Below are 144,179 nucleotides of genomic sequence, written 5' to 3' on the forward strand. Positions count from 1 at the left end.
CTCGTGAAAATAATGTTAAAAGTGACGGACGGTTAATCAGGCATCATGTAGTGGCGTTGATAGCTGAAAGATAAGGGTACATGCACCTATCAGCCGGTGTCCCGATAATTGAGTGCTATGTGCCTTATGTCCAAGGCTTGATGCAAAACTACTATCGAGCCGGGGGTCTCACCGGAAGCAGCCTCTCTATCCCTATGGAGTAGAGGTAAGGCTGCCTACATCTTACCCTCCTCAGACCCTACCATAGCTTTGCTATTGGTGGGATATACTGAGTACGATGATGATGATGATTTATACAACCTGAAAAAATGAGATGGAGGTGGGCCTTTTGCAGACGGTGGGGTCGGGAGGGAGGGGGGTTGGTGTAAAAGGTGGTAATGATGTGCCAATGTTTTTTTGTGTTTTAAGATTTTTGATTTGGTGGGTTTTGGATGTTTTGACTCACTCTGTTCCAAAGTATCATTAATGAAACGAAAAGAAAAGAAAGTGAGAGGAGTTAGGAAAAGGTGTTTCAGAGTTTTTTTGGGAAGGAAATATAAGAGAAAGGAAAGGAAAGTGATAAAAAAAATATGAGTTTTTGGTGTTTTATGATGTGAGTATGTGACAGATGACTATGTATGTTTTTTGTGTTTTTCAAGTCCTTATTATGGATGCGCTTAAGTAACTATATTGTTGTACAAAAATTGCTGTGAAAACTAAAAAAATCACACGACTTGGCAAATAAGTAAATCAATTTTTGGAAAATAGCTATAAATGAAACATATTAAAAGTAGATTTTATTTTAAACTTCTCGGACTCCATAAGTATAGCATTGGGCCTTAACAAACCTACCTGTTCAATGGGCTCATTAAAGAATTGATCCACCTGGCTCTTATAGAAAGTAGGTTAACCTTAACCCTCACTAAGCTACACACTTGGAAGTTGGAACATAGAGCATCTTCCCATAATACATTTTTTTATCATGACACAATACTCTGTCTCTTTCTTGGGTTCATGAGTCCATCCGTTCTTTGAAATAGAATACCCAACTCTTTCTTGACTCCTTTTATGTAATTAGTTCTCTACATATTATTACAAATTTAACATTACCTGACATGAGAACATGTTGGGACCTCCCTCCCTCCCTCCCTTATGTCTATCCTCTTCTCCTATATTCTCTCATCTCTTATGTTCATGTTTATTTGTTTGATATGCTCTTTTTTGTATGACTGACTAAATTGAACGAACATCGGATAGTGTTTCTGGAACTCCTTCAAATGAGTTCTTTATATGTTGCACCTCGGGCCGTACTCGACAACAACTTGAGAATGCTACTATGCTAGAACGGGCCTATCTGATCATGCAAATACACATCTCGTACTCAAGTGCAACAACAATAACCCACTTCATGAAGCCAAAATATAGTGGCCTTTTTTCTTATGAGTTAAGTCTAATTAGCTAGTTTACGTAGTTTAAGGAATAAAGGTATACAACTGGTTTTAAACCCAAACCGAACCGGTTTACGTAATGATAAATTGATACTAATACACATCTCTTACTCAGCAGTTACCGACCATAAGGGAAAACAACAAATGCATGTCTGGATTAGGGGTGTACGAAACCGGTTTTAAACCCAAACAAACCGGTTTGGTCAACGGTTGGTCAAAAGCGGTTTGACTCAAACCGGTTCGGTTTATAAACCGGTTTAGAAGCAAGATAGGTCGGCTTGGTCACGTCGGTTCGGTCCGGTTTATAAACTGATTTAACCGGTTTTAAACCAGTTTTTCTCAAACCAGTTCGGTTTTAAAACCGGTTTGGTAGATTTTAAGGGGAAGCGGTCCTAAAACTGGCGGTTTGGGTCAGTTTGGGAACCGGTTTTGGTGAAACTGGTTTTAAACCCAAACCGGTTCCTGTTTGGTTTGTCTAAAACCGGTTTTTTTTACACCTCTAGTATGGAGTTGATTGAGGGGTAACAATACGTATTGGCTAGGTAAGGGGCCATAATATGTAACTTGTTTAGATATAAGATAGGTTAGGTTGATTTGAAATACTTTTTATGTAAAACTATATTATTTTAAAAACAATTACTACCCAAAAAAAAAAAAATTTGGTCTAAGGCAAACTCTAATTTACAAAAAAAGGTTGTATTAAGTGAAGTTGTATTAAACTTAATGTAACATTTTTGTTAGATAACGCAATTGTTTCTTTCAAATGCAACTTTTTAACAATTTTTTTTAGTGAATATGTTTTTTGTTAAAAAATAGTTTAGGATGTTTTATTGTAAGGGGGGGTCATAGAAATTCAGTTGAATGAAGCCGCTGCCAAATAAAGTCAAGGGAGTGTCCGGTCAAATAAGGGAGGCTGCACCGTCACAAGATTCACACATGTCAATCCCGTGTTATCATTTTTAAATTTTCCCTTGTTTTATTTTTCTTTTTGATTTGATATCCCTGTATCTCTCTTTGTTCATCTAGTGCAAACTAGCTTTTAGCCCACATGTTATGCGGGTTATTTTTAAGTGGTTTTTTTTTAATTATTGATTTAGCTTAGTATGACCCGTTATCTAGTATGTTTGTTAGTATACATCATTAATTCATAAAATTCTACTAGATTCTTAAATCATTGTTGTTGTGATGTTATTTTTGTTGTTGTAGACTGTAGTCATAAATTTATGAAATTCTATTAAATCCAGAAATCATAATATTGTAAGTGATAATGGTTAATTTTATTTCAAATAAGAACAAATTTTCTTGAAAACGGCATTTGTCCTTTTATAAGCATGTTTGCCATTTTTGTCTAGAATCAGTATCTTCAAACCCTTTTTGCTCGTAAATCTTGATAGTATGGCATACAGCTGTCCGTGTGAGAAGATATCGTTCTTTAAGTACAAACTCACCCTACTTAATGAATGTCCTTGACTTTTGCTTATTGTCATAACGAAGCAAACTGATAAGGGATATTGTCGTCTTGTAAACGTGAATGTTATGTTCTTGTCAGAAGGTGTCAGGGCGATTTTTGGAACAGAGATCCTTTCACCGGTATTAGTCCCCGAAAGAATTTTAACTTCGATTACACACGTACGTACTCAAAGAAACAACCTGAAGCCTAGTACCGTTGCATAAGCCTTTTTTTATCGATATTTCTTAGAAGCATCACGGGTACACTGACTTTTAGTATAAGCTTGTGGTTTGACAGCTCAGATATATTAAGATTGGTAAGTAGTTCAATAGAGTATAAAGTTGAATCTACATTTCCATCTATTTTGGATCGACATTTCCATCTATGTAGTCGGACTTAGCTATAGAATATGAGCTTCAGTACTCGACCAGATCACCAAGAAAGAATTCAAGTAAACGATCATTAATCTCATGGACAACCTCATTTTATTTATATTTACATAATATAAATAAAATAGTCGCGTCAATTAGTTGAGTCTAATTAGCTAGTTTACGTAATTTAAAGAGTCATGTGGGTTTGATTATCCGGACTTACTTAGTTGTACTAGAGTCGACCTGTACACTTGCCGAATAGTAGTTTTAATTAAGTTTCAAGAGTCTAGAATTATTGCTTAGTGTCTAGATTAACGTATTTTTCGTTAATAAATTTATAACTACTCTTAACAAATCAGTAGGCTACGTGAATTATGTAATTGGTAATTAATTTGTCGGCTGATAGGTGTACGCATGAAGTATTTTGGGTTAATTATAAAAGTATGCCTGAAGAGGTAGGTCCCAGCAGAGCCCAGTTGGACCCGCAAGACTCACCTCAAAGAGGGACGTCTGCGCAGTTGAACCCGCAAGACTCACCTTCAACAGGGACGTCTGCGCAAAGGCTAAACTCGCAAGACTCACCTTGAAGAGAGACGTCTGCGCAGAAACCAACTGGATTCGCAGGACCCACCATGCTCAGAGACGTGACGTTCTTACGCGCAGTACGCAAGCTGTTCCCGCAGGAAAAGCCTCCCAGTGGTCGACGTACTCCGCCTGTTCCCGCAGCAACGGATACTAGCCATCAGGGAAGGCTACCCGCGCAGCAAGGCTACACGCACAAGGCATTTAACTCTTAAATAATTCAGTAATGTCACCTGAAGAAGGAGTGAGCAAGCCGGGAATATTCCCGCCCAAAGCCGGGAAAACTCCCGCCCAAATGAGCCAGTCCGTACGCTACTGGAGGATCTTTTGTACTGTACCTAACGAGGTATGGACAAAAGATCTGACCAAAGCTGCGACAGCTCACTGACAACAGTACAACGAGCAACATGCTCTATTACTTAATGTCACTATCAGCCGCTGCCTACTCACCAACCTGTCGTAGCACGTGCATAGCCTGCAGTTGGTGGAAAAGGAATAGTACACAACCGGCCTGGTCACTATCAGCCGCTGCCTACCCACCAACCACCAGCATGGCATGTGCGTAGCCCACAGTTGGCAGAACAGGAATACTATTCAACCGGCTGTACCTTCTTGGAAACCTACCTTCGGCTATAAATACTCCAACACCTTGGAATGGTATGGACAGATTATCTTACATTACCTGATATCTCATTATCTTATCTTCTCTAGCAATCTCTTAATATACACTTATATTCAAGAGCAATCTAGTCTGATTCTCACGCCGGAGGGTGGTCACAAGGAGGTACCCCCCCTTCTCAGTGACGAGCTCACGGTGTCTATTTTGCAGGTCATCAGAAGAACCATCTTTGCCGGACATAACCCTCGTGGGAAACATCTACTTAACCCCCAGATTATCCGTAATCTGCCCGGGGTCAATTAGTGTTTCTTCATTGGCGCCATCCGTGGGACAAAAGCTAGAACTAATTTTCAGTTTTTTCAAACTTCTGGAAAAATGGTTAAGGTTACTCCGTTGCCAAAGCCAGCGAGTGACCAAGAAATCCCGGTAATCACAACCCCAGCTACTGGGAGGAACACCGGCGATCACACACATTTTACGAACACTACCCCGGTTACCCAAGCCGGGGCAAGTGCAGTAAATTTTACGAACACTACCCCGGCTACCAAAGCCGGGGCAAGTGCAGTAAACAATCATCCCCTGGGATTCATTAATACCCAGGCGGAAAGACGACATACGAGGTTCCCCCACCAAACACTTGATCAAGTTAAAGCGTGGGCGGAAGCACGTCAGAGAGAATTCCAAGCTGAGTTGGACGAATGCTTACGTTCACTCCAACAGGCTGACGAATTCGGAAGCACTCGACAACAGCTCAACATGATCAATGAGTGCGAGTACTTGGACGATGATTCGGAGGAATCCGACACCGACGTAAACCCTCGCCATAGGGCGAAAGGGAAGCGTAAGGAAACGGACTTCCAACCAAGAAGGAATTTTGGAGAAACCTTCAAACCAAAAAACGCGGGTAGAAACCCACGTGACTTCTCCAAAGCTTTTAGACCAACTGTTGCAAATGCGGGAACGTCCAAGTTTGCAAGAGACATTGCGGAAGCAATCGCCCCGAAGAGTGCCAAGCAGATGCCCAGCATCGGCACTTATGATGGTATATCCGACCCAGACGATCATTTGAACAGATTCATAGCGGGGGCAACCGTCAGCAACTGGACGGAACCCACGTGGTGTTATATGTTCCAGATGACGCTGGTTGGAGCAGCCAGAGCGTGGTTCGACCGTCTACCGGTCCACCACATCTACGATTGGGCAGACTTCCAACAGAAGTTCAGCCAACACTTCAGTCAACAAAGAAAGTACACTGAAGAGCAATGGACAATCCTCAATTGCATCCGAGAGGAAGATGAGTCTTTACTTGACTTCATCACGCGCTTCAAATGGGCAGTATTAGCGAAGATCTTGTTCGCGTGCTTTCATCCAGGGCGCGAAAGACCCAGAGCTCATCCGCACCTTAACGGGTAAAGATGGCATGCCATCCACATGGGATGCCATCATGACAGCAGCTAAACGCTTCGCGGAAACGGAAAAGCAACTGGGTAGAGATCTTCCCCAAAGCACAAACCTCTACACCCAGAAAACAAGAGAAAATAACGTCCTTACCGCCCGACTAAACAAAAAGAGGAAGCTAGGTATTTGGCAGTCAAGAGTAAACTTCGACACCTCATCCGGCTCGCACCCTCGGTTAGGCGGAAAGGACAACAGGCAGTCGTCGAACCGGAACCCCCGGTGGACGCCGCTCACCAAAAGCGTCACAGAGATTTTCGACACCGAGAGGCTCCCATGGCCAAAGGCTCCAATAATCCGAGAGCGTCACAACGCTGATCAGAGCAAATTCTGTGACTTCCACAGGACAAAAGGCCACACCACCGACGAATGCATAGACTTGAAGGACATCATCGAGACATTCGTCTGAGATGGAGAACTCGCACACCTCGTGGCGTAAAGGATGCTGAGCAGGCCAACGCGTGTAGAACCCCAGTTGGGAAAAACACAAAACTGCAGCTACAATGTTGTGGAGACTACATACTGCGTAAACAACGAGATTCCGAACCAAGTGCATATCGGCTCGATGGCACTCCTATCCAAACAACATGGAAGGGAGCTCAATTACACAGTCTGCATGTAGATCAATTCCAAACTTGTAAAAGAAAAGGCCCAGAGCCACTTCTAATGGAAATGATTCTCCTTATCACATTGACGATGATAATCTTACATTTATACTTATAAACTTCCCACACTGATATGCCGGTCTTCACCGCATACATAAGTGGGGAAGTAAGTCATTGCGTGTGGAAGGCGGCAAAACCGGAGGAAAAGAAATAAAACGATAACATGAAAACACAACCTTCCAATGGAAACTTCACAAAATTGAATTTGCATCTTTCTCCTGGTCCAAGGACAAGCATTTGCTCCTATGCTTCAACTATAAAAATAAATTTATTTTGACTTCATTTATCGCATGTGATATAAGTGCATAACAGCTAGCTCATATATATATATATATATATATATATATATATATATATAACGAAAACCCTAAAATCCTACGTGTCGTGATGTGGTCGCTCCCCCATTTTATGGAAGCCACCAGATTGCTTGATTTTTAAATTGAAGTCTCTCATTGATTTAACTCAAATTCATGGGTATAGGTCTTATCAAAACCAGATAGCTCTTAAACGGGTTATAACATCTCATTAAATTAAAAATTAATCTTACCAATTATTTGATATGAAAATCCTATAAAATAGGGATATACTAAAATTTAATATCTAATTTAAAAAGAAAAAGTTATTATTTATAATTAATAAACAATTTCATAGTAAAAAACATAAACGGGTCATGGGTCACCAAATCCAGATAGCTTTTAAACGGGTTAGAACATATTATTTATTTATGAAACCCTTTCATCATCAAACCATAAGTATATTATTAACTTTTTTATAATAAAGAAAGTTAAAATCCAAAAAATAAATATCAAAAAACGAAAAATGTAAAAAAACCCCCGTAATACACGGGACAAAATCTAGTGTGTGTGTGTGTGTATATATATATATAGGGGAGGGATATTTTGAGAACTATTGTGAGTTTTAAGAACTTAAGAACTCAATTCTAGGCCACACATTTAATTAATTGGATTGAAATATGTGGTTGAGATTAAATCTGACAAAAAAGTCAAAGTATGAGAGAGAATAAAGATGTAAGTGGTTACACTAACTTTTACGTCCGTTACACATGTGTAAAAAGTTGACTCGGTGCGTAAAAAATTCGGTAATTTTTTTACGTGTATGTAACCTACACATATTACGCATGTGTAAAAAAAATTTCAAAAAAAAAAATCGTTACACTGAGTTTTTTCGAGTTCTTAAAACTCAAAGGGGTTCTCATTTGAAATCTCACCTATATATATATATATATATATATATATATATATATATATATAGACAAAGTATAGAATGAAAACCCATTTGAGTTGTGAAAACCCTATATAACATCGGTTTTTTTTTTTGTTACATGTAATATATATTGTTACATTTAATAACAAAACATCGAAAACATAAAAAAAATGTTTTGCTATTTTTTTTACATTTTTTAAGTAATTTTTATATATGTTTTCAGGAGAGAGAAAATGTAAATAAACTTTTACATTTTTTATTAACTTTAATTGTGCATCACAAGATTTAATCTTTAATTAAAAACATGTGGTTGAGAATGGATTTATAGAGTTTTCACAACTCAAGTGTGTTTTTATTCTAACATAACCCTATATATATAAAAGCTTAGCTACCCGTGTATTACACGGGTTTAACAATTTAAATTATGTAAGTAATAACTCAACATATATGAAATGTTTAATAAACATGCATATCCCCAAATTACATTTGAACCATAAATCATTTCAAACTTCTGTGAATAGATGACATTGTTAATTTTTTTTTCTTGTGGCCTATATCACCACATCATGTCACAAATTTTAACAACAAATTATGCCTACAATGAGATATTATTATAGGCTAGCATATAATCTAAATAGAGTAACATATGTACCTCTTCAGACTTCTTCACGATTTGATTCTTCTTTGACCCGTTAGTAGTTTAAAAGAAACCAAGATGCGTAAAAGATTATTTTTAGAAATTTGACATCTATCAAATAAAAAATATTTAACAAATAATATTGACTTTGAGTCTAATCCGAAACCAAATTTTAAATTTCCAAAATCAGTCTTTTAATCTGTCAACAAAGTCATGACCCCAGAGATTTGTCACCAAAGTCATGATTTGAAAGTTGAAACATACTTTGGCCCGTTAACTCATTTTAGATAAAAATGCTTTTAACATGTATCAAATTTTGAATCGATTAACAATATTTTGTAGTACAAACACGTTCCTAAACTGCCCTTGATAGAGATTATAACCTGAAATCTATTTTTTTCCATATTATCCAAAACCCTTGATTCGGTTTTAACTAATCTACTGTAAAAATTGGCTATGATAAAGTACTCTTTTACACTCAGAAACTTATAACACTTTGATGATCAATTCTTATTTTCTTAGCTACTTTATTGCTTTTTCACACATCTTTTTTTACTACCATAAGGCTACTTATAATAGTAACAATGATTATATAAATAATATTAGTAACAATAGTATTATCTTTATTTCATTGTTATTATTAGTATTTATTAATTATTAGTTTGTATTTATTATGATTATTTATTAATTTCTTTGTATTTATTAGTGCACATGTGGCAAAGTAGAGGATTAGAAAGTCTTATGAAATGACATAGGATAGAAAGTTATTAGGAGTTGCCATGTGACATTAGAGATTTTCTTTTATTAGTTATGTAAGATGTAAGATGTGATGTAAGATGTGTAAATATAAAATGACTAATGTCTAAATGCATTGTGTACAACTATAACATAATTAAGATCTAATATCGGATAACAAATATGAATATATTCAAGAGCAAAGAATAGAGCCGTATTCGAGATTTCAAGTGTCCAAGACAAATACTAATAAATAACCCTTATATATATATTTTTATTAAAATTGATTGTTAATTATTGATTTACTTCGTTATTAGGCGCAGACCAAATAACATTTTAATAGATTATTTAATGTTTAATATATTTGTATAAGATTTTGTGTCTTTATTGGTTTATAATTATCAACAATTTTAAGCCAAGTTCACTAATAAAGGTTAACAAAATTTATATATATATATATATATGACTTTATCAATATTATTCCTTAAAAGATGGTCGAGCCCTATAAAAAGTCTGGGATGGCCCTGACAAAGACATATCAAATAACTATTTGAAAATACGTTATTATGCATAGTATACGGGACCTCCCTATACAAAAACATGACTGAGTGATGAAATATATAATCTTGCATGCCATAACACAATAAACATATTAATAGAATATAATATTTAGTACAATTATCAACTCTAATCACTTTTAAATTCTTCTATATTTCTAATTGCCACTATACAATTGGTATATTACATCTTTTATCTTATGATTATAGTATTAAGTGGCAGACTTACATTTATGGTATGGCGGGATCACTGCCCTCTATGACCTTTTTTTAGTGTTACTTTTACTCGAAAATCTCAAATGCCCGCCCCCCCTCCCCAAACTTCGGTTAAGCCTCCCAATCATCCTCATGAACAAAAATCCTGGCATCTATAATGTCGGGTGGCTCTATCTCCTCCCTCGTTCATTTTTTTCACTCCTCTTTTGTTCATTTCTCTCTCTGTCTCCTACTCTCCTCACAATTCTCAGGTGAAAGGCAGAGATCTTGTATGGAATTCTGGACACGAGACCACATCTCTTTCCTATGTCGGATCTGGACACCGAATAGTCTTGATGTTGTTGTCACCTTTTATTTAATTCAGACAAATTGAATTTTAATAATATCACCTTTGTGCGGTTGACCAATAATAATTCAACTGAGAATATTCCTGCTAGCGATCCCTCCTTTTAATTTTTTTTCTCATTGGACATCCAATAAAAAAAACTTAACGGCATTAAGTTTTATCTGAATTTTATATTGATGTTGTAGGGTTTTTGATTGGAAGGACGATACGAGTCGATTTATATAAAACTTAACTTGAAACAGTAATCCAAACGGCTTAATTTTTGTTAATTGGAAACTCAAACATCCGAATTGAAGCACCATTTTATCAACACACAAGAATACTCATATTCAAAGGAAGACAATCGAGTGTCTAAATTTGAAAAGTTATCTGACACTCATAACAAATATCAAGTTAATTTAATTTATCATCTCAAAGGATAACGAGAAAGAAAAAGATAAATTAAAATACAAGGACAGTACATCATTGAAAGAAATTTCTACTCAAACACAAGACAATCAAGAAATACAGTTGATAGAGTATCAACCATAGTTGATCAAAAAGTCAAAGAAAAAGAGTTCAAGAATGTTCAAAAGATATGATTAATAGCATATCAAATATGATTAAGCAAAAGTACAAAGCTACTTCCAGAATACAAGGAAACAAATGATCAGGATCAAGAAATGGAATAGATTCGATAGATTGAATCCAAGAAGCAACAGAGCTAACCTTAGTAAATGTTTATAATACAAAAGGTAAGATAAATAATTAAACACAACTGATCACTGTGTTTAGCAATTTATAATTACTTATGATATTCAGAATTATTGACTGATAACATCATATAAGATGTAAAGTTAGCAACAAAGTCAAAATTTAAACCATCATGCACTGACAGTTAAACTCAAGAACCATATTAGATAGAATCTAATCAAGTAAAAACATCCACACCTAAGACAACGAATCTCGAGGACGAAATTCATTTCAAGTTGGGAGGATGTTTTTGGACTCGGTCCGCCGAAGACACATATTACAATTGATGTGGCTAGTATTTTATTATCCAAGTCGGGTCATTGATGTGCTAAAAGTAGTTTAATAATTATTAACTAAATTAACTAAAAATAAACACTAAGTAATACTCTAGACTCTCTAAAACTCGACTAAACTACTAACCGGCAAGTGAACCGATCGACTCTAGTAAAGCTAAATAAGTCCGGATATCGAACCCACGAGACTCTCTAAATTACGTTTATTAGCTAATTAGACTCGACTACAAACACGACTTGTTAATTTATATTTGTTTGGGGGGCTTTTATTTAAAATACTAATTTAATACTATAATTAAAAACTAATTAAGAAAACAAGTAATTTAAACGAAAACAAAGTTTGTTTTGAAAATAAGATGATGATGAGAAAACTACCTAGGCTAGAATCCCCTAAATTTCAGTTATGACTTAACCCGGGAAAATATTTAGTTATGGACTGAGATCGTAAAATAGACACTTAAAAGAAAACCCGAACAGGACCCCTGACCCTTCTCAAGAGACACCTATGGGTTTCTAACAAGTTTTAACGCACACCAGTATTAAAAATCAAGTTCCCTTACGGTTACCTAATTAATTATGATCTAGTTCCTTTATACAAAATCCTACCTTACAGCGCGGAAATCAAAGGCAATTTAAAATATTTAATTGATTCAATAGACAATAATAAATAATCAACTCTAGACGGACTCCTTATGAAGAACTAAATCTAACAAGATTAAATAATAAATATCTATCAATAACCTAGCACTTTACAGATTTTAGGTTAGCAGCACACTTAGGTTTATTTGACAATATTATTCCTATGATCTTATCATGAAATTAAACATAAAATAATCAAGAACACAAAGTAATTGATCTAATAGCACCCTATCATATGACAAACAATAATCAAGAAAAGCTATGGAATAAAACTCATCAAACAATCCTAAATATCCATATGCATCAATTAATTATAAATAAATATTTTACTAAACCATAAAAACCATAACAATAAATAATCTCAAGTAAAATCAAAACATCAAAGTAGGTTCATCATAAGCCTAGGCAGTCTAAGGGTTTAGCCAACAACCATACTCAAGAACAAAATATAATAAATAGGTTCAAATAACAAATTCATGACGAAAATATTAAATTCAAACCGACTAATAAGGATGTTTGGATGAATCGGTGTTGAACCCGGACCAGGTGCTCTCTCCCTTGCTGTTCTCTCTTTTCTTTTTCTTTTCCTTGATTGGCGGCCCCCCTTGGGTCTGTTCGAACTCCCTAGAATAATAATAATGCTAAAAGTCTTCTGTTCGGATCTCAATCCTAACCCTTGGCGACTACTTTTCTCAATCCAAAATATATCTCCCAACTCTCACAAAACTAATCCATACATATAATATTGCTTTGGGCTGATTTCTTTCTTTTCTTTCAAGGGCCGTGAGTTATGTCCAAATCCAAAGAAAATCAAGCAGAATTAATAATAATATTCGCATCTCCCAACCTTCACTTCCGAAAGACCTATCTCCAAGTTCCTTCCTATTGTTATGGTTCCATGTTAGTGGGACCCATGAGCCATGTCTTATAATATCCCTCAAATAACTTTTCCATTTATTGGTGTTGTGTACTAAACATACGTAGCATTAGTAAATTATAATTATAATAATAATACTATTAAAATAGTTAATGAATAACTGATAAAGAGTAATTAATTTAAACCAATAAAATACTTATCATATTTTATTATTTTAGCTTATTGTCTCTTTAAATCATTAAAACTCACACATGAACCAAATAATAATAACATATCCAATAAAAACTTGGCTCAAAAGTACTTAAAAGTATAGGGAATATTTATATATTTATATGTATATTTTAGACCACATCAAATATCCCCACACTTACCTTTTTTCGTCCCCGAAAGAGTCTCATTGCAATGGGATCAGAATCGGAGAAATACAGTATTAAAAACATATAGGTTATCTTAGAATTTTAGAACAATGCAAAAACTGCCGTCACCGATATTATTGTCCACTTAAACCCATGCCTTTGTCTTTAACGGGACAAGTAAGATCCAACTATTATTTATTATTATTTATTATTATTTTTATTATGTATATAATCTAGTGGAACCCACAGTCAAGACCCGCTTTATTTTATATTTTACCGGATCAAACCACCCCAACTTGACTTAAACCTCATAATAGCAGATTAAAACATTGTTGCACATTTAAACATCAAAGTATACCAAGCAGCCATTAGATACGATTAAGGTTCAATTATTTAACTAACTAGCTAGTGTTCCCCACTTCATGACATACCCCCGTTATCAAGCAATACCTCGGACCCATTACCACAAGTGATTTTACAAGTTTTCATCTGTCGGCTTACATACGTCGTGTCTTTAGTTGATCCTGTTCTTAATGGTATGGGACGCAAGTAAGAGGACCACGTATGACTAACAGCGGGATGATCACTGGATCATCAAGATTTTACTTCACTGTAATTGATTTAAGTGAGTGTAATGGCAGTAAACTGCGGGTTTATGCTTAAAAGCTTTTATTTTTTAAATATCCGAAGATACCCAGATAAACAACCGTAAAAAGACCCGTGGTCTCCGAACCCGAGGCATCCCATCAATACAGGATTTAAGGCTATAAAACCATACGCCTATGAAGTGTTAACCACCAAAACTAGAAGTGTAAGATTTTAAGTTTATATCACCGGCTACACGGTATACTTTAACGTTTAAACCTACCCAAGCATCGTATAATAGCGTATTCATATTTTAAATTTCATAATTTCTACAATCAAACTAAAAATGAGGCTTGAGTATGGCCGATTTTTCATCTCGTATTTTATACAGACTTAACATGTTTTCCACTAAAAATCATATTTATTGTTAAAAACCAACTATCAAACTGCCCTTTCATTCTCAAGGCTGAGCCTACCGACACATCCCAAGTTAAGTGCGTGTTCTTTAATTATATCTTATTATTAGTAGTTTGAAAAACCGATTCCCGATAAGTATCCTCATCTCCCATTTATACGCAAAAAGAACAAAAACAAGGGACATTTTACAAAACTTTTTTCATTTTTTTTAAGACAAAACAAGTTAAAGACATGTGTTCCTATCCCCACACTTAAAATTTGCATTGTCCTCAATGCAGAGACGGAAACACGACTCAAAAATTTAAAAACAAAACAAAACCTAAAAATACAAAAAAAAAAAAGAAGAATAAAACAAAGCCAAAAAAAATAAAAACTAAAAAATATAAAAACAAAGTAAAAAGGAAAAGACTTAGCTGGTAGTATGCGAATGAAATATGATGCCAAAATCTTTTTCCATAGATGCCCTCCATCTCCGAACATGCTCAACAACCAGTATCTCCTTTCTCTCAGACACGAACGAAAACGACAACAATACAATATCTAAAAATTCATCTTATCTACATGATAGATATTAATCTTTCAAAGTATGTAACCAAACCGACTGACCCATCCAATAAACATGAATAAAAACAACAAATAAATAAACATAAAAGTATACGGCTCCTGCTGCTCTATCCCCACACTTGAATGTTGCATTATACTTCAAGGGATCTTCTATCTCACACTCTCTTCCTTCGAAACTTTCAAAACTTAAAAACAAATAAAAACTACGTTAGTGACTCAAGGAAAAATAAAAATAAAATAGAAGTAAAAATAACAAAGAAAATACAAACTCTACACTTGAATATTCACTCAAGAATCATGTGTGACAATTCAGTGCGATGGATCGAGAGGAGTTTCCTCCATCTCGATAGACTCCCACGGTCCTCCAAGATAGTGCTTTAAACGATGACCGTTCACTTTCCAGGACGTTCCATTATCTGGATTCTTCAACTCTACCACTCCATATGGGAAAACTTCTTTCACCAAGTACGGTCTCGTCCACTTTGATCTCAACTTTCCTGCAAACAACTTCAAACGAGAATTAAATAACAATACCTTATCGCCTTTCTTGAACTCCTTTCCTCCTTTCAAACGCCGATCGTGTAAAGCTTTCGTCTTTTCTTTGATGTTCAACGATCAAGAATATGCTGCATCCCGAAGCTCTTCCAACTCGTGAATCTGAAAGTACCTTTTCCTCGCGGCCTCGGTAAGATCGACATTCACCGTCTTCAACGCCCAATAAGCACAATGCTCCAGCTCAACCGGCAGATGACAAGACTTACAATAAACAAGCATAAAGGTGTAGTACCCAACGGAGTCTTGTATGCAGTTCGGAATGCCCACAACGCATCATCTAATTTCTCTGACCAATCCTTTCGACTAGCCCCAGCCGTCTTCTCAAAATCCTCTTCACCTCTCAATTTGCATTCTCGACTTGACCATTCGTTTGAGGGTGATAGACGGTAGAGGTAAGATGAGTAACCCCATAACGAGCCAATGCTTTCTCCATGATGGTATTACAAAAATGGGTGCTCCGATCACTAATAATAGCTCTCGGAGTACCGAAACGAGTAAATAACTTCTTAAGGAATCTCACAACAACTCCTGCATCATTTGTAGCCAACGCTTGGGCTTCCACCCACTTTGACACATAATCAATCGCCATTAAAATATACTTATTACCATTCGACGTGGGGAACGGTCCCATGAATTCGATGCCCTAAACATCAAAGATTTCAAGAATTTGTATGGGGTTTTGAGGCATCTCATTCTTAGAAAAAATATTACTTGTTCTTTGGAACGCATCACAAAGCTTCACAAAATCCTCAGTATCTTTCACAACTGTCGGGCAATAGAACCCACTATCAAACACCTTTTGCGCGGTAGCATGCGCACCATGATGACCTCCAGTCAACCCTTCATGAACATGCTTAAGAATATCCCAACCTTCTTCTTTCGTCACACACCTCCTCAGAATCCGATCACCACCAATCTTAAACAAGAACGGGTCATCCCACACATACCTATTAACATCTTGGAAAAACTTTCTCTTTTGTTGCGTAGTCATACCCTCCAAATTAAAACCATTAGCCAAATAATTAGCAAAATCAGTGAACCATGGCATACCTTGCTTCTCAGCCGCGACAAAATCGATCGAATGGTGAGGGAATGTATCTCCAATCTCCTCCTCACGCAACTCCTCTCTCCTCGGGTCTTCTAAGCGGGATAGATGATCGGCTGCTACGTTTTCCGCACCCCTCTTATCTTTGATCTCGATGTCAAACTCAGAAAGTAGAAGAATCCACCGTATAAGACGAGGCTTCGCGTCTTTCTTGTGAAAGAGAAAACGCAAAGCTGCATGATCAGTGAAAACGGTGGTCTTTGAAAGCACGAGATACGAGCGGAACTTGTCAAATGCGAACACAACGGCTAGAAGTTCCTTCTCGGTGGTGGTGTAGTTCTCTTGAGCATCGTTTAGCATCTTGCTAGCATAATAGATGGGGTGAAAATTCTTATCTCGCCTTTACCCCAAAATCGCTCCAACCGCATAATCACTAGCATCACACATGAGCTCGAACGGCAAACTCCAATCGGGAGAGCAAAGAATGGGAGCACTTACGAGCTTTTCTTTCAAAAACGTAAACGCCTTCACACACTCATCATCAAACACAAATGGTACATCTTTCTTGAGGAGTCGGGTCATCGGGTGGGTAATTTTTGAAAAGTCTTTGATAAACCACCGATAAAATCCCGCATGGCCCAAGAAACTCGTGATCGCTTTCACGTTCGTTGGTGGAGGAAGTCTACTTATATTATCAATCTTCGCACGATCCACCTCAATACCATCTCTCGAGATCTTATGACCCAACACGATCCCTTCCGTCACCATAAAATGGCATTTCTCCCAATTTAACATCAACTTTGTTTCAATACACCTCTTCAACATCTTCTCAAGATTTGCCAAACAATGATCGAAAGAATTACCGTAAACCGAAAAAACGTCCATAAACACCTCCATGGACGTCTCTATCATATCCTGAAAGATGGCCACCATACAACGCTGAAAGGCAGCTGGAGCGTTACATAGTCCAAACGGCATGCGACGCTACGCAAACGTTCCATACGGACATGTAAAATTTGTCTTCTCTTGGTCTTCCGGTGCAATGGGAATTTGAAAATAACCCGAAAAACCGTCAAGAAAACAATAAAACTGCTGACCTGCCAACCGCTCCAACATCTGATCAATAAACGGCAACGGGAAGTGGTCCTTCCAGGTGGCATCATTCAACCGCCAATAGTCAATACATACTCTCCAACCGGTAACCGTACGCGAAGGGATAAGCTCATTCTTCTCATTCATCACAATGGTCATACCTCCCTTCTTTGGAACAACTTGAGTCGGGCCCACCCATGGAGAGTCGGAAATCGGGTAAATCATCCCGGCATCCATCAACTTCAATACCTCCTTCTTCACCACCTCTTGCATATTCGGATTGAGACGCCTTTGTGGTTGCACCACCGGTTTGTACTCATCTTCCATTAAAATCCGGTGCGTGCAATAAGCGGGGCTAATACCTTGAACATCGAAAAGTCTCCATGCAGTCGCCCCCTTATGCATCTTCAACACGTCTATCAACTTCGTCTTTTGTTCTTCCGTCAGCTTGGATGACACAATAACGGGCAAGTTCGAGACCTCGTCAAGATTCACATACTCCAAGTGTGACGGTAGTACTTTCAATTCCAACGGAGCGGGTTTCTCTACCGAATCCGCCTCACTCTCACAACCAATCTCATTCACCTCTATCATCTCGGGCAAACCCGAAATCTCAACCAACTCATCACAAACCGAGTCGTTCTCACACAACTCACCCTCAATCAAATCATCACAATCAACCAAACCATTACTTCCCACGAGATCCGTACCACAAATGTAATCAAAGCATTTTTCCATACCTGCAATAAAAGAGTTAATAAAATAAACTGAATGGCATGGACCACTGAAATCATCTTAATCACTCGGGTGCTTCATCGACCTCGCGACATCATAAGTAACATTTTCATCACCAACCTGAAGAGTGATCTTCCCATCATACACATCGATAAGTGCCTTTGCGGTTCGTAAAAAGGGACGACCAAGAATAATGGGAACTTTCTCGTCGGCCTCCATATCGAGCACCACAAAATCAACCGGGAATACAAACTTATCCACCTTCACTAAAAAATTCTCGATAATACCTCGTGGATATTTAACCGAACGATCGGCCAACGATAAAGACATGCGAGTCGGTGTAAGCTCGCCTAACCCCAAATTCTCGTACAAAGATTACGGCATCAAATTAATACTTGACCCAAATCCGCCAATGCTTGGCTCATCGCATCACTACCAAACAAAACTAGAATTGTAAACACACCCGGATCCGACAACTTCTCGGGCACACAGTTCAACACTACCGCCGAACAATCTCCCATGAGTGGAATCGATGACACCTCCCCCAACCTTTCTTTCCTCTTCAACAGGTCCTTTAAGAACTTCGCGTACTTCGGCATGTGTTGGAGGGCTTCAATGAATGGGAAATTGATCTTCAACTGTCGGAACATATCAAGAAAGTGCCCATACTCCCGCGTATATTTCTGGTGTTTCGCGCGAGCGGGATATGGGATACGAGCATGGTCAATCAAAGGTGATGGCCGGACTTCAACCGGCTTTTTCTCTACTGACGGTGCAACTGGTGCGGTGTTCTGCACTTTACACGGTACTTCCATCTCGATTTCTTAATCCATCACCTCTTCATCTTCCACTTCAAATTCATTCCTTCGCACCTCGGGACCCAAAACCCTACCGCTACGAGTAGTAATCGCCTTTATTTGAGCGGCCGGATTCTGCTGAGTAGATCCTGAAAATTGTCCCGGAGGTCTTTCATTTAATTGTCGAGAAATATCACCAATGGTTCGCTGCATGTCGAGCATAGCTGATTGTTGATTCTTCAAAAGTAAATCATGGTCGGCAAGGGTCTTTTGAGTAACTTGGTCTCTATTAAGAATTTGCTGCATCATTTCTTCCAATCTTCCCATGCTACCACTCGAATCTTTCCCGTTACCCAAACCTTGCTCATTAGAAATTCCACTATTATTCTGACTTTGATTTCGGTTATAGGGAGCTTGGAAACTAGGTGGCCCACTGGCCGGACGCCAACTCGAGTTACTTTGACCTTGATTCTGATTCTGATTCTTATAGGTGTTCCAGTTCTGATTGTTGTTGTTGTTGTAAGCATTAGGGAACCTGTTCTGACCAGCCAAAAAATCAACATCCTGATTATTCATCAACGGACAATCCAGCGTACCATGACCACCTCTACACATCTCACACTTATCCACCTTAGTCTTTAACTCTTTTATCTCTCGGGTGAGATTCTCCAAAGCAGCAGCCATACCAGTGTCCAGATTAACCTGGTGCACACCTCGAGCAGATGAGGGTTTACTGGTGGCGGGATTTGAATTCCCGCCTCGTGGCTTCTTCGCGTACTCAGATTGCGCGAAACTTTCAAACATCTCGTTACACACGGTCATGTTCTTCCTGTCCATTAGATTTCCCCCAGCAGTTGTATCAAACCTTGCTTGAGCCTCATAAGTAATCCCATTGCAAAACTTCTCAACAAGGGCCCAAGGGGTGAGTCTATGTTGCGAATAACGAGACAGCAGATTCTGAAAACGCTCCCAAGCTTGGTCGTATGGCTCATCCGGCTCCATGTGGAAGGAGTGGATCTGATCACGGAGGCGAGAGGCCTTAGCAGGTGGGAAGTACTTCTTGAGGAATGCATTGCGAAGCGCCTCCCATGTGGTGAATGTTCCAGCAGGTTGTGAATCAAGCCAAGTGGCGGCACGATCTGAAAGTGTAAACGGGAACAAGTGAAGGAAGATCGAATCCTGGTTAGCACCTTGCAAATTAAACGTTTTGAACACACGGGTCAGACGGTTGATGTGTGCTGGTGCATCTTCATCTTCACGGCCATGGAACTGGTGGTGATTGGTGATGTTGTTCATGACATAGGATGGGATCTGCCACGAGTTAGGGTTATTAATGTCGGGGGCGACAATGGGTGAGTGATCTCCATGGAACCCTTCAAAAGCTTGCTGGTACACGGTGCGGTTATTCTCGGCCATTGGAACGGGTCTAGGACTTGGTGGTGGTGAATTTGCGGGTGAATTTGTGGGTGATGATTTCGGTGAAGTATCTATGGTGATCGGTTGCTTTTCAGATGAACTTGCCTCAGACTTCAACGGAGAAGGTCCAAAACAATCGAACGGCGGTCATTGCGAACGCAGATGTGGCATGTACCTGAAAAACAAACAAAACAAAATTGGTAGGCTCTAATAAAAGACTCGAAAATAAAAAACTGAAAATAGATTAAAATAACTAACACTTAAAATTAGACTCCTACGACTCAAAGCAATAAATAAAACAAATAGCACGTATATAGCTAGCAATCAAATCTAATAACGCAATCGCCAAGAGTCCCCGGCAACGGCGCCAAAAACTTGATGTGCTAAAAGTAGTTTAATAATTACTAACTAAATTAACTAAAAATAAAAACTAAGTAATACTCTAGACTCTCTAAAACTCAACTAAACTACCAACCGGCAAGTGAACCGATCGACTCTAGTAAAGCTAAGTTAGTCCGAATATCGAACCCACGAGACTCTCTAAATTACATTTTATTAGCTAATTAGACTCGACTACAAACACGACTTATTAATTTATATTTGTTTGGGGGGCTTTTATTTAAAATACTAATTTAATACTATAATTAAAAACTAATTAAGAAAACGAGTAATGTAAACGAAAACAAAGTTTGTTGTGAAAATAAGATGATGATGAGAAAACTACCTAGGCTAGAATCCCCTAAATTTCAGTTATGACTTAACCCAGGAAAATATTTAGTTATGGACTGGAATAGTAAAATAGACACTTAAAATAAAACCCGAACAGGACCCCTGACCCTTCTCAAGAGACACCTACGGGTTTCTAACAAGTTTTAACGCACACCAGTATTAAAAATCAAGTTCCCTTACGGTCACCTAATTAATTATGATCTAGTTCCTTTATACGAAATCCTACCTTACAGCGCGGAAATCAAAGGCAATTTAAAATATTTAATTGATTCAATAGACAATAATAAATAATCAACCCTAGACGGACTCCTTACGAAAAACTAAACCTAACAAGATTAAATAATAAATATCTATCAATAACCTAGCACTTTACAGATTTTAGGTTAGCAGCACACTTAGGTTTATTTGACAATATTATTCCTATGATCTTATCATGAAATCAACCATAAAATAATCAAGAACACAAAGTAATTGATCTAATAGCACCCTATCATATGACAAACAATAATCAAGGAAATCTATGGACTAAAACTCATCAAACAATCCTAAATATCCATATGCATCAATTAATTATAAATAAATCTTTTACTAAACCATAACAATAAATAATCCCAAGTCAAATCAAAACATCAAAGTAGGTTCATCATAAGCCTAGGCAGTCTAAGGGTTTAGCCAACAACCATACTCAAGAACAAAATATAATAAACAGGTTCAAATAACAAATTCATGACGAAAATATTAAATTCAAACCGACTAATAAGGATGTTTGGATGAATCGGTGTTGAACCCGGACCAGGTGCTCTCTCCCTTGCTGCTCTCTCTTTTCTTTTTCTTTTCCTTGATTGGCGGCCCCCCTTGGGTCTGTTCGAACTCCCCAGAATAATAATAATGCTAAAAGTCTTCTGTTCGGATCTCAATCCTAACCCCTTTGCGGCTACTTTTCTCAATCCAAAATATATCTTCTCCCAACTCTCACAAAAATAATCCATATATATAATGTTGCTTTGGGCTGATTTCTTTCTTTTCTTTCAAGGGCCGTGAGTTATGTCCAAATCCAAAGAAAATCAAGCAGAATTAATAATAATATTCGCATCTCCCAACCTTCACTTCCGAAAGACCTATCTCCAAGTTCCTTCCTATTGTTATGGTTCCATGTTAGTGGGGCCCACGAGCCATGTCTTATAATATCCCTCAAATAACTTTTCCATTTATTGGTGCTGTGTAGTAAACATACGTAGCATTTGTAAATTATAATAATAGTAATACTATTAAAATAGTTAATGAATAACTGATAAAGAGTAATTAATTTAAACCAATAAAAGACTTATCATATTTTATTATTTTAGCTTATTGTCTCTTTAAATCATTAAAACTCACACATGAACCAAATAATAGTAATATCCAATAAAAAATTGGCTCAAAAGTACCTAAAAGTATAGGGAACATTTATATATTTATATTTATATTTTAGACCACATCAGTCATACCCAATAACAAGCTAAATAAACACCAATAATATTTGTTTATAGATGATATGATCAAAGTAAATAAATATTAACACTTACGATATTTGGAAAGGGGTTTCTAACTACATTGTACTTGTGAAATAAATAAACCATTTGGATGATTTATACTTTTAGAGAAGACATTTCATAATGTTATTTAAAGTTGGTTAACTAACTATATGTGAGACTTATTCATTTGCATGTTTCTAGAACTATGTTATATGACATTTTATAAAAACATAACATAAGTTTATAAAAAAAAGTTTGAGTTTGAATTTGGGTGGTAGCTAAAAGTGATCCCCCCTCTCTCTCTCTCTCTCTCTCTCTCTCTCTCTTTCTTCTCTTTATTATCTTACAACATGCAATAAGTCTCATTGGTGAAGTTGGGTGGTGCATCATTGAACTCTCAACTTTCTCTCTCACACATACGAGACACAAAACTTTCTCTCTTTTCTCTCCATTTTCGGCCAAGGGAAGAAAGAGGAGGAGGAGGTTATTTGCATGTTTCTAGAATTATGTTATATAACATTTTATAAAAACATAAGTTTATAAAACAAAAAAAGATTGATTTTGAATTTGGGTGAGAGCCAAAAATGCCCCCCCTATCTCTCTTCTCTTTATTATCTTACAACATGCAATAAGTCTCATTGGTGAAGTTGGGTGGTGCATCATTGAACTCTCAACTTTCTCTCTCACACACACAAGACATAAAACTTTCTCTCTTTTCTTTCCATTTTCGGCCAATGGAAGAAGATGAAGAAGGTTATTTCAAGTGTAAATCCTAGCATACAAGGGTGTTTGGTTGAAGCTTGAAGGGTATACAAGCTTGAGGCTCTTCTCCATTGAAGACTAGCCATTCAACCATTGTCTTCTTCATCTTTCTTAGCCTCCTTGAAAGGTTGTCATGCATCTGGTTGTTTGTGTAGGTAAGCATGTCGTTTCGTATATGGATCCGGATTTTGGGTTTTACATATAAAATCGGTTTTATATTCATCTAAATAACAAGATTTAAAACTAATTTATCAGTTGAGTTTTTCATATAAAAGAGGTTATATGACTTTGATAATCTTGTTAAAACCCAACAATGGCATCGAGAGCCGCTTATACGAATGCATGCTTCAATAGATCTAAAAATTTTCTGGTTTTATGGTGTGGTTCATCATATGGCCGAAAGTTTGTGGAGTTTTGGTTACCCCTTGGTTTTTCAAGATTAGACTTTACATGCATGTGGTAATCTTGAAGAATTAAGTCATTTGGATGATTGGTTGTTTTGTTTGGACAAAATCCGAAATTTTTGGTTTGCTTTGCCTTGGCCGAAGTTTGAGGTTAAAAGGGGAATCATTTTAGACTTGTAATATTTGCATATTTTGATGTGTATTGGATATTCATAACCTAGCAATGGCCTTGTGTTTGGATGGATATTTGTGTTGTGGTTCATTTGATTATTCAATATGTTTTTAATATTCATTTATTTGGGTTTGTAATCTATTTATTTATTTCATATTGGTTTGTAATAATAAGTAGATTACTTGTATTTCTTTTACTACAGAAAATTGTATTAGATAATAATTTTGTAAAAGAAGATCCAAGAAAGGAAGCCCAAATAAAGTGGAGGAGTCACAACACGAAGTGGACACTTGAGACATTTGGATACGGGATCAAGTGGGAGTTCCCCGACACGAGCCTTGTGTCATTTTGTCCCTTAGGAGAAATTTTTTGGCATACTTGTTTCGGTCAACAAGTGTTGCCAAGATTAGGTGGCTACGGTTATGGACTTGTGGTTGTTTTAATTTATGCTTGTTTGGTGGATTTATTTTTGTTCTATCTTATTTGAAATATGGATAATTAACAACTTAAAATCAACAACTTGCATCAAATCGGTTCCTTAGAAATCGGTCGGTAATAAAATTGGCTTTATTATAAGTTAATGATTTCACAATAAAATGGGTTTTATTGAAAGGAACTTTGAAAATAAGTTTTCAACTAAGTACCATACATTTGAATGCATGCAAATGCAATGTACATAAATTGTTTTCCAATCTAGAATTTAGAAAACGAAAATCCCTTTTATAAAACAAGTCAAACACCATCCTTTTATACAACACTCAAATTACTTGGGAACTCGATGTGGGATAAAGGTCACCTAACCACATTGGAGGACACTTGTGAGTTTGAGGTGGGTTTACCATATTTGTGGGATAAAGGTCACCTAACCACTTATATGTGTAAGCTCACACGTGTGTGTAAGTAGGACGACTTAATTTGGAAACCATGTGAATAGTGTCACCGAAGCATGGCGTACAATGGTGTTGATGGGATTAAACATGCCAATTAAACATAAGATGTTTAACCGATCCCATAAAACTAGAAGTGGTAAAGGGTTTCAATCGTCAAGCGTTGACTATCTTGTTAATTTAAATAGTAGGATAAAGGTCACCTAACTACTATTTGAATGTAACGTTAGGATTCTAGATTTTAATCATTAATTGTCTGGGAGTCATAAAGGGTAATAACGATTAAAATTAATTATTAATATCGAAAATAATAAAATTGAGCTTTGTTAAATTATGTAGATGGTTGCAATCAACAATCCACCTAACCGCAATTATCCCACCTGTTCATAACCTATCACTAAGAGCTATACTCGATAAGGATCGTCTCAACTATAACAATTTTATGGATTGGTATCGAAACTTGAGAATCGTTCTCAAGAAAGAAAAGAAATCCTACTTATTGGACGATCTCATTCCCGATGAACCTAACATTGACGATGTTGAAGCCTATAACGATTGGTTAAAATACATCGAGGATTCGGTGCTAGTTTCTTGCCTCATGTTTGGAACTATGATTTCCGAGATTCAAAAGGATTTTGAACATCATGGGGCATACGATATGATCACCAAACTAAACGAAATGTTCCTTACACAAGATAGGGTGGAAAGCTTCGAAATGGTTCGAGCGGTTCATGCATGTCGTATGGAAGAAACCCAATAGGTTTCATCTTATGTGCTTAAGATGAAAAACCACATTGATTGACTTGAGCGGCTAAATTTTCCCGTCTCAAAAGAGTTAGCCACGGAGTTGATCCTCAATGGCCTAACCAAGAAATTTGAGACTTTTGTCATGAATTATAACATGAATGGATGGGACAAGAGCATTGGTGAGCTTTACGCAATGCTCAAAACAGCCGAAGTGGGAATGGGTAAATAGGTTTTACCTGTTCTACGATCAATGAAGGTGGAAATAGGAAAAGGCATCACCCGAAACCCAAAGCAAAGGTTGCCAAAGGTAAGGTACACGTCAAGGGTAAGTTCAAAGGGAAGGCTAAAGCGGAACCACCCAAACCAAAGGAAAAGAAGCTAAAGGTTGGCGCGGAGGACCCGTGCTTTGGTTGTGGTGAGATAGGACATTGGATGAGGAATTGTCCAACCTATCTTAAAGAATTGAAAGCAAAGAGGGATGCGGGGAGAACCTCAGGTACAAATTTCATGATTCACGTTGATCTTAATATTATTTCTTCTGACACATGGGTATTGGATACCGGATGTGGAACTCAAATGGTTTCAAAGACTTATTATGAATGATGTCTTTTATTGCAATTTGTAATTTGTTGCAGGATTTCAAAGGAAGTGATAATTTCAAGAAAGGAGTTATAAGTCTCTTCATGGGCAATGGAGCATAGGTTGATGTCGAAGCCCGAGGAGACTACATTTTGAAGCTTCCAAATGGTTTGGAAGTTGTTTTGGAAAACACTTTGTTTGCTCCTAGTTTAACTAGGAATATTATCTATGTTTCTCTTATAAGACAATGTGGTTATGATTTGAAATTTCTGGACAATCGTATTTGTGTTTTTATGAATGATGTCTTTTATTTTAAAGCAATGTCGTCTAATGGCATTTATGAATTAGTTCATGATAACACGTTGTACCAATCAAGCACCAAGAAACTCAAAATGGATTTGAGTAAGACCTAGCTTTGGCATTGTCGCCTTGGTCACATAAACAAAGATCGCATAGACACACTTCAAAAGAATGGTCTTTTGGAATCAAATGAAGATGATTCATTTGATAAGTGTGAATCTTGCTTACAAGGAAAGATGACCGACGAACCCTTTAGTGGAACAAACGAAAGGGCAAAAGACTTATTAGGTATCATACATTCGGATGTATATGGTCCTTTTAAGGCAATGACAAGGAATGGTGAAAGATAATTCATTACCTTTATTGACGATTATAGTCGTTATGGGTATGTGTACTTGTTAAGACACAAAGATGAAGCTTTTGAAAGGCTCAAAGTCTTCCAAAATGAAGTACAAAATCAACTCAACAAAACCATCAAAGTACTTCGTTCGGATAGAGGAGGTGAATACCTAAGTGATGCATTTCAAGATCATCTTAGGAGCGGTGGGATCATCTCACAACTCACTCCACCCGGAACACCACAACATAACGGTGTGTCCGAAAGGAGGAATCGAACTCTATTGGATATGATTCGATCTATGATAGCTAGAAGCACATTGCCTCTATCATTTTAGGGTTTCGCATTGCTCTCCGTAGCCCGTATTCTAAATATGACCCCAACCAAGAAAGTGGACAAGACACCTTTTGAAATATGGAATGGAAGGGTTCCATCATTATCATATTTAAAGGTATGGGGTTGTGAGGCTTATGTTAAGAACAACACCCAAAAAAAACTTGAAAGCCGATCCTCTAAGTGTATCTTTGTAGGATATCCCAAAGACTCTATAGGATATTATTTCTACAACCCAACCGAGAAAAAGGTGTTCATTGCTCGAAAGGCCAAGTTCTTGGAAACTAAGTTTCTTATGGAAGGAACTAGTAGAACGGTGGAACTCGAGGAGGATCAAGAATCACAAGCCGATACACGTTTGGTTGATACTAGCAATCAACAAGAGGTTGTTGAGAATGATCAAATGGTTGATCAAGACACACAAAACGTTCGCAAATCTGGTAGAATTAGCCATCCACCCGAAAGATATGGATTTTTCATGGATGGATGCTATGTGGTAGATTCGGATGAACCCACCACATACCATGATGCAACGTCACAATCTGATTGTGAAAAATGGCTTGAAGCAATGAACGTTTAGATGCAATCCATGCATGACAACCAAGTATGGGATTTGGTTGTACCACCTTTTAATTCCAAACCGATATGCATGGAAACTTGGATACTTATAAAGCAAGACTTGTAGCAAAAGGTTTTACTCAAACTCAAGGGGTTGATTATGATGAGACCTTCTCTCCCGTGGCAATGCTAAAGTCGATTAGGATATTATTTGCCATAGCTGCATATTATGACTATGAGATTTGGCAAATGGATGTCAAAACCGCTTTTCTAAATGGGCATCTTGAAGAAGATGTTTATATGGTTCAGCCTGAAGGTTTTATTGATACATAATATCCTAATAAAGTATGAAAGTTAAAGAAATCAATCTATGGATTGAAACAAGCATCTAGAAGTTGGAATCACCGTTTTGATGAAGAAGTTAAGAAATTTGGATTCATAAAGAACGGTAATGAAGCTTGTGTTTATAAGAAAGCTAGTGGGAGCATCATCACTTTCTTAGTATTGTATGTTGATGACATACTACTATTTGGAAATGACATTCCAACCATGGAAGGTGTAAAAGTCTGGCTTAGGAGTTGTTTTTCCATCAAAGATCTTGGTGAAGCCGCCTATATTTGAGGAATAAATATTCGGTTGATAGGTTTAAACCAAAGTACATACATTGACAAAATCTTGAAGAGGTTCAAGATGAAGAACTCTAAGAAAGGTTTGGTACCTATTCAAAGAGGAACAATATTGAGTGCATCTCAATGTCTAAGCTCAAAGGATGAGCAAGAGAAAATGAAAGGAATCCCATACGCATCGGCTATAGGATCCATCATGTATGCAATGATATGTACTAGACCGGATGTGCCATGCGCTTTAAGCATGACAAGTAGATACCAACAAAATCCGGGAAGTAGCCATTGGATGGCGGTTAAGAGTATATTGAAATACCTTATAAGGACTAAGGACATGTTTCTAATATACGGTTTTGGTAAGGAGGAACTCGTTGTAAAGGGTTACACAGATGCGAGTTTCCAAACCGATCGAGATGATTCTCGATCACAATTGGGATATGTTTTCGTTATGAATGGTGGGGCAGTCTCTTGGAAGAGCTCAAAACAAAATGTAGTAGCCTTGTCCACCACAGAATCGGAATACATTGCCGCCTCATTGGCAGCACAAGAAGTTGCGTGGATAAGGAAGTTCATTGCCGACCTAGGGGTAGTCTGTACCATTCAGGACCCTCTAGATATCTTTTGTGACAACGAGGGTCCAATTGCTCAAATCAAGGAACCTCGTGCACATAAAAAGATGAGGCACATTGAACGGAGATTCAACTACATAAGGGGTGAAATTGAGAAAGGAAAGATATGTATTCGCAAAGTTCACACCAATCAAAACATTGCGGATCCACTCACGAAGCTCCTTGAAAGGCCAAAGCATGAATGTCACACTTGTGCCTTAGGAATTCGATATTCTAGTGATTAGATTTGATCTATTTTACATTCGGATATCGAAACAATTGTTAATTTTCACTTATTCATATGATTATGGTTTATGATTATGACATTTTGAGTTATGTTCCATTTTAGCATGTTTAAATCCATGAATAAGTTAATTATTCTAAATGTCCGTAGTCGTTCATATTTGTGGGAACAAGTATGAAGGTAAGACTATTATGAACTTGGATTAGGTAAGACTATTATGAACTTGGATTGGTGGATATTCATAAGGTATGAATATAGAGCAAGAAGTTGCTGTGTGGAATCTTTGTGATTGATCATAAGTAAATTTGAGTAAAGATGAATATCATAGTATCCTCCAACCTGAGATACGCATTGGGTCTTGATACTTTGACTTAGTTCTTCGCTGCTCTGAAACATGACAGTACATAATGTAACATCTCGGATTTTCCAAACCCGTATTCGTTTACGCTTAACCCGACCCGGAATATTTTAGATCTTTATTGTTAATCAAGAATCAAATGATTATGAGACATTTAGTTTCCTAATGTTCATTTTAAGACCTTCATGTTTTATCCATTGTTTATTCCTTTCATAAATAGTTCAATAATTAGCCAAAGATCAAACCACAAGGACCATTTATGTCAAAAATGAAATCTCCACCATATGAAGGCCGAAGCGACGCGTGGCCACCACCACCACCTCCATCGCGCGGCACTATGGGCAAATTGCACAGATCGTGTAGCCGATTTTCTTTCCTAGTTTGTTTTTGGCCCGAAATCGTTTATTTTTGGACCAAATCTAGTGTTTTAAGCTCCAAGAAAACTAACATAACTTACATACTTGGCCAGTTGTTCTTTGAATATCCTATCAGCATGCTATGTGTCTTCTAACCTTCATCCTCGTATCTCTACACCTGTAGCATATGTATAAAATAAAGTTAACTATGAACATAGCTGGTAAGATTCCCACAGTTTGTATAAATATGTAAAAAGCATACAATTCCATAAAACTTGTGAAATGAGCACATAAGGGTTCTTTACACTCGATGCAATGGACCTGAGTGTAAAGAACAAACGAAGGTCCGTTCCAATTGGGCCTACCAACGTACTCGGATATGAGGTCCATTTTCCACTCGATACAAACGGACCTGAGTGCAAAGGGGGGCAAGTAAGCACACAGGTTCATGATATGAACTGTAGTTTCTAAGCAAAAATTGTGATTCTTGAGGTTTTATAGGATACATATACTACCCCCAAAATATGAAAACGTTTAAAAAAGGGGGTGTGAGAAACTCACCTCGAAATTGAAGATAACTTGAAATATAAACCGTAAGCACAATAACGAAACCGATGCACCCGAAAGTACTTTAAAGTATCCGAAACGATCGAACTTCTCGAACTATAAATAAACTAAATACAAATATTAAGGACCAAACAAACGGGATTTTAGCGGACTAAATATTATTTTAATGTTATATATAGTAATAACACTAATATGCGAGTTACGATAATACAATGAACGAATTTTAACTGGAATTTTATCTTGAATGATTACAACTAAGTAATTAAATTGAAGTTAACGAATTGCAAGCTAATGATCTTTAAAGCTAATGGATTAAGGTTTAATGTTAAACGAAACTAATATTGACGGTTTAACGAAATATATTATTTAAAGATTATTTCCACTAATAATTTATTATTTAATAAAGGAATTTAGTTATATTAATGAATTACGAACTTTGACGAGATTTATCTTTAAACGATTATTTAAACAAAGAAAGAAATTAACAAAGTGGAAATAATAATAAAATATAATTTGGCTTTTATGAATCCTAATCAAATGTGAAAAATGTGGGTTTTCGAATGAAAAATGGTAAAATTTATTTATAACTAATTTATTTAACTTAAAAAAAAGTTGTATTTGATTTTTATTTAATTTATAAAATATATTTAGTTTATGATGATTAAAATAAAGGTTTTTAAAAAAATATACCAAAAGAACACACTGACCCGCGTTCTCATGGACACACTAACATGAACTAACCATTGGACAAACCTGTTATTTGTTTTAAGAATAGAAAAAGAAATATATGTATTATATATTGTATCATCTTTTTCATCCTATAAACCCTAATTTCAATTTGATAATATGGTTCCATGTTTGATCAAATATGGTTAGGGCTTTCGTTTATCGGCTCAAAACTAATCAAATGCATATAAAAATTGCCTGTAAATATTCCTATTTGACGGCGAACTGAGTCTTGGCCGGAGTTAGACTTGCCAGATCAATTCGAGATACCAAGTTTGTTATATGTTATTTTGATGACTATGGCAGGTTTAGGATGATGAGAAGATCCTATTTATACTATTAATTGGGGCGTTTAACGATTAATTGTTCATTATTGTATTTAAGAAAATTCCGGCGGGTCTCGCGGCCTTATTGACGACAACCCTATGTTATGGTGCAATTAATCTATTGATTAAAGATTTTCGTCGATGGATTAAGTCGTTACGAAAGTCAATTGGGTCAAAACGCGAGATTTGGAGGATGAATTGACGTGGCCGGAGTCGCGGCGGCTAACCGGAAATTGTTCTGCCGAAAAAGCAGGAAAGTGGATGGGGGCTGGGAGGTTTCATATTAATTTTAAAATATTTACACTATAGGTCCCTGTAGTTTCAAACTATTTTTAAAATAAGAATTAAAGTTATAATTACAAAATGAACCTTGATTTTTGAATCATATATATAAGTAATAATAAGTTATATTTTAGGATATTTTTCGTGTTAACCCGCAAGTTTACAAATAGATTAAACTTAATAAGACGTTAAATGTTAGAGTTTCGTTTATTGAACCAAACGAATAGAAATTAAGCATACGATGATCGTAACTCATCGTGAATACAATATTAACGATGAATAATGAACAATAATATGCATAAACGATAAATTGGGATGATTTAACGAATTCAATAAAAAGCGACTGAAGAAACACTAATTGACCCCGGGCAGATTACGGATAATCTGGGGGTTAAATAGATGTTTCCCACGAGGGTTATGTACGGCAAGATGGTTCTTCTGATGACCTGCAAAACAGACACCGTGAGCTCGTCACTGAGAAGGGGGGGTACCTCCTTGTGACCACCCTCCGGCGTGAGAATCAGACTAGATTGCTCTTGAATATAAGTGTATATTAAGAGATTGCTAGAGAAGATAAGATGTGATAAGGTAATGTAATGTCCATACCATTCCAAGGTGTTGGAGTATTTATAGCCGAAGGTAGGTTTCCAAGAAGGTACAGCCGGCTGAATAGTATTCCTGTTCTGCCAACTGTGGGCTACGCACATGCCATGCTGGCAGTTGGTGGGTAGGCAGCGGCTGATAGGGACCAGGCCAGCTGTGTACTATTCCTTTTCCACCAACTGCAGGCTATGCACGTGCTACGATAGGTTGTTGAGTAGGCAGCGGCTAATAGTGACAGGGGTTGGTGAGTAGGCAGCGGCTGATAGTGACCAGGCCGGCTGTGTACTATTCCTTTGTCACAGTGAGCTGTCGCTGCTTTGGTCAGACCTTTTGTCCATACCTCGTCAGGTACAGTACAAAAGGTCCTCCAGTAGCGTACGGACTGGCTCATTTGGGCGGGAGTGTTCCCGGCTTGCTCACTCCTTCTTCAGGTGACATTACTGAATTATTTAAGAGTTAAGTGCCTTGTGCGTGTAGCCATGCTGCGCAAGTAGCCTTCCCTGACGGCTTGTATCCGCAGCTGCGGGAACAGGCGGGGTACTTCACCATTGGGAGGCTTTTCCTGCGGGAACAGCTTGCGTACTGCGCGTAAGGACGTCACGTCTCTGAGCATGGTGGGTCCTGCGGATCCAGTTGGTTTCTGCGCAGACGTCCCTCTTCAAGGTGAGTTGCGAGTTTAGCCTTTACGCAGACGTCCCTGTTGAAGGTGAGTCTTGTGGGTTCAACTGCGCAGACTTCCCTCTTTGAGGTGAGTCTTGCGGGTCCAACTGGGCTCTGCTGGGACCTACCTCTTCAAGTCCCCCCAGTCCAATGTTCTTCTCATGAATTGTTAATAAGTGAGGTGAACTTTTGGACTTAAGCAAAGGGTTTTGAAAAGGGTTTAGTTTTAAGGTTTTCCATGGGGATTCTTCCCGCGGAAGTCTTAATGTCACGTGCAGAAATTCCCGACTTTTCTGCTTGATCTTTGGGTATGATGCGGGTAGGTCTGTAACCTCCTCGCAAGTCAGGAGCGTTGAGTTCCACTTGTGTAGATTCTCCATGAGGTTTTGGTAGTTTTGAACATAGTGATCAATTATGTTAAAATAACCAATTCCATCTTGGAGCTTCGAACAATCTAGTTCTCGACGTTCCCGCTATGCGGGGATGTTATTCCCGTTTCCGCAAGCATGGCCCAGAAGATCCTTCTTGGTTTCAATTCCCTGCGGAGTGCTAGGTATGTGAAGGGTTTCGCCTTGACACTGTACCCGCACTCGTCTTATAGTTACTTTACTTCCAAGGTATTACTAACTTCAATTCCCTGCGGGTGCTAAGTATGTGAAGGGTTTTGCCTTGACACTGTACTCGCACCTGTCTTATAGTTTACTTGGTTGCCAAGGTAAGGGGTATAGTCCCGCTTACTTTTGAATCTTTTTTAATCTTTTTGAAATTCGAAGAGTTGGTGAAAGGATAAGAACAGTCCAAACTGTTGAAACGTCGTCCGACGGTCTCTTTTGACAGTGTCAGGACGTGCAGGAAGTTATGGCGACGTGACAGTATATGGTCATTCCAGACGCTTTTTCAGGCGCGTGGGCGCGAGTTTTCGGGCGCGTGGCTGCGAAGTTTACGGCACGCGTCCTGTCAACAGCTGTTGCCAGCTTGCTTTTTCCACGTGTCATAGTTTCATTGGACCTGCGTTTTCCTCTCTCCTCCGCATTAAATTCATCGCATTCATTGCGATGAGTATATAAAGGGAGAGAGGGTGCAGCTTAATCCACACTTTCACTTCTCTCTTCTTCTTCTAAACGATTTCCGGCGAATACTCTAACGTTTCCGTCGAGAATTCTCCTGAAATCGTTCTTCTTTACATCCCAAACATGTCTTCTCATGATCCTGAGGTTACTGTCGAGGAGTCCGATGTATACCTCGAGAATCCGTCGTCCACGTCGGACAAGGATGACAAGAGTACTGCTGGCGAGTGCCAGTGTGCTCTTCCAGTCGACCTCTATCAGTACGTCGTCAGGAAGTTCATGCTCGAGCCTTTCGAGCCTGAGTTTCCTGCATCTCATCAAACGGTGTACGGTGCCCCCAAGGGCAAGATAGGGGTGTACGCTGCATTCTTCGTCTATGGGAATCTCAGGTTCCCATTGACGAAGTTTGTATACCGTGTTCTGGAGAGACACGGTGTGCATCTGACTGAGGTACACCCAATGGCGATCGCCAAGATCCACCATTTTGAGTGGGTGTGTCTCATTCTGGGTGTGGAGCCCCATGTTGACCGCCTGATGACCTTCTATTCCTGGAGGTGCATCCAGGGGTGGTATACCTTGGTCAATCGGATCAAGGATTTGAAGATCTGCGCTACCGAGCGCAGTCTTCGATCTTGGAAGCGGGAGTTCTTCAATATCTCCGCTCGCGTCGTCCCCATAGCGATGACGTTCAAGAACGGGAGAGCTCTCCCGAACCTTCACGCCTCCAATTACCAGGAGGCGGAATGGTTCTCCAAGGTTTCCCGGATCCAGTCTCCGGTTTACCGCTTTGCGGAATTCGGGATGGTGATGCTCGGGATGAGCCGGGTGTGGAAGGAGGCGTCACAGATTCCCATCGTCCTTGAATACGGTTTGAACTCTGTCCCTTACGGTATGCTTCATATTATCCGTTAATTTAGGGTTTTTGTTCTAACCGTTTTTTCTTTTTGTTTTCAGAGGGAAACGACTTGCAGTCTCTCCTGCAGCCGCGGGAGAGTGATGGTCCCGCTCGGATGGGTACTCGTGCTCTAGATAACAACGAGTTGCCCATCCTTGAGCAAACGGCGGATCGGTTCGTGGAGGTCTACCCGCCGGGCCACCCGATTCTAAGCGCCACGCGGCCAGGTAAAGAATTATTTAACCCTCGACCTGTCAATGCTCAAACCTCTGCTGGAATTCCTCTAATCTTGTCATCTTCTGATGAGGAATCCGCAGATGGTCCATTCTTCATGAGGAAGAAGAAGGCTGCTGGCGGGAAGGGGAAAGCGAAGGTTGCCTCCACTGCCGATCCGGTGAATCGGTCTGACTCAGAGACCGAAAGCGAGGAGGTGGCGGGGAACCCTGGTGGTGTTGAGATCACTGCTCCGGAGGTTGAGAAGGCTGTCACCTCCGGGCAGCCCAGTACAGCGACGGTGACTGGCGTAAAGAGGCCGGTTCCATCGGGTTCGTCCCCGCCTGTTCGTACCTTCAAGCTCAAGAGGACTCGTAAGTACAAGCTTTCTTTACTTTTAACTTCATATCTTTCCGCCATTATACTTATATATCTTGTCTTCGTGTAGGCGTGGATGCTACCGCATTCCAGGGTGGAGCGGGGAGGAGCACCTCCGGACCCATGATGGTAGGTTTGGTTAACCTACCTGAGGCGATGACCCAGGCGGCTGCGCCTGCTTCAGTTGGTTCAGTTGCTCACTCGGTTGAGGCAACTGTTCCAACTGTGACGACGTCTCCGCCGGTTGTCAGTGCCATATTCACTGATTCTTTCACTGAGCCGGCGGTGAGTTTTTCTGTGGTCTCTTCCGCAGCAACGACCGCGGTTGTGAGTTCACCTCCGGTGAGTTCACCTCCATTGGTCTCTACCACGGCGGCCTCCGCCATGCCTCCTCCGGCGCCGGCGACTACGGCCGGTCCTTCAGGTATGTCCGAAGTTGCGGCGTCTAGCCAATCTCTGCCTCCTTCCCATCTGCCTGGCCTCTTGGATGGATATCCGTTAGGTTCGGGTGATGGGTTTGGCGGCTACAGGCCTGTCGTCGACCCTACAGGTGCGTAGGGTTACTTTGGCCTTTTATTATTTTATTTTATATTTTTTTATATATATCATCTTTTCCTAAGTGCTTTTTGCTTTTGCAGTGTCGGATTCCAATGAAGTGTATGTTCCACGATGGAACATCCGCCGAGGAACAACCCTTCGGACGCCTATGGAATGCGTCGAGTGGGCGCGCCACGCCGCCCCAAGTGGGGCGCTGGGGGAAGCAATGTCAAGCTACCAGGAGGGTAGGCTGACAAATGAGCTCCGGATTCTCCTAGCCCTGATGCAGCCGCGCGTCGAGCTGCTTTGTCGTGAAAACGACAAGTTAAAGGCAGCTCGGATCCAAGAAGTAGCTCAGGCGCGGGCTGTCCGAGAGGAGAACAGGAGGCTCTCCGCTGTTGCTGCGGAGAAGGAGAAGGCCTTAAAGGCCCTCGAGGTTGAAGTTCAGGCCCGTCTCGAGGCCCGTTCCAAGGCTGCCCAAGCTGTTAACGAACAGCTTCGGCTGGCTAAGGAAACTGCACGGAACGCAACTGAGAGGGCCACCAAGGCTGAAGCTGTTGCTGAGCCTCTACGCCTCGAGAATGAGGAACTTAAAGCCAAACTAGAGAGGCTCCAACAGGCTCATGATGCCTTGGCCATGGAAGACGCCAAGAAGCTCCAAGAGATCTTGGACCAGAGGGGCGTGCTTGACCATACTGAGCGTAAGCTAAAGGGCGTCGAAGAGGCTGCGGCTAAAGAAGTGTTGCTTGCCAACCTTAACAAAAGTGAAGCCGAACGCGCCCGTAACCAAGCTCAAGCTGCCCTCCAGGAGGCTCTGGTTACCAAGGAATGGCTTCTACGAGAAGCGTTGTCGCAGGTAAGCTTAGCTTCATAATGTCTTCACGCTTTTCTTTATACTTAGAAAAGGTTTTGATACTTGTATTTTTGTTTTGTAGGTTGTGCATCGGGTCTTCACGGACACATCATATGACGATGCCATGAGCGCAGCCCTCAACGCTTCTCATGAGGATGGGGAAAAGGCTGGCTTCCTGCTTGGTCTAGGGTTCTTTGAGAAGGGCATCCCGCCTTCCAACTTCCCTTTATATGATGTGGATACTGAAGCTGCTTATGACCAAGCAGTGAACCAGTATGCTGCCTTCCCGCATCCAGTGGTGGAGAAGGTGAACGAAGTTGCTGCTGCTGATTATGGGTTAACCATTCTCAAGACCTTCCTTGAACCGCCACAGCCAAGTGATGGTGCGGGTACAAGTGGGTTTGGAGGGAGTGGTCCTGAAGCTTGAACCATTAGATCCCTTCCCACTGTTAGGATAGGTTTATGTTTTTGTATAGATTTACACTCTTGTAGGCGGGTAGATACCTGGCCATTCTTGTAATACTTGAATTTTTATGGAATGTAAATCTTTTGTGCGGGTAGGACCGTCACTCTTGCTTTATAAACGTTATACGACTTGCTCATGCATATTATAGTTTAATTTGGCACTTGTTTTGCCGCATAACCAATATATGATTCGCTTGTGCATACTTTAGTTTAACTTAGCAATTTCTTAAGTACTTTGATTAAGTTAACCTATCAACGTGGCAGATAATAGGTTAAAGTTTTGCTTCCTCTTTCGTGATTGTGCGGGTCAGACCGTCACTTGCACTTAGTAGGATGGCTAAACTTTACCTATATCTGACCTGCGTGGAGGTTTTCCTCATTTTTTCCTTGAAGATATTTTCTAAGTGTTCTGAATAAGTTAACCGTTCGACGCGCGGTTGTCAATAGGTTAAAGTTCAGTTTCCTCTATCATGATTTGTGCGGTTAGGCCCGGCACTTTCATTTAGTGGGATGACCGAACTTCACCTATGACTGACCTGCGTGAAAGTTTGCCATTTTTTGTGTTTATGCGGGTTTTGCCGCCTTCCACACGCAACGATTTCTTCACACTTATTTATGCGGTGAAAACCGGCATATCAGTGTTTTGAATAAATTAACCGTTCGACGCGCGGTTGTCAATAGGTTAGTTCGGTGTCCTCTATCATGATTTGTGCGGTTAGGACCGGCACTTTCATTTAGTAGGATGATCAAACTTTACCTATGACTGACCTGCGTGAAGGCTTTCCTTATATTTTCTTTAAAAATTTGTCGTTTTGTGTTTATGCGGGTTTTGCCGCCTTCCACATGCAACGACTTGTTTTCCCACTTATGTATGCGGTGAAGACCGGCATATCAGTGTGGAAAGTTCATTAAGTATAAATTTAAGACCATCAGCGTCAATGTGATAAGGAGAATCATTTCCATTAGAAGTGGCTCTGGGCCTTTTCTTTTACAAGTTTGGAATTGATCTACCTGCAGACTGTGTAATTGAGCTCCCTTCCATGTTCTTGGGAGTGTCATCGAGCCTTTCGAGCCGATATGCACTTGGTTCGGAATCTCGTTGTTTACTTAGTATGTAGTCTCCGACATTGAAGCTGCAGTTTTATTCGTGTTTTCCCCAACTGGGGTTCTACACGCATTAGCCTGCTCAGCGTTCATTACGCTACGAGGTGCGTGAGCGTCCCATCTCTGACAAATGCTTCGACGATGTCCTTCAAGTCTACGCATTCCTCGGTGTTGTGGCCTCTTGTCCTGTGGAAGTCACAGAATTTGCTCTGATCAGCGTTGTGACGCTCTCGGATTATTGGAGCCTTTTGCCATGGGAGTCTCTCGGTGTCGAATATCTCGGTGACGCTTTTGGTGAGTGGCGTCCATCTGGAGTTCCGGTTTGACGACGGCATGTTATCCTTTCCGCCTAACCGAGGGTGCGAGCCGGATGAGGTGTCAAAGTTTACCCTTGACTGCCAAATGCCTAGCTTCCTCTTTTTGTTTAGTCGGGCGGTAAGGACATTGTTTTCTCTTGTTTTCTGGGTATAGAGGTTTGTGCTCTGGGGAAGATCTCTACCCAGTTGCTTTTCCGTTTCCGCGAAGCGTTTAGCTGCTGTCATGATGGCATCCCATGTGGATGGCATGCCATCTTTACCCGTTAAGGTGCGGATGAGCTCTGGGTCTTTTGTGCCCTGGATGAAAGCAGCGCGAACAAGATCTTCGCTAATACTACCCAGACTTAGCTTCTTTGAGTTGAAGCGAGTGATGAAGTCTAGCAAAGATTCATCTTCCTCTCGAATGCAATTGAGGATTGTCCATTGCTCTTCGGTATACTTTCTTTGTTGGCTGAAGTGTTGGCTAAACTTCTGTTGGAAGTCTGCCCAATCATAGATGTGGTGGACCGGTAGACGGTCAAACCACGCTCTAGCCGCTCCAACTAGCGTCATCTGGAACATATAACACCACGTGGGTTCCGTCCAATTGCTGACGGTTGCCCCCGCTATGAATCTGTTCAAATGATCGTCTGGGTCGGATATACCATCATAAGTGCCGATGTTGGGCATCTGCTTGGCACTCTTCGGGGCGATTGCTTCCGCAATGTCCCTTGCAAACTTGGACGTTCCCGCATTTGCAACAGTTGGTCTAAAAGCTTTGGAGAAGTCACGCGGGTTTCTACCCGCGTTTTTTGGTTTGAAAGTTTCTCCCAAATTCCTTCTCGGTTGGAAGTCTGTGTCCTTACGCTTCCCTTTCGCCCTATGGCGAGGGTTTACGTCGGTGTCGGATTCCTCCGAATCATCTTCCAAGTACTCGCACTCATTGCTCATGTTGAGCTGTTGAGTGCTTCCGAATTCGTCAGCCTGTTGGAGTGAACGTAAGCGTTCATCCAACTCAGCTTGGAATTCCCTTTGAGGTTTTTCCGCCCACGCTTTAACTTGTTCAAATGTTTGGCGGGGGTGCCCCGTCTGTTGTCTTTCCACCTGGGTATCAATGAATCCCAGGGGAGGATTGTTTACTGTACTTGCCCCGGCTCGGGTAACCGGGGTAGTGTTCGTAAAATTTACTGCACTTCCCCCGGCTTGGGTAACTTGGGTAGTGTTCGTAAAATGTGTGTATTCGCCGGTGTTCCCCCCAGTAGCTGGGGTTGTGGTTACCGGGGTTTCTTGGTTACTCCCTGGCCTGGGGACCGGAGTAACGTTAACCATCTTTTCGGAGGTTTTGAAAAAACTGAGAGAATTAGTTCTAGCTTTTATGCACGGATGGCGCCAATGAAGAAACACTAATTGACCCCGGGCAGATTACGGATAATCTGGGGGTTAAATAGATGTTTCCCACGAGGGTATGTCCGGCAAGATGGTTCTTCTGATGACCTGCAAAACAGACACCGTGAGCTCGTCACTGAGAAGGGGGGTACCTCGTTGTGACCACCCTCCGGCGTGAGAATCAGACTAGATTGCTCTTGAATATAAGTGTATATTAAGAGATTGCTAGAGAAGATAAGATGTGATAAGGTAATGTAATGTCCATACCATTCCAAGGTGTTGGAGTATTTATAGCCGAATGTAGGTTTCCAAGAAGGTACAGCTGGCTGAATAGTATTCCTGTTCTGCCAACTGTGGGCTACGCACATGCCATGCTGGCAGTTGGTGGGTAGGCAGCGGCTGATAGGGACCAGGCCAGCTGTGTACTATTCCTTTTCCACCAACTGCAGGCTATGCACGTGCTACGACAGGTTGGTGAGTAGGCAGCGGCTAATAGTGACAGGGGTTGGTGAGTAGGCAGCGGCTGATAGTGACCAGGCCGGCTGTGTACTATTCCTTTGTCACAGTGAGCTGTCGCTGCTTTGGTCAGACCTTTTGTCCATACCTCGTCAGGTACAGTACAAAAGGTCCTCCAGTAGCGTACGGACTGGCTCATTTGGGCGGGAGTATTCCCGGCTTGCTCACTCCTTCTTCAGGTGACATTACTGAATTATTTAAGAGTTAAGTGCCTTGTGCGTGTAGCCTTGCTGCGCAGGTAGCCTTCCCTGATGGCTTGTATCCGCAGCTGCGGGAACAGGCGGGGTACTTCACCATTGGGAGGCTTTTCCTGCGGGAACAGCTTGCGTACTGCGCGTAAGGACGTCACGTCTCTGAGCATGGTGGGTCCTGCGGATCCAGTTGGTTTCTGCGCAGACGTCCCTCTTCAAGGTGAGTTGCGAGTTTAGCCTTTGCGCAGACGTCCCTGTTGAAGGTGAGTCTTGCGGGTTCAACTGCGCAGACATCCCTCTTTGAGGTGAGTCTTGCGGGTCCAACTGGGCTCTGCTGGGACCTACCTCTTCAGCGTCGAAAACAAAATACATTAGAACAAACTTGATATTTAAATATTTGATTTTGTTTAGATATATATATATAAACAAAATCAAATATTTAAAATGGGCCGGGTTTTCGGGTTTGAAAAGTAACGAATGTTACAGTTTCCTAAGGGAACGCCCAAGCCAACTCTGAAGCCAGCGTGGGTCTGGTTAAGAAAACATAGTCTTGCCAGAATGGGAAATCGGAGCTCTCTAAATTTAAAGAGTGCGACAACCTAAATACAAAAAGTCATCGTTCTAAAAATAACTAAAAAACTAGCAACTCCTAAAACACTTTCAAATCTCCCTATATTATTGCCATCTTTCTATCAGTCAATTTATAGACATTAAATATATATACTAAGCATTCTTAGAATTTTTTGATATTAAAATAATTCAAAGTAATTCAAAATAACTTCATATATTAAATCTTTTTACATATAATAATGTTTGACTGATATAAATTAAATAAATGAATATAAGATAACTGAAGATATAAAAATAAGTTTCTAAAATTATAATACGTTTTCTCCTTGATTTGTATACATTATTCCTAAAATTAAATAATGCTGACTCTTATTTTTTCTGAATTGACTCAAATTAGTTATACAATTCAAATACGTTTTAAAATTTTTTTATGTATACCAACCAATGTTTTCAGATCTAGCCCGGACGCCTTACCGGATCAAAGCTCAGATCGACGCGGGGTCGCCGTTTGACCCGGATGACTTCATAAATAATTTAAATATATTTATATATACACCCTATTTATATATACATATATTATTTATATATAAAAAAATAATATTAAGCAACTTTCATGTCCATTTATAATGTTTATTTTCATTATATTGGATTTATCTTCCAAGTAAATATGCATAAATGAAGGTTGGTTCGTTGGTTGGTGGATGTTTGTTAAGCATTTCATCTCGGAAGGCTCTTGTGTTCGAATCCTGGCGTGAGCAAAACTTTTTTATTTAATAAAAAAACAAGGTTTTACCGGTTCACCTGGCGGTTTACAGGTTCTGGTCTGACCGTAAACTGCCAAACCCGAAACCTGCTTGCCTACCGAGTCCCGGTTGGACCGTCTGAACCAGCTGGCCCGGTCAGGGTTTCAAAACACTGATATCAACTTTAACAAAAATAAACCGTCCTTTACATCACTACATAAGATTACTCCATCGGAATGGATTCTTCACATCAACTTTATGTATCGTTTTAAGTTTACTTTATTTCGGTCAGTACAAGATAAAGACATCCCTTTGAATGCCACAGTAATTTATTTATACACTCTGCAATTTATAATTTTATTTGTTGTTTTAATGTTTTATATTTTGCTTTATTATCAAATAATTTATCTATTTTATTCACCTTTTGTAGATGTAATTAGCCACGTTGTTCACACATTATGTAGTAAGCTTATTTTAATTGATAAATGTTTTTTTTTTTTTTTGGCATTTCAACCACAAGGATAGTATGTATTTTAGTTGTGTGTTTCAAAGGGGTGGTGATAGTTGAGACATCCCTCATTACCTTAATATGCCGAGCTTATTTTATCACTCGCTAATTATTTAATTTATTTTTGTTTTATATCAGTGATGGGGTTGCTGATTTTAATCACAGAATCTTTGTAAGTTGCATTTTTGTGTGATCAACCCTTTTTTGTTAATGTGCTTGGTAAGTATATTTGATTTGTTGGTTTGCAACGACAGGATTTTTTTTTATTTGCATGCTATTTACTGTTTACAACCACCATTGCTTGGTCATATTCTGAGAATGACCATTGTTTGTATGAACTCTTGACTACATGTTGCCAAATAGATGGACGGAAATTTATAATCATGTACGTTTAAGTCACAAATTTATTAATTTTCGCCAGGTTAGTAACATAGACATAGTAGACGAACTAAATTAGAACAAGTATAATTTATTTCCATATAATATAGAAACAATTTAAGTAGAAAAGTATACGACTTTTGTTTCATGTTTCTAGTAAGGAACAGTGTTTATTTAAATCCAGCTTTATATTGACTTTTTTCTCATATTAAGATATATGTTTCTCTGTTTTGGACAAAAGTCTCATAAACCCCGGGTGTCCCCCACAGGCAGAAATCAGAACCCCACAACACTTTAACCAATACAATAAATTTCCTTCCATCCTACCTAACCTCCCGGACGTCAATCTCTTGTGAAAGAAGGAAGCATTTGAAGATGCAGCAGGAGGATTGGTATGATAACACCAATAATAATAATAATAATAATTCAGCCTGGAGATCGAGATCTAAACGGCTGTACAGCCAGTTCTCGGAGAAGATCTGGGTGCCGTTACTTTCCGGCGTCGCCAGATCCTCTGTTCGCCTCCTATTCTTCATCATCTTCATGCTCGCAACCGCCTTCCTCTCCACTCGCCTCACCGTTCCGGTAATTCATTTCATTCTATATTAATTAATCAAGAAATCAAATGATGAAAAACGCCAGGATGAAACGGCGTCGTCTCATTCACTCCCTTGGCCTTGGGAGAATAATCATAATAATAAAATATAAAAAACCACGTACGCACAACGCACTTGATTTCTAAAGCGCTCGCTCTGTTTATTCTTGAATTGATACGTGTACTCCCCAGGCGGGGCCCACCATGAGGACCCTCAATTTCTGCTACCTGCTAATTTGTCGCTTCTGCTAGATCCATTGTGAAATTAAATATTTATATTTACATAATACTCCATTCACACTAGTATTAATCTCAATAATTGTTTTGTTAGGTTATGTAATTGAGAGGTACGAATTTTATCAAATCAATGTTTAATTTGTTAATAATATGATGCATCATCCATCATAAATGTAGTAATTGTTGGAATACTAGGTAGATAGGTTTCACATACAATTGCCGACAGACAGAGATGACCGTATTTAGATCTATAATATGCTACTCATAATCATATCATAACTGTAGATTCAAACATCCGTAATCGGCTTTTGTAATTTCCAAAATTAACAAATCAGATTGGATTAAAATAAGCATAATTGTTCAAATATTTTTTCACAGAAATTTGAGCAATTTGGACCGGCTTTGACAGACTACCGATTAGGTGAAATCGAACCGGTAGCATACTTAGTTGGTTACCAGTCATGATTTTTATAACACTGTTTGCATCTATGATCATGAATGTATTTGTCACATAACCTAATTGATTGAAACATATAGAATCTGAATAATCTGATCTTGTTTCGTGTTTGATTTTGGTTATTGCAGACAATAATTGAAAACCCATCTGGGAGTACTTTAGAAACCACCACCAAAACAGTGCACATTCAACCTACCGTAGACCCACTAATTTCCGAGAAGCCAGCTCATGATCAAACCAATGAAACAGTACAAACTGAACCTACAATCACTCAAATGATTTCCCAAACACCCCCCAAGAAAATAGAGATTCCGTTAAATTGCTTATCCGGCAATCTCAGTAAAACATGCCCGAATAACTACTACCCGAAAACTTTTGAACCACAAGATGATGAACACACATCGGACCCACCACACGAATGCCCTGAATACTTTCGTTGGATTCATGAAGATTTGAAACCATGGAAGGAAACAGGGATTACTGAAGAAATGGTGTTGAGTGCAAAACGAACAGCTAATTTTCGTTTGGTGATATTAGACGGACGCGCGTACGTTGAGACGTATGAAAAGTCGTTTCAGTCGCGAGATGTTTTCACTCTGTGGGGGATCTTGCAGTTGTTGAGAAGGTATCCTGGAAAAGTACCAGATGTGGACCTTATGTTTGACTGTGTTGACTGGCCTGTTATCTTGAAGAAGTACTATCGTGGGCCCAATGCGGTTGCTCCACCCCCTTTGTTTCGTTACTGCAGTGATGATTCGACTTTGGATATTGTTTTCCCGGATTGGTCGTTTTGGGGATGGTAAGTTAAGTTACCAAATGCTATTGTTATATTATCAGTATTAGAGTTAATTACACGGATGGCCACTGAGGTTTGATCATATTGCATGCTTGCTTGGCCCCAGGAATGATAAACCGTAAACTTAATCCAAACATGTGTGAGCGGGTTACACATTTTGCCCCAGCATTAATGTGTGCTGGTTTTAATGAAAAATGGCCCCAGGTGCCATCCATGTGAGGGTAATTTGGTCTTTTCTGATTGCAAACGCTAACAAAAGACTACTTTCTTCCTTCGACATGCCATCACGTCGTTCCATCAACGCTTCAAAAGTTCATCCATCAATATGAAATGACAAATATGCCCTCATAGGGAATGCATACAGTGGTGGAGCCAGGTTTTGTTTTCTATGGGTTCGGAGTTTTTCGGTCCTTGATTTATTTAAGACTGCCTTTGAGACTTTGGTGCCCCGAATGAATACTAAAAATATAAGCCTTTATATAATTTTTTTTCTCATAAATCAACAAAAAGTTGTGATAAAAATACATAAACACAAAGTTATTGCAGCAATAAACATATAAAGTTAAACAATAAAGAAAACGAAGTTAATGATGTCCTGTAGTCGAATGCTACTGAACCGATTACTCTTAACAATAACAAAATATATCATCGTATGGAACATATCACAGTTATTGACTAACTAATAAAAAAGATATAGCCTCATCGTAAAATTCTAAAATAAATATACTAGGAAACAATTTATAGAAAAAAAGAAATACTATAAAATTGCTATAAACTATTGTTTAAATATGTGTGTTGTCAATGTTCTCCAGGAGACCAGGATCTTCTTCTAAACCTTCCTTTGTCTTTCTTTATTTTGAACAAGAGTTGGTCCAATGGCGTGAAAACTGAAAAAACGACTCCGACTATCTTTCTTTAGTGTTCTCTTCCTTCATTTAAAATGATAATGGGTTCGATAGCCGAAAAAGAATGGGTTCGGTCGTTAACACGATACTATACGTTCTATATAAAACCGAAATGGACCGGCTTCGGGGGAACCCGGTCCCGTAGAGGTGGCTCCGCCACTGAATGCATATGAGGTTACTTAATTCCAAAGGCTGATGGGAATAAACACTGTGACTAAATGTGTGCAACCCGTTCATATATGTTTGCACTAAGTTTGCAGTTTTTCATTCTGGGGCCCAAACACGCAATATGATCGAACCACAGTGGCCATTCTGAAATTAACTCTTATTATGAACTGTTTGTTTTGATGCGGGTTTAACGGCCTTGTCGTCATGTAGGCCAGAGATTAATATAAAACCGTGGGGGTCTTTGTTGAAGGAATTAGAGGAAGGGAATATGAGGAGTAAATGGATAGATCGTGAACCGTACGCATACTGGAAGGGAAATCCGGTTGTTGCTGAAACACGAATGGATCTTCTTAAATGCAATGTTTCTGAGACACAGGATTGGAATGCGCGTGTTTATGCCCAGGTATTGGTTATTAGTGACTTATATAGGTGGGATAATGGGCGACTCAAAACGTGATGGGTTAGATCCGGCTGACTCGAAATACTTTTGTCCAAAGTGTGAAGCAGAATTACAGAACCTGTGCTGTTAAAAAATACCGTTTGGTTTTTTTTTTTTAACACCAAACTTTGGTTTTGCGTGTAATAAAAGCCGAAAAAACAAAATTGAACCGAATGTATGGATTTTCACTTCAATTTCGAATGCTAATCAATTTATAAGTTAATTTATTGACTCCTTTTCAGGACTGGCTTAAGGAGTCACAGCAAGGTTTTAAGCAATCAGATTTAGCTAGCCAGTGTGTCCACAGGCAAGATAACTATATCTAATTGTTCATCATGTAAACATGAATTTTATTTTGTTTCTTTTCTTTTCTTTATTTTTATATCAGATATAAGATTTATATTGAGGGATCTGCATGGTCAGTGAGTGATAAATACATTCTTGCTTGCGACTCTGTCACTTTCATAGTGGAACCGCGCTATTATGACTTCTTTACACGAGGATTAATGCCTGTTCACCATTACTGGCCTATTAAAGAAGATGATAAGTGCAGATCCATTAAGTTTGCAGTTGATTGGGGCAACTCTCACAAGCAGAAGGTAATATTTTCGTTATTATTATTATTATCATTATCATTATTATTATTATCATTATTATTATTGTTGTTATTATTATTATTATTATTATTATTATTATTAACTTATCAAGTTTGTGACACCACTTTGTGGCAGGCGCAAGCGATAGGGAAGGCTGCAAGTAACTTCATTCAAGAAGATTTGAAAATGGACAAAGTATATGACTACATGTTTCATCTTTTAACTGAATATTCTAAACTTTTAAAATACAAGCCCAGAATACCTGAAAAAGCAGTTGAGCTATGTTCAGAGTCAATGGCCTGTTCTTCACACGGGTTTGAGAAAGAGTTCATGACGGAGTCCATGGTCAAAGGCCCTGCACCCGTCAACCCGTGCACCATGCCACCACCTTATGAGCCTGTAGCCCTAAAATCTTTACTTAGGAGGAAAACGAACTCGGTTCTACAAGTCGAAAAATGGGAGAAAGGGTATTTTGAAAACCAAAATCCCTAATCAACTCTTTAGGTTCGTAGATTATATTATTTTTTCAGTCTGTGTTGTATGATTATATTATTTTCGGTTTAGTCTTAGGGGAGAGTATATGAGAGAGCATCTAGCACGGTTCCTGGTTGTCGAGGTCTACGAATGCATGTAATTCTAGGTATATTCATTAGTTGTTTTGTATCGAAACGTATTACTATACAAAAATGTCATAACGACATTGTAACATTTGTTTACCCCGTTATGAATTTGTTTTTGTTATCTGAGTGGAAACTTGCCATGACACCTAAGTAAGCTTAGTTATAGACTTTTCCTCTCAATGTATCCAATTCGCTTTGGTAGTATTCGAGGCAAGATATTACTCGATATCTTTGTTGTGGACGAGTAATGCGAGATTCACCTAATATATCTCATAACGAAATCCCTATTTTGTTACCTAATGATATAAATAAAGAATCATTTTAGATAAATGAAATCAAATTTGTTCAAGATTACAATATGAGGCATGGTAATGTTACATTGTAACTACAATGATGAAATAATTTTATCAGACGAAAACATAAGAAGGCAAATAAATGATATAATAACGCGTATGTAGCAAGAAAATGATAGTGATCAGGGACTTATCAAATGATGTGTTTCTTGTGATTAAAGAGCGCGTCCCTTTACGATGTCGAGGCTCATTTCACTTGGGTCGGTGGCTTGCAACTCGACTTGGATTCCATCCAATTCTCTCTTGAATCTGTCCTTAGAGCTTGCGTACACCATCTTCTCTCTCACCTTTGACGTATCGGGTGCCCTAATTTAAAATATTTATTATATGATGGTATAGTTATTAGTAAAAGAAAAAACAAAAGATTACACACACATGTGTGTATGCGTCTGTGTATTATTTTGATAGGAATATATGTAGAACGCACAAGTGTTTATAAAGTGAAGAAAAAAATATAAATTATTCTATGTTTTCAATGTAAAAATAAAAATGGTATGCATATAATGTATATGATTTTCTCACTTTGTAATACAAAGTATGAATAAATTAGTTTGCCTTTTCGTTTATGTATATAGATACCACCTACGCATATATATTCATTAAAAAGGCACATGAACGTATTAGTTTGATAGTTTTTTAGACAAATTTTATCGGTGATCTGTTAAGGGTCAATCACTATTTAAGGAATTAAAAAAATATATTAAATCTTTTTTACCGTATCATCAGGTTGCAACCCCAACCTAGGTCACAACCCACTTTTTAATTAAATATTTTTTTCTTTTCTTTCAAACAATTTGTTTTCTATATAATTTGTTTCTAATTTAATAATTTATATTATTTAACTTATTTTAAAATTTCAAAGTTTATTTTTATAAACATTTCGATATAAATTTTATTAAAAACAGAGCACTTTTAAAAATATTTTTTCCTAATATTATTAGATGTAAAATTTTGTTTTGTTAATACTTGTAAAAATTCAAGGTTTTTTTCTTATAGAATCACGATATTATCTTTTTTTAATAATTTTTTTCATACTTAAAATTATACTGTGTAAAAAAAATAAACATTTTTATTAGTTTTAATAAATTTTATAGAATAAATTAAAACCTAAATAAGATATATGTATTAAATAAAAATAATTGGTTTGAGTTAAGTTGTGAATAATAAAAATAAAAAGTTGGGATAGGCTGGTTTACATAGGTGCAAAAGAGAGAAATTAGTTTTTATTAAAAGACTGGGTTAAGTTGGATTATGCTGTGAATAAAGTTAGTCATACACAATAATCTACAAATATTTACGTAAAACACACAACATATTAAAAAATATGGATCAATGATAAAAATATATATGTAATTACTTTTTCTCCCAATACTATATATGTGTTACCATGCAATGAAGAAAATCTTGCTCTTCTGACAATTCTCATCAGTTGTGAAGTCAAAGTCAAAGACAGCATAACGGCATTCGTTAGGAGGAAGAGAGTTTGTGAAATCCTCATAACTCTCATCAGGGCTTCCGACCTTTTCAACAATCACTTGCTGTTGCTCAATCTTGAAAACGATGAAACGGTAGTTCCTCTTCGCTTTTAGCTCTGAGAACTTCAACTTGCATTCATCATACACAGCAACTCCGGACGCTGCGTTCGCCTATCCTCGATTATCATTTGCACAAACAAGATCCAAAATAATAAAAAAATTAACCCATTAAATAACATGCATTAGATTTTATTAAAAAGATTGGATGTTTTAGATGTACCATACCATGGAGAATGATGAACAGAAAGGAAGGGGGGAGGATGGTTGAAAGTTGTAGGTTTTGGTGAACAATAAAGGATGATGTTGATGATGAAAGAAATTTGCCGGGAAAGTAGAGGTTTTAAAGGTTGACATAAAATTGGTCTTTCAGCTTCTTTTGCCTTACCACCCATTCACTCCTATTTCATTCTGTGGATAATATTTTTTTCAAGTATTTTTTAATTAATTACTCAATATATGATTAATTAATTAATTAATAACGAATATGGTGATATCTAATTTGTTGGGATTTAAATGAGTAGCAAGTTTTGAAATAAATATAATATGTAAATGATAAAAATTTTATATTCTTAATTAGGTTTTGTCCGAGGGTTAGAGCTGTTTTTCAAAGTTTAATAAAAATAATAAGTGTGAAAATGTATAATTAATTGGCATGCGTCCATCAATCGAGGACCAAAGAGAAATGGGTATAAAAGTAAAAGTCATATTTTCTCTCTTAACATGTAAATCATATGCTAATACTCTCATCATTTTAAAACTTCTATAACTTTTTCATATGATATATATATATATCTATATATTTGCAAAAATTTACTATAATAACACGTGTTTTTTTATATTTAATATGAGTATGAATTTGTTATATAAAAATTAAAACAAATTACGTTGTTGTGTATTTTTGTTTATCATTGTGTCTTTTTTCGTCATTGTGGTTTTTTTTTTATTGTGTCTTTCAAATCATCATTGTGTTTTTTTTAATATTAATAACATCGTTGTTTAATAATATGTAAATATAATAATAAAATACAACAAATTATCCAATACATAAAACACAACGATTAATAAATATTACACAATAACCTAAAACATAAAACAAAACGGTGAACGCATATAATACAATAACCTGAAACGTAAAACACAATGGTGAATGCATATAACACAATGACCTAAAATGTAAAACACAATGGAAACTAAATATTACAAGAACGTAATACTCTTTCTCTCAAATTAAGTGAATACTACATGTCAATCCCGAATAAAAGACAATGAACTTATTACACAATTATTAAAACAAAATGATAAGTAGAAAGACAAATGACGAGTACAAAGACATAATGACGAACAAAAAAGACACAATGTCTTAATCTTGACGTAATCTTTGTTTTACTTGCTATAAATATGAATACCAATTTAAAAACACAATAACCAATAACACAATATATAAAAACCCACTATTTTTTATATATAAAACAATATGATACTCATATTAAAGATAAAAAACGGTCGTTATTATGGTGAATTTTTTTTAAAAAAAGATGTTGTATGAAAAAGTTAGAGAGGGTGGGGCGTGATGTTCGGTTTATTTGAATATAGTTTTGTTCGTTAATTTAGTTGTTTTAATTGTTTAGTTTAGGAACTTTGGTACTTCATATGTGTTTGTTATATTTCAGGTCACATGTACTTAACTTGATTAATTTGGACCTGTAACGGGATGAAGACCCGGGATGTCCAGCATGCAAACCAAGATAGAAAACTGAATTTGCTGGTGAAGCCACCCATCGCGATACGCGATGGGTTGTGAAGAAATGGCATCGCGCTACGCATGCCTTTTAATATTTTTAAATGATGTTGACTTTTGGTCCATCGCATATCGTGATAGACCGGGGAGGAGGACCAACACGATACGCGATGGGTCCCACATACGGGAAAGTTAGGGTTTTTGTTTAAAATACGTTTTGACGACCCAACTCTGAATTATTAAGTTCTAGGCAGTTTTTAGAGCAGCAAGAGGAGAAAACCTTTATTCCCATTCATCTCAAGGCCATAAACATGATCCATATCACTTAAATTGAAGACTGAGAGATACCGAGACACGGCTAGATCCTTTGAGTCATACCCGGGATGTATAGTTTGTAATCTTTCAGTTATTTTCTCATGTACTAGAACAACTAATTGTAATTGTCTTTGTGTTAATCTATGAGTACTGGTGTTTAGTATGTCCATGCATTCAGTCGGTTTAGGTTTCTGACGATCAGAACGATTAGTTTGTCGGTTACTATAATAATTGCTCATAGGGTTGTGTTAAATGGTTAATTGCAAGAAAGCATACAATTGTCCTTCGTTGAGTCACACTGGCAGGGACCGTTTGATAACCAGTGCCGTGTGTTATCGATTGTGGATTCCTAAGGTTTAGCTTGTTAGTCAATCTTTAGTTGACATAAGATAATTAATCTGTTAGGTTGCATGAGAATACTGTTAATTGCTCACTTGAATTCCCGGGTGTGATTTGCTTTGTTTGACTGAATATTTGTTTAAGTTAATTGTTTACTATCAAACCAATCCAATTGCTAGTGCGATCAGCACTGTCTATAGTTTACTTCATAATGTTAGGAATCAGTTTCACATTTCACTGATCACATGCTCCTCGTGGTTCGACACCCTACTTACCCTTTCTAGTTTTAGATGATTAGGACACTTATTTGTATTGTTTTTTACTAGATAGCGATAATCTAGCATTAAAACCCGGGTGGGCTTAGGATTCAAGTTGACAACCTTTGCATAAGGCCTAGCTCAAATTATTCATTGCCAATATCCACCCAAATATGACACAAGTGGGATTCGAACTCGAGTCTCCACTAGAGAACCCAAACCTCTTACCACTAGGCCACAAGTGGGGGATTGTTATATTATTATTATTATTATATTTATTTACTATATATTAAGTTTTTAAATTTTATTTTTAATTTAAAATATTTTTAATTAAAAAGGTAAATTGACCAATTTGCCATTATGTTTAAGACATATAACCTGATTTAACAAGAAAAACTAACTGGATTAAGGTCAAAGGACCAACATTGTTAGATTTGTATGCGTAAAGTATAAAACATGACAATTTTAAAGATAAAAGATAATGAGTGAAATTTGATAGAAAGATAAAGGACAATCTTTTATAATTCTGTCTTGATTAAACAATAAATAAATTGAAAAGACAACTTTACCCCTAATTTAACATTGACAAACTAACAAAGTTAACAATTTAAATGTAATTGGCAAAAAATAGGAAACCTCGACTGTCATGTTGCAAAAAAGAAACTTTGGACGAAAGTCGCAAAATTGACTAAATCTTAGAGACACTTTGGCACTTTACTTAACTTTTATATAACAAAGTCATACTCATATTAAAGATAAAAAAACGCTTGTTATTATGGTGATATTTTTTTAAAAAAAATATATCATAAAAAAAGTTATAGATGTTTTAAAATAGAGTTGATATTTGACTTGCATGTGAAGGGAGAAAATATATAGTATTACTTTTATAACTTTTTTTTCTTTGATCCCCACTTAACACATATTAATTAATTGTTACTTCTCACACTTCTTATTTTTGTTGTTATTTGTGGAGTAACTCAACCTTATTTTTGTTATTTATTGAAATTAATTTTTCTACGATTGTACTCGAGAAAAAGCAATCTAACAATCCTTTTATATTGTTTCCAAAAAGTTGCGTATTAATAGGCAGCCAGCCCAATATCCACTGGGCTATTTTCTAGGTCTGGAGTGCTTCCTAATAATAATAATAATAATCTATACTATATATAAAGAGGATCCCAAGGACCTCTTAAATTTTAAGAGGTATCATCAACAATGCAAAAGATACAACATATAATGCATCAAATTATAAGATTTTAGGGACACTTTTGTCTTTAACCATATCAATAAGGTTAACTTCAATTTTGTTAAAAATAAGTTACAATTTTAGTCATCCAACTTCAATCAAATTTTGTTAATTTATATAATAGTTACACCTTTACCCCTTATTATAAATAAACTATCCCGGCGATTTTTAAACGGCTATATATTTTTCATATGCTAATATTCTTTTAAAAAAATTACACCATAAAAACAAGCATTTTATACTCTTTAATTTGAGTATGGTATTGCTATAGTTTATTAATTAAAAAAAACTAACATGCTACATGATTACCTATTAGTACCGGCAAAAGGTCAAACAGGTCAGGCTCATAGGTCATAACGAATTAAGATCAGAAAGGGTCGATACAAAAAAATGTTTAGTTTGGTTCAGTTCTCGATGGGTTCAGGTCGAAAGAGGCCAGGTCAAAACGAGCTTTAGGTTAAAACGATGTTGGGTCGGAAGTCGGAACGGGTTTCGTGTTAGAACGGGTTGTGTTAAAAAGTGGTTTACTTGAAATCACTGTACAATTCATCTTTGCTTCTTGATTTTCGTCACCGGTTACTTGCGTTCAGGCATTAGTTACGCGGATGACATTGTTTACGCGTCTAGGCCTTGTGTGACGCGCTTACCGACACCGGTTACGCGTTTGATGCCACGTTAAGCACATACTATCGTCAGGATATGCACGTACTGTTACGAGGAACGTACAGACATCGGTAACTTTCATGCGTAACCCGCTGCATGCGGGCACATGACTAGTAATAATAATAATAATAATAATATCTCTGTCTGTCTGCTGCCTTCTTCTAACCTCCAACTCCAAAACAAAAGAAAAGAAAACCACCGTTGGACGCCAATTAGTCAGGTCCACTGGTTAGGTTTCATTATTTAGTTAATTTTTATTTAGTTTTTTTTCAAGGTTTGTTTAATATCCAGAATCCCTAATCCTTATTCATAAACCCTCCCTACATAGTCATAGTAACAGTTTGTTTGTTTGATTGTAATCTGCAAGTTGTTTGTTTCGTTTTAAAACATTTTGATCCCATAATAAATTTTATACTTGTCACATTCCAGTTCTAAACAACGCCCTGCTTGCGGTGCGCGCATATAATGTATATATGTGTGAACCCTCAGGTGGGCAAAAGTAAAATTGCACTAATTTTGACATTATTTTACTAATCTCATGAAAATAACGTTAAAAGTGGCGGAAGTTTAATCAGGCGTCATGTGGTGGCGTTGATAGCCGAAAGACAAGGGCACATGCACCAATCAGCCGGTGTCCCGATGATTGAGTGCTATGTGCCTTATGTCCAAGGCTTGATGTAAAACTACTATCGAGCCGGGGGTCTCACCGGAAGCAGTCTCTATATCCCTATGGGATAGAGGTAAGGCTGTCTACATTTTACCCTCCTCAGACCCTACCATAGCATTGCTATTGGTGAGATATACTGAGTACGATGATGATGACGATGATGATACATTCCAGTTCTAAACAACCCTTGGTACACTTGTCTGCACTGTTTTGTCTATTCATTAAGTAATCAATTACTTACTTACTGTATGATGTTTCCAGACTTGGTAATTTTTTATTTCATTGTATACTCATTTTCATTTTTAAAGCATGACAGACACCGCACGGTATCAAACTCGTTGGACATCTCATCTCTACTTATTTCGGTGATATCGTTTCAGTAAACCCTAGCACATTCAACTTATCATCTACTTTTCTTTTACCAAATAATGACACTAGCACAGGAGTTTGCAGAAAGTATGCGACTGTCAAGTTAATAAAGGACCGTTATCTCAAATGCGAGTCATCAAATACACACAACTTACTAAACAACAGGTTACCAACTCGTTGCTCGTGTTAATTCATCATAATTGTGTTCAAGCATTCAATATTCAACTACCAGGTACGTATTATTTTAATCACTTATTAACGATCATCGAGTGTGGACTATTTTATCCAATTACTGTTAATTTAGGTTCTTTTGGGGAACCGCCAAAGATTGTGACTCAGTATATGGCATTGTACGACAATATTATTCACCATATGAGGCTTCCTAAGTTTTCACCTATCGTGTCAAATGAATTTGGTCAGGATGTAAGTATCCGGGCATTGGTTTTTGTGTCGCTTTATTATTATTATTATTATTATTATTATATTCTCACGTGTTTGTTTTTGAATTTTGACAGTGTGCATATATTTTTGATGGGTTGCTTCAACATGGTAGGTTATCTATGAATCAAATTATGGATAGGAGCGAGTCAAGTATTAAAAATCGAGGTTAGTTCGGATGAAATTGTATTTTTTTTTTTAAAGATTTAGGTTAGGAGTTAAACACGCGTGCTAATTGTTTTATTACTATGCAGAAAATGGCAATGCGAGTAATGTGTTACATGAAAACTTTAATTGAGTTGTATTTCTAGTCTGGGTATAGCTGTCACACCCAGAATATGTTATATTAGTCTTAGATTGTGACGATGTTCAATGTTTAATGTTTAAAATCGAACTTGGCTCTGTTTCACCGTTTCAGGTGCTGGGCCAAGTTGGTCGTTTATGCATTTTGGAAATAAGTAAGATCACATAACTTTAGTAAACATGTCGGTTGACAACATAATTCAATTTATAAAGAAAAATTAGAGTTTATATGTCTAGATCCGCTTCGGAGCTCGTTTCCAATTTATATAGTTTGGTTTGGAGAAAAGCGTGGACAATTCATTCAAATTGTTCGAATTTCTCACAAAATGTTCGGTTTTACTCAATTAACCCAAAAATATGATTTTTAATTACTATTGATGTTCTGATATCCCAACAGGTTCGTTAATCACAAACCTGTCGGTTTTTATCAGAATTGTATTTGTTTAACTTTCAGATTAGCATAACTAATTATTAGTTTATCATTAAATTACGAAAAATTATACACTCAGTAATTAATATATGTATATTTTTATAAAAATATATCTGAAAATATTTACTGATTTATTAATTTATAAGAATTCATTTTATATGCTATTTTTAACCTCTAAATCGTTCGTTTATACCAAACGATTTCCGAAAAATCCGATAAATTTTATAAGTGATCCAAATAACTTCGAAAATACCCTGAAAAATATCAAACGATTTCCGAAAAATCCGATAAATTTTATAAGTGATCCAAATAACTTCGAAAATACCCTGAAAAAATTTCCAGGACATAACAATTTTGCTAAATTATCTTTTTGAGCAAAAAACGACCGTTAAAATTCGAATAAACGCGAATCCAGAAACCATAGATAGGGTTTTCTAATTGACCCCAAAATTTATATGTGATCAATTGGTGTATTACCTGAGTTCTCAACAAAATTTTATAATTTTTCAAGTAGTGTAACTATTTTTCCCAAATAAACCATAACAAACGGTAATAAATTCGCCAAATATTCACGGATTATCAAAAATTTTCCAAATTTGGACAAGGACTCATTCATATGATTCTTTATGTCCCTACAAAGTTTCATAAACTAACAACAAGCACGCCACAATCTGATCCTAAATAACCCCTAAACGAGGGTTTCGGTAATACCTTTGCGGTTTTCGGTTGTTTCGACCCTTTTCTCGCTTTTCCGGGTTTTGGTCTTCTAGGTAGTATATCTACAGGTCATATATCACAAAACCAAGCATGTATCATAAATCACCCAGCCTTGAAACAAAGGGTTTCCGTTAGGGTTTCAAACCGAATTTTTGAACCGTAAAAACACGATTTAAACCTCCTAATCCGTGTATATTGCCAAAAAAATTATTGATTCTGATTTCCAACCATGCTTAGGATCAAAATATATTTTATGATCATTTTTAGGGTTTTTGCATGGTTAAAAGTGATTTTTAGTAATCAAACTATAATTTTTATGTAAGAATCATGTTAAAACAAGTTCCAAATGATTAAAAATTGATGTTTTACCTTAGGTTTTGACTGGGAATTTTGAAGAACAGGGGAAGCAGCTGCAAATGGCTGATATTTTGTCTAATAGAAGTGTTTAGAAGCCTTGGTGAAGTAATATATCCAAGGGGGTGGAAGTCCAATATGGCGGATGCAACTAATTGGGGGAGGGTCCCTTGGGACCCTCATGTGGATATTTTGCCCCATTTTGCATGCCATACTTGAAATCCTGAGTCCAAATTTATTTCGGGTTCGGTTTTTTGGCAAGAAAAATAAATCGGGTGCGACAAACAGCACGAAAACGAGTGTTTTCGGCCAAATTTTGTATATTAAGAAAAACAAAACGTTTGGTTGTAAAAATCCAAAATATTTTCACGCGTTGCTTAAAACATTTCGAATAAGTATTTTGTAAGTCTTTTTCGGCTTGACGGATGATACAATGCTTATTTTGGAACTAGCTTTCGCGTTTAAAGTCACAACGTATTGTTAAACGAGAATCTTTTCGTTTAACTGGTTTGCTATGTACTATGGCCATAATATATTTTAGCCTCTAATATACGTATATCACTTATGGATGGCCCCTCGAGATATCCGGCTCATAACCAGTAGTATCATTTGGTTATTCGTTTGTTCGTTACGCAATAAACGATTAATCGTTTATTCGATATTTAAATACTATGTTATGCATGGTTTTGTCACGAATGTCACATTAACATGCTCATTTGTTCTTTTTCCAAACTCTATTATAGCCTTGTGTCCATTTCCAACAGTAGGATGTATAATAACCAAGTACAGATTATTGAAACGACTTAACTAGCTTCATACTCATGTAAATAGGTCTTTACTCTTACACCCGTCATGCAATTTTTCAAAATACATATTAAGTAGTAAAACTTGAACCTCACTTCAGTAGCGAATACATGCCCTGAAATGATATATGATAGTGCTTCAACCTATTGATGCCAAAATTTCCGCATTAAATTCAACATCTAAGTTGGAAATTGAGTATCTTACTTAACACGGGAGATCCTTATAGGAACTTTAACTCCATCTTTATAAACGAGCTAATTCGAAGTGTTTTGCTAATTTTCGTTAGATGGTCAAATAGTTTACGTTGTGTACGAACAAATCCAAAACAAATCACCTAATTCATTATAAACTCACAAATCATGCTATGTCTAAGTGTCTAACATTTAAAAGGTTATTGATCAAAATTGTTAATCAAAAAAGATGAAATTGTTAATAGAAGATGATTGCCGCTTGCCGGTAGCATTTTCTTTATTTATATAATAATAATAATAATAATTATTATTATTATTATTACTACTACATTTGTGGGTAAAGTTAAAATACAAAGGAGTGAGAAGTAATCTAATCCATTAATCTTAGATTTGAATGGTAGCGAAAGGAGGATGTGACGAAGATGAAGAAGATGAGATGGAGATGAAGATGGTGTTTTTTGTATATTTTTTTGAAATTTGTCTCCGAAGACGAAATTCCAGACGAATTTCACGTGAACACGAATTTCAGACCAAAATAATCGGGACAGATAGATTTGAAAGTAAAACTATCGGATTATGTCAGTCACTTTACACGTGTCAACGATTTAGTGATGGATGAAAACCGTCAACGCGAAACCAAATGCCAGTTTTGGATGGCTTATTTTTGGAAATTGAAAATTTTTTAGCTTATTTTCATACCCTCCCTCCTAAAAAAAAGCCTATTTTCATAATTTTCCCATTTTATTATATAAACTAGTTTTTCGAACCCGCGCATTGCGTGGGTTTTAGACCGGCATTGTAAGATAAGTTGATAGTGTAAGCATAAGATAGCAAGTTCAAGTTGTAAGATAAGTTGTTAGTGTAGCATAAGATAGCAAGTTCAATTGCTCATCGTGCCAGGTAGTTGAAAGAAATGAAAACCGTAAACATTAAATGCAGTTGCTTTACACACTTGCATAGCCCATGTCAAAGTCTATTGCTATTTACAGCAATTAACACCCAAAAGCTTCATAAATGCAAAACAAATATATAAATATAAATAATGTGTGAAAAGTTGAATAAGTCAAAACAACGAATCAAACACAAATTGGAACCGTAAAAGTTAGAATAAAGACCAACACCACATTGAAGTATATCATGATCAATCAAATCAAACTTTGTCTATGGCTCTATAATGTATAACTGAATTGGTCAACTCTAGGCTCAAGTCGGTATCACGGTTGCAACATACATTTCTAGGCCAAAAACCGAACATCATCATAGCCATAAACCGATCTGAAGAGGTGGAATCACAATGGGTTCAGCTTCGGACCAGGGTTGCAACATAACTTGCCATGCCTATGACCGAAACATCATCACCAAAATAAACGAACGCAGTTAGATTTGTAATGAGGCGGTCTTCCTTTCATATCGACAACCAAGCCTTCACAGTTGGCAATCAAAGACAGCAGAGGCTCAGATACACTTCATTGCCGAGTCAAAGTCAATTTGTCAAATTTTGACTCGAGAAGCCAGGAGACTACCGCCACCACCAACCATAGGAATAAAATAATCAGATCGTAACAAACATCAAAGAAGAAGGCAAGACAATCCAAAGCACAAACCAAATGAACAGTGTTTATGCGTGTGTTAACAACCACCGGGCCATGGCTGCAACCGAAGTTGCCAAGCCAAATAGCAGGCCAACATCATCGGTCTGTCACAAAGAAACATTCAAATTCCCCCAAATTCCCTTTTGCAACTACTATATAAGTGCTCATAGAGCACTAATTTTAAGCTGCTGGTTTCTGGCTAAACAAAGAAATCAGAAAGAGAGAGTCTGATGAAGCATGCAGCTCCAAAATCGAGTGTGAGGTAACAAGTGTAGGTGAAAAGTAATAATTAAACTAATTAAATAAATATATTACTGAGAACATGTGTAAAGCATACAAAGAGACAACAACTAAGGAATAGAATAATCAGATCATACAAACATCAAAGTAGAAGATACAACAATTCAATGCGCAAAAATAAATGAACAGTGTTTATGTGTCTGATTAGAAATTTCAAAAATATAATACATATATATATATATATATATATATATATAATTACTAGTTTTAAAGCCCGTGTCATACACGGGATAATTCAAATTATAAAATTACATAAATTGATTTTATTTATATCACAAAATTATTTTTTTAAATGAACTTAATAAAAAAAAATGCTCGTGCAAAAATGTACCCGAGAATGCTTCTTTCTATTGAAAAATTTATTCTAGATGTCATATATATATATAATTAAAAGAATTTTGGTTATGAACAAATTTCGGAAATAAGATCTCTCATACGATAGTAGTTCTAACCACTCAGCCTAAATACAAAATGAACGTTACCTTATTGATATATTTCTCAATTTACCACCCATCAAAGGAAAGTAGAACATTAAATTATAACGATGAATGTCATTCAAGAACTATGTTTTTTTGAGCTACACTATGAAAAAGATTTTAATAAGTTTCAGATAGCTTCTTGACTTGGTCATAATAACAACAGAAAAAATAACATGCTAACCCATTCAATTTTGTGAATATTTTGTTTCATTTCAGCATATTTTTGCATGACATGCTTCCCATACAACGTTTTGATCACCATTGAAGGAATAGTTAATGTTAACATAAATATTTCAATTTGATAAAAGTTAAAAGCATTGATAGGCAATCTTTTTATTAAATTTTAATAGTTGAAGGAATAATAGTCAATTTGTCAAATTTTGAACCTTTTAATTATTTCAAAAAATGCCTTTAAAAATAAATTTGAAACACGAATCATGTATAAAATTCTAACTTTTATAATTTTAACATTTTCAAGTCAACACTTTGAACCCATATCAAATTTGACAATAAATCTAATTTGCATTCTCAAACTTTTAAAAAATCAAAATTTTTATTTTTGACCTGTAACAAATTTTGACTTAAATGTAGTTAACTTGTACCAAACAATCTATTTACCAACTTTTGACTCATAAAATCAAATTTAAGTTTCACAACAAACCCGAAACAATTTTCATTTGAGAAACATAATTTGTTGTTGATTTTTGAAATTCACCAAGTATTTTGAAATATAAAGTAAAATAATATGTTAATATTTATATTTATAAAAATATATAGATATTATATAAATATAGTGTAAAAGAAAAGTGAATAATAATTGATCTATAATAATATATTAGTTTTAAAGAGAAAAAATTGTGAGACACGTATAAGTAAAAAAACAGGGGCCAGATAGACAGACGGAGTTGTTGATTTGGCAGCCCAATAATATGTATTGGGCCTGGGGTTAATTAATTAATATCTTCTTCTCTGCTGGCGTCAAACCAGACCTCCAAAACAGAGACCACTGCCGGACGCTTCATCCACCACCGCCGGCCAACCACTCCAGTTCAGTCCAGTCCGCTGCAGGTTCATTTAATTATAGTTAATTAGGTTTCATCCTTATCTAATAAGCTCATAAACCCTAATTTCTATGCATAAACAAACCTATTTCACTATCCCACGTGTTATTTGCATCATTAGTCTATTATTATTGTTTAAACAATGCTTCTGTGTGTATTCATTTATTAGTAATTGTACAATTTTGTTTCTTGATCATGTTTATGTTTGTTAACTGTTAAATAAATATGTATACTACAAAATATATAAAACAAAGTAACAAAAGACAAGACTTATACTTATTACTGATTTTCAAATATTTGTGTTTTCATTTTCAAAGCATGACCACACCGCACGGTATCAAACTCGCCGTACATCTCATCTCTACTTATTTCGGTGATATCGTTTCCGTAAGTAATAAACAACCCTAACACATTCAAGTTTTCATTTACTTTTACCAACAAAATTAACGAATAATAACACTAACACGGGCGTTTGCAGAAAGTATGCGACTGTCTACTTAATAAAGGACCGTTATCACAAATGCAAGTCATAAAATACACACAACTTACTAAACAGCAGGTTGCCAACTCCTTGCTCGTGTTAATTCATCATAATTGTGTTCAAGCATTCAATATTCAACTACCCGGTACGTATTATTTTAATCACTTATTAACGATCATCGAGTGTTGACTATTAATTTTATCCAATTACTGTTAATTTAGGTTCATTTGGGGAACCGCCAAAGATTGTGACTCAGTATATGGCATTGTATGACAATATTATTCACCATATGAGGTTTCCTAAGTTTTCATCGATCGTGTCAAATGAATTTGGTCGAGATGTAAGTATTCGGGCCTTGTTTTTTGTGTCGCTTTATTATTATTATTATTATTATTATTAATATATACTCGCGTGTTTGTTTTTGAATTTTGACAGTGTGCGTATGTTTTTGATGGGTTGCTTCAACATGGTAGGCTATCCATGAATCAAATTATGGATAGGAGTGAGTTAAATATTAAAAATCGAGGTTAGTTTGGATGAAATTGTATTTTTTTATTTAAAGATTTTAGATTTAGGTTAGGAGTTAAACACACATGCTAAATTGTTTTATTACTATGCAGAAAATGGCAATGCGAGTAATGTGTTACATGAAAACTTTAATAAACTTGCTCAAGCTCGTTTTATTGAAAGATGCCCAGCTGTTGAACCGTTTCTTGAACCGCAAGAGGAAGGTCCAAAGAAACGAGGTGCTAAGTCTAAGGTAACAACTGTTATCCTGTAGTAGGGTTGTTCAAACACCGAGCGTCGGTGTGTTTGTAAACGAGTTGAGACGAGCTGAGAACAAGCTCAAGCCAATGTAAGCTCGGTTCGTTGGCTCACTCATTTAGCTGGTTCACTCGAAATCAACTTGTTTGTAAATGAGCCTAGCTGCACCCGAGCTCGAGCCAAGGCAAACTCACCTTGTTGGCCTGCTCATTTAGCTGGTTTACTTAGGACCAGCTTATTCATAAATGAGCCGAGCCAAGCCCAAGGTCGAGCCAAGGTAAGTTCGGACCGTTGGCTGGCTCATTTAACGGGCTCAAATTCAGCTTGGTTGTAAACGAGCTGAGCGTAACCCAAGGTCAAGTCAAAGGTTGGTTGCAAATGAGCCGAGTGTAGCCCAAGCTCGAGTCAAGGTAACCTTGGCCCATTTGGCTGGCTTGTTTAACTGGTACACATTCAGCTTGTTTGTAAACTAGCCGAGCCTAGCCCAAGCTCGAGTCAAGGTAAGCTTGGCGCTTTGGCTCGCTCGATTTCAGCTTGGCTGTAAACGAGCCGAGCCTGTGCTCAAGCCAAGGTAAGCTCGGCTCATTGGCTTACTAGTTTAAATTAAAGCCCAAATTTTTACACACACACACACACACATATATATATATGTGTGTGAATTATAACCCAAATTTTAATGTAAAAATAGGTTGTAATCTTTGTAGTTTATTTGTTATGCATCATATGTATGTTAAATAATATATCATTGTGTGTAAAAATAAAAAAATTAAACAAAAAAAAAACAAGTTGGACGAGCTGCAAGCCGGCTCGAGCTATTTATGACCTGAGCTTGAGCTAAACATCTTAGCTGGTTCGGATAAACGAGCCAACTTGTATACAGACTTACCATGTAGGTTCATAAGTAGTTTTGACTTAAATTACCAAATATTCTTTTATATTGCAAAAACATCGTTGCATATTTTAAGGTTTTGTTTATCCTTAAATGTATGCAAGTGACTTTGATTCTTTCAGATAGGTGATGTTTCACAAACCTTAGAGGCACGTGCATTGGCTGCTACAGCTCCCATGGAATCATTAAGGTTTTTAGTCGAGTCGGATGCGTTGATCAACGGGGTCCTTAATAATAATGATGATGATGATGCGGATGCTGATGATATCAAAAAGTCTCCCACCACAAGCATTGTTGGGGAAAAGGTTCATTTATTTTAACTTTTGTGCTGTTATACTTATTATTCCAAGTTTATTAAGATAACGTGCCCTAACATATATTGTGTTTTACAGCGTAAGCAAGATTGTTTAGAATCTGAAACTGAAAATTGGGCGACAAACAAAAATAAAGAAATACTTTGGCGCGTTAATTTTGAGGAATTTGTTCGACGTCTACGTCATAAGGTTGCTTTCTTTCTGCTTGATTAATTTATGGTTAAATTTGCATTAAGTTAAGGTTGTTCATGAGAAAATTAACAAATGTTACAAGGAAGCTGAGTAAACTACTACAAAAAATGAAGCGGAGTAATAATAATTACATTAGTTCAAAAACTGTATAGTAAAAATAATTGCTCTAGTGTTAGCATAATCGCTCTAGTAATTTGTACGCTCAGCATGTTAAATCTATTTCTATTTGATCCTAACACTATATATACACATGCACACATTTGATATTAACTTTTTGTGTGTGGTTTACAGGCATGTGTTTTGCATGTGACTGAACGTATAGATAGCATAGCTGGTATTGTTCTACGTGCAGTATTTGAGGCAAATAGAAGAGATGAAACCAAAGTCAAAATAGAAAAAACAGGTTAAACTCTTTCTTTAAACATCATATTAGCTTAATTTATTATTTGTTTTTTCTAATATTATTTTGTGACATGTTATCTACAGTCCCGCTTTTGTTGCAAACCATATTTGATGAAGCAATGAAGACCGAAGAAGGTCGAAGTCTGACTTTAGAGCGTGTTCGGGCCACCCTTGTTCAATTGGGCTGTGAACTCCCGACAATTGCAATAAATGAAACATATAGCATAGGTACTTTCAGCCTGACCCATTATATAAATGGGTCGTAAACGCCACATGTCATTTCTAAAAAGTTGACTTCTTTTTGAGTATTAATTGTTATGTGTGCAGACTTGAAGAAAATCATCGATCAGGCTCAAGCCCAGGAGGTTTGGTCCACGCTCTAATTTTAATTATAAAAAAAATTCACAAAAAAGGTATTTTTATTTTTACTTTTTTTTTTTGCGGTTTTGTGTTTTGCAGGTTGAATCGATTGTGATGAAGAAATATGGAAGAGAGTCTTATAGGATGTTCAGGTTATTGGCTGAACGTGAGCGGTTTATTGAGACGGATAAGGTAGTTAAATCTGTTGACCAAAGTTTGTCTTATCTGTTGACTATAAAATGATTTTGGCCCGTTTGCTGTCCGACTTTTTGGTAGATAGCGAGCACTACATTTGTTGAAAAGAAAGATGCACTGGTTGCTCTTTTTAAGCTATGGAAAGATGATTTCTTGCATCTCGAGGTACTCATTTAAAACTTGTAATTCTGTTTAAATGTTACAAAATTATTATATGAATCATGTGAAAACAATATGGTAGAAATAAGATTAAAACATCTGTTTGTTTCAGAGAATTGGAAACGGAAACGATGCTCAGAAGTCGGAGACTATGCTGTGGAAGTTGAATAAACGGTCTGTTTGGGAACAGGTTTTAGATGACTTGTATCACGCAGCACTCAACTTAAAACTTCGCATTATTCATGAGAATGACCTAGCTAAAGATGTATGCATTCTTTTCTTTTTGTTTATTATGAAACTTGTTTATTTAAACATTAATGTGTCTTAAAATGTGTTTGCAGAGTCTGTTGGTGGTTAAAGGAACTGCGGACGATGCCGCTATAAAAAACCGATTGCGTGCCAAATGGAAGGTTCTAGAAGCTTCTCTTTTTATTCTTGATGATGCTATCATGCTATTTCATGACTTTTGAGTATGATGATGGAGAGTGAACGGCTCTAATAACTGTCTTGTTTTTCATAATTTAGTGGTTATTTATTTATAACAGTGATTAAATATTAGTCAACATTCTTTATCAGCCGAGCACGGGTGTGTCAAAACACACTAAAATCTACTTGACTATCATGTTAACATGGTGTATTGGTTTTTATTAATCCCAGCCTCATGTTTTGGTCGCTGCCGGTCCTAACTAACGAGTTGGCTGATATTGATCTCATTTTATTAACTAACAATGTTAGTTGCAGGTCGTCAAAAGAATGTTGTTTTTTTTTTGCTGAAAAACTCACGTTTTTTTTCAGGAAACTCAACATTTTTTGTCACAAACATCTTTGTAACATTATACCAGACTTAGGACCATGTTTCTAGTAAAAGCCTCATTTGTTGAGGTTGCTGGAATCCTAAACCATCCAGTGGAGGTGGTTGGTTGGTGGTGACTAGTGAGTCAGTTGGTGGCGGTGGTGGTGTTCAGGTTGAGTTTCTCGGTAAAAAAATGTGATTTTTCTGGCAAAAAGTGTTTTTACAAATCCGTTAGTCGCGAACCGTAGAGAACAAATATGATAAAAGGTGAGATCGTTATCAACAAATCCGTTAGTTGGAATCAGCAGCAATCAAAAGATCATACGCAGTTGGGATTAATAAAAACTAATACATCTTTTAATACATCTTTTAACATATGTCAATACCCAATATCCTCCATTATATAAGATCTAGGCAACACCCAATATCCTCCATTATATAAGATCTAGGCAATGTGTCGCGCGTTGAATTTAAAAATGTGTAACCTAGTCGCTTCTAGCATCTTTTTATTTAAAAAATTTTATAGTCACTTCTAGCATATGTATTTTCAGGGCCCTCATATTTTCAAAACTTGAGAAATTAGATACAAAATTAGAGAGAGAAGTTAAATTTACGAAGGTAAAACGTTTTTTGTTACAAACAACCTTAGTTATGCCAAGTGTTAATGAGACCCTTTGGGAAAGACATCACTGCTAGTCTGCCACTATGACATACGCATTTCGAAAAAAGATTACAAACAACTAACGTTCCTTACTTTAATTGTTAGTTAGCTTACTCCCATTTGTGTTTCAAAATCTTTTGCAAATTATGTCTTTGGTTGCAATGAGAATTAATCCTCATTCTTGATGTGGCTGGAGGTTTCTCAAAGCAATAGAGTAGTGGAATATATTAAGCAGACTACCAATTAGTTGAATTTATTTCCTTTATGCAAACCACCTGTCTGCATGTCACCAGTTAAGATACAAGAGGGGTTTTAAAACATCTACTTTCTAGCCTAGCGTGAACTTCTGGAAGTAAAAGAAAAGGTTTTGAAGCCAAAGCAATTTTGATTTACGAATGCACCTAACTAACAACGAACCTCAAAACATGCAACACCAACCAGCTTCTGGTTTCACTTTGATCATCAGCAACAGCATTAGCATTTTATTAAAGAAATGGTTTCACTTTGATCACAAACAGTCCAACCAGCAACAGCATTTTATTAAAGAAATGTATTAGTCGTATAGTATTATGACAGAAAGAAAGAAAGAAATCCGACTAGTCTAGAAGAGGGGTAGGGCTGGCGGGAAACGCACAAGCATCCATTGTTTCTCATACACCACCAAATGCTCCCACCCGCTTTGCACAAGCAAAGATATTCTTTCTTCATAAAGCTTCTTCTTTCCATCTTCTTCAATCATCCCATTCACCACCTGCCCCCATTTTCAAGTTATTTATAAATACATGTTTATGCGTATAAAAACACAAGACAAAACAAAGTGTACCTTGAGTGCAGTGCCGAGTCTTCCACTATGTCGTTCACGTATCATCACAAGAGTCGAATACTTGGAGGACTTGGAGTCGGCCCATTTCTGCAGCTCTTTGAAAGTCTCTTCAAATAGATCAACAGAAGATGTTGATGATTGGCCATCGGGTTTATCCACAACCTCTGCATCCAAGTTAGCAGCCAACGCAGCCATCTCACCCTATACATCAAAATAACACCATTGCTCAAACCATTCAAATGATACATCACTATATGAAAACAATATTTTCAACAAGTTTCTTGCCACTAGAATATTAACTAAAATAACATAGGCAAACATGTAGTAATAATAATAATAAAAATACCTTAAGGGATGCAACTTCCACTAAAGCTAAACCTTTTTGGTAAAGTGCTTCAACCAGCTGGTCACGTATTGTCTCCATCTTCTTCTTCGTTTTCTATAAAAAAAATTCACAAGATAAATTCACCAAAAAGTTTACATCACTAAAACAAGAGATAACTTCATATAGAGATAATAATATCTTGATATACCTCAAAATCTTCATCTTCAGGATCACCATTGATGGAAAGAAACTTTGCTAATTCGACTCTGTCAATACTGTCAACAACCTCATCTGCTGCAGCAATTATCTGTCACAAGGAAACCATTAACATGCAATTCTTACAAAACTGAAACATTAAAGCATATCATCCATTACCTCTTCATAATGGTGTGATTTATCCTCCGCTTCTTGGGATATCAATCCGTCCAATATTCGGGCCAGCAACGGAGTGTATTTTGGATATTCCGTCTACCAATAACATAAAAACATAAACAATTAAAAACATTAACAATCACTGTAAGTTTGCTGTAACTGCTACCTCTTTATTTTACTATTATAAAGTCAAAACTAACAAACAAAACCTTGAGTGTGATGCATAATTTTTTCCATTCGGCCCGTTCGTCATCAGTTCCTTGTTTTAGGCTTGCAAGAACCTTTATCTTCGCATCACGAACCTGGTCAACCACAAACATGATAAATTATGTATTTTTAGCAAGCAGAAAAAGAAAAGAAAAAAGAAAAAACGCACCTCTTCCTCTAAACGCTCCGATACACTTTTTGTTGAAGTTTTGGAAGTAGAATTCTTTCCCTTATCCTCATCAGCCTGTCAAACATATAAAGTTACATAACTATAATCTATGGTATGCTAAAGAAAAAAGATTAATTGTATCGAATTATAACCTTAGGTGGTGGGACTTGAAAAGTTATCTGATATGATACCGGATTCTTTTCAGGGTCGTTTGCCTGATCTGACACCACAGTTGAAGGCTTACCATACGAAATTGCTCCAAGTAGTACAGACCCTTCAGGAGAGTTCTGCAACAATCAAGTATTGTAAATCATCCACTTCATATATATCTAATACGGAATTTAATACTGAAATAAATAAAAAGCATTGGTCAAATAGATACTTACCTTAGGAAGCTTGTCTTTAGTGGGAGGTCCTATGTAAAAGGCGTCTTTTGATCTACAAGATAAAACATAAAGGTCACTAAATGCCAAATATACAAACATGAGGAGGTAAATATGGAGAGAGAACAAACCCAGGGTCTAATGTTGATGTTTTGTAACTACCAGTATCTGTGACTGGACCATCTGGTTGAGTATAGAAGCTCAATTGCACAGCCTCCTATTAGAAGTTTATAACATTAAATGGCAAACATACAAATATTAGTACCAAAAATATATATTTTGCATGGCATCTCACATATACCTTCTCCAATTTTCTTTCAATGAACAAGACTAATTGCTTCAATTTCTCCAAGTATTGCACATTCTCATGTCTGAAAAATTCAGAAATTCCAAGAAATAAGCAACTCATCAACTTTATAAGCACATATATATAAGCATTTAAGAGGGAATCATACCTCAAGTGCAGTTGTAAAGTGTAATCACCTTTGGGCAATTTTGCATAATCTGGGTAGACATCACCCATTGCATATACACGCTATGTACAATAAATGGAAAAGAAACAGAATTTATTAAGTGAACAAAACAAGATCATGAATTATATGCATGATTGACAAAAAAATACCTTGTTTGAATCTGATATCATATAAAACTGGGATTCAAACTTGTTATCATAGATACGATTATTGAGCAAGGGTATCTGTGGTTTTACTTCAGCAGCATCTTCTAACTTGAATTTATAACTGCAGCACAAGACATTAATGATATATAATTCAAAAAAATAACTAAGTGAAGTGGAACGAGTGAGAAAAGTCCACCAAAACTTACGTCAAAGTCAATGCAAGTATCTGTTTTCCAGAGGGTAATTTATCTCGATCTGCTGAAAGAGCACTCAGTTTTGAATCAACGGGACGATACGGGACTCTAATCTGCAATATGATTTTGGATACATGAATTTCTTTAGTACAAACACATGAACAAAATGATACTAATGATTTATGAATGAAATCTGTTGTACCTTGTTTAGCTTGGCGGTAGGAGCAAGTTTCTCAGATGATAATAAAGCTTGGGCTTCGACTCTAACAGGTGCTTCACTTCCATCAAGGATCACTTCATCTTTGTTAACATCTATCCCGTGGAATGCAATCTAAATATTAACATAGAAACAATCAGTAAAAAAACCATATGAAACAATATTTAAAATGATTAGAGAGACACATAAACAAAACATGTAACCTCAAATTCTACAACAGCAGGTTCATTACTTCCTACACCACTGGACCAGAATTGAGCTATCACTAGCTCCATCGTCCTACCACCCTCCACAGAAAAGGTAAAGCTTTTTGTAGATGGAGATGAAAATACTGCATTACTTTCCCACTTGATAGGCCTTTTTAGAGGTGAGATCTGTAGATTTGTAAGAAAGTCAATGTAGAATCTTCGAGAAGTGTCAACTCTAGTTATGCCACATACCTGTACAGTGTCAATGTAGAATCTTCTAGAAGTGTCAAACCCTGAAGTTCGCATGGTAGCCTCAACCCAAGTAGCCCCGTATGGGACCTTAATGAACCTGCGTTCAATATGGCCTGTCGAAGTAATAAATAGTAAAAAAAGAAAACAGTTATATACCACACAATATATGTAAATAATTTTCACAAATTATCATCAGTGTACAAACCCACCTGGCTGGAAAGACAATCCAGAAAATGTAATTATAGGAGGCCGAGTTTCCACAATTTTTGGCTTTGTAATAGTAACGGGTATTCGGAAAAGAGGACCACGCCAAGGGTTGTTACAGTCTATTCCACACACTTCAAAATAGTGTAAACCGTCACTAAGCTTCGTGGGGTCTACAACCACACTGGTAGAAAGAAACAAAAGATCAGCAGAAATTACAAAATGCAAATTTGGGTCATAAAGAATGAAGTAGAGAAACGATTATATTACTTGAAGCTACGGCCATTGTAAGTGAGAAGTAGATAATCTGGAGCTCTAACCACTTCTTTTCCAGTAGAGCGCAACTCAATACACTCTTCAAATGGGACTAACTGTTCTAAGTTACTTGCACCTTCATGAAATTGTGGGTCAACTTGCACTGTCCACTGTTTCAATAGAAATATGTGAATGGTTATAAGGCTGGCTCATTTTAGAATACTTTTAAAACTACATAATGATATGAAGTGTTTTTAAATTATAATAGTCACCTCAGTAGATTGATCACAGTAGCTAGATTCTCTTAAGTATATGCCTCGCAATGTTGATGATGCTGCAATCGATTGAAAGAGCTAATTAGGGCATAATATTTGAAATACAATAAGTTTAATTAGGGCATGATATTTGAAATACAATAAGTTTAAGAATTGAACCTACTTGTTTTTCCTGCTTGACTGATGCTTATCTTATACCAAATGCATGGTAAATCAGCTGCTTTCTGAGCATACTCAAAGGCCCTGAAGGAAGTCACTTGTAAGGAATTCGATATAAAAAAATAATTAAATAATGCATGAAGTTAAATCTAACTTGTCAACTTGAATAAGGCCATGTCCATTAGATAATTTATCTTCAGGCAAACAGCCAATCGGTGCACAAGTATTCTCAAGGGCCTTCCTGACACTATAAGGACTCACTTGAATCCCCTTAGCCTGCATAATGTTATCTTATGTTTATATGACTTTACAACAAAAGAAAAAAGTTATGTATCTTAAAACAGTTAAAAGACACTGATACCTTCATTGCACTGATGATCAGAGCTACTCCACCGCATGCAGATGGGGATGACATGGATGTACCTGAAAAGAGTTAAAAGTCAGTTGTCGTGAGACTGAGAGAAAGTAGGTAAACTTCATTAGTTATGATTTTGCTAACTAATATGAAAGACATACTGGCTACCTATACGTACTATGAATACATACTAGGAACAAACATGAGCACAGGTCAAACAGTCAACACACTGATAGTACCATTCATGAGCTGACGTCGCTGGAGAGTCCATGTAGGAACAGGGGCCACCGCCCCACCAGGAGCACTCACATATACGCCAAGATCCCCGTCAGCAGTGGGTCCCCGACTAGACCTGTCATTTCACATTTCATTAAGCATTTTCATAGGAGACACGGTACAAATTACATCATATAAAACTAAAGGGGATGGTTGACACAACCGAAACCCAGCACAAATCAAGAACAGGTTTTCGGTTGACTATCACGACCCGTTTAACAAACGGTCCGTATTCGAGTTGACTTGTTAACCTGCTTGAGTATTTAAAAAACTTTTATAGTTATATTTTTGTTCTTTCTGTTCATTTTTCTGTAGATACACTTGCAATTTGCAATACATTTTCAAGATATTTAATATTTCTCAAAAAAGAAAAAAAAAACTCATATTACTCATTTTCTCTACCGACTCTATATTTTATATCCATTTTGTTTAAAAAAATTTTAACACTTTATTTTGATAAATTGGTTAAACGTGCCGTGTTCGGGTCAGCCAGAATTTATGTGTGCAGGATAGGGTAGAAATCTTTTACACGAATAATATACGACCCAGTTTTGGATTGCACACTTCAACCCACCAACCCTCAAAGTGGGTTGGGTAGTGGGTTGTGTAATGGGACGAAATGGGTTCCAGCAAAACAGCTTGGGTCAATCAGTTAATTTACACACACTTAATGCATATCAATACATTGACTTTATTATTAAAAACAAATGTAACCTAAGAGTTTGATAACTATCAACCAATACTTGGGCAGCTTTCAACCCGATTAACCTACTCAACCCGTTAAAAGTTGAAACATAACCCAAATAGACCTTTAATATAGATTGAGAGAACATTCAATAATTTCCTCCGAAAACAAAACGTTACCAAGTGTACTCAAGCCCTTCGGGAGGAGCCTCAACTAAAGCATGAGCTCCAGCAGCCATAGCAGGAGAGACATAAGCACCAATTCCTATTATGCTTGATGTGGTGCCACCTGGCGCACCCAGAGTGGTCAACGCAGGCCCATTGTTGCCAGCACTACTAACAAACACTACACGGTACTTGTTTACCACCTGTATTCAATAATAATTTCCTGTAAATGACAAATAAACAAACAAAGCCACATTCAAGAAATCTAATCATTTTTTAGGTTATGACCTCATCAACAAGCTCCACAAAACGACCATAGTCCGGAAACATCGTATATTCTCCATAGCTCATGTTGATAACATCACATTTGTGCTGAAAAGGTCCAAAACAGATTAATTAACAACAAAATTACTTGTATAAAGTTGAATACAATAAGAGTTATGATACCTCCACAACAGCAATTAATGCACGTGTCAAGCCCGTTCCAGTTTCCATTGAGCCTAAGCGTGAGTCACCTATCTTACATGAAACTATCTGTGCTCCAGGGGCAACTCCATTAAGCAACGGTTCCTGTAAGTTCACATAAAATTTAGTGACCATGTGGTCATAAATGGATTAGATACAAACAGAGCATAAATTTAAGGTCATACCTTTGAGTGGAAAGCACTTGTAATACCAGCAACATGAGTGCCATGCGGCGAACTATCAGTTACTATGCTCAAAATATTACCTTCATTATAAACATTGGTCACGAATGTACAAGCATCCAACTTGCTAAATACACCATACTTCCGCTCAATCCTGCAAAATTATCTCCGTGTTATATTACTTGGAACTGATAATCTGATTATTGCAGACTGAGGGCACAATGAACTGTATAATTGATCAATATCACATAAAGTACAACTAAGCATGAGAAAAAGAGAATAAAAAAAGGTGTCAAAGTCAGCAAGTATACTTGAAATTAGTTAAGGGAACAAAATCAGCAAGTTTCCCACAACCAACGTCACCCTCAAAATTCTGTGTGTCAAGAGCCACCCTCCACACTTCTCCATCATGCCAGACAACAGCATCAATGACAGGCCCCTTGTCATCATAGCTCTAATACAAACACAGATGCACATAAATATAAATACATTTCAAAACATTAAAAGGAAGAAACTATAAATTTAAGATATAGCACTGACATCTGGTTGTTTCTTCAAAAAATCAACTCGATCTTGAAGGTCTGCACGGGTCTTTTTCAAATTCACCTCATCAACCTTTGTGTGCTTCTGAAGTTACAAAACTTGTTAGACACCATAATAATATAAACGTGCATACACTTTATCAGATGACAAAATAATGAATTAGTAGGAACAACCTTGTCAAACTCTTCAAGTTGCTTCACAGCCTCAGCTATTGCTTCCTGATTCTTCTCTTCCCACTTTTTCTTTCTTTCTTTCTGCTCCAGATTACAAATTTCACACAAATAAAAATAAGAAAACAGTTACATTATTTCTTATTAAATATATGAATAATGCTCTCAGACCACTCGCAAAGTAAGACCCACCTTCAAACGAGATACTAATGTGTCTGTAAGAAGCTCATATATCAATTTGTATCCCACATGCCACTCCCCAGATGGATTCTTCCAAGAAGGATTTATAGTAAGAGACGCCCCTAAAACACAATCATTCAAAAGAATCAATCATATATCTTAAAAGTGGTATATATTCAACTTCAAGCTACTCATTTAAATCAATATAACAACTACCAACCTGATGCACCATGAATACGGCCATTTTCATCAGCCTTTACAACAGTTGATGTATCAACATCACCACTACCAGTGCTGCGAGGAAAGGAAATATTTATAAAAGTAAAAATAATATCACCAACGGAAGAAATATAACAAAACTGATTGAATATTGAAGGGTACCAGTCAATGACATCTAGGACTTTTGGTTTGCCATCTGAGGTCACGTGTAATCCTGCTGCAGCTGGATCAACACCAGAATCTGAAAGCAGAAAAATAGCATTAAAGGAAAACCTTTCACTTGCAGAAAATCAATCACGAAAGATTAAAGGCCCATCCAATTACGTTCTAGAACTACCTAATAGATCATGTTAATATTCTGGATATCATATAGCAGTGGTGATCATTTTGTTTGGTCATCATGTCCTAAAGTCAATTTCATTAGACAGCTACTTCTTTGGTTTTAGATTTTCATAAAATCAATCAAGAAAGATTAAAGGTCCATCCAATTATGTTCTAGAACTAAACTAATACATGATCATGCTAATATTCTGGATATCATATCATACTGTTAGGAATAAACAACTAAACCAGACAGTTGAAGAAGAACAGTAGTGATTGTTTTGTTTAGTCATCATGTCTAAAGTTGATTTACTTCACAGTTACTTATTCGGTTAGACGTTCATAAAATCAATCTGAAAGAATAAGGTCCATCCAATTGCGTTCTATAACTAAACTAATACATAATCAAGTTATCTTTCTGGACATCACATATCAAACTGCTACGAATAAACAACTAAACCAGATAATTAAAGAACAGTCATGATTAACTAAATATTCTGTTTAGTCATCAAGTTATCAATTAATATATTTAGACAGTCACTTGTTCAGTTTTAGTTAGGTTTACACAATTATCAACAGCTTTATACACGTTAAACGGATATATCTCCCTGAATAACACGAAACGCATCGATTCCAATTCACCTAATCATTTTATTCACGTCACAATCTTTTGCTCATACTGTACGATACGATATATCATGTTATCTTTCTAAACATCATATGTCATACTGTTACTAATAAATAACTAAACCAGACAATTAAAGAAAAGTAGTAATTAACTGAATATTCAGTTCAGTCATCATGTCTTCAGTTGATCTATTTAGGCAGTTACTTGTTCAGTTTCAGACAGTTATTTCAAAATTCCTATACGCATTGATGTCGATTCACCTATTCATTTCATTCAATTCACAATCATTTGCTCATACTCTACGATTCATCAATCAACCATACGTAACAACTAAATATCTTCTCATAATCTAAACACAGACACTCGATTCACTGATTCAGTTATAGTTTTAATCGAATCACTACGTCTAATCGAAAGCTTCAGTCGACTAATAATTATTCAATTTCAAAGGTCAACGATAACGAAAAGCTAAGAGATAACCTAAAATCGCAACGACAACACCGCGGCCATCGAAGTCGGGATGCGCCTCAACAAACCGATCGGCACCAGTCTCCTTCTTCGGCATGAGAGAAGCCAGGAACGACGCCTCGTTGAGCTTAAACTTCCTCAAAGCGCCATTGCTATCGATCTCCGGTGGCATTGCCCTAACCACAACACTTGTCTTGCTCGGTAAGCTTGTAGGTTTACTATTGGGCGTCGTAATGAGTGCTCGAAATGGCGAATAGTTATAATAATTATAAATCGATGACACGTATGGTGTACACGATGTGTGCATTGAGTTAGAAGGGTGTTTTTGTAATTTAGTGTGGTGCAGGTGGATAACGGTGACTGGCACCGAAGGGTGGGTTAGGATGTTGTTTGAAAATGTGCTTCAGTGGGTTCGACTTTCCATACATCATCCTGTTCCCTATCGGTGCTAGTGTGGCTCCCACCCTACCTTGAGTCTATAAATATCCTTGTGACGTGGGTTTCTATTATCTACAAGTTATGTGTTTAGAAAATACAAGCCATACTTACCAGTACTATGACTATCTTCAAAAATGGTCTTTAAAGCCATTGTAATAGTTTCTGCATTTGCATTAATGGTCTTTAAAATTTGGTGAAGGTTAATTTTGTTAAGGTGCGATAATTTGTGGTTATGCTATGATGAATATGCAAATATACGCCTGGACTTATGAGACTTAATTGGTCGCTTGTAACGAACATGCAGGATTCTTGGTCACTTCTCATTTGCTTCTAGCAAATTTGTTGCAAGGTTTAAACCTAAGTCACAATGGTTTTCACACTTGGATATTGGAAGTTATAGATTTTATTTTTAAAATAGTAGGTTTATTGAGAAAATATTGGTTTTTAGGTATCTGACAATAGACCAAATGGATTTTAGGTATCCAGCCATCTCAGATGGCTGGATTGAGTTTATCACTCCTAGTGGCGTTCCACGTAAGAGACAGCGTGCACATTTGTGGTGACTGGATCGGTCATCTCAGATGGCTAGATCCAAGTTTATTTCCTCTAGGATACAAGAACTAAAGCATGCATATTTGTTTATGGAGATGTTTACAACTACAAACAAACATAACTAATCTAAGTACTGTGATACTAGCTTATAGTAACAAGAAGTTGGGGAATATTGATTATCTAGAGTGGGGTTTATAAATGGTTGATGCTTATAATAGCAATCAAGTGCAATCATAATACATTTTAAGGGGTAAATGAGGGGCTAGAGGACCTCCAATGGTGTTGCTTTGATGGTAGTTATTCCCAAGTCTTCACTCATATCAATTGGTTCATTCGATGGTTTGTGTAAAGCAAATTGTTGAATTACATTGGCTAGTATTAAAGGCAATAGCTGTAAGGCAAATGAAACACCTGGGCAAATTCTTCTACCACTATCAAATGGAAGCAGTTCAAAATGTTTCCTTTAAGATCAATATCCTTTTTACTAGTTAGGAATCTTTCTGGCTTAAATTCACAAGGATCTTACCATATATTTGGATCTCGATGGATTTTCCAAAGATTTACAAACAAGCATGTGCCTTGCGAGATGTTGAGCCACTCACGATGCAATCTTCCTTGGATTCATGAGGAACGGGGAGAGGTACAACATGGTACAACTACAAACACAACGTTTCTTTGACAACAGCAACGAGGTAAACTAAGTTCCTTATGTCTGACTCTTCGCCAGTCTGTCTCTTCCAACAAGTTCATCAATTTCATCTTGGACGATTTTTAGTGTCTTTGGATTATTAAGTAGCAAAGATAAAGCCCATATTAATGTCACAGCTGTCGTGTCCGAGCCACCAATTATCATTGTCTGCGCAATTGCAAATGTAGTGGATTTGATTATAAACAACACAGGGTTATCTCAAGTAAATAATTAGGGAGAGATTCATTGCAAAACACTAAAATCTTATTACGAGAACAAAAAGAAAAAAAAAAACCATATTTTTTAAATCTTAGTCATTTATAGCTCATGCTTTTTTAAATAATTTATACTGTTTAATTGAGCTGTGCATGAAAAAGAAATGGCCGTACAGGAAAAATCGAACTGGAATAAACGAACCCAAACAAAAACGATTGTTTGGTTTTATGTTTCATCAAAACCGAACTTCCTGTTTGATCCCATTTGTCCTTATTTCAACAAAGGAAGCACTGGCCTTTTCGATCTTTTTGTCTTGGTCCTAATTCAACAGGTTGTAACTGTAATGCAAATAGTTTGCGATGGAGCTCGAGTAGTTTTTGAGCAGAAGAGCCGTTTTCAAGTAGTGTTCGATCGATTGTTCATGCTAGAGACATAAGTAGTCATGGATAATTATGAGATGAGATCCTTCCGAATTTATCGTCGTGACATTCTCTTGAATTCTCAAAACTTCTGTCGCTCCATCCCCGCAGTGGTTTTGCGTGTAATTAAAATAGATAAACCGAACCAAATCGAGTGTATGGATTTCTTTTTAAGGATTGAGTTGTATGTAATTTATAAGAAACTAATAAATAGAATAACCCAGCCTAAATATATAACAATCATTAATTCATTATTACTTACTAAAATGACTTAAGTCCAAAATCATTATTTTAGGTTACTTTTTTTCCTTGGTCTAAATACTTCAAGCCCAAATGAAAAAACCACTCCAAACCAAATCAAAAGCTATAAAAACACAACTAAATAATTTTTAAAAACCGAAATGTTAGTTTTTGGTTCATTTTGAGCCTAAAACCGACTATTGCGCATCCCGACCTTTTACATAAAGCTTGATTAAATAAAAAATCCATTAATCGAGTTTGTTAATATATTTCTTAAAAATTTACCTATAGTTATGTGTAGCTAATTTAACCTACAAATAACTGGTACATGTGTGCTCTATATATAAACCAAATGTGTTCATATATTATTTTTGAAGTTCAAGACAGATGATTACATATACATTTCAACCGTTTTTTTATATTTGTTATGCTAGATATATAATTTATATATGCAGTAATTGTTGAAGGTTAAATAAGTTTACCAAGCATGTGATTTGATAACTGTATCATGGTCATAACCAGGGAAATCCTCCTCTGATGCATCTTGGAGAACAGAAAGCAGCACATCCATGAAAATTTGATCGTCTTGCGCCTCACTCTTTCGCTTCTTTAACCATCCTTCAATGATGTTGTCTATTTCTTTACCTGCCACCTTCATTTTTTATCATATCTCCCCAAGTCAAAACCATTCGTAAACGGAATGAAATCCGTCACCACCAACTCGCCTAACAAATCTACGAATTTCCTCACCACATTTTGAAGCCGAACTCCTTCTTTATCGCTGACCTAAAACCGGTTCCCACTAATATGTAAGATTAAATATATAATTATCTATATATATTATCTATAAAACATTTAACTCATGTGAAGCACAGACTTTAATCGTACTATATTAATGAAAAATATGTTCCGGTAAAGCCATAGTAAGTGTAGAATAAGCTTTCGTCTCACTTTCAAAGTCCTTCAACTCATGTGTCTCATACTCTTTAAACGGTTTCGGAGTCCAACTCGTGTTGTCATTACCGATCAGTGGTGCAACATAAACATCATCAAGAAAACGAACACTACTAGGATGCACAGATCCCAGATGTGCACGGAATCTTGGTTCCCAACGGTCAAAGTCCGATAGTTTCAACAGCTTGGGACATTTATTATGACTGCCTATCTCGTTATCCATCGTCAGCATTTGTTGCAATAAGACGTTCTGTGATGCTAACGCATAATAAGATGAATTCTGAGCAGCCATCATAAACCAACTGATAAACTTCAGGGATTTAACAAAGTTTACTGTTCACACGAATGAGTCAGTAACGAATGAACCAGTAACGAATGAACAAGTAATGAATGGGTTTTAATGAATCTCTTCACATTCGTTAACGGATTAACAAATGAGCTAATAACGAATAGGTTTTAACGAATGGAATATTCGTTAAAACTGAGATACTTTAACGAATGGTATATTCGTTAAAAGTTGATTACTTTAGCGAATGTCTAAGATATTCGAATGAAAGTTAACGAATATGGCTTAACGAATCAGGCTTTAACGAATGAAAGTTAACGAATAGGACTTCTCAACGAATGTTCATTCGTACACTGTTCACATGAATAGGAGGTTTTAACGTATAAGCTCATTCGTTAACAGGCTTAACGAATGAAGATTAACATAACGAATGAAGGGAATTAACGAATATGGCTTAACGAATCAGGCTTTAACGAATGAAAGTTGAACGAATAAGGTTGAACGAATAAGATAGCATGACGAATGAGTGTAACGAATCAGTCTTCATCCTAACGAATAAGACTTCATCTTAACAAATCAGTCTTCAACGATTCAAACTTCCAATTTCAACTTCAAACTCGTCCGAATCTTACTGAAACTACTTAAAACTTATACCAAAACAATCCAACACCAAATCCGAACCTATCTAGCCATGTCCAAAATCACAAACATTCTTCAATCAAGTTCAATTTAACGAATAACCAGTCTCTGATTTTGAACTTCAATTAAATCACAAAATCAATCAATTCATGTTCGAATTGATCAATTGATTATTGTTTTAACTTGATTATATATCGAAGATCAGATCCAAGGCTCTGATACCACTTGAAAGAGCTTTGGGGTTAGGATCTAGATCTTATGATTACGACGATACATGATGGTTAGGTATACGATTAAGGTCGATATACGTTAGGATTGATGCCAATGATGTGAGAGAATGAACTGGCAGAGTAACGAGAGAGAATTGATAAACAAGCTTGAAAAGGCTTACATTAATGAATAATTTACAGCATATATATAGGGGGTGACCACATTCGTTAACATAACAGTTAACGAATGTGTCATTCGTTACATTAACCACACAAATGAACTCTTCATTCGTTAATACATTTAACATATAACGAGTAGCCCTCATTCGTTATCTCATTCGTTAATCTGGGTTAACGAATGAGCTTACAGATTAGACGAATGTGTTACATTCGTTACGGGGTAACGAATGTAACATTACATTAGAGCGAATGGCCCATTTAGCCATATTTACATTAAGACACCTATACTTTAGATTAATTACATTAATGCCCTGATAAAGACTGAGACGTACAAAACGTGTATCAACACAAACCCTCGAAAATATCTCCTCTGGAGCTCCCAAATTCATCCAAGTCGGCTAGGGTTTTCGGGTCATGATTAAGGTTGAGTTTAGGGGTCTTTAAATAGGAAAATATCAAGCCCAAACCCTAAAAATCATGGAAGATTCTGGAAGTGAAGCCCATCACCATGTAAATAATATTGGGCCATATGATATTTTAATTCTTAACTGTGCATGATTATATAGACATAAATAGAATAAGTAATATATCTTCATTGGCTTTATGAATAAATCATTGTAGGAAACAATTAGAAATATTACAATATTATTTGTTTCCTTATTTAATTAATTTTTTTTGAAAACTCATAAGATCTTTACCAAAATTACAACTTGATTAATTATTATTCAAATTATTTATTGTGATATGATAAAATTCATATTTTACCTCATTTACCATTAAGCTTTTTAAATTTCAAATATGAATTCATTAAAAGTAATTATTAACCCAAAAACTATTTAACATGTAGGAAATATTTATATAATTTTATGTATATTTTAAGCTTCATCAATACAATTGCCCTTAGTTGAGTCACACTGGCATGGACTGTTTGATATCCTGTGCCGTGTGTTCTAGGGGTGAGCAGAAAACCGAATTAACCGAAAAAACCACACCGAAGAAAACCGAACCGAAGCATTAATAGACGGTTAATTTTTTGTTTTTTTTGAAAAAACGAAATTTCGGTTTCGGTTCGGTTATCCATTTTTAAAAAACCGAACCGAATAGATTGATGATGATAAAGATCGGGACTAAAACCGAAAAACCGGATGATGCTGAATGAAGATTGGGACTAAACTTTTAATGCTTTTTAATTTTTAAACTCTATTTAGCAACTTTGTATTCGTATAGTTCCACATAACACGTGCCTTTTTTTGTTTTTTAAATTCAATATATATGTGGAGTGTGGTACTCTAACACGTTCTTATACAAACTTAAAATATGCATTTTTTTTTTGCAATGTCAACACATAATTGAAAAAAAAACCAAAAATAACCGAACCGAAACCGAAATTAACCGAAATACCAGAAAACCGAAAACCGAACGGTTTGCATATTTAAATACCCGATTACTTTGGTTTCGGTTTGGGTTTCGCCAATCGAACCGAACCGTGCTCAGCCCTAGTGTGTTAGCGGTTGTTGATGCCTAAGGTTTAACTTCCTTATCAATCTGATTTGATCTTTGTCAATTAATCTGTTAAGTAAACATGATATTACTGTATATTTACTTGCTTGAACCCCGGGTGTGATTTGTCTTTGTCTATTGATTGAACTTGCTCAGTTTACTTGTTTGCTATAAAATCTAATCTTTTGCTAGTGTGATCAGCACTCATTACTGTTACTTCATATTGTTAGAAAATGGTTACATGTTACACTGACAACATACTCCTCGTGGTTCGACACCCTACTTAACCTACCTTGCTTAAGGTAATTAGGAACTTGATTTTTATCGTTTTTGACTAGATAGCGATAGTGTAGCATCAAGCACTACCATAAGTCTACCATTACATCCAAACAAGTTCAAAAGAGAATATAAACCCATATCACCATAGTCTTAAAGACACGATTATCGATGTTTTTAACAAAGAAACCCTACAGTCCTATGAACAGGTCATGCTGTTGGAGTCAGAAGATCAACTGCTTCCACGAGAAACTTTATCTCTTTCACTGAGACGTCGGGGGAGCTAGACAGCCGAGTCAAGATAGGAGGAACCGGAGAAGCATAAGAGGCAAAAGCAGCTTCGGCCTCGGTCGCAGCAGTAGATGAAAATCTAGGAGCCTCTATAAGTGGGATCCCCTTAGCTCTATGCTCATAGTTTGCTCCTAAACCATGCTGGAAGCCTGCAGCGGAGATCGCTCGACTAAGAACATCCCTAGACTTTGTATACTCCCTTTATGACTTGGCCTCTCAAAAACCCTCCCTGACTAACTATTGCCTTTCTTCCACCAACCGAGCATGTGCCTTATCAAAAACAACACGTTCTTGGAGTAAACGCTCATATTTTTCTGAACCACCTCGCTGATTATTGACTTCTGATAAGCAACAGCCGCCTCTGCTTCCTCCAAGTTTTCCTCAAATTTGGCTTTCTCTTTAGGTCTCTAAATGCATCACTTTCTTCGATAAAGAGGAAGTGTCAGCTGGCAACAAAAGGAAGATAAAAAACAGACTAATAGGCAACCCACATACAAGAAAAAATAAAAAATAAAACTAATAGGGGGGAACACATAGCTCTCCAAGCCTTTTCCGTCTTGCAAGTTTCAAACTCAGCCACGATAACTTAAGCTCTTTAGACAAGTCAGCAACCTTTTTCTTCCAGAAGAACCAAATGCCTCCTCAGATTTAGGATATTTTAGTCACCCTCAGTTTTCAACCTTTCAATCCCCGCTATATTTTGATGGTATGTGTCACCCTCATTAACACATGGCTATCCCCAAGAAAAAGTGGTTAACCAAGGACATGCCAAACTCAGAAGTTAGGTGAGTGATTGGACCCGAGCATGATCGACAACTTCCCTTAATAACTCATGAGCAAGTTCGGACATAAGTTCCCACATTAATTCCCCAATTGGGTATGAAAATGTCATCCTAAGGGAGCCTTGGAAAAACATCAGAAAGTGAAAAACTGTAAATAAAACCTACCTCTACCGCCCTCCGGACGAGTCAAAGGTTACCCCACAAGGAAAGAACGAGAGAGAAAGAGGGAGAGAAACTGAAAGTGGGGTGGTTGGAAAGAGATAGCCATCGAAAGTAAAGGAAGCAGTTGATGGGACTGCCATCATTAAGCCTCGGGAAAGTGTGAAGAAAGGTTTCTCATTTTTCAAACATGGACATCGTTATGAGCCAGATCCTACGAAGATAAGCCATAATATTAGAAGGGTTTGGCTACTTAAGGTGTTTGTCTAGGCAACGGGTCACAAAAAGGGAGAAACGGAGACTTGTTGTGAGTCCATTGTACTTGTAATAAATAACAAGCACAATAGACTTGGGAGACTTGAAGAGGTTACCCGCATAATGGGCCGACCCAGAGGAAAGAGACGCATGCCCAACAACATTTGGTAGTCCAAAAGACTATTGTCACCAAGAAACTAGAAACCTTTTAAAACAACAAGAGAGAACTAAGGGTTATAGAAGTTTTTGAAGATTTGTCTAATAAGCTTGCTTAATGGAGTCAACCAAGCACATCCTAAGGGCTAAAAGGAAGACAACCATGCATGAAGATCAAGACCATGCTGCTGGAATTGATGGAACTTAAGACAAAAAGATAAGAGGTCAAGAAGAAGCTCTTCGGTTAAAGACTAGTGGACCATAGCTTTAGGACCATGTTTGCGTAATAAAAATACCTATTCACTATATAAAGGAGAGGATCTTCCAGATTCATTCAGTACCTCACACACAAAAATACATACTCAAACTTTACAAATATATTGCCATTCTTAGAGCAAACTACTGACTCCTTCCTTCAGAATCATTGTGGGTTCCAACAGTTCCTTTAGAATCATCGTGGGTTCCAACAGGTCCCGTTACACGTTTTGTTCAGTTCGACTGAACAAACCTAGTCATTTTGATTTTACCATTTTTGAAAACTATAACTAGCAATTCAGCTCAAGATTTTAAAAAGCTAGTCTTAAGTGTGACACCATGAACACTAAACAATTTAAATTCTCATTTCTCAGAAATGCTAATGCAATCAATCATACACACAGACAGACACATGAATAGATATAGATATAATATATATATAGATACAGTTCACCAGTAGAAACCGTGTCAAGTAAAGTAAAACACAAATGCAATCCCAATTCTGCATTTTATGTACATCTTTCCACATAAAAAAGTAAAAGAAACCCCTAAATTAAGTCTCCTAATCCCTACTCTCCTATTCCATTTCATGATGATATAAACATGAAATCCTGTTTTATACCATCACCCATCATAACTTAAAACCAGTCACCCCCCCCCCCTGCTGCATAAGTCCATTCATATACCATAAACATTATTAACCCTTTCTTTTCCTATTATTACCAATTAAAAACAAATCTAAATCATATTTCCACCTCACAACGGATTCAGATCCAGAGACGGTTTAAAGTTCACTTTATCCCTTAACAGTAGATGAGACACCGAGTCAGCCAACACCGCGTGCCCATGCCCATGTCCGTGCCCCCCATACTGTGTTCCCGGGCTCTGCTTGGCTCGGAACATATCGGGTACGGGATCACGGTACATGTTGGTGGGTTTTGAGATCTCGTGAAGGTAAACCGATTGGTTAACGTGCGGGATTTTGGAACCGTTAATGTTGGTTAGCGGAGTTGATGCGCCCGATGTGGTTCGTGGACTGCATATGGGTGATGGGGACATTCTTCCGTTTAGGTGTTGTGGTGATCTTGAATGTAGAAGGGGGCTTCCAATTGGTGAGACCGGGCATGATATGTTTCTTGGAATTTGAATGTCACTACAGTAATAAGATTGCAAATATTGTAAGTATTATTATTATTATTGTTGTTAATATTATTATTTAGGGAGATGTACCTGGAAATAAAGGCGGGTCTTGGTACTCTAAATGAATGGGTAGTGGCGAGTCTATCCGAATCCAATGCTTGTCGGTTTCTTGGATGTCCGCCACCCTGGAAAATATGAATGAATATTTACAACAAAATCCTTTTTTTTTGGTCGAACATGAAGTGGTTATTGAATAACTATATGCCCCACATGGCCACATATATGAACATATTTTGCAGTTTCTTGGTAAAAGAAGTACTAAGATTTATAGAAACCAAGAAAATAAAGCGAAAAATAAAAGTAGCGTTAACAAGAAAAATAATAGGCTTGTAAATGAAACGAACAGACACGAACAATTAAATGAATGGGTTTTATTGTTCGTGTTCGTTCGTTTAAAAACATGTTTGTGTTCGTCTGTGTTCATTTATGTTTGTTCGTTAACAGTATAAACGGACGGTTCACAAACGTAAACGACCGAACATAACTGAGCTAAAACTACTTAAAAGTAATGTGAAAAACAATGTGTCGCCTACAATGTTATTAAAACTAGACTAAGTTGTACTGGGCCAAAAAGTTTTGAATAAATATATTAACGTAAACTAACGAACATAAATGAACATAAACGAACTTAAATGAACAAATGTAAACTAACGTTCACAAACATACATGAACGAGCGAGGCATGCGTTCATGTTTGTTTGTTTAACTAAATGAGCAAAATTTTTTGTTCATGTTTGTTAATAAACAAATATATTAACAAACGTAAACTAACGAATGTAAACTAACGAACATATATGAACGAAAGAGATGTGTGCACATGTTCATTTGTTCACCTAATTGATCAAAACTTTTAGTTCATATTCATTCGTTTATTAAATACACGAACTTCCTGCTGAACAGTTCAAGAACTGTTCACCGAATGTTCGGTTCGCTACAGGCTTACATGCTGATCAACATAATCATATAAATAATAATTTATAAAATATTGCGGAGATATTACCCCATTTGGCGGTTGATCAGACGGCTCAGAATATAACGGCCTTTCTAATGGAGCAGCGTTTTTTACAAAACTGTGTTCCAACAATTGAGCAGCTGTAGGACGATGCAGTGGATTTCTTTGTAAACATTGTCTTACAAAATCCTTCCCTTCCTCTGAAAGATGATCTGGAATAACAGGGAGTTCTTTACTGTTTCCGATCTTAAACAAGGCTGCCACCTGTAACCCAAAACATATACAATTTAAATTTAGAAAAAATAAAAAGTTATGGATTAGAATTCAAAAAGATAAGTTCTGACCCCTTCATACTGGCTCCAAGGTGGTTTTGTTGTTGCCATTTCCAGAACTGTACACCCGAGACTCCAAATGTCAACTGCAAGGTTGGAACCGTTGCTGTTCTTGATGATCTGCGATCACAAACCAAAAGATATTAAATTATTAATACTATACAAATACGTGATTAGGGGTGCACACGAGCCGAGCTGCTCACGAGCTACTCGAGTTCGGCTTGTGAAAAGGCTCAATCTAGCCGACCATAAATGAGCCCGAGCGCGAGCTTAAAAGTAAGCTCGCTTAATAAACGAGCTTGAGCCCGAGCTTCACTTACCAAGCTCGAGCCGCCTCGCAAACCTAAACGAGCCTGTCATTAATAAACTTTTATAATATACATTTATACATATTTAATAATTATTAATTAATCTATATTATATTATGAAAAAATAACTAAATAATATATATGATGTTATATATAAAACTATAATTGAAAAAAGTATATGTATATATATATATATAAATGCATAAAAATTAATTAAGATATAGCAAACGAGCCGAGCTCAAGCTTCAAAAACTACTCACCCAGCCTTGTCGAACTCGGGCTCGGCTCGTCTCGTTTGCACCCCACGTGATATTATATTAATTTTGGAGAGCAAAAAGAAGTTATATTCAACTAACCTCAGGTGCCATCCAGTAAGGACTTCCTTTGAATGACAATGGGCATGTCTGCCCTGTGATCTGCAATGTTTTAAATATTTTAATAATATATGCTACTAAACTTACATATTAGCATATAGCATAAACTTACATGTTTTGCCATTCCAAAATCTGCCAACTTGACTCTGCCATTTGGGTCCACAAGAATATTTGCTCCTTTAATATCCCTGAAAACGAATTTTAAGATACCCAGATTTCGGTAATGTTGAATAACAAACAAGCAACTAAAATTAGGTACGAGCAAGGATCTGCTTAAAATGGTTAGCTATTCACCTATGAATAGTATTCTTGGCATGTAAATATGCTAGCCCTGACAAGATCTGTTGGGTGTAACTTCGAATTGCCAGCTCACCAAATTGTCCATAATCTTGAAGAAGTTTATAAATTGAACCACCCGATACATATTCCAAATAAATATAAAGTTTGTCATCTACCTGTTTAGAAGTCAAGGGTCAGGTAAACTGATAAAAGAATCATTAATCATTTATTCGTTATCACACTACAGAATCGGTCTGGTATTATAGGTGTGTTATGAGGTAAGATACTTGCCATTTCAGATCCATAATACCGCACAATATTCGGATGGCTTAACCGACTCAATAAAGAAACTTCCTGCAAAAATGGAAAAACACAACAGTCAACAAGTATGACAAAAATGAAATGATGCATAGAAAGAGAGAAAAGAAATGAATGTGCTCAAATTTGTTAATATACATACCTGGCCCAACTGTTTTGCACTTTCTTTTGACTTAGCATCATCAGAAAACAATGTAACTTCCTTCATAGCACACATTTCACCGCTATCACTACATCAACATATGACCCGAGAACATAAAACGTTTAGATGATTATTTTAATAATAAAGTTTTGTAACCGCATACAACACATTACAATTATACCTGTTGAAACCGACATAAACATGCCCAAACGAGCCTCGACCCAGCAGCTTCCCCTTCTTCCATCTTGAGCCTGGGCTCGGTAAATTATCAGGCCGACCCGGACTTCGCGGTACAGAAGGTGACGTGGCAGCTGAATTTGACTGGGAGAATGGTAGAGAATTTGAAATTGTGACTGGAGGAAGCGGTAACCGGTGACTTTTTTGCTTCACATCTTCGGTTCGGTTATTTTGTGACTCAATGGCTGCACCACCGGCTCTTGGATGAAGAGGTGTAACCGCCCCACTATGGATCCTAGAGCTCGGGCCTGGACTCGTCATCTTCGGGCTAGGAAGTGGAGAATATTCCGGGCTGCCCCTACTCGGTTGCCAAAACAGCCCTGCCATGTCACCACCCATAGAGTTATGCCCGGAATTCTGACCCGACCCGGGACTCGAGCAGTGACCTGACCCGAGAAAAGGGAAATCAGGATTAGGCTTTGTGTTAAAGAAAGTAGAGTTTATGACTTGCTCGGTTCCGAATGCGCGCAACGGGCTTCTTGAAGGGCTCGATATCGAGCTGTCGGGAGCACTGAAGACTGCATTATGGTACGGGACCGGAAGATTAGGCACGTGACTGCTTAATGGCTTTCTTCTAGAAGGTGAAGATGATATAAGATTATCAAAAAGATGATCTTGTGGTTTTGCTACATCTCTGGAGTGAATCTTCATTGCAGGCAACTGATCCTTAATAATCATACTTCACAAAAAAAAAAAATAAACAAAAGTTAGTATTTTTCTCATTAATATACTTTCAAATGAATTAAGCTTACTTGGAGGGACTGCCAGCTGTCGTTCGACTTCCAGTATCATAATCAGATGCTAACGGGCTAAGTTGGCTTGAATCAGGTGGATCATCACTATCACTACAACAGTCACTAGAAACCGATTCGGCTCCATCAAAATCTGCAGCATCAGGCCGGGCCCGTGTGTATCCACTATGTGGAAGTGGAAGATACGGTGACGGTTTGGTCCCCTTTTCTTGCCTCGGTTTTCCAGATATTACAATTCCTGACTCAGTTCGAGCCACACGGGTAGGGTGAACCGGAAGTGGAAGCGGCTGAGCCTGAGGTCTTTCTTGAAAGCTTTGACACCTAGCCACAAGCTTGGATTCTTTGGAAGGTGAAACGGATCTGGACTCAACCCTAGACAGTGACCCGAGCTCTGAGACTGTGTCACTGCAGCCTCTTCTTGAGTCACTAGATCTGTTACTGGATTTTTTATCAGAAGGGATTCTAAACTTTCTAATTGTGTCGATAAAACCATCCTTGCTTGTCTGCTTCTTTGTTTCTTTTGATGATGATTTGCTCCACCATGAACGCATAGTTTCTGATACTTTACAGAAAGTAAAATCCAGTAATAAGCGGTTGATTACTCAGTATGTCTGAAACTTGAATGCATTCCACAAAGTGAGTTCTGAATGCAAAGAGTTGATGCTTTAGAATATGAAGATATAACCAAAAAAGAATAATTTAAACATTTGGTGCAAGTTACAGGTCCAAAAACACTTGATAAAACAGATCCATTTGTGCATTTATTACCATAGAGTTTGTTTGTTTTTATTATTAGCCACAGTAATATGATATGATATTATATACACTGTAAATCATTTGTCCCCAAATGAAGAAGAAGAAACAAGTTGAGGCAACTTTTCATAGAAACAGTTAAATCATGTCAATATGAAGCATACACAAACAAAGAGTTAAATCAACACAAGTAATTCAATCCTAAAGTAAGGGAATTCACAATATTATTTATGAAAAACCAGCAACACAAAATCCGATCTGGGTATGCTAGCAATGAAATTGATGTACATGGGTTTTAAAATAGAGACAGATCTAGACTAGTAGGTTAAACCGTAATGAATGAAGGAAAGGAAAAGAAACCTAACCTGGCTGAAATGCAATTGACGTCAGAATTAAGCTAAGCTACAACTAGAAGATGAACAAGAAGAAGAAGAGGATGAATCTGGTTGTGAGGCTTGTGATTGATGTTCTTGAAGAATAATAATAATAAATTAACAAAGAAAGAAAGCGAGAGAGAGAGAGAGAGAGAGAGAGAGAGAGTGGGTGAGTGAGAGATGTTTTTCTTTTCTTTTCTTTTCACTTTAGTTTTGTTTAATGGAAAGCGAGTGGACTTGCGATAGTAGTAGTAGTAGTAGTAGTGGAGCTATCTTCTTCATTTTTATCTAAGTTTTGTGCTATTATTATTATTATTATTATTATTATTATTATTAAGAAATGTCTCGTTATTTTGTAACTTGGATTTCACTTTTCTTCCTTGTAATTGTATTTGTGAATAATAATAATTGTTAATTTAAGAAACCGGTTTTTAGGCTTTAATTATGATACAAGTAATGATATCAATTCAACCGTATATTAAATTATGTGCTAATAGTGACAAGCGGTTAGCTCTTGCCTTTTGAGGAGAAGATTAGGGTTTTGAGTTTCTTAATGAGGTAGACTATTCTTTTATGTGGTTTTAGAGTGTGAAGTAGATGAGTGTGTGATTTGACGTTGAAAAATAATACGAAACAAATTTGAAGGAAAAAAAAATATTCACATGTTGTGTCAACTATTTGACATATTATGCATCTTTCTCTTCTAAATCCTGGTCTACACTATGTAGAAGTGATTATGTTGGATTGTAGAAAGGGTTTTTTTGTTTTTCTTTAAGACTTTTTAGAGATGATAAAGGTCTATTTATAGTTTTAGCTTAATGTGAACTTGTGTCATTTTAATCACACCTGATAGTTATAGGAACATGCAGATGCTAAAAGTTTTACTTTTAGCAAACAATTACATAAATAAAAAGAAAAAATTACAATTTTTGTCTTTCATTCTTTATCCTTTTGCATGTTTGGCTCGGTTTTAGTTCTTTACACTAACGGATGTTAAGTTTTTCAGTTAAATAACCATATGCGCATTGCACATGAGGGCATTTTCGTCCTTTTACCTATAAAGGACAATTTATGTAATTAAAATTAGGATCATATTCTCTCTCTCTCTCAACCTCCTTCTTCCTCTCTCTCTCTCTCTCTCTAGGCACCGACCAATATTTTCATCATCACAAGCCACCACCGTCGGCGGCCTGAAACCTTCCTTTTTCTTTTCCTAGCCAAAGGCTAATAAAGCCCCATTATTTCTCTCTGTTATCTAATAAAGCCCCATGTACAGTGCATATAGGGTTATTTAACTGAAAAATTTAATAACCGTTAGTGTAAAGGACTAAAACCATGCCAAACATGCAAATAAAGGATAAAGAATGAAAGGCATTTCCGAAAAGGAACAATTCTATAATTTTACTAATTCAAAAATACAAAAATTGTAATTTTTTCTAAATAAAAATGTTTGAATACATGCAGTTCTGTTTGTCTCGTGTATTTGAAAATCGTAGGAAGAGAAGAGAAAGGAAAGCCAGTGGACTTGTGGTAGTGGAGCAAGTCGTTACCATCCCCTCCTTTTCTTCTTCATTTTTTTTTTTTTTTTGTAAGTTTTGTGCTATAATTTTCTTAATGATTAAGAAATGTTATAGAAATGCTTAGTTATTTTCATTACTTGATTTCACTTTTGTTCCTCGTAATGGTATTTTCAGATAAGTTTAATAATGAATGCAATTTAGGCTTAAAAACATGAGTTGTATTGTGATGTGGCCACAACAATATATTTTTTTGAGTACTGACCAACACATATTACAACTAGTTTGATTATTGGCTGACAATTGATACATACCATCTCACTAGTGTTAACTTAAAAGTATTGAATCGTCAACCGATGATCTGTCCCGTTAACCGAGCTTAGAATTTATAACTAAAACCCAACAAAGATATTATTTAAAAAATATTTCCTAAAGTGAAGTACTTATTTTGTTTCGTTGACTTTCTTGACATCATTCTAATTTAGTCAAGTAATTTTTATTTCTTTTATACTTGTCAAAGGTTTACAATATTTATGAGCCTATGAAACTATATCCCTCGTGTTACATAGTATAGATTCTGGTTAAAAAAAAACCGTAGTATTTTATGCAATCCTTTTATACAAATGGGTTTGGCATCCGAGAAGAAGAAAAAAAAAGAAGAACATATTGCATTTGTGATACGGTCATACCAATGTACGTTTTTTTTTTCAATGTTTATTTTGGATACTGACTGACACACATATTACAATTAGTTTGATTATTGGCCGACACCCCTACCTAGTATTATATCATGTGTAGATGGTTCACATTTTCTTATTTGGTATGCTTTCACGCCACCCTACTCATACATATGGACGTTAAATAGGCCGTGTTTGCGGGTCGACGGGTCTAATTACCCGACACGAACACCGGAATTCGACATGAATTTGAACACGCCCCAAACCTGAAAATTATGTAAGACACCACGTGAATCCGAACATGATTCCCATATTCGTGGGTTGACCCGAAAACGGCTGTTTTACATGAACGTTTTTTTGTATTGTTTTGACATATTAATACTTTATATTTCCATTTTACGACAAAAAAATGCAAATATATATAAAACATTTGCATTTTAGTTATAAAACATTATGTTACTTTCCTTTTGGTTTTAAATTTTGGCAAAAAATCCAATCAATTTAATTTTTTACAGAAAAGATAAAACACGTCTTAAAAAATAAAATACAAAAATAACTAGGTTAAACGGGTAAATTCACAAACCCACGGGGTTGACTTGAACCTGACTCGTTTAGTTGAACGAGTTCGACTAGAAATTGACCTGAACCCATTTACACCAACTCCAACCCCGCAAATTTCATGTAAGATTAATGTAAGATATTTGTGTCATATTGAAAATCCACACCCCTACGTAGAGGTGTACAAAACCGGTTTTAAACCCAAACCGAACCGGTTTGGTCAATGGCTGGTCAAAACCGGTTCGGTTTATAAACTGATTTAGACACAAGATAGGCCGACCTGGTCACGTCGGTCCGGTTCGGTTTATAAACCGGTTTTAAACGGTTTTTCTCAAACCGGTTCGGTTTTAGCCGGTTTTAAACCGGTTTTTCTCAAACCGGTTTGGTTTTAAAACCGGTTTGGTAGATCTTAAGGGGAACCGGTCCTAAAACTAGCAGTTTGGGTCGGGTTGGGAACCGGTTTGGATGAAACCGGTTTTAAACCCAAACCGGTTCGGTTCGGTTTGCCTAAAACCGGTTCCAAACCAGTTTTTTTGTACACCTCTACCCCTACGTATACCTTGTTAATAGACACACACATACCTTGCTAATAGACACATTGGATGTTACTCAATGCGTTTGTTATTAGGTGGAGGAAATCCATCTTTTCACCCATAACTATCACTACCACTTTGTTTCTAAGTTTATTTAAGGATGGAAAATAAATTAAATGGAAGAAAACAAAAAAAATTATTGTGTTTCAGGGATTTTTTTAAGGAAAAAAAAGGAAGAAAATGAAAGAAAGTTGTGTTCGTCAGTTTCATTAAATGGAGGAAAAGAAAACAAATGGAAAGAAAACATTAAGAAATAAAGAGCAAGTTAGAAGGAAATAATTTGTTTCCAATTTGGAAGGATATGAGAAGAAAAGAAATGAAGATAAAATAGAAAACAAATGAAAACAAAAAATTTTCTTTCATTAGCGCTCTGTTCCCGAGTTCACTTAATTAGAGAAAAAAAAATAAAGGAAAAATTTTTATTTTCATTTGTTTCATATTTTATCTTTTCTTTCTTTACTTGCAATTTCTTTTAAAATCGACAAGAAAACATTTCCTTCCAACATACTCTTTATTTATTGCTGTTTTCCTTCCATCTTTTTTTTTCATCCATTTAATGAAACTTAGGAATATAATTTTCTCTTATATTCTTTCTTTTCTTTTCTTAAAAAAAAAACCTCTGAAACATAATAATTTTTTTTTCTTTAATTTTATTTCTTTTCATTCCTTAAATGAATTAGAGAACAGAACGAAGGTGAACTCGAAAACAGAGCGTAACTCTCCTCTTCTATATTAGAATTTTCTCATTCTATCCTTAACCATATTTCTCTTTTACATTAGTTTTTCTTTATTCTATTCTAATTATATTTATGGTAGTGGTGTACTAGTGTACATCTCTTTCCAATTCTAAGCCACTATATAATTCATTATCTCAAACAAATAAAATATATATTAACTAACTTATAAATATATAAAATATTATAAACAAAATAATTGCTAGTAACTATAAAATTTCTTTAAGTAAAATAATAAAAATACAAGACGTGTTTTTAATTTCAGATTAAAAGGCCCAACTCACATTTCAGTGAGTTGGCTGTCCTAAGCCCATGGAATTTATTAAAGTTGTAATAGGTTTGATGCTGTATTTTGTATTTTTTATATTGATTCATTCTTGAAGACATGGTAAATTGAAAACATAAATAAAATAATAAAAAGTACATTTCACTCTTTTCCTCAACGTTTAGCAATTTCTTTTTTCGTGCTGAAACCGCGTTACGTTCAAAATATCACGCGGTTGACAAATTAACTCCGAATCCTTTGCCTTTCGTTGGTCTAAAAATGCCCTAATTTGTTCTTCCAAAACATGCACCATTGCTTTGTCTTTTCGATTTTACCTTGTCGTACATCTAGAGCACACTCCTTGTCTAAAATTTCCTTTTGGAAACTTGCAAAATCAATTATAATTTTTACTAATTCAGATGCGACCGTTGATGATGCTAAATTTTCCTTTGTGTTCCAGTCTCTTTTTAGGGAAAAATCATCCTCTTGTTAAGGTTGATGGCTAGAAATTTCTATCACAGCCGCCGACCCTATACTTTGGGAGGGAAGCCATGAACATGATCGGTTGTATCGATTTTTATTAAAATATTTTGTAGTGGAATATTTCATCAGGACCGTAGTTAGGGAAAATCATCAATAATAAAAATACCGTGATTCTTATTTCATAAATTGGGAATAAAACCCTATTATATATAAAGTTAATAAACATAAGTTTTATAGGGATAAACCCTAATTTACAAAATGTATTTATTTATTCTGGTAGCAAGCCACTTATTTAAGCTGAAAAATCTGCATGCATCAGTCCTTCGTCTTTAACAAGTCATCTGAACATGTTTAAAAATATTTGGTCAGCAAGAAATACTGGTGAGTACGTTTATTTATAAACGACACATTTTTACAATTACAACATTAAGATCTTTTTACACCTACCTGCTTACAAATTATCGAAAGGTACTTATCGCTCAACCGTATCTCTGAATGTGACATTCGTGACAAAATCGAGTATGCCTTAGTATTTGTTTACCGAATAAACGATTAACCCCTTATTGCGTAGCGAACAAACGATTAACCGAACGGGTCTGGTTATGACCCGGATATCCCAAGGGGCCATCTATAAGTGATATACGTTTAATATAGGCCAATATACTAATATTATGGCGTTAGTTCAATAGTAAACCAGTTAAACGAAACATGCTCGTTTAACTACCCGCTATGGATTTAAACGCGAAAGATAGTTCCGAAACAAGCATTGTATCATCCGTTAAGCCGAAAAAGATCTACCAAACACTTGTTGGGGATGTTTTAAGCAACCCGTGAAATTATTTTCGATATTTACAAACAAATAGTATGTTTTTCTAAATTTACACAAAAATGGCCGAAAAACACTCGTTTTCGCGCTATTTGTCGTACCCGATAAATTTTTCGCGCCAAAAACTGAACCGAAATACTTTTGGATACGGTATTTCACATTTAGGCACGGAAAACGAGATTGTTGGATCAAAATGAGGCCCAAGGGGGGCCCACTTCTTGCGGTCGCTAGGGGCTTACCACCCTTAAGCTTTCCTTTTTTTTATTTAAATATCTTGCAAGATATTTTAGAACTTGTTTCATCACCTATCTACACTACAAACTTCTGGCCATTTCCTACAAGCTCAAAACTTGGTAAATTTCTTCATTTTAGTTATTTTTTCAACCATTTAATCATGTTTAATCATATATAAATATTGTCTTATTGCCAAAAATTATTTCTAACCATGCAAAAACCCTAAAAATTGTCTAAAAACATTTTTGATCCTATACATGGTTAGGAATCTGAATTGATATATTTTTTGGCCATAAACGCGGATTAGAAGGTTTAAACGAGGTTTTTACGGTTCAAAAGTTCGGTTTAGGACCCTAACAGAAACCCTAACTTTCATGGCTGGTTTCTTGATGATACATGCTTGGTTTGTGACATAAGACCTGTGCTTAGCTTATATAGAAGCACAAGAACCCGAAAATTGGATTAAGAGAGCGAAAACGGGCAAAAACCGCAAAGGTAATGCCGAAATGCTTGATTATGGGCTGTTTAGGTTAAGGTTGTGATGTGCATATTTTTTAGGTCATGAAATTTTTCAAGGACATCAGGGACCATATCATTGAGTCCCTATTCAAATTATGTTAATTTTTTGACCGTCCGAGAATATTTGGCGAATTTATTACCGAATTGGGCGTTTATTTGGGAAAAATAGTTAAAAATGCTTGAAAAATTATGAAATTTTGTGGGGAACTCATATTTGGTATATTATGATCACATATGAAATTTAGGATCATTTGGAATAGCCTAAACATGTTTTGTGCACTCGCGCTTAATTGAATTTTTATGGTCGTTTTTTGCTCGAAAATGGTATTTGGCAAGCTTGTTAGCTTATATAATTGCTACAGGTTATTTTGGAAAGTGTTTTGATCACTCAGGAATTTTGGCGGATATTTTGGAAATTATTTGGTATGAACGAACAATTTTCGGGCTAAATATAGCATATAAAATGATTTTTTAAAAATTTATAAATCAGTAAATAATTCCAGAAATATTTTTTATAAAATTCTACATATCTTAGTTGATAAGTGGCTAAATTTTCATAATTTAACGATTAACAGATAATTAATTATGCAAATCTGAAGATTAAACATATTCAATTCCGATAAAAGCCGACAAGTTCGTGATAAACGAACCTGTTAGAATATCAAAACATCAAGAGTGATCAAAAAGCATATTTTCGAATTATTTATGTAGAAACGATCTTTTTGTGAGAAATCCGGACAATTTGGATAGATTGTGCGCGTTTTTCTCCAAATCAAACTAAATAAACGGAAACGAGCCTAGTAGCGAATCCAGACCCCAAATTTGTGATATTTCTTTATAACTTAGTCATTTTATCAACCAACACGTTTACCCAAGTTTACATCCCTATGACTATTTTCCAAACGCGTAAACGAGCAACTTGGCCCAGTTGATGAAACGGGGAAACTGAACTAAGTTCGATTTTAAACATCAGACATTGAACAACATCATAACCTAAACCTATTGGCACTTTCTGGGTGTTACAGCCACACCCAGACTAGCTATACAGACCAGCTTAGTATAAAGATTATAATAATATTAAAATATTAATATTATTATAATATTGACTATACGGACTAAGTGATAGCAAGGAAAACGAACCCCGAGCTGATCTCACACTGAGTGCCTACAATACCGTGAGTTTCATAACCCCACTCTTTAAACTATTTTACAAACTATTGGGGTGAAAAGCATGTTTATACACGTTATCTATCTGAAAACCGTTTAGGATATAAATTACCTGAACATTTATATATGAAAAGTCCCTATAAACATAATGATTGACTACGTGCTGATGAAATGTGATTAGTATTGTTGATTGATATATTATATGGAGATAGTATGAATGATAAAACATAATGAAATTACTCGTGAAAACATGTTTATACAAACACGTTATGTAATGTTAAACATAAATAATTTGGGAAACAACGTGGTCTGTAATGGCCATGGGGATAACGTGGTATATGAGCCAAGTTCTGCTGCAACTTACTAAACTAAAGTTGAGTATGGCCTATGAGCCAAGTTCTACTGCAACTTACTAAACTAAAGTTGAGTATCACCTATAAGCCAAGGTCTGCTGCAACTAAACAGACTAACTTGATTATGACACGAATGCTAAGAAAATATTGTGATTATACATATTGTGGGCGGAAGGGGGGGGGGGCACAGTGAGTGGTGATACGTGATAAATACTATATATATATATATATATATATATATATATATCTGTATATACATACTATGTGGATAGGCATAGGAAATACTATGTGTAGAAAATACTAATTATTTGTGTATACACTGCGTAATGTTTGAGTTACGTGGAACCATTGTGGGAAGAATGGGGACCATAGTGGTTGATTTTACGTGAAACTATTGTGGGTGGAAAGGGGGCCACAGCGGTTGGTTGTACGTGGAAAATGAGGGCACGTAGTACGAACGAACATTCACGATTTTATCGTAACTTCAAACTTTAACATAAACTTATACACATACATATGTGTATACAAAGACACAAATGTACATCTATAAACATAAATACATTTTCTTACATACGCGCGTATTTACAAACTATGACTGTGTGGTACGCTAAACTTATTTCGTTAAAACTTGTGAAATTTACTAACTATTCGTAGTTGGCCTGTTTTATCATGCTTTTCATGTAATCAGAAAAAAAAGGAGTAATTTCATGTGCGTTACGTGTCTGGTTTGTGATTGATGCCGTGGGCATTTGAGTTAGAACTAAAGTAGTTGAGAGCTAGTTTTGATTGTATCACTTAGTTTGTAAAAGATGTTAGAACGATGTAATATATTGTAATTTAGTTAGTAATGTTTCTTTATGAACAATGTATTTGATACCAGTTATATCTGTTACATTTCCGTTTTTCGCTTCCGCAAATCGCCTAACGGGGTGTGACACTGAATGTGGTCATGTTACTGATATAATGCAAAATACACATGATTTTTCTCGTATAGTTTGTTTCGTTTTTAATGCTTTTAGTTCGTTTTCCTTTAAAATGTGTATACTACTAACTTAATAATATTTTATAGGCCTCGGGTGTTAAACACGGTTGAAAAGAGCAAGAAACTAGAATAAATGAGCTAAAACCGAGAACCAGACCTGACTAGCAATTGAACTGGAAAAAAGGAGTAAGCGTGGCCCGGATTCCAACATTTTCTAGTTTTAAGGCCCAGTACACGATATAAACACCTTTAACATTAAACCTGAACATAACCTACGAACCAGAGCCGTTTTGGACGAAAATCGGAGTTAGTGTTGCAATATTTTGAAGGCTTTGGAGGCTAGGAATCAACCAGTGACGTACTATTGAAGCGAGATCGAAGACTACGTGTTTTATCGCCTTTAATCTATTGTTCTTTATTATTTTTCATCATGAATTCCATCTTTTTTGTTTTGTTAGATTTAATAATGCTAGGCTAAACTTATTAGATTGCCTAGGATTTATGATGAACCTTTGTTGATGTTTGATTTTGATTTAGATTTGCTTTTCGTTATGGGTTTTATGAATCCATAAGCAATTTGATAGTATTTCTTCGATGCGTGTGTGTGCTTAGGATCGTTTGATGAGTTTTATTGTTTCATAGTTTTCTTGGTGATTGTCTGCCATATGATATGATTCTGTTAGGTCATCTACTGTGTGTTTTTGACTAGTTTGTGGTTGATATGCATTAAAACCATAGAAACAATAATAATTAATCAAGTAGACTTAAGTGTGCTGCTAATCTAAATAATTGTAAGGTGATAGGTTATTTGATAGATCTTTGTTGATTAGATTGCTAGATTTAGTTCTTCGTAAGGAGTCCGTCTAGGTTTGATTTTTCAGCTTTGTCGATTAATGTCGAATGAATTAATTAAACTACCTTTGATTTCCGCACTGTAAGGCAGAATTTCGTTTAAAGGTACTCGTTCATAATTAATTAGGTAACCGTAAGAAAGTATAATATAAAACTGGTGTTTTTAAGAAATTATAGGAAATCCATAGGTGTCTTCTTGAGAAGAGTCAGGGGTCCTGTTCGCATTTTCTCTTAAGTGACTATTTTAACTGATAACTGAAACTTAAGGGATTCTAGCCTAGGTGGTTTATCTATCATCATCTGAATTAAGTTCAAGTTCTAAGTTGAGTCGTATTTAATTCTATCAATTAGTTTTAATTAGTTTAAAATTAGTATTTTAGTAAAATCTCCCTCAAAATAATAATAAACAAATAGTCGTGTCAGTAGTTAAGTCTAATTTAGTTAGTTTACGTAATTTAATCGATATCCGAACTTACTTAGCTGTATTAGAGTCGACCGGCTCACTTGCCGATTAGTAGTTTTAGTTGGGTTAAGAGTCTAGAATTATTACTTAGTGTCTAGATTAACGTAATTTTAGTTAATAAATTTATAACTGCTTTTAGCACATCAGTTACTTATTGGCTAACACTTGTCCAATAAGTAACGTATAATAGCTCATTAGGCAAGTCTTGTATGCAAAACTCCACAATAACTGTGGTAACATTCTCGTAAGTCTACAGAGACTTAATCACCATAACTTAATTAAAACCTTTTGAAAGTATTTGTACTATCTGTTATGAGTTTAATAAGCTTTAAAAATCATCATGACAGTATTGGACAACCAGTTGTCTCACACAAATGTGAGTTGTAAAAAAACTCGAATGTCTCAATGTGAAAGTTTACAATTAAAGAGCTTCCTGGTATTAAGCACCTAGTTAAACACAATATAGTATATCTAGATTAGTATAAACCGATAATCGTAACGATACTCAAGAGATTAGAAACTTTACACGATGGCACAAAGTCTCTCACCTTGTTCAGATAGAGATTGGAATCGTGTACTAAGCTTCTTTCGATCGGAATAGGGGATCGTTAAGGCTACTCGAGGTATTATACTAATACCCTAACTATATCAGAAAGTGAGAGAGCGATGTGAAATGAATGAGAAATGAAAGCCTTGTTCACTCCATTTTATAGCTGATTTGCGTATCGTGACGAGCTGTGTATTTTCCATCGCGTAGCAAGACCATAAAAAATACTAAGGCGGCTCTTAAGTGGCTCGCGGCTATGCAAGCGTGCGAAGTGCGCCATCAAAGTACCACATTGCTCCCATCGCACTTTGCCCGAGCATGCGCCCGTGCGCGTCGGGTGCGAACCCTCACTAAGACCACTGAGTGCGTATTATCATACAAGAATATTATCATGTGAGTCCTCTTTCTTGTAAGAAGCTTACAAGTTTTTCTTTCTAGCGATGTGGGACAAGTTCTCTTTTCTTATTTATATTCATGTGGGATAACTTCACTTTCTTATTTCACCAATGTGGAACAAACCTATCTCCTTATTTCTCCACTTTCCCTTTTGCTTATATTTTGGTTTGTTATTTCAGAAGATGGTGTGTATGTGTTCGTAGTCATTGTCTTCGTTCATTTTTATTATTGTATAGTAAACTCGGCGCCCATTTCCATAATTGCAAACCATGTCGTATGACCCTAAGAACCTCCCATGCCTTTATTTTAGGAAACCCTTTCTGCGATCTATTCACTATATTTGAATAATGTTGTTGTTAAAGGCCATCTCGCCTTGACCGTTACGTCGGCCTTCCAACATTTTATTGTAAATGCTCAATTTATCGGCCTTCGTGTACAAATCCTTCCATTTGAATTCATTTGCTGGACATTACGCTTGTTTTTGCCTATTTGTGAAGTAAAGTGACCAAGCACTACTCATCAAAACAAATCAATCAGTTTTTGTTGATTTCCATTATTCGGGTCAGTGATCATGCCTTGGCCAACGCCACTTCTTCGGGCTTGCTACACGATGTTACCTTGGCTCCTGGCTTCTTTTATCGTTGTGGAGGCGCTTTTGGTGAATCTTTGGATTCTTCGCCCGATTCTTAGTTTTCTTGTGCTTTATCAACGTTGCCGGATCGGATTCTTGGCATTGGCGGTAGGTGGTGTAGGTTGGGGTTTAGGAGCGATATGGGTCACACATGGGCTCATTCAAGTGATCAACAAAACTGCAGATTGGTTTGGGAGTTGAGCTTGTTGTGGAGGGAATTGTTGGTATTGTGGCGAAAATTGTTGGTATTGGCACCTAATGACCTAACTAAACGTTTTATGAGGATTGCAAGAACTGGCCTTATTTCCTTTTCCTTTGTGCGAGGGTTTCAATCCGTTTTAAAAAGTGTTAAAAATGAGTGAGAAATGTTAAAATGTGTGTTTGTATTTACAGGGTAAAATTTTAATTATAAAAACTAAGAAAAATTAGTATCATCATTGAACGGTAATATTATTATTTTTAAAAGGCTAGTCGCGATGGGGATGGCGGGTAATATAAGGCACTTAGCTTTGTTTTTGTCCGGTACCTCCCTAGGCAGGATGGTGTTCACACATGTACCATTTGGTACCGACTCCATCTTTCTTTCACTGTGTCATTCGTGGTTTATATTATATGACTGCGTGAAGTGATCTGTCACACCCCGACCAAAGGCAGCGGAACATGCCGAGGTGTGACGATTGTCCATAAGCACATGACACTAATTAAAGTGATAGTATTTAATAAACTCATTTCATTTCACAACATCAAAAATGTCACATAACAATTATCCATAAAATAACCATAAACAAGATATCACAAAATATGACAAATTTGATATTGTTCAGTTTTACTAATATCCTAAGGTCTTTGATGTCGTTTTCTTCACAATCATAAATCAACCAAGATGCAAACCTGCAACATTTCATAAAATAAAGTTTGTCAACACAAAGGTTGGTGAGCAATTCATAAGTTTAATCATATTAGTATATAATAAAGATAGCCACAAAACTTGCATACGAAACGATAAATAAAAGTGGTAATTTGGATAAATAGATATCGCTAAACACATTAGCGACACCTAGCTATAAGGGGATGCCAAATAGTCTAGGATTTTATATTTATTGTTACTTGCATTACGTTAACGACACCTTGCTATAAGGGGATGCCAAATAGTCTAGGATTTTATAGTTCCACCAACCAAAAGCGATAAAGACATAGGCATATAAGCATAGAACACCAAATCGAGCAATTATTTAGGTAAAGTATACAACTACGTTTGTGGTTTAAGATTCAAATATAAAGCATTTTGTTGAATAAGTATGAAATGTCACCCCCAAAATAAAAGATGGAAAATGGGGTATGAAGTACTCACCTTCAAGTAGTAAACTTGAAAGATGATAATTTGGAGATTTGTCGGAACGACGAGTTTAACGCACAATGCCTAAAAAGAAAAGAAGTCTTGAATTTAGAAAGGTTCTCTTGAAGGTCTTTAAACAAAATAAAATTTTGAGAAATGTAAATAATTAAAGTTCAAGGTTTTAAAAATGTAACTATTTAAGAATTTATAATAATAACCCTTTAAAAATGTCAGTTTGCTCGAAACCGGGTTAAAGTATCTAACCTTAATATTTACTCAACCTATGTTAAGTAATCAGGTGGATAAAATGCAAAAAAACAAATCCCTTTGGAATAAAGATACTAAAACGGGTTTTTTTTATCGAGTGTTCGGGTCTTGATAATTGGTCAAACCCAAAGTCAACTTTCCAAATATTGAATGTTATGAGATAGCTCAATAAAATTTAATAAGACTTAACCAAGTATGTAGTTCCATTGTTTTAGAACTAACAACGCACATTAAGCGAGTGTTCGGTTTTGTCGGTCCAAACTTTGTTATGAGATCAAGTTGGATCCAACATTTCAACTACTTAAGAAAATATTTAAAAATCAATTTGTAACTATTTTTAAAGAAATATACAAGACTCTTAGAAACCCATAACCATAGAACTTGTAAACATGACCAACAAACTAAAATAAGCAAGATTAATATGTATGAACAAGTTATATAGATGTATATATATCAAGGACACGAAGTCCTCCATGAAGCTTTGCCTTATGAGGTCCGAAACCTCACCGACTGGAATCGGAGAAGTAACTACCAAAGGTATATGTTGCACAACCATAAAAAAGTATTAATAAGGCTACATAAACTAATTAAGATGAAAGACTAAAAACCTTCAAGAACACTTAAGAAGATAACCTTGAATCTTTGATGTTTGAGAGAGTTTTTTTTTTTTGGAGTTGTAGCAAGGGAAAATGAAGAGGAAATGTGGTGTATATATAGGGTAATGTTGGTGGTCAAATATGGGTGTGAGACACAAGAGTTTTCATGCAAAATGGATCAAGACAAAAACACAAAACAACAAAAAAAAAAAAAATAAATAAATAAAAATAAAAATAAAGGTAGGATGTTTTCAAGACCCAACAAGTGTGAAACAATATTGTAACATAAATCCATCATTTTGATTATAACATAAGCTTCGGTTTACAAATCAGGTCGGTTTACATAATAAACAAATACAAAAACAAATACAAACAAGACCCGAAATTGACGAATGTCACATGATCGCTAGAAAGAGGAAGTAGAAATCCATGTCTATATGAAAGAATCAAGACTAGAGTGAGATTACCTTTAAGGAGACCAAAACCCCATTCACAGTTGTTGTTGCTAAATCTCCTTGTAAAATGTAAAACCATTTAATATGTTTAGATTTTCTTTTTGTATATTAAGTAATTTAATTTATATATTTAAAAGAGTTAGAGATAAACCCAAAATTTAAAGTTAATCCATTCACAGCTAGCCCACTATTTTGGAATTGTTGCTGTAATGAGTATAGCAATAGTGAAAGTATGGTAGTCCAAGAGTATGATACTAATAGCGCTTCCTAACCTGTTAATATCAAAGAACACAACCGGTTAGTCTCACCGTAAGAGGAGGTCTTCTGTTATTAGCCTCTAGCGTGAGAATCAGTGTTGTGATATGATTTGGAGGTGATAAGAGAGTAAAATGAGAGTGTAGAGAGAATGAAATGATTTACCATTTGGTAGACATATCCTTTTATAGATGGCGCGAGAGCTTCTTTGGGAAGCTTAAGCTTCTAAAAAGGAAAGGGTTAACTCATCTTTTTAGCTTATTCAGACAAGTTATCACATTTTGGTGAAACTTCCTAGTTCCTATATGCTTTTCATCTGTAATGCTGACATGTTTACTTTATGGCAAACTTCTTTATGTCACATCAGAGATGACTTTTCTGAATGCTACTGTAGCAAGGGGATTCCCAAGTCAACCTAGAAGCTATGATGACGAAGCTCCAAGATTCCCAGCTTAGTAGCTGAGGCTTATTGCTGCTTCTAGGCTTCCTAAGCTTATGGGTGGGTAAGGGTACCCATGCCATTCGGGTTGGAATCCTTTTAATAATCTCCACTCTCCCCCAAAATTCTCATTCATAGATCGGCTGGTCTCCTGTGTGATCGACACAAGAGAAGTCGAAAAGGAAAAAAAGATATATGGTGTGACCGGAAAAGAAACCAAGATTGGTAGTGTTGAGAAAATGTGACGGGTTTAGGAGACTACGGTTGCGGTGACGGTTAATGGCAGCGGTATATGTGAGCTACCACAACAGCGAGCGCCTGAATTAGCGATCAATGGCTATTACCATGTGAAAAGCTGGTGGTAGCCTGCTGCTGCCAAAACTGAGATACGAATGATAGTGGCAGAGCTTAGGTTTTTTCCTTTTTTTCCCTATGGGTTAGGGAGTTTTCAGTGTTTGAATATTTTGTAGCTCTTAAGTTTTCGGGTCCGGAACGGATCGGATTGGATCAGTGGAGAAGTTTGACAATCACTATTCACTCTTGCCTCATGGGTAACTGATCGGTTGGTTTTTTTAATATTATTTTCAGTTATTTTTTATTAATATTTTATTTATGTACATGTGTATAGTAATATAAGTATATTAATTGGGTTCGCTTTAATTGCCCCATATATAAATATTTTGGTTTTTTCTGTAATTATACAAATGGGTTATTTATTGGCTCATGTTTAATTTTTATTTAGTAATTTTTATAGCTTTCATAAAGCTTTTTATATATTATAAAAAGTTAACTACTAAAAAGTATTTAACTAATTTTTTCATAATAACTAGGTTCGATTTTCTTTTAAAAATATAATAATGTGTTCGCTCGTAAAAAATGGGGTTGTCCGTTAATCGATACAATAAGCTATATGTAAAACCAAAAAAAGACGATGTTAGTCGAACCTATTCTCGTGGTTGTAGCTCCGCCACTAACCAACGACACCAGCTAGTGTCGTGGATGAGATGGTGATCGGGGTAGTGGTGTTATGGTGACGGTCGATGGTGGATCGGGTAAATTTTTGGGGGTTGCTTTGGTGATCAAACAATATCGTGCGGCGAAGGTATTGGGTTATCAAATTAGGAGAGAAACGATTGGTGTTTCAGGTTTAGTTTCAGGGCTGAATTGAGTCGAACAGACCTTGGGTTTGTAAGGGCTGTTTGAGACGACGCTAAGAAGATTAGTTCTACAAGTTATCCTTTAATGCTATTAAGTAAATGTAGTAATTTTGTTAACAACTTTGTACATCTAAATGTCTTCAAACCATGTATTTGATCCAACAAAACGCTTATGAGTAGCAAATACCATACCACTAGACCAGTAGGTCATTGGAGTAAATATAGTAATTCAAATCCACATACTTACAATATGGATAAGTCGACATTGAAAACATGGTATAACAGGGATCTTGTTAACGTGATACATTTACCTGAGTTATCCTGTTATTAACCTGATCCATTATTATTGCTACAACGGATATAGCGACAATGAGAGTATGGTATGGTGATGGTATGAACGCTTCCAGGGTCAACTTCCAGCTTGTAACTACAACATGAAAGAACTTGTTAGAAAGGAACCAGAGACCAAAGTCTCTAGACCACCCTCCAACTCTTAACATTAGTAATTTATCCCATTAAAGTATAGAAATAGTAAATATAGATATGCATATTAGAGATAGAGAATGCAAGAGGAGATAGTGGTCGAGTCCCGACGGCTAGAGAGCAGCTAAAGCGATTTCAGGCTGCTTAACCGGTGACTGGTCATTGGAGGTTGGATTGAGCTGATGGTGTTATGTTTTTGTAGCTCAGAGGCAAAATTGGTTGTTGAGAATTACTCTCTAGTATGGGGATCTCTTAGAGACTAATATTCCGGGGAGAGCAATATTTGAGAGAGAGAGAGAGAGAGTATAAGAATATAGTGAGGGAATGAGGGAGTTAGATGAAGAGAGAGTAGAGAGAATGAGGTATGATACCATATATGAGGGTTCTCCTTTATAGACAATGTGGGAGCTTCTCTTAGGGAAGCTTAAGCTTCTATAAAAGGAGTGGGTAACTCCTCATTTTAGCTTACTCAGACAAGCATGGGCGGATACAGTGTATAACGAGGGTGGGCACATGCCCACCGTCCAACCCGTATTATTAGTGTAGTTAATAGTCCGATCTTCCTGTTTAAGCGCAAATGACCACCCTCCAAAGAAGAGATAGAAAAGAACATAAATGGTGAATAAAGCACACATAAGCTTTTTCCGGTGAACCAAATTGGCATTAATGGTGTCGAATGCTTGGGGAGGAAGAAGAAACAAAATAAATTATTTTATATTTTTATGTTAAATAGAATAATAGGTAGTAGCATCTATAACTCACTTATCAACACTCAAAACTTTTTGACACAATATTATTAAAGTGACTGTTGAAGTGATTTTTTTATTTAATTTTACTTTGGACTTTGAGGCTACATAATACGTTAGTTTTTTAGTCTTCAAGAACTGCAATATTGATGTTTCTTATTTTTTTCAGTAATAATAATTTGAGTATTAGTCGATTTAGTTCATTGCCTATGGACTTGTTAAATTTATTTAATTGTTTCTAACGCTTTTTTTGTTCTTCGTAACAAAAATAAAGTATAACATTCACTAATTATACAAAAATAAACTCTCACCAAAGTCTATGCCTAACTTTCTTGTTTACATAATTTTCGTAGATCCTTTTTAGCCCACTTAGTGAATTAGTTATGTCTTCATAAGTAAAACAAAATCAGTGTGCTTATTTTTTTAACACTCTTAAATAATTTTGTCGATTGTTTTGTTTATGTAAATTAATTTATATATGATTTCATTTACGAACTTTTAACAAGTTTCTAAAAAGAAAATTTCTATCTTAATATTAACAACTATACAAAATTTCTTAATGAAATTCGAAAAAGGGCCTCGAAATTCATTTTGCTTTGGGTGTCCATAATGCTTTGGCAGGCCATGTTCTCTTTGACTCTACTCAATTTTTACCCAATCCATTTTGTGCCTCCCGTAGCAAAAATTTCTTGATCCACCTCTGCAGACAAGGCATCCCTTTTTTTTTTTTATGTAAATTGTAGTCTGCTTTAAGCCTGCAAGCCAACATAATTGCTTTTTCTCAGGCTTCAGCTTTATGTCATATCAGAGGTATCAGACTTCAACTTATTGTCAAATAAGAGGTGACAGCCTGAGGTTTACTATAACAAGGAGATTCCTTTACCAGCCCAGCTATGGTAATGAAGCTTCAAGCTTCCTAGCTTAGCAGCTGATGCTTGTGGCTTCCTAACTATTGAGCTTCGTTTGCTTGTGAGTGGGTAGGAGTACCTACTTCATCAGTTATATATAAGGTCAATGATGATTCATTCGTCTCTTGTACCTTGAGGTTATTAACTTTAAACTATGGATTATTCATATATACAAGCTAATTTTTTTAAGTGCGCACAATACGAACTGAAAATATATCACTTGAGAAAACAATTTCAAGCTACTTTATTTTTCTATAACAAGAGAAGTGCATGCCTATGTTGGTTATTCATCAATTTATTGTAAACTTAGCATAAAATAAGCGAAAAGTTACTCGTCAACATATCCCTACATTGGAGCATCAAACGTTTGTAGCAAGAAAATGATTGCCATTTGTAGTAATTATGAGTCATTTTTCGTTTTATTTCTTAAAATCAAGTATATCCTTCCCTTTATAAACTATGCACCTAAATTCCTGTTTAAGGGGTACGTAAGGGTACGTAAGGCATATAAGTGTCTATGCAGTCGATATCGCTGATATATCGGTTATCGGTCCCTTGGTGATATATAAGTCAGAATATCGGTATCGATAATATCAACGATATTGACCAATATATCACTGATATTCCTGATATTAGTGTTTTAAACCTTAATTTTCAACTTTTAGTGTTCAATGCTATTGTTTTAAGTCTTAATGAATTCTTACTTGCTACGATTGTTAGGGTTTTGCAATTTGCAAAAGGTTAATTTGTTAATAGTAGGAGATTATACTAAATTATTAGTGTTAAATTCCTATATATATGAATTTTACATGATATTTAAATTAACAATATCCTACCGACATCTCATTGCGATAACCGATATCTCAGATATAGGTCCTTGACCGATTATCTGATATTTTTCCGCATTAATGTTGGGACTAATATTTTAGACCGACGCATCGAATTATTATTATTGTGGGCGAAAAATATATTATTATTTTTGGTCTCAACCAAGGGTGGATGGCTTGAGGACAAGACATGCTAGACTAGTATAAATAGATGTATTTGTTAATTTGTCTAGCATGAGTGTATTGTGTATATTGTGAGATCTAGGGTTTTATCCCTATGAGAGAGCCGCCGCCTCCGAGATGAGCTCTCCCGAAGGTGGCTGATCTTTATTGTATGTATGTGTGTATGTATGAGTGCTCCTATATGACAATCTTTTGATTAATGAAATTATACCACCACATCTTTCTTTATTTGTATGTTTCGATTACATATATGTGTTTATCCGGTTTATTTTTCATTGTAATCGATTCAGGCTCTCTCTCAATATTACTCATCCGTCCAAACACCTTTCAAGAGTGAATACGATTCGATCCTAGTTCATATCCGAGCTCCACCGTTAATAACGACCATTATTCACGTTTCCGTACCGAGGCTCGGGTCTTGTCAATTAACTGCTTAGATAAGTGTAATTTCTACATATACAAGTGTAATTTTCACATACAATTTATTAAGATATTCTTTATTTCAGTCCCTCTTATAAGATTCTTTGGCTTCGTTTATGGTCTTTCCCTTTAATTAACCATAAGGTTCATTATATTGGATCTATATGTGCAAGACACAACATATGACAATGCTTGTCATTAATATATGATCCCAATGCTTGCCATTAATATATGATCATAAAGGATCACACTGTAAGAAATTTTACACGTTTAAACGTATGCTATAAATATTAAACATACTGGCTATTGGGTGTAATAACCATATGAAAGGAAACACTCATGCTAGATATGTATTATATATTATAATTTAACTAGCTTTAGAACCCATGTATTACATGGAATTTGTCAATGTACAAATTAATACAATAAATTATTTGAAACAAATAAAAAAACTAAATAGAATTTTTATAAACAATTCAAATTTTGTTATATTGAATAAATATTGGGTTCATCAGCTATATATTAATGTCACAAATCCCTAAAATTCTTTTTTTTTATCTAAATATGTTTTTTACATATAAAAAGTTTTTTTTAAAATTAGATAATATATTTGTATACATGTTTTTGTTGTTATGTTACAAAATATAGATATTTAAAAAAGTTAAGATATTAAGGAAAATGATTTAATTTTTAAATGTACACGTAATATAAGAAATCGTATATTATTATTATTGGTACATTTTTTTTATATTATTATGCATGACATTATTATATATTATAAATTAAAATTGAAATTGGTTAAATATTTCAATTCCAGTTTTAGGTTTATATTTTCACATGTAAATTGCGTTAAACGTTATTTGTCTCATAAGGAATTGTCCAAGTTATTTGTTTTATAAGGAATTGTCCAATTTTAAAATATATAATTTTTATTTATAATATGGAAAGTTTTTAGAATGTATATAAATAGATATTAGGAATTTAAGCAGGAAAATTTAGCCAAAAAAGAATATGAAGTTGTCACGTCATCCTCACTATTTTCTTTTGTAAATAGATAGTAAATGATTTAGTGCAAGTGAAACTAAGTACATGTCAAATGGTTATTTTATGTAATATTCACAACTTTATCACTATTTTCTTTTATTAGTATAGGTAAATAGATAGTAAATGATTTAGTGCAAGTAAAACTAAGCACATGTCAAATGGTTATTTTGTGTAATATTCACAACTTTATTTTGGTTATTGAAGTATTTGATTGTTTTCAATACTTAATAGTATAAAGTTTTAAAAAATCTTTATAAATTTTTTATAAACATATGCAAGTATTTCTTTAAAGTAAAACGCAATTTGAGGGCTTGGGCTCTCCTCCTACTGGCCAATGCATGCAACGATTATTGAGTACTTTGGTAGAGATACAACATATATTGTGAGATTTCAAGTTAGAAAAATACTATCTTATTCCATTATATTTTTGGCTAAAATTTGAAGACTCACAAAAGTTTTTTAGTTCCTGGTTGGTGACGATGTGAGTATTCCTACCTACCCATAAAGTGAAGCTTACAAAATAAAGAAGGCGGCAGGGAAGCTTGAAGCTTCTCCCACAAGATTTCTAAGTTGACCAGGAAGCTCTTGTCATGACTGTCAAAAAGTTGGTACCTGCCATAAAGTAAAAGCAACAACAGGACAAACAAAGGCTGGGCAAAGGTTGCACAGAAATGGTGTGCACCCAGTCTGCTCAAGCTGAAAGAAGAGCTGACCCCTTCCCTTTAGGAAGCTTAAGCGTCCCCCAGAGAAGCTTACGACTGCATATAAAAGGAACATTTTAGCCAAAAGTATATTCATTCTCATTCACTCTATTTCTCTCCACTCTCTCACTATACTCTCTCTAAAAGAATACTCTCCAGAATATCATCTCCAAAGTAATACTCACTAACAGATCTCCCCCTCTAAAGAGTAATTATCATCACTGAGCTGTTATTCCTTTGAGCTGCTAAGTCCACGAGCTGCTGAGGCATAACACTATCAGCCCACTCCAACCTCGACGACCAATCACCGGTTAAGCAGCTGAAACCGCCTCAGCTGCTCTCTAACCGTTGGGTCTCAACCACTACCTCTTTTTGCATCTCTATATCTAGTATACGTATCTATATTTACTCCATATATACTTTCATTGGATAAATTACTAATGTTGAGCGTCGGAGGGTGGTCCAGAGACCCCGGTCTCTAGTCCCCTTCTAACGAGTTCTTTTATGTTGTAGGTACGAGCAGGAAGCTGGAAGGTGACCTTGGAAGTGTCATACCATCACCCGACCATACCTTTATTGTTAGCTATGCCCATTGTAGCAACAAGTGGCGCCCACCGTGAGGCAAGAGCTACTTATAACATAAAACTCTTTTGTATTTCAGCTCCAAATGTTCCTAAGTTCTTCTCTTTATGGTTGGAGAGGATATCTTTCTTAAGGTCTCTTTTACATAAGGTTCCTAGCTTCTTACAATATAACATTATTTTCAATATCAAATGGTTCCAAAAGGTTTTTGTTCATTATACATGAATAACCACAGTTTGTTTGGACTTATATATTTTCGGTTTGATACATAAAAGCTTTTCTTGGTAGCAAGTACCAATGTATATTATCATCATTTTTTATAAACATTTACCTTATGTTTGGGTAAAAACATGATATTACTCAACTTTACTAGAATAAAAAAGTTGTTATTTGATATTAGTTTTTGTCATTTAATTTTATGTGGGAAACAAGTTTTGTCCAAACTTCATTCAAAAAATTATATGACAACAAAAATCTATTTTTCAAGAAAAGAAAACTATTATTTTTTGGCCATCTAAGTAAAGAAAAGGGATTTGAAAAAGATCTATGATATGACTAGATCCGACCTACATATGTGTTTTCACAAAAATAACATGTCAAGTCAAAAAAAGTACATATGTTACTTAGCTGTATAGGTTACTGTTCACCTTAGCTGTATCTGACAGCTGTAGCTTTAACAGATATACAAGTAAGCTTGCAACTCAGAAGCTTGAAACTCATAAGCAGGAAACATACCAACCTCTTTGTTGGTGCATAAATGTCAGTAGTTCATAGTCTAGAGTCTGTAATCGAGTCTGTAATGTTATTTATGTTTTTGTTTAAAGCGAAGTTGTTAACAAGTTCGCCTAGGCGAACTTGTTGAACAAGCGAAGTTATGGACAACTTCGCCTGAACATATCAGGCGAAGTTGTCGTGTATTTATATATAGGTTACGGATTGTTTAGTAACGATTCGTTCAGTGAATCGTGTGATAGTTGTTAGCAGTTTTGGTTAACGAGTCTGTAATAGTGATATCGTATCACGTGTTCGGTTATCAATATAACGTGTTCGTTTATCGTATCGTGTTTGTTTGATTTGCTTTCTACACTCGTAACGATCTACGCAGGGATTCCGCACCTGAGTAGAACGCGATATCTCGTGTGATCCGTCCAGGGAACCTACAATTGGTATCAGAGCCTTAGGCTCTTATGCTATGGTTTGAGATCTGCGTTTTGGTGTTTCTGGCACGTTTCTGTGCGTTTCTGGCCGAACAGCGCCGTAGGCGAAGTTATTGTTCATCAGGCGAAGTTACCGTCACTGTTCGTAGGGTTTAGGCGAAGATATAAGGTTAAGCGAAGTTATCCACAACTTCGCCTACCTCACAAGTTCGCTTATCAGCCAGGCGAAGTTATGGACAGGCGAAGTTAAGGAGGAGCGATGTTAACTTTAGGCGAAGTTAACGAGTTTAAAAAAAAAAAAAAAAGTATTTTGGTGTTTTCGTCTGTATGGCCAGGTGTACACGATTATTGTGAGACCGAAGACGTTGTTCCGTCAACGAGTGAAACTTGTTATCTCTTGGTCTTACGTGTGAACAAATACGTGTCAACTCTGGATATGGAGTTGAGTTTGTGAATGGGATATTAATTGAAACTGGATATTGACACATATTTCGGTGTTTGTGGGCAATGAAATTGTTGTTGTTCGAGGTTGACCAACTGAAGAAAGTCAAATTGAACTGAAGGTTTTTGTCATTACTGGATTGCGGTCAGAGCATATTATTTATGTTATTTTCAAGGCGTTCGAGAATTGGATCCTGAAACGTGATGCTTATTTATTAGAGTGAAAATTCTGGAACAAGTTGGATTTAATCGGGAACTAAAGTGTTTATGTTCTTGATCGTTATCCCTGGTGATTGAAGATGCTTCGGATTAATTAATGGTCATGTGTTAGATTCTGTCAAGGTGGTTTTGTGATGAAATTGATCACTTGATGTTGAGTAGTTGAAGATTAAACCTTATCGTATGCCGACGAGTTGGTGAAGTTGTGGAGGAAGCCCAACTTCACGTGTTGGTGAAGTCAGATAGACTCACGTGATTGGTTGAGATGATCAATTTGGCACGGGGATGTATGCATTTCAAAGACCTCAATCATTATAGTCGGAGAAGCTTACACTGAAGGGGAGATCTGATATGGAAGACGCTGGGTGATTGGTAGATTTGTGAAGCTACAGGACAGTTTCAGACACGGCTGGTTGAAGAGCAAACAGAAGATCATCAGTTAAGAGGGAGTCTGTTGGTGCATGTTTTGTAACAGATGATCTTTCGTGTTTGTTAGAATTGAGAGCAACGGTCAAAGGGGAGACTGTTGGTGCATTTTGTGACCGTCGCTATGCAATTCAGACCAGCGGAGACGCCATAGGTGAAGTTAGAACAACTTCGCCGTAGGCATAGGCGAAGTTAGAATAACTTCGCCATAGGCGAAGTTATAACAACTTCGCCTACTGAAGCCCAGGCCCGAGAATGTTTTATATATATATACGTGTGTCTTGTTTAGTTTTAGTAATCCAGAAATTAGAGTATTGTGTGATAAGTTTAATTATCTAGAGAGAAACCGAGAGAGTGAGCCGTGTGGGACGGCCCGAGGTAGAGCTCACCTCGGGTCGGCCGTGTCATTTGTTTTCATGTTTGGTATGTAAGTGTTTTGATTATTATATAAGAATCTGCAGATTTGATTATCCCGTTCTTGTATTTGTTCGTGTATTTGTTCGTGTACGTGTTTGTGTTCTTCATCTTTACACCAATAAACGAGTCTAGGAGGATTCCGCACTCCTAGACCTCGTGCGGATCTCGTATTGATCAGCGACGCCCCGGGGGGAACTACATGTGCTCGATTGTGTAAAAGCTTAAATCAATCACACGTGTGCTCTGATATCAATCCCGAACTACATGTGATTAAATCCCATGTGTAAATCAATCAGAGCTTTTGATCCATCACACTACATGTGATTAAATCACACGTGTGATTGTTAGCAGTTTTGGCTAATCACATGTAGTTCTGATACCAATCCGTCCAGGGCGTCTTAAATCAATCACTTCAATTTCACAATTGGTATAAGAGCTTTTGCTCGATTGTGTGGTTCGGGATATTCACGCGGGTGTAGAAATCGTCCCGTTTCGACTATTCGCGGGACGTGTTTTCTGTGTTTTTGATCATTCTTACCTCCTACCATCGTGTTCAAGCCTTTACACCGTCAAAAACCTCGTTAAAATCCGATTTACAGATCTGCAGAAACTTCGTGTTCATCAGGCGAAGTTGCCGTCACTGTGCGTAGGGTTTCGGCGAAGATATAAGGTTAAGCGAAGTTATCCACAACTTCGCCTACCTTCTCAAGTTCGCTTAACTCAAGCGAAGTTCTCTACAACTTCGCCTACCTCTTAAGTTCGCTTACCTCAAGCGAAGTTAAGAATCAGCGAAGTTAATCAGCAGTGTTATCAGCGAAGTTCTTCAGCGAAGTTCTCTACAACTTCGTCTACTTCAAGCGAAGTTATCCGTAACTTCGCCTACAGTACTTTAAAAAAAAAAAAAAAAAAAGATGTCGTCGATCAACATCTCTGAGTTAGTGAAGATGGAAGTTGAAGCAGGGTCGGCTACCAAGGCCCCAAGATTGCTGAAGGGAACCAATTTCGTTGCATGGAAGGATCGGTTCATACAGTACGTCAAATACCTGGATGCGAAGATGTGGGTATGCATCCAGGATGGTTATATTCCACCAATTATGGAGTATGAAGGTCGTGACCAAATCAAGAAGTATAGTAAAATGGAAGAAGAAGAGAAAAAGATGTATGAGGCTGAGAGCAAGGCTCATGCTGCTATTACTATGGCTCTTCCACAAGAGATCCTTCATACGTTTAGAAAGTACACATCAGCAAGAGAACTTTGGGAAGCTCTTGAGAGCAGATTTGAAGGGAATGTAGGAATCCGGGCTTCAAAAATAAAATTGCTCAAAACCCAGTTTTCAGTCTTCAAGTATTTGAAGAATGAATCTTTAGATGATATTATCACTCGATACTACCATCTGATGACTGAATTGAGCAACTATTCCATTTCCTACCGAGAAGAAGAAATAGTTGAGAAGCTTCTAGATGCTCTCCCACCAAAATGGGAGATGTACACTGTGCTGATGAGGGAAGACAAAGACTTTCCCACATATGATCTAGAAACGGCAGTCAACAAGCTCAGAACCTTTGAGCTTAACATGGCCAGAAAAGAGACCTCTATGGATCAGGTTCAAGATCCAGGTATGTATGGAGCTAAAGTCAACACTAGCTCAGGATCGAAGACTGAATCGGCTGCCTACTACACAAAGGGAGAGTCGGGCCCCAACTCATCTCATGAGGGGCATGTGTCAGTTAACACAAATGGGGATGTTTGCTATGTAGCAGCTGGATCGAGTGGTTCTCAACCCCAGGTAAGCAAGAGTAGTTGCTCTTCAAGTGTTCCCAGCAACAACTACTCTAAGATGCCTATGAGTGTCAAGTCTGCTGAAGAGCAGTTTGGTCTCTATGCTTCTTTTATCGCTTCCTATGAGAACTATATTCAAGGGAAGATTGTTGATCCAGCTATGTTGGATGAAGATTACGATCAGATTGATGCTGACGATATGGAAGAAATGGATCTACAATGGCAGATGGCCATGATTGTGAGGAGGGTGAAAAGGTTTATGAATAAGACTGGAAGGAAGTTTGTCGGTGGAAAGCCGGGGTTTGACAAGTCAAAGGTGAGATGCTACAATTGTCAACAAAACGGTCACTTTGCAAAGGAGTGTAGGAATGAGCGTGTAGAACGAAGTCAGGGTAGATCTCCACATCAAAGTGAGGGTAGAAAAGATTATAGTGCCATGATTTCCAGAGGAGATGGTGAATACAACTGGAACCTGCTTTCTAAAGAAACTTTTGAGCAGGCAAATTTGGCAAAGGTTGAAACTGAAGAAAGTGAGAGGGCTACCAAAGAAGAAAAAGCTCTTATGGCAGATGACAATGACCAGCTCTCCGAGGTATGTTCTAAACCTATATGTTCAAAATGTGAGAACTTGTCTGAGCAACTAGCAACCATAACTGATCAGTATGTTAGGTTGGATGCTGAATTTAAAACCTTAAAAGAAGATCATCACTTTATTAAATCAAGAGAAAATAATTATAAAATTAAAATAAAAGCTTGTGAAAAAGATGTTAAAAGTTTAAAAACAAAACTTGCTGAAAAAATTGAAGTGATTGATTTAAGTTATGAAGTTTTGGAAGAAAAGACCAAACTAATTGCTGAGAGAGAAAAACAGATTGCTGACCACCAGGTGAAAGTGGTGGAACTGAATCGAAAACTGGAGCAGTTCAGAAATTCTTCTGCTATTCTTGATCACCTTGTTAGTGATCAAGGTTCCTCTACTAAGAGAGGAGGAATCGGTTATCATGAGGTTCCACCACCGTACAATCACAATTACACTTTTAACCCTAGTGTTCAGAAATCTGTTGATTTTGAGGTTGCTCAGACAGTGCCAATTAAGGTAACTGTTAAAGAACCAAATGTTAGTAGAGGCGAAACAAGTTCGCCTGTTTCAAGTGTTGAAATTTCTGATCAAAGTCCAGTCTCGTCAGATTCGGATAAGTCATCCGAGTCTGGTAAGGCAAAAGAGGAGGTTGTGTTACCCAAGAGTGGAGAAAAAGATAAATCAAATAAAAAGAGTACTCCACTAAACCCGTACGTCCCACCATATGTGAGACGAACGGGCGGTAATAAAGCCTCGACATCTAAAACACCAGTTGATAAAAAAGTTGAACATAGGTGTTGTTTTAGATGTAATCAATTAGGACATCTTGTTGCAAATTGCCCTCTGAAGCAGCGATTCAGAGGTGTAAGGCCTACTAAAGCTGAGAATAGATCTAATAGTAATTATCATGCTCCTAAAAATGAAAACCTCTTAAAATTCAAAAATGTGAATAATTCAGGTTTTCATAGAAACAAATCTCAGTTTTACACTTCTAATAACCAAACCACAAGCTATAATTCTTTCAATTCTCAAAGGTTTGGAAGGCCTTACAATCAATCTTCAATGAGATATCCTAATGGGACTTACAGGAGTTACCGAGATACTAACTTTGGAAAGCCAAAGTTTGGGATGTATAGATCCAAGAGCAATTGGTCTTGGGTCCCTAAATTCTAATCTTTTGCTTTATTGTGCAGGAACAGTTGAACAGGGCTGCCAACAATCTTTGGGTTGTAGATAGCGGCTGTTCCCGGCACATGACGGGTAACAAATACTTGTTACACGATTTGAAACCTGTTCAAGGAGGGAGAGTAAGCTTTGCCGGAGAAAGTGGAGGCAATATTACTGGAAGGGGAACGGTGTCGAACGGAAAGATGACATTGGAGAATGTTAACTTTGTAGAAGAATTGAAATACAATTTGCTAAGTGTGTCGCAGATTTGTGATAAGGAGTACACCGTTCATTTTACAAAGAACGAGGCGATTGTGTTGAAACCAGGTTTTCATATACATGAGGAGTGGATTTTGATGAAGGCTCCACGTGAAAGAAATACGTACACTATGGATATGAGATCAACTGAAATGGCCACGGCAGAATCATGCCTTATGACAAAAGCGAGTGAAACAGAGTCCGAATTGTGGCATAGGAGAATGGGGCACATTCATCTTCGGAAGATGAACCACATTGTCAGGAATGGGCTTGTGCTGGGCGTTCCCTTGAAAAATTTCAATTTTGAAGATAAATGTATAGCGTGCAAGAAGGGAAAGCAGCACAAGAAATCCTATCTCACCAAGAAAGTCAATTCAATTGCCAGTACTCTGGAGTTGCTTCACATGGATCTCTTCGGTCCTGTGAATGCAAAAAGTCTTGGAGGAACTTCTTATTGCTTGGTGATCACTGATGACTACTCACGATATTCGTGGGTGTATTTCCTGAAATCAAAAGACGAAACGGCTCAGATGGTGAAGAATTTGATTACCAAAGTTGAGAACGTAATGGATAAAAGGGTTAAGTTCATCAGGAGTGACAATGGAACGGAGTTCAAGAATTTTGAGATGGAGATCTTCTGCCTTCAGAGAGGGATTGAACACCAATACAGCGCTCCGTATACACCGCAACAGAATGGAGTGGCTGAAAGGAAAAACAGAACATTAATTGAAGGAGCCAGAACTATGCTGGCTGATTCGAAGCTTCCTGTGGTGTTTTGGGCTGAAGCTGTTGCTACAGCTTGTTATGTTCTGAATAGGGTCTTAACTGTTAAAAGACTTGGTAAAACGTGTTATGAGCTTATGCATGGGAGAAAGCCCAACTTGAGTGGTCTTGAACCATTCGGGTCCCCTTGTTCGATTTTGAAGACAAATTCTAAATTTGGTGAAGTAGCCGATGAAGGAATCTTAGTCGGTTATGTTGTTGGGACTCCCAACAGACGTGTCTTCAATACATCGACCAGCAAGGTTGAGGTGGTGTGTAACACCGATATCACAAGTTACCAGCCGCCAAAACCAAGCAACGGACCTGCGGAGTTTTTCGACTATGTTAAACTTTTTAAGTCTTTTAACATACCGTATTTGGATATTTCTGAAGAAGAAGAGAGAATTGCTACGAAGATGATCCTTGATGAGGAAGAGGATCTATTGCAAAGACAGCTGATCGATAAATGTCAACCTTCCTCATCAAATGCTGTCAATACCCCTGCTGCCTCGACTGAAGAAGAATTTTTCAATCCATTTCACTCTCAGCATGAAACAACCATTGACGAGCTCTCTTCTAACTTGGAAGACAATTTGCATGTCGGTTCTGTTCCGACCACGAGAATTCATAAAGATCACCCTTTGGAGAATGTGATTGGTGATGTGTCCTCCGGTGTACAAACAAGACGTAGCTTGAATGAGCACACCTGTGTTTACACAAGCATCAATGAGACAGGGATAATCAACGAATGCTTGTACACCTGCTTTATCAGCCAGATTGAGCCGAAGAATTATCAAATGGCTTTAAAGGACAGATCGTGGGTCGAAGCCATGCAAGAAGAGTTGGCTCAGTTCAAGAAAATGGAAGTATGGGATTTGGTTGAAAAACCGAAGAATGTGCATGCGATAGGCACAAAATGGGCGTTTAAGTGCAAGAGAGATGAGAAAGGGATTATCATAAGAAACAAGGCGAGGCTAGTTGTGAAAGGATTTAATCAACAAGAGGGTATTGATTATAATGAAGTGTTCGCTCCTGTCGCAAGGTTGGAAGCCATTAGATTGTTTTTGGCGTTCGCTGCTTATAAGAAGATGAAGGTATTTCAGTTGGATGTGAAGAGTGCGTTTCTGAATGGGAAAGTTGATGAGCTAGTGTATGTTGAGCAACCTCCGGGTTTTCCTGACCCAGACTTTCCTGATCACGTGTACAAGTTAAGCAAGGCATTGTATGGACTACATCAGGCACCTCGTGCCTGGTATTCAACTTTATCAGATTACTTGCTTGAAAATGGTTTTGAAAGAGGGAAAATAGATAGCACGTTGTTCGTTAAGAGAGAAGGAAGCGACTTCCTGCTGGTGCAAGTCTACGTGGATGACATTATCTTTGCTACATCTAAAGTCTCCATGTGTCAGGAGTTTGAGGACGTCATGAAGAAAAGGTTTGAAATGAGTGCTATGGGTGAACTAACTTTCTTTTTAGGATTGCAGGTTGATCAGAAGAAGGATGGGATGTTCATTCATCAGACCAAGTATGTCCATGATGTGCTCAAACGCTTCAAGATGGAGGACAGCACTCCATTCGACACTCCTATCTGCGTCAATCACAAATTGGGTGCTGAGTCAGACGGTGATGCAGATGTGGACCCAACTCAGTATCGGGCTATTATAGGTTCTTTAATGTACTTAACTGCTTCTAGGCCTGATATAATGTTTGCGGTTTGTCTTTGTGCTCGTTTTCAGGCAAACCCAAAGGAATCTCTCATGAAGGGTGTGAAGAGGATCTTGCGGTATCTCAAGGGCAAACCGAAGCTGGGGTTGTGGTACCTGAGAGGAGGAGACTTGGAGCTAGTCGCTTACACAGATTCTGATTATGGAGGGTGCAATCAGAGTCGGAAGTCAACAACTGGAGGATGTCAGTTTCTTGGTGGCAGATTGGTGTCATGGCAATGCAAGAAGCAGACTTCAGTCGCAATTTCAACCTGTGAAGCAGAATACATGGCAGCATCCAACTGCTGCTCCCAGGTTCTTTGGATTCAACAACAGTTGCGCGACTATGGTCTGAATTTCTTACTTACACCTCTTTGCATTGATAACACAGCTGCTATCTCAGTAACTAACAATCCCGTGAAACATAGTAAAACTAAACATATTGACATACGTCATCATTTTATACGGGATTGTGCTGAGAAGAAACTGATTGTGCTTGAAATGGTGGATACGCTTGATAATTTCGCTGATTTATATACTAAAGCGTTTGACAAAACGAGATTTCAAAACCTTATTGAGTTGAATGGGATGATCAATCCCGAGTAACCATGCTTTTCTTGTTATATTTAAAAAAAAAAAAAGTCACTATCGCTTAAAATATGTCGGTTACCTCAGTTTGAAGGACTTGTCTTCGGATTTGTTTTGGTCCTCATTTTCTACTTGTAGATTTTGAGGATAGCCATTAACCAGATGACTGAAAGTGACCGGGGCGGTTTATGATGAGTTTTCATTTTTTCGCTTAAAATTAGTCGATCATACTTAGTTAGAAGGACACATACTAGTATGTGGTCGGTCCAGCTGATCCATTGGATCTTCGGGATAGCCGTCTATCTGAAGACTTTGTTTTGGTCGGGGCGATTAATGTTAAATTTTTTTATGGGAAATGAAATTATTTTTCAAGTCTACTACTTCGTAAGAAGTTCGTTAGCTATGTTTAACAGAAAATTGATCCAACCTTGGAAAATGATAGATATACTGATTCTGTGTGCTTAACTAGTGAAGTTATTAGGCTTAAAAGGCTTTAGGACAGTCATTGTATGTCATGGTAACTTTTTATGGTGTGTAAAAGTAGACGTGATACAAACTAAATCTACTTGATTTTACGTGGAAACTCCTTAAGAGTTTAGCATGTCTTCATATATATCTTTCCGAATGATAGGCAGAAAAGCGATTACCCAGTCATACACGAGCCCGTAAGTGTTCTGATTCCCGTGAAGATAGCGTTTCAAGAAACTGAAGTGATCCAGATTCGGGACTTGCAGTTGATTACTACTCTGAAGTCTATGTAAATCTTTATCATAAAAAAAAAAAAAAAAAAAAAACTTATGAGTTATTGAAACATTTTAGAGTTCAACATATCAAGACTTCTTAATCCTGGAGTAAGAAAGAGAACGGGAAGAAGATGAAGAGTAATTACAAACTTAATCAGACACTAAGGGTCGAAGTCAATTCGGGGTGACTTGGGGAAAGCCAAATACGCTTTGAGAATAGATAGGAGGCATCATAATCTCTGAGTTGTTGCCCACTTAAATTTTGAGGCTTAATTGAATCTAACTCGTATCACAGAAACGATGAAAACCATCTTAAGTATATTACCTGCTTACACCCTGGTTCCTTATGCCATAATACAGCTAAACACGGATCTATGAGACAGTCACGTAATTAGTATGATTCCTGTTCGGATCTTTTCTAAAACGTAGCAGTCCCTATCGAGACTGAAATTTGATCCCTTATGCTTTAATTGTTAAAAGTTTTCTTTTTATGTAGTTGTATGCTTTTATAAAAGGTTACTTGGACTTGATCATGTTAGTTAATTCTTAAAGGGAAGTTTTAAATGTTAATTGCAAAATGTTCAAATTATAAGGGTTGATTTTGTAAATATAGGCGATGTTGTTAAACAGGCGAACTTGTGAATAACTTCGCCTAGGCGAAGTTAACCTTAACTTCGCCTGTATAACTTCGCCCCTATATAAGAATTTTCAAGAGTCAAACAGTTCATTATTTTCTGATCAGCGAACTTATCTCCGATTATCCAGCGAACTTAGCGATCTTAACCTTCGATCATACTTGTTTTCTTTCTTCGATCTCAAACCGATTTAAAGGTTGGTTGGGTTATTACATCGTATTATCCGTTCATTGATGTTAATCTAAGGTTGTTTCGACAACCGGGTAATAACCTCGGACGACCGATCCTTAAACCCGATTTCAAAACTTGTTTTCACGTGGTCATGTACAACCTGGTCGTTTAGTTATCATTAATATCATGTGTTTTGGCCTCCTCAATCGTCAAAATTAATCGAAACATCGGATTTTCGAGTTTGAATCAAACTCACTGTCGCCGATTCATATTCAGGCGAACTTAAGGTTTAGGCGAAGTTATCCGTAACTTCGCCTGATGCTCAACTTCGCCTGAAGCTTAAATTCGCCTGAGGCGATGTTGTGGTGCGGCGATGTTATCATTAACTTCGCCTGGATCCTTTTAACTTAACAATTATTAGACGAACTTAAAGATGAAGCGAAGTTGTTCCCAACTTCGCCTCAACTTTAACTTCGCCTATACAGTTTTTATCACAACTTCGCTCATGGTAACAAGCGAACTTGTGTTATGTCTTAATGTTTATCTAACTTGGTTCGTTTGTTGCAGAGATGGCTGCTGTTGCCGGTGCTGGAGGTGCTGGAGGAGATGACGGAGGAGATAATCAGAGGCAATTCTTCCCGGGTCACAACATGTTCATCACCTTAGACCCGGAAGCGAGTGGTGTGGAGGATTATCGCGAGATAATCACATTCCTCCTACGCTCGAGGATATTCCACGCAATCACGACGACACTGCCGATATCCTTACCCAATATCGAGGACTTCTGGCAGACGGTGGAGTACGATTGTCGTGTTGAGCCCCCGGTTATGAGAGCAACAGTCAATAATCAAGAAGTTCAGTTCTCATCTGAACAGATACGGGTGGCATTACGATTCGGTGAGGAGACTAGGGATGACCCTACGGAGTTTGTTGCTCCGTTTCGCGATGGGGCATTTCTAAAAATGGGCTATTCTGGTCCATTGGGCGATACCTAGAGACGGAAGGGGTTTCTGCTTGATCAGTGGCGCTTCCTCATGCACGTTATGATAGTATGCATATCTGGGAGGAAGGCGGGCACTGATGGTATGGGTGCGACCATGCAGTCAGCAATGACTGCTCTGACTTATAACAAACGTTATAGCTTCAGTCAGATGGTCTTTTATGAGATCGACAGACAGAGGAGGGCGATAGCTCGGGAGCGGTTCATAATGTATCCAAGATTCATCCAGATGATCTTGAACCATGTGGCTCCGAATTTGCCTCAACGACGCCCGATAAGATACGTGGAGAGTGTGAGCAAACGTATCTTTGCTCAATGTCGCACATCCAGTGCGAGGAGCAAGCCTGAACTTCGTCCAAGGCATACTCCACTCTTTGGGTTCTTAATAAACCCAGGGTATGTGCCAGCTCGGGGGGATGAGTTCAGAGACCCTCAACCACAACAGGCAGGAGCAACTCGAGATGTACCTACTGTGCCTGTTGTATCGGCTGAGGAGGATGTTGACCTTGATGCTGCATTTGGCGGCCAAGGTTTCTTTGACATGGATCGTTTTGATCCACATGAAGAAGTGCAGGTCTCTGCTGCACAGGTGAGGGAAGTGATTGTGACTAGAGCAGCTACGACGGTGGCTGACTCAGATCTTGACGACGTTATGGATGAGGCGAGGAGGATGTTGGTGACTAGAGAGAAGACGTTGGGGAAGAGAAAGAGGACGGTGGATGATAGTGAGTCAGAGGAAGAAGAGGAGGACATACACAAGTTGATCAGACGTTCGAGACGTGAAAGGACAGGTGCTCGTATGGGAGCTGGAGTGACTTCACGTGTTATACGTTTTGCTCCATCCGCACTGTCAGGTATGTCAATTGTTCCTACTTCTGTACAGGTTACAAGCGCTGCAGATGTTCCTGTGGTAGCTACTTCAGCTGTCGGCATCCCATCCATCACACTACAGACGACGACTCTGGAGATTGTGTCGTTACCACCTCCAACGCTTACTCCTTCAGAGGTGGTGGCACGGTTTGTAGAGTCGACGGTCGTCGCAACTGCAGGGTTGTCGGTCACGATACCACCTGCGGTTACGTCCACAACTGCTTCTGAAGTCCCGGTTACATTCGAGATCCCTCCTCAGTATACTCAAGACACATCTAACATGAGGTTTGATTTCGATGCAACCCTTTCAGACTCGGAGAGAATAGCTGCACTTGAGCAGGTCGTGGCAGAGCAATCGAGGATAAACTTTATCCAGACCCAGGCTATTCAGCGCCTTGTAGAAGAGAATCAACTACAGTCGTCCCTCCTGGTTGAACATGGGCGGATTATAGATGCTATGAAGGAGTTCTTGGCATCTCAGGGGGAGACAGGCTGTAGAGGCGACGAGTTAAGGACGAAGAAGAGAAATGACAGAGACGATGATCCCAATGCACCAAAAGGTGCAGGTGGTAAGTTGCCAAGAACTACTCAAGCTCTTGGGACTTCCACAGCTCAGGGGGAGTCTGCAAGTGCAGTTGGTGGTGATGAGGTGGTGATGGTTGATGATGATGATGATGTGATAGATGCGTTGAAGGAATTGAATGATAATATGCTAGAAGATGATGATATGTTTGATGATGATGTGCTGCCGTTTGAGGAGATTGAGAAGATTGGCGCACAAATTGTGATTGAAGATGAGATTGAAGAGGGTGAGATAGTAGAAGAAAATGTTGAACACGAGATCCCAAATGTGGAGAAAGCCAATATGGGTACTGAGATGGAAAACAATGAGACTGAGTGGGAGGAGCAGCCTAGGTGGAAGGAAGGCTGTGCTCATTGGTTTATTAAGACCAAGAAGCCTGCTGTTCCAACCATGTTCAAGAAGAGTTATAACTTCAAAGGCTATGCTGAGTCGAAGAAGGGAATTATCTGTTGGATATATGATGAACAGATAAAGTTGTTTGTGGTGAAGCGTTTTGATGGTATTCAGTACTTCAAGAGAACCTTGAGATCTCTCAATACATTGCCGGAATGTGAGGTGAAGGATTTGGCTAGGTTGGGCCTGATTAATAGAAGTGACGACAACATGGCAAGAGTTATTGGGAAGATCGTGTGGAAAGAAAGCATAAAAGAGAAGAAGTTTGATTTATTAAAGCCACAGAAGGGAAAGCTCGTGGAAGATACAGAAAGGGGAATGAGAGCAGATGGCAAGCCATGGATGGTGATGAAGTACAAACCGATCCGATGCATTAAGGAGGTTCTAATGAAGATTATGCCTCAAGATGTGCTGAAGAATCTTAAATGGTGGTATGTTGATAGCCAGACTGCTGAAGCCGTGATGGAAGACGAAGACGAACAAGAAGTGCTGAGGGTGTATGATCCGATGCATCTTGTTAACTTATCGAAAGCTGATCTGCAAGTGTTGAATGAAATGAAGATATTCTATATTCCTGCTTGGAAGGACGAAGCAAGGAAATATCAGCGAGTAGTCACGGTATGTGTTAGAGAAGGAGTGCATGCGTGAAGATACAGGATTACAAGACAAGAGCTTAAAGATCAAGATATGAAGCTACTGCCAAGGGGGAGTCTGTTGGTGCATAAATGTCAGTAGTTCATAGTCTAGAGTCTGTAATCGAGTCTGTAATGTTATTTATGTTTTTGTTTAAAGCGAAGTTGTTAACAAGTTCGCCTAGGCGAACTTGTTGAACAAGCGAAGTTATGGACAACTTCGCCTGAACATATCAGGCGAAGTTGTCGTGTATTTATATATAGGTTACGGATTGTTTAGTAACGAGTCGTTCAGTGAATCGTGTGATAGTTGTTAGCAGTTTTGGTTAACGAGTCTGTAATAGTGATATCGTATCACGTGTTCGGTTATCAATATAACGTGTTCGTTTATCGTATCGTGTTTGTTTTATTTGCTTTCTACACTCGTAACGATCTACGCAGGGATTCCGCACCTGAGTAGAACGCGATATCTCGTGTGATCCGTCCAGGGAACCTACACTCTTGCATAATCAAATAGTCAAAAAGCCGAGAAACTAAAAAACATGTCTTGATAATGATGTCTAAATGACATAAAAAATCTTGATAAGTGACTTGCAAAAACACCTTCACAAGAGAAGCAAAGAAGCTCGGAAACTATGCGCACCAGTTTCCAGCTTCCCAACTTCTAGCTCGTCAACATTCTCCTACAGTAACCAAAGAGTGTATCGGTCAAAAAAGTCAACACATGTTGGCAAAACACTTAATCCTAGAAAAAATAACTTTGGGTAAGAGAGCTTTGTCCTAATAGTATGTTCTAACCCTTACACAATAAAGGTAAGTGTTAGACCTACATTAGCTAAAAGCAGACAAGAAGGTTACCCAAAATAGACATGAAGCATGAGACCAAGCTACTAAGAAGATGCATCAAGCACCCCAGAAACATTTTCATCATGCAAGCTGAGCTACACTTATCTTTGAACATTTAAAGGTCAAAAGCAATGCTAAACATGTGACATGAAAGAAGCTACAAAAACAGCTCATGAAAAAAACTTACAAAACAGGCTAGAAGCTATAATAGCAACTTAGGCTAGAAGCTATAAATATAGCTTAAATCAAGCAAGCTCAGGTCAGAAGCTTCACATGATGTGTCAGAATCTATGAAGCTTCCTACTAAACAACGGAAGGAGCATACACTAAAAGCTTGGTAGCCTAGTCATATGTTACTATACGGACCAAATTAGCATTTTCTAACGATGGATGGATCATATGCCAAATCATCCTAACAAGACTAAACTCTTTTGCATATCCCAAGCTAAAGATGTTGCTAAATAATACTCTTTAAAGGAATGAAGATCATGCTTGTCTACTAGAGAAAGTATAAATCAATCTCTCCCTCGGCCTCTAGGTATTGCCAAGACAAGCCGCCTTTTTTTGCCTGATAAGGAAAGCTGATCACTGGGAAGGAAAACAGCTTCATAGATAACCTTGGAAGCTCGAAACAAAATCAGCTTCGCATGTAACCTTGGAAGCTTAAAAGGAAATCAACTTCATAGATAACCTTGGAAGCTCAAAATAAGATCAGCTTCATATGTAACCTTAGAAGCTTAGAAGAAAAATAGTCTCATAGGTAACCTAGGAAGCTCATAAGGAAATTAGCTTCGTATGTGCTCGCACATGGTGATTTTAGAAGCTCAGATGGAAGCCAGTTTCGCACATCCACACCCATCCTAACCTCGGAAGCTCCCAAGCACACAATCAAGCAGTTATTATAACCTCATGAGCTTAGGAACACACTACCGAGTAGTTGATGTGACCTAGCATGTCATCAAATAGCTGTTGCAACTCATACAACTAAGAGGCAGGGAAGCTACTAAACCTCCAGCTGCCTTCATGAAGTCTTTAAAGATTCACTCATGGCATGTTATATACCTAAGGCACGTTAGGTTCAAGAAAGTAAACACATGCTCAACGAAGGTTTAGCTTCGTAAGAGACTCCGACGAATGAAAACCAGCAAGATCCAAGGAAGCTATTTATATAAACCTAGTTCATCGTCTTGTGCTTTCAACATGATACGAATTTGGGTTCTTAGCTAAAATCAAGACACCTCTATCGCTGTCTTGACTTTGCCTTGATAGTTGAACTAAAATATAAGCATGAGCTATGAAAAGAATATAATTAAAGGCTTCTTATAAAATTTTCACATAAAAGAAACTTTATCCTTTACAAAAAGTCACAAAGGATCAAAGGCTTGTGCCTTTTATCTTATTCCAGAAACTCATGAGAGCAAGGAAGTACACATGGTTCACATCCCATAAAAGTATAGAATCATGAAAATATGTAACAGCTTTTCTTGAAAGCAACAAAGCAGCTCAAAGATACATTAAAATTGTTGATAAAAATAAAAAACAGTCTACTTAATCACTAAAGTAACAGCTAAGACTTCGATATAAACAAAAGTATCCAGAGCCTATAGCCTTTAATCCATACACTCTCTCTCACCTTGAAATCACCTTCAATAGATAAAATGTTATCTAAAACTTAGCTAGAGAAGCTTAGGTTACCCATCTTTCTAACATGAATCAACAAAATTCTTTTCTAGAAGTTTACATCTAGGAGATCCTATCTATATTGAGAATATAATGGGATTCATCTCCCATAGAATCCTTAGCAAAAGCTCCAGTTTAACCAAAACCTTCAAGGCCTCAGTTAATCAAAGAAGCTTGAGGAAGAAACATTAATGGAGAGAACGACGAACCAAGATGACACCTGTATGGCCAGCTGTCCTTTAACCTCAACATACTTCCCTGTGGTAGCCATTATAAAAGTCAAGTTACACTCTGGTAAAACCGTTTATCCCCACAGGTAATATTAAGAGAACTAGCAGGGTAAAAATGTAAATACATACATGGAAGCTTCAAGCTTCATGGTTTTAGCTTCTGGCTCTAAGCCTCAGAGCTTTCAAGGCTTATGAACTCAAAGGCTCAATTACCATAACACTGATGTAGCTTGAAGAGTCCTAATAACCAATTTATAGTGTTTTGTAAATATGCATAACATCAAGATATAAAATCGGATAACTTCTCAGCCTTAACTAGTTAAATATCAAGCAATTGAAACAATAAGGCAACCAAGCCTTTCCTCAAAATAAGATGCGGCCATAGGGAGCTTAAATATAGCTCACTAGTGGTCAACCAAGCATAAGGATGCCTCCAAAGAGATTCGTGTATGCAAAGCTTGCTAGCTTCATGCTCTTGTATATAAGGCTCACCATGGCATATATTACAAAAGAAGCTCATATATCTGAATTTTCAAAAAGTAAAGAAAAAGGTACTAAGTCACAAGCACCCATAACCACGTCATAACTATTTATGCCTAGGGGGTTGATGATACAAATACCTAAGATCCCACTTTTCAAAGAAGTCAAGGAGCCAAGAAGCATAGAAGCTAAGCGAGGTACACATATCAAAGCTCTTGCTGGGTAGCTAATATGGTCACATGCATCTTGCTACATATGCAACATAATCATGGGAAGAAATGAAGCATCAAACATAATTATAACCAGAATAAGCCATATGCTTCTCTCCAATATAAACACTGTTTCCTTCAATTAAAAAACGAATGAAGAAACTATAAAAAAAAGTTATTGAGCAACCAAAAATAATGCATCTTCGCAACCAATGAAGGTCTATTCTAATAGCTCCCATTTAGATGATCACGCATGTGTCAAACAGATAATAATGCTAATTTTTCATAGAATCTTCTATAAAGCAAAACTACAAGGTAAAGTTTAGCAGCTTGCTCAATCATCGAATCAACTTGCTAAAACATCACCGCTCCTCATAGACGCTTCAAGAATAAATAGATGGCTGAAATAAGTTTCACACCCCAACCTAAGGCGAGAATGCCAGGGTGCGTATCGTGGTTCACAGTTCACAAGGTACTATCATAAATTATAAAATAAGACAATATCTATTTAATTTATTTATTTCAAATTTCAAATAAAGTGCACAAGTTTCAAATATAACAATAATAATCCAAACTAAATAATAGAGCAAATATTCTTTATTTTATTTCCTAAGGTCATTCTATGCGTTCTTCACCTTGGATTCGAAACAACTGTTAACCTGCATATGCATAGAAAATAAAGAGATTTGTCAACAACACAACTTGAGTGAGATGATCACGAGTTTTCATGCTACAATAATAATAAATATATAGTAGATAATAATGATAAATAATAACTGCGCAAACCAAATAGTGTGAGTAATAATCAATCAAACCTTGAGCAAATAGTGTGTCGGTTGACTATGCCTCACGAACACGGGCTATGGCTACTAGGATGGCGTATGATCATACTATGATGTGATTATGATGGACCACTCCGAATATGATAGAATGTTAAGCACATAAGCAAGTAACAAATAAATTTGATTGAATACACACAATCATTCGTTTGCTAGTTTTGTGAGTATATGTAATATAAAAGTAAGTGCTAGTACGCCTATTCCCCAAAACATTTAAAACAATAAAATAAAAAGAGGAATGATATCTTACCTTATTGCTTAGGCGAGTGTGTGAGAAACTAGAATAAAACACGATTAAACGAACGAACCGCCCTTTAACATGCTGACTAAGATAAATAGACCTGAAACTTGGAGATAATAAACTATGATTAAAACCGAGAACATAGCCGCTGGAATCGATCCAAACGGATGTCTAAAACTCCGGTTATGAGAAAATTAACGTTTAAGCGAGCTGGTACTGACCAGAATCCGAACAGCGAGTTGGAAGTTGGGTTTTCGTCAGTAGCCTTAAAATCTAAAAAAAAGAATAAAATTCTTTTGGACCGAAACTCGGTTGCGACCAGAAGTATGAGAAATCGAGTAGTCAAAGTTGTTGACCGTTTAGCGCTTAAAAGGGTTTGAATCAAATTGACCCGTCAATACCCATTAATCTTAGAAATAGATTGAGGGTTATTGAAAAGTGAGTTATAATGAACAATTCATCAGTTGACAACTTACCCAGATAACACTTGAGTTGACGGGAAATTGTGGTCAAAGGTCAGACAAACGTCAAAGTTAAACTACAGCTTCAACTCTTCGTGTAAATAAGAAAAAACGAGAGAGAATTCATCGGTATAGGGTAGATGATGGTTGGGAATGCAATGTTTCAGTAGTCTCTAGGGTTTGGAATGATGGTTCATTTTTATAGTTAGTATATCAACTTGTAGGACAAGAAATCGACTCGTTTAGGTAACCGAATAACATAATAATGATTCTATCAAGCCTTAAAATCTTTGATATATCGATCAAAATATAGAGAATGAACCTAGACATTATTCCCTAGCAGATACAATAACTTGTTGCTCAAATTTCGTGATTTAGGGTCGTTTAGGAAAAGATTTAGCATTAAACGAAGATCGAAAATCAAAATTGCTGAAACTGCGCTCCTTCATGCGGCGCTAAGAAATGCTTCGTGCAGCGCTAAGGATTCCTTTTACCAGAATTTGATATTTTGGTAGTTTTAGTCCCTAAAGTTCAAGAAATGCATTTTTAAGCCAATTTAAGCGATTTTAAGAGTTTCTAAGGACTAATTGGTATAATTGAAATTTATAAAATTATAAACTAACTTAAAACAATTAGTTACTAATAAATGCATGATTTTATTGATACGAAAAATCCGAATTACATTCCCGAATCGGGTAAACAAATACGAAAAAATATGAGATGTTACAATCTCCCATACTTTAGGAAATTTCGTACCGAAATTAAGGAAAACTAAACATAATCGTTTTATAAATAATTAAACTTGAAGGAAAATTACTTGAATAAAATTTATAAATTTACCATAACATGGAATTTCTAATAGCCGAACAACGCTCCAAATGTTAATCCGATAAGGGCACGTATATCTATGATGTACCAGCGGCGTATCCACCATGTCCTTATCATCTTATCATTTGCACCGTTACTTAAAATATTTTTGGTTATATATTATGACACACAATTATACGTATTATGGTTTCCATGCAAAGATTTGGATAATTACGTATCGACCCATAATTACTAAGATCGTCGGATGGTTCGCATAATTAGTCCCATCATGTGGGTTACAAAACATTGAAAGACATAATTTTGAGAGATGGCAAAAGTTTTGATAAATTTAAATATAATACCAGAAGACCATCAATGTACCAAACATTTCTAAAAATGAACATGCGAGTTGATTAATAAAACTGTGAAATTTCTAAAACATCTTTTGTTTGTGAAAGTATAAATCTTGAAAGTTGAAATAGAATGGATTTCTTGAAGCAGATTTTAAGATGAATCATAATGAATTGAGAGTAAGAAAATAGGATAAGAGTACGATATCATAAGCAATTAACCTTGATAAATAGAAGAGACTTTAATCATGCGATAAAACACACAAATGATAAATAATCCAAATTGAAATTATTCCATGACATAATTAAGTATAGATTTGTTACATTGCATAACTTGAAAAGAGAAAATAACTAAAGATAGAATTAACGAAAGCAACAAAAGTCTTCAGAAGCTTTAGTTATAGTTGACTTGATTCACTTGACTTAGAGTACTTGAAGAAGTCGGATCTATAAGAACTTGAGTAGTCGAGGTAGATTGAGTTGGAATAGCTTGAATAGGTTGAGCTTGAACACGTTGCAAGAGTGGAGTTTGATTTGTGTAAGTTTGGTAAACTTGGGCTTGCGGGTACGGGATTTAATAGGTTTGGGTTAAGTAAAAATGATCTTGATTGAGAGGAGCTTGGAGAATGCATGGTTGATAGGTTTGGACTTGATGAGCATTGGTAGTGTAGTAGGGTGCAGGTATAGCTTGAGCTTGGTGAGCATGGATGAGTTGAGGACACACATTGTGGAGATTATTAGGGTCTCCACAATTGTAGCAAGCACGGGTAGTAGTGGGTCTAGGAGCAGGCGGCACAGACCATTGTGGAACGGCTTGCGCTCCAGGAGGCGTATGGAAAACATTAGCAAGGTGGCCGTAACGATTGCATTGGGTGCAAAGACGGCACGGGTTTGAGCTAGATGATGATAGCTGCAAGTGGAGCATAACGGGTTTGGACCGGCATAAGGTTTCTTGTTCGGGACAGTTTGGTTTTGTTGAGGTTGATGGCTAGTTTGGTTATCGGCATAGCTTTGGTGGTTGGACTTACGTTTGTGGTGAGAAGTGTTGTCAATGCGCGGAGTAGGTTTGGGTTAGGCCTTAGCATCAGTTAAGGATTCGGTTTTGTTTTTTGTCAGAGGTAGGTTTAGAGTCCTTGCGAGAGAGAGTTCCATCCCTAACATGGTCATCGGAAAGAGTAGCGGCAAGGGCAATAGCTTGTTCGATGGAGAGAGGATCACGATTAACCACAACATCACGAAAAATATTTGGCAATCCATGGATGTACTTTCAAATACCACGAGTCACATGTGTTACGAGGTGGGGTTCTAGCAGGCTAAGCTCCTTAGAATGGTTGGAGTATGTCGAGTTGTCACCCCAAATTTGCTTGAGTTCCCAAAACTCAGTCTCCAGCCTTTGCAGTTCATGTTCCAGGCAAAATTCTTTCTTCATAGCTTCCATGAGTTCATACCAGGCATAGTCATAGTAACCTCGATTCCTTGAAGGGATTGAAAGTATTCCACCAAATGAGAGCTCACTCGTCAAAGAAGCTCGAGGCAAACTTAGTCCCTTTCTCGTCCGGACATTCACAATGGATGAATATGTTCTTCATTCTCTCGAACCAGCGGAGAAGTTTTGTAGCATTCTCTTCTCCAAGATATAGGGGTGGTTTAGCACTAGTGAAGCTCTTGAAGTGGAAATTGTTCGGGGTAACCGACGTAGCAGAGCCATTTGGTTGATACTCTGTATCTGGGTCACAATAGTAGGCATAGCAGAGCAGAAAACTCCGTGGCGATTCTAGCAGCCAGATGACGATCATCAGAAGCAGAGGAACAACGCTGATTACGACGATGGATTCCTAGGGAAGATATTCTATGAGTACCAAAGATGATATTTCATAAGATGATCTGTAAGTTGTGTAAATGAGTCAATGTGAGATAATAGAGAAGTGAATTTAATTAGATTTGTGCTAGTGACTTATCATGACTTGAGAATGAGTCGAGTTTTAAAACAATGTGGATAATTTGGAGATATTTAATTAATTAGACAATGTTTATTCTAAAAGTAAAATCCAAAAATGAAATGTTATTAGGTTGGGCTTTCCATGGACTTTCCATGGTAGCTTGAGAACCCAAATTAAATAATAATGCATATCCAATGAGTTGACCTCCCATGAGCTTTCCATGACAATTTGAATGGCCTAACTAAATAACGCAACACAATTTGTGAATTGGGCCTCCCATGAGCGTTCCATGGCAATTTATTGGCCCAATTAAAATAACGACTTACAAAGTATTTGAGCTGGTCGGCCCATGAGCGTTACATGGTGATGTGGTCTAAAATATACATATTATTATACAAATGTTTCCTATACTTTTATTACTTTTGAGCCTGGTTTTTTATGAATATTATTCTTATATGGTTCATATGTGGATTTTAAAGGTTTCAAAAGATAATGAACAAAATTATAGTACTTTTTACTAGACTTGAGACGGGCTCACTTTAAACAAGTTTTATACATATTAATTTTCCTTAATATAAAAATTTCTCAATATATGTGGAATATAAGATGCACATCAGTAAACGATATTTGGGAAATCAATATGGAACATGACTTTTAATTAAATAATTGAATTTTCCATTGTAGGGAACTATTGCAAAGTGAGGATATTAAAATTTTTAGGGCTCGTTAATCTTGTTGGGCTTGGCGCAAATTAGCCACCGGTAGACTTTTCTTAAATGGCCCAAGTGCATTCAAGATAATACATGGGCTTGCAAACGTGAAGTCGGCTAAGAGAATTATAAATAGGGGGAAAGCTAATCACAAAAAGAAGGCAGAGGTGGATTGCTCCTGGTCACGAAGAGATTTGGACAAAAAATTCACAAAGAAGCAGGTTTTGGAGGAAGAGAAAGAGGCTTTGCGTCCGGGTTCAACATCGACTCATCCAAACATTGTTATTATTCGGTTTGAATTATTGTTTTCGTCATGAATTTGTTGTTTGAACCTATTTATTTTCTTTTGTTCTTGAGTATGGTTGTTGGCTAAACTCTTAGACCACCTAGGCTTATGATGAACCTACTTTGACGTTTTGTTTTGACTTGGGATTATTTACGTTATGGTTTTTATAATTTAGTAAAAGATTTGCTTATATTAAATTGATGCATATGGATGTTTAGGATTGTTTGATGAGTTTTATTCCATAGTTTCCTTGATTATTGTTTGTCATATGATAGGTTGCTATTAGATCAATTACTTTGTGTTCTTGATTATTTTATGATTGATGTTATGATAAGATCATAGGAATAATATTGTCAAGTAAACCTAAGTGTGCTGCTAACCTAAAATCTGTAAAGTGTAAGGTTGTTGATAGATCTTTATTATTTAATCTTGCTATATTTAGTTCTTCGTAAGGAGTCTGTCTAGGGTTGATTATTTATTATTGTCTATTAAATCAATTAAATATTTTAAATTGGCTTTGATTTCCGCGCTGTAAGGTAGGATTTCGTATACAGGAACTAGATCATAAATAATTAGGTGATCTTAAGGGAACTTGATTTTCAATACTATTGTGCGTTAAAACTTGTTAAAAATCCATAGGTGTCTCTTGAGAAGGGTCAGGGGTCCTGCTCGGGTTTTCTTTTAAGTGTCTATTTTACGATCCCAGTCCATAACTAAATATTTTCCCGAGTTAAGTCAGAACTGAAATTTAGGAGATTCTAGCCTAGATAGTTTTCTCATCATCATCTTATTAAATAACAAACTTTTGTTTTCGTTTTAATTACTTGTTTTCTTAATTAGTTTTTAATTATAGTATTAAATTAGTATTTTAAATAAAAACCCCCCAAACAAATATAATTAATAAGTCGTGTTTTTAGTAAATTTAAAGAGCTCGTGGGTTCGATATTCGGACTTACTTAGCTTTACTAGAGTCGATCGGTTCACTTGCCGGTTAGTAGTTTAGTCGAGTTTTAGAGAGTCTAGAGTATTACTTAGTGTTTACTTTTAGTAAATTTAGTTAATAATTATTAAACTACTTTTAGCACATCAAGTTTTTGGCGCCGTAGCCGGGGACTCTTGGCGATTGCATTATTATATTTGATTAGACTTGCTTGCTATATACGTGCTATTTGCTTTATTTATTGCTTTGAGTCGTAGGTGTTTAATTTTAAGTATTAGTTATTTTATTCTATTTTCAGTTTGTTTTTTAATTTTTGAGTCTTCTATTAGAGTCTACCAATTTTGTTTTGTGTGTTTTTCAGGTACATGCCACATCTTTGTTCGCACGGACCGTTGTTCGATTGTTTTGGACCTACTCCGTTGAAGTCCGAGGCAAGTTCGTCTGAAAAGCAACCGGTCACCATAGATACTTTACCAAAGTCATCACCCGCCAATTCACCACCACCAAGTCCTAGATCCGTTCCAATGGCTGAGAATAACTGCACCGTGTACCAGCAAGCTTTTGAAGGGTTCCATGGAGATCACTCACCCATTGTCGCTCCCGACATTAATAACCCTAACTCGTGGCAGATCCCATCCTATGTCATGAACAACATCACCCAGCATCACCAGTTTCATGGCCGTGAAGATGAAGATGCACTGGCACACATCAACCGTCTGACTCGTGTGTTCAAAACGTTCAATTAGCAAGGTGCTACTGAGGATGCAATCTTCCTTCACTTGTTCCCATTTACACTTTCGGGTCGTGCCTCCACTTGGCTCGACTCGCAACCTGCTGGGGCATTCACCACATGGGAGGCGCTTCGCAACGCATTCATCAAGAAGTACTTTCCACCTGCTAAGGCCTCTCGCCTCTGTGATCAGATCCACTCCTTTCACATGGAGCCGGACGAGGTGTATTACCAAGCTTGGGAGCGTTTCCAAAACCTGCTTTTCCGTTGTTCCCAACATGGGCTCACACCTTGGGCCCTTGTTGAGAAGTTTTACAATGGGCTTACTTATGAGGCTCAGGCGAGGTTTAACACAGCTGCTGGGGGTAATTTGATGGACAAGAAGAATGTGACCGAGTGTAACGATCTGTTTGAAAGTTTCGCGCAGTCTGAGTATGCGAAGAAGCCACGAGGCGGGAATTCCAATCCCGTCACCAGTACACCCACATCTGCTCGAGGTGTGCACCAGGTTAATCTGGATACTGGTATGGCTGTTGCTTTGGAGAATCTCACTCGAGAAATAAAAAAGTTAAAGGCTAAGGTGGATAAGTGTGAGATGTGTGGTGGTCATGGTACGCTGGAGTGTCCGTTAATGAATAATCAAGATGCTAATTTTGTGGCTGGTTAGAACATGTTCCCTAATGCTTACAACAACAACAATCAGAACTGGAACAGCTACAAGAATCAGAATCAGAATCAAGGTCAAAGTAACTCGAGTTGGCTTCCGGCCGGTGGGCCACCCGATTTCCGAGCTCCCTATAATCGAAATCAGGGACAGTATAGCAATGATGGTTTCGACGGTTATAGTTCGAATAATGTGCCGGATCTGAGTAAGAAGTTGGACTAGATGATGCAGCAAATCGTTACCAGAGATCAAGCCACTCTAAAGACCCTTGTCGAGCATGATCCGCTTTTCAAAAATCAACAATCAGCTATGCTCGACATGAAACGAACCATTGGTTATATTTCCCGACAATTGAATGAAAGACCCTCGGGACAGTTTTCAGGTTCTACTCAGCAGAATCCGGCCGCTCAAATAAAAGCAATCACTACTCGTAGCGGTAGGGTTTTGGGTCCCGAGGTAAGAGGGAATGAGGTTGAAGTTGAAGATGAGGAGGTGATGGATGAAGAGATTGAGATGGAAGTACCTAGAAAAGTGCAGAACACCGCACCAGCCGCACTGCTAGTAGAGAAGAAGCCAGTTGAATTTTGGCCATCACCTTTGGTTGACCACTCTCGTATCCCGTATCCCGCTCGCACAAAACACCAGAAATATACGCGGGAGTATGGGCACTTTCTTGATATGTTTCCACAGTTGAAGATTAATCTCCCGTTCATTGAAGCCCTCCAACACATGCCGAAGTACGCAAAGTTTCTGAAGGACCTGTTGAAGAGGAAATATAGTTTGGGGGAGGTGTCATCAATTCCACTCACGGGAGATTGTTCGACGGTAGTATTGAACCGCGTACCCGAGAAGTTGTCAGATTCGGGTGTGTTTACAATTCTGGTTTTGTTTGGTAGTGACGCGGTGAGCCATGCGTTGGCTGATTTGGGTGCGAGTATTAATTTGATGTTGTATTCTTTGTACGAGAATTTGGAGTTAGGCGAGCTTACACCGACTTGCATGTCTTTATCGTTGGCCGATCGTTCTGTGAAATATCCACGAGGTATTATCGAGAATTTGTTAGTGAAAGTGGATAAGTTTGTGTTCCCGGTTGATTTTGTGGTGCTTGACATGGAAGGCGGACGAGAAGGTTCCCATTATTCTTGGTCGTCCGTTTTTACGAACCGCAAAGGCACTTATCGATGTGTATAATGGGAAGATCACGCGTCGGGTTGGTGATGAAAATGTTACTTATGATGTCGCGAGGTCGATGAAGCACCCGAGTGATCAAGATGATTTCAGTGGTCCATGCCATTCGGTTTATTTTATTAACTCTTTTATTGCAGGTGTGGATAGCTGTTTTGACTATATTTGTAGTGCGGATCTCGTGGTAAGTAATGGTCTAGTCGATTGTGATGATTTGGGTGAGGATGAGTCGTGTGAGGACGATTCGGTTTGTGATGAGTTGGCTGAGATTTCGGGTTTGCCCGAGATGATAGAGGTGAATGAGATTAGTTGTGAAAGTGAGGCGGGTCCTGAGGAGAAACCTGCTCCGTTGGAGTTGAAAGTACTCCCGTCACACTTGAGTATGCGTATCTTGATGAGGGCTCGAACTTGCCCATTATTGTGTCATCCAAGTTGAAAGAAGAACAAAAGACGAAGTTGCTAGACGTGTTGAAGCTACATAAGGGGGCGATTGCATGGCGACTTTCCGATATTCAAGGCATTAGCCCCGCTTATTGCACGCACCGGATTCTAATGGAGGATGAGTACAAACCGGTGGTGCAACCACAAAGACGCCTCAAGCCGAATATGCAAGAAGTTGTGAAGAAGGAGGTGTTAAAGTTGATGGATGCCGGGATGATCTATCCGATTTCCGATTCTCCATGGGTGAGCCCGACCCAAGTTGTTCCGAAGAAGGGAGGCATGACCATTGTGTTGAACGAGAAGAATGAGCTTATCCATTCGCGTACGGTTACCGGTTGGCGAGTGTGTATTGACTATCGACAGTTGAATGATGCCACCCGGAAGGACCACTTCCCGTTGCCATTTATTGATAAGATGTTGGAGCGTTTGGTAGGTCAGCAGTTTTATTGTTTTCTTGACGATTTTTCAGGTTATTTTCAAATTCCCATTGCACCGGAAGACCAGGAGAAGACGACTTTTACATGTCCGTATGGCACGTTTGCGTACCGACGCATGCCGTTTGGACTATGTAACGCTCCGGCTACTTTTCAGCGTTGTATGGTGGCCATCTTTCAGGATATGATAGAGATGTCCATGGAGGTGTTTATGGATGATTTTTCAGTTTACGGTAATTCTTTTGATCACTCTATGGCCAATCTTGAGAAGATGTTGAATGTCCATGGAGGTGTTTATGGATGACTTTTCGGTTTACGGTAATTCTTTCGATCACTCTTTGGCCAATCTTGAGAAGATGTTGAAGAGGTGTATTGAGACAAAGCTGTTGTTGAATTGGGAAAAGTGTCATTTTATAGTGATGGAAGGGATTGTGTTGGGTCATAAGATCTTGAGAGATGGTATTGAGGTGGATCGGGCAAAGATTGATACTATAAGGAGACTTCCTCCACCAACAAATGTGAAAGTAATTAGGAGTTTCTTGGGTCATGCGGGGTTTTATCGGCGATTAATCAAAGATTTTTCTAAAATTACCCGCCCGATGACCCGACTCCTCGAGAAAGATGTGTCGTTTGTGTTTGATAATGAGTGTTTGAAGGCGTTCACGTATTTGAAAGAAAAGCTTGTAGGTGCTCCCATTCGTTGTTCTCCCGATTGGAGTTTGCCGTTTGAGCTCATGTGTGATGCTAGTGACTATGCTGTTGGAGCGGTTTTGGGGCAAAGGCGAGATAAACATTTTCACCCCATCTATTATGCTAGCAAGATGTTGAATGATGCCCAAGAGAACTACACCACCACTGAGAAGGAGCTTTTAGCTGTTTTTTTCGCATTTGACAAGTTCCACTCGTATGTCGTGCTATCGAAGACCACCGTTTTTACCGATCATGCAGCCTTGCGTTTTCTCTTTCATAAGAAAGACGCGAAGCCTCGTCTTATACGGTGGATTCTTCTACTTTCCTAGTTTGACATCGAGATCAGAGATAAGAAGGGTGCGGAAAACATAGTGGCCGATCATCTATCCCGTTTAAAAGACCCGAGGCGAGAAGAGTTGCGTGAGGAGGAGATTGGAGATGCATTCCCTCACGAGTCGATCGATTTTGTTGTGGCTGACAAGCAAGGTATGCCATGGTTCACTGATTTTGCTAATTATTTGGTTAATGGTTTTATTTTGGAGGGTATGACTACGCAACATAAGAAGAAGTTTTTCCGGGATGTTAATTGGTTTGTGTGGGATGACCCCTTTTTGTTCAAGATTGGTGGTGATCGGATACTGAGGAGATGTGTGACGAAGGAAGAAGGTTGGGATATTCTTAAGCATGTTCACGAGGGGTTGACTGGAGGTCATCATGGTGCGCATGCTTCCTCGCAAAAGGTGTTTGATAGTGGGTTCTATTGGCCGACAGTTGTGAAAGATGCTAAGGAGTTTGTGAAACTTTGTGATGCGTGCCAAAGAACAGGTAATATTTCATCCAAGAATGAGATGCCTCAAAACTCCATACAAATTCTTGAAATCTTTGACGTTTGGGGCATCGATTTCATGGGACCGTTTCCCACATCGAATGGTAATAAGTACATTTTGGTAGCAATTGATTATGTGTCGAAGTGGGTGGAAGCCCAAGCGTTGGCTACGAATGATGCACGGGTGGTTGTGAAGTATCTTAAGAAGTTGTTTACTCGTTTCGGTACTCCGAGAGCTATTATTAGTGATCGGGGCACCCATTTTTGTAATACTGTCATGGAGAAAGCGCTAGCTCGTTATGGGGTTACTCATCGTACCTCTACCACCTATCACCCTCAAACGAATGGTCAAGGCGAGAATGCAAATCGAGGGGTGAAGAGGATTTTGGAGAAGACGGTTGGGGCTAGTCGGAAAAGTTAGATGATGCATTGTGGGCATTTCGGACCGTGTACAAGACTCCATTGGGTACTACACCGTTTATGCTTGTTTATGGTAAGTATTGTCATCTTCCGGTTGAGTTGGAGCATCGTGCTTATTGGGCATTGAAGACGGTGAATGTCGATCTTACCGAGGCCGCAAGGAAAAGGTACTTTCAGATTCATGAGTTGGAAGAGCTTCGGGATGCAGCATACTCTAGATCGTTGAACATCAAAGAAAAGATAAAAGCGTTACACGATCGGCATTTTAAAGGCGGAAAAGAGTTCAAGAAAGGCGATAAGGTATTATTATTTAACTCTCATTTGAAGTTGTTTGCAGGAAAGTTGAGATCGAAGTGGACGGGACCGTACTTGGTGAAAGAAGTTTTCCTGTATTGAGTGGTGGAGTTGGAGAATCCAGATAATGGAACATCTTGGAAGGTGAACGTTCATTGTTTAAAGCACTATCTTGGAGGACCGGAGGAAGCAATCGAGATGGAGGAAACTCCTCTCGATCCGTCATACTGAATTGTCACACGTGGTTCTTGAGTGAAAACTCAAGTGTAGAGTTTGTATATTCTTTCCTATTTTTATTTCTATTTTATTTTTATTTTTCCTTGAGTCACTAGTGTAGTTTTTTTGTATTTTTTATTTGGTTTTTAAGTTTTGTAGGAAGAAGTGTGGAGATCCCCTTGAAGTATAATGCAACATTCAAGTGTGGGGATGGAGCAGCAGGAGCCGTATACTTTTTTGATTATTTATTTGCTGCTTTTAAACCATATTTATTAGTTTGATTGGTTGGTCCGGTTCCATACTTTGAAAGATTAATATCCATTAAGTCGATAAGATGAATTTTTAGATATTGTTTGTATCATCGCCGCTTCCGTTTGTGTATGAGAAAA

At 37.1% G+C, this 144,179-nt stretch overlaps 6 protein-coding genes and 1 pseudogene across 8 annotated transcripts; 3 read left to right on the plus strand and 4 right to left on the minus strand.

Annotated features, from left to right (window-relative positions):
• Window positions 1–16,749: 16,749 nt before the first annotated feature.
• Window positions 16,750–18,989, minus strand: LOC143536697 (uncharacterized). Its single transcript, XM_077030633.1, has 3 exons — window positions 18,638–18,989; window positions 17,601–18,179; window positions 16,750–17,102 (listed from the first exon to the last, which is right to left on the minus strand). Exons 1-3 carry the CDS (start codon window positions 18,987–18,989, stop codon window positions 16,750–16,752), a joined length of 1,284 nt encoding a protein of 427 aa, XP_076886748.1.
• Window positions 18,990–43,577: 24,588 nt separating this feature from the next.
• Window positions 43,578–47,847, plus strand: LOC143536698 (uncharacterized). The gene is made up of 6 exons (XM_077030634.1): window positions 43,578–43,747; window positions 44,580–45,250; window positions 46,531–46,723; window positions 47,002–47,066; window positions 47,148–47,358; window positions 47,491–47,847. Exons 1-6 carry the CDS (start codon window positions 43,706–43,708, stop codon window positions 47,845–47,847), a joined length of 1,539 nt encoding a protein of 512 aa, XP_076886749.1. The 5' UTR covers window positions 43,578–43,705.
• A 572-nt stretch (window positions 47,848–48,419) lies between these two features.
• LOC143536699 (actin-depolymerizing factor 7 pseudogene) lies at window positions 48,420–50,046 on the minus strand (annotated as a pseudogene). The gene is made up of 3 exons (XR_013135922.1): window positions 50,041–50,046; window positions 49,715–49,974; window positions 48,420–48,634 (listed from the first exon to the last, which is right to left on the minus strand). The product of XR_013135922.1 is annotated as an actin-depolymerizing factor 7 pseudogene (transcript).
• A 12,398-nt stretch (window positions 50,047–62,444) lies between these two features.
• LOC143536683 (uncharacterized) lies at window positions 62,445–66,439 on the plus strand. Its single transcript, XM_077030619.1, has 14 exons — window positions 62,445–62,513; window positions 62,605–62,752; window positions 62,829–62,947; window positions 63,043–63,133; window positions 63,228–63,367; window positions 64,384–64,566; window positions 64,654–64,764; window positions 65,059–65,170; window positions 65,254–65,397; window positions 65,497–65,534; window positions 65,629–65,721; window positions 65,806–65,889; window positions 65,996–66,148; window positions 66,225–66,439. The coding sequence occupies exons 1-14, from the start codon at window positions 62,445–62,447 to the stop codon at window positions 66,351–66,353; spliced, it is 1,614 nt and encodes a 537-aa protein (XP_076886734.1). The 3' UTR covers window positions 66,354–66,439.
• Window positions 66,440–67,901: 1,462 nt separating this feature from the next.
• On the minus strand, window positions 67,902–79,846 carry LOC143536701 (tripeptidyl-peptidase 2-like). The gene is made up of 36 exons (XM_077030635.1): window positions 79,671–79,846; window positions 76,648–76,811; window positions 75,381–75,459; window positions 75,220–75,293; window positions 75,012–75,121; window positions 74,823–74,903; window positions 74,647–74,733; window positions 74,418–74,560; window positions 74,110–74,260; window positions 73,907–74,029; window positions 73,748–73,831; window positions 73,475–73,662; window positions 72,574–72,686; window positions 72,341–72,402; window positions 72,134–72,255; window positions 71,984–72,063; window positions 71,818–71,879; window positions 71,561–71,715; window positions 71,296–71,474; window positions 71,087–71,199; window positions 70,850–71,020; window positions 70,632–70,760; window positions 70,442–70,542; window positions 70,239–70,356; window positions 70,072–70,151; window positions 69,918–69,987; window positions 69,748–69,833; window positions 69,620–69,671; window positions 69,386–69,520; window positions 69,234–69,308; window positions 69,067–69,159; window positions 68,861–68,953; window positions 68,694–68,792; window positions 68,507–68,599; window positions 68,161–68,361; window positions 67,902–68,088 (listed from the first exon to the last, which is right to left on the minus strand). The coding sequence occupies exons 1-36, from the start codon at window positions 79,844–79,846 to the stop codon at window positions 67,939–67,941; spliced, it is 4,092 nt and encodes a 1,363-aa protein (XP_076886750.1). The 3' UTR covers window positions 67,902–67,938.
• Window positions 79,847–85,761: 5,915 nt separating this feature from the next.
• Window positions 85,762–90,608, minus strand: LOC143536686 (mitogen-activated protein kinase kinase kinase YODA-like). 2 transcript variants are annotated; one of them, XM_077030622.1, is made up of 11 exons: window positions 90,024–90,608; window positions 89,216–89,950; window positions 89,035–89,122; window positions 88,866–88,928; window positions 88,590–88,750; window positions 88,408–88,483; window positions 88,278–88,337; window positions 87,626–87,733; window positions 87,330–87,545; window positions 86,361–86,455; window positions 85,762–86,283 (listed from the first exon to the last, which is right to left on the minus strand). In XM_077030622.1, exons 1-11 carry the CDS (start codon window positions 90,572–90,574, stop codon window positions 85,887–85,889), a joined length of 2,550 nt encoding a protein of 849 aa, XP_076886737.1. In that variant the 5' UTR covers window positions 90,575–90,608; the 3' UTR covers window positions 85,762–85,886. The 2 variants fall into 2 exon arrangements, with proteins under 2 accessions (XP_076886737.1, XP_076886738.1); XM_077030623.1 differs by having other exon boundaries at window positions 88,590–88,746; window positions 88,862–88,928.
• Window positions 90,609–141,021: 50,413 nt separating this feature from the next.
• On the plus strand, window positions 141,022–143,973 carry LOC143536702 (uncharacterized). The gene is made up of 5 exons (XM_077030636.1): window positions 141,022–141,549; window positions 141,635–142,027; window positions 142,364–142,859; window positions 143,282–143,580; window positions 143,950–143,973. The coding sequence occupies exons 1-5, from the start codon at window positions 141,022–141,024 to the stop codon at window positions 143,971–143,973; spliced, it is 1,740 nt and encodes a 579-aa protein (XP_076886751.1).
• Window positions 143,974–144,179: the final 206 nt, after the last annotated feature.

This window comes from Bidens hawaiensis, unplaced genomic scaffold (genome assembly GCF_021521415.1).
Source record: "Bidens hawaiensis isolate Kalapana, Puna unplaced genomic scaffold, B.hawaiensis_p1.1 tig00010894_1, whole genome shotgun sequence".
Classification (NCBI taxonomy): domain Eukaryota; kingdom Viridiplantae; phylum Streptophyta; class Magnoliopsida; order Asterales; family Asteraceae; genus Bidens; species Bidens hawaiensis.

Excerpts from the sequence above, each read along its gene's own strand:
- LOC143536701 (XM_077030635.1), bottom strand. The coding sequence starts at position 79,846 with ATGAAGGTGGCAGGTAAAGAAATAGACAACATCATTGAAGGATGGTTA. Across the intron at positions 74,734-74,822 it reads AACTTGAAGAGTTTGACAAG|AAGCACACAAAGGTTGATGA; the intron begins GTTGTTCCTACT and ends TTGTAACTTCAG. Across the intron at positions 72,064-72,133 it reads GGCCTTATTCAAGTTGACAA|GGCCTTTGAGTATGCTCAGA; the intron begins GTTAGATTTAAC and ends GACTTCCTTCAG.
- LOC143536697 (XM_077030633.1), bottom strand. The coding sequence starts at position 18,989 with ATGGAAGTACCGTGTAAAGTGCAGAACACCGCACCAGTTGCACCGTCA. Across the intron at positions 18,180-18,637 it reads CGAGAAGTTGTCGGATCCGG|GTATGGAAAAATGCTTTGAT; the intron begins GTGTGTTTACAA and ends CTTTTATTGCAG. Across the intron at positions 17,103-17,600 it reads AGTTGTTCCAAAGAAGGGAG|GGATCGTGTTGGGTCATAAG; the intron begins GTATGACCATTG and ends TGGTGACGGAAG.
- LOC143536686 (XM_077030622.1), bottom strand. The coding sequence starts at position 90,574 with ATGCGTTCATGGTGGAGCAAATCATCATCAAAAGAAACAAAGAAGCAG. Across the intron at positions 89,951-90,023 it reads ACAGCTGGCAGTCCCTCCAA|TATGATTATTAAGGATCAGT; the intron begins GTAAGCTTAATT and ends TTTTTTGTGAAG. Across the intron at positions 86,456-87,329 it reads CTGATCAACCGCCAAATGGG|GGTGGCGGACATCCAAGAAA; the intron begins GTAATATCTCCG and ends CATATTTTCCAG.
- LOC143536698 (XM_077030634.1), top strand. The coding sequence starts at position 43,706 with ATGCTCGCAACCGCCTTCCTCTCCACTCGCCTCACCGTTCCG. Across the intron at positions 47,067-47,147 it reads GCTAGCCAGTGTGTCCACAG|ATATAAGATTTATATTGAGG; the intron begins GCAAGATAACTA and ends TTTTTATATCAG. Across the intron at positions 47,359-47,490 it reads GCAACTCTCACAAGCAGAAG|GCGCAAGCGATAGGGAAGGC; the intron begins GTAATATTTTCG and ends ACTTTGTGGCAG.
- LOC143536702 (XM_077030636.1), top strand. The coding sequence starts at position 141,022 with ATGGAGGATGAGTACAAACCGGTGGTGCAACCACAAAGACGCCTCAAG. Across the intron at positions 141,550-141,634 it reads TGATAGAGATGTCCATGGAG|GTGTTTATGGATGACTTTTC; the intron begins GTGTTTATGGAT and ends ATGTCCATGGAG. Across the intron at positions 143,581-143,949 it reads AGTTCAAGAAAGGCGATAAG|GAAGAAGTGTGGAGATCCCC; the intron begins GTATTATTATTT and ends TAAGTTTTGTAG.
- LOC143536683 (XM_077030619.1), top strand. The coding sequence starts at position 62,445 with ATGACCACACCGCACGGTATCAAACTCGCCGTACATCTCATCTCTACT. Across the intron at positions 63,134-63,227 it reads GTTAAATATTAAAAATCGAG|AAAATGGCAATGCGAGTAAT; the intron begins GTTAGTTTGGAT and ends ATTACTATGCAG. Across the intron at positions 65,398-65,496 it reads AAATGAAACATATAGCATAG|ACTTGAAGAAAATCATCGAT; the intron begins GTACTTTCAGCC and ends TTATGTGTGCAG.